This window comes from Camellia sinensis, chromosome 6 (genome assembly GCF_055761805.1).
Source record: "Camellia sinensis isolate YWXY chromosome 6, ASM5576180v1, whole genome shotgun sequence".
NCBI lineage: Eukaryota > Viridiplantae > Streptophyta > Magnoliopsida > Ericales > Theaceae > Camellia > Camellia sinensis.
The window spans coordinates 55,239,790-55,383,968 of record NC_138966.1 but is presented as its reverse complement, the minus strand read 5'-3'; positions in this window follow the sequence as shown (position 1 = coordinate 55,383,968).

Here is a 144,179-nt window from a genome sequence, read left to right as displayed (position 1 = left end):
CCCGTATTTACATATCTGCCACTGTGCAGGAGAATCCGTATAGGTGTTCGAGTGTTCGAACCGTAATGCGCAAGAAATGGTATGCAAACCCCGTATTTACATATCTGCCACTGTGCAGGAGAATCCGTATAGGTGTTCGAGTGTTCGAACCGTAATGCGCAAGAATTGGTATCGAAACCCCGTATTTACATATCTGCCACTGTGCAGGAGAATCCGTATAGGTGTTCGAGTGTTCGAACCATAATGCGCAAGAAATGGTATGTAAACCCCGTATTTACATATCTGCCACTGTGCAGGAGAATCCGTATAGGTGTTCGAGTGTTCGAACCGTAATGCGCAAGAATTGGTATGGAAACCCCGTATTTACATACCTGCCACTGTGCAGGAGAATCCGTATAGGTGTTCGGGTGTTCGAACCGTAATGCGCATGAATTGGTTTGGAAACCCCGTATTTACATATTTGCCACTGTGCAGGAGAATCCGTATCGGTGTTCGAGTGTTCGAACCGTAATGCGCAAGAAATTGTGTGTAAACCCCGTATTTACATATCTGCCACTGTGCAGGAGAATCCGTATAGGTGTTCGGGTGTTCGAACCGTAATGCGCAGGAAATGGTATGTAAACCCCGTATTTACATATCTGCCACTGTGCTGGAGAATCCGTATAGGTGTTCGAGTGTTCGAACCGTAATGCGCAAGAATTGGTATCGAAACCCCGTATTTACATATCTGCCACTGTGTCGGAGAATCCGTATAGGTGTTCGAGTGTTCGAACCGTAATGCGCAAGAATTGGTATGGAAACCCCGTATTTACATATCTGCCACTGTGCAGGAGAATCCGTATAGGTGTTCGAGTGTTCGAACCGTAATGCGCAAGAAATGGTATGTAAACCCCGTATTTACATATCGGCCACTGTGCAGGAGAATTCGTATAGGTGTTCGAGTGTTCGAACTGTAATGCGCAAGAATTGGTATCGAAACCCCGTATTTACATATCTGCCACTGTGCAGGAGAATCCGTATAGGTGTTCGAGTGTTCGAACCATAATGCGCAAGAAATGGTATGTAAACCCCGTATTTACATATCTGCCACTGTGCAGGAGAATCCGTATAGGTGTTCGAGTGTTCGAACCGTAATGCGCAAGAAATGGTATGTAAACCCCGTATTTACAAATCTGCCACTGTGCAGGAGAATCCGTATAGGTCTTCGGGTGTTCGAACCGTAATGCGCAAGAATTGGTATGGAATACCCGTATTTACATATCTGCCACTGTGCAGGAGAATCCGTATAGGTGTTCGAGTGTTCGAACCGTAATGCGCAAGAAATGGTATGCAAACCCCGTATTTACATATCTGCCACTGTGCAGGAGAATCCGTATAGGTGTTCGAGTGTTCGAACCGTAATGCGCAAGAATTGGTATCGAAACCCCGTATTTACATATCTGCCACTGTGCAGGAGAATCCGTATAGGTGTTCGAGTGTTCGAACCGTAATGCGCAAGAATTGGTATGGAAACCCCGTATTTACATACCTGCCACTGTGCAGGAGAATCCGTATAGGTGTTCGAACCGTAATGCGCAAGAATTGGTTTGGAAACCCCGTATTTACATATTTGCCACTGTGCAGGAGAATCCGTATCGGTGTTCGAGTGTTCGAACCGTAATGCGCAAGAAATTGTGTGTAAACCCCGTATTTACATATCTGCCACTGTGCAGGAGAATCCGTATAGGTGTTCGGGTGTTCGAACCGTAATGCGCAGGAAATGGTATGTAAACCCCGTATTTACATATCTGCCACTGTGCTGGAGAATCCGTATAGGTGTTCGAGTGTTCGAACCGTAATGCGCAAGAATTGGTATCGAAACCCCGTATTTACATATCTGCCACTGTGTCGGAGAATCCGTATAGGTGTTCGAGTGTTCGAACCGTAATGCGCAAGAATTGGTATGGAAACCCCGTATTTACATATCTGCCACTGTGCAGGAGAATCCGTATAGGTGTTCGAGTGTTCGAACCGTAATGCGCAAGAAATGGTATGTAAACCCCGTATTTACATATCGGCCACTGTGCAGGAGAATTCGTATAGGTGTTCGAGTGTTCGAACCGTAATGCGCAAGAATTGGTATCGAAACCCCGTATTTACATATCTGCCACTGTGCAGGAGAATCCGTATAGGTGTTCGGGTGTTCGAACCATAATGCGCAAGAAATGGTATGTAAACCCCGTATTTACATATCTGCCACTGTGCAGGAGAATCCGTATAGGTGTTCGAGTGTTCGAACCGTAATGCGCAAGAAATGGTATGTAAACCCCGTATTTACAAATCTGCCACTGTGCAGGAGAATCCGTATAGGTCTTCGGGTGTTCGAACCGTAATGCGCAAGAATTGGTATGGAATACCCGTATTTACATATCTGCCACTGTGCAGGAGAATCCGTATAGGTGTTCGAGTGTTCGAACCGTAATGCGCAAGAAATGGTATGCAAACCCCGTATTTACATATCTGCCACTGTGCAGGAGAATCCGTATAGGTGTTCGAGTGTTCGAACCGTAATGCGCAAGAATTGGTATCGAAACCCCGTATTTACATATCTGCCACTGTGCAGGAGAATCCGTATAGGTGTTCGAGTGTTCGAACCATAATGCGCAAGAAATGGTATGTAAACCCCGTATTTACATATCTGCCACTGTGCAGGAGAATCCGTATAGGTGTTCGAGTGTTCGAACCGTAATGCCCAAGAATTGGTATGGAAACCCCGTATTTACATACCTGCCACTGTGCAGGAGAATGCGTATAGGTGTTCGGGTGTTCGAACCGTAATGCGCAAGAATTGGTTTGGAAACCCCGTATTTACATATTTGCCACTGTGCAGGAGAATCCGTATCGGTGTTCGAGTGTTCGAACCGTAATGCGCAAGAAATTGTGTGTAAACCCCGTATTTACATATCTGCCACTGTGCAGGAGAATCCGTATAGGTGTTCGGGTGTTCGAACCGTAATGCGCAGGAAATGGTATGTAAACCCCGTATTTACATATCTGCCACTGTGCTGGAGAATCCGTATAGGTGTTCGAGTGTTCGAACCGTAATGCGCAAGAATTGGTATCGAAACCCCGTATTTACATATCTGCCACTGTGTCGGAGAATCCGTATAGGTGTTCGAGTGTTCGAACCGTAATGCGCAAGAATTGGTATGGAAACCCCGTATTTACATATCTGCCACTGTGCAGGAGAATCCGTATAGGTGTTCGAGTGTTCGAACCGTAATGCGCAAGAAATGGTATGTAAACCCCGTATTTACATATCGGCCATTGTGCAGGAGAATTCGTATAGGTGTTCGAGTGTTCGAACCGTAATGCGCAAGAATTGGTATCGAAACCCCGTATTTACATATCTGCCACTGTGCAGGAGAATCCGTATAGGTGTTCGGGTGTTCGAACCATAATGCGCAAGAAATGGTATGTAAACCCCGTATTTACATATCTGCCACTGTGCAGGAGAATCCGTATAGGTGTTCGAGTGTTCGAACCGTAATGCGCAAGAAATGGTATGTAAACCCCGTATTTACAAATCTGCCACTGTGCAGGAGAATCCGTATAGGTCTTCGGGTGTTCGAACCGTAATGCGCAAGAATTGGTATGGAATACCCGTATTTACATATCTGCCACTGTGCAGGAGAATCCGTATAGGTGTTCGAGTGTTCGAACCGTAATGCGCAGGAAATGGTATGCAAACCCCGTATTTACATATCTGCCACTGTGCAGGAGAATCCGTATAGGTGTTCGAGTGTTCGAACCGTAATGCGCAAGAATTGGTATCGAAACCCCGTATTTACATATCTGCCACTGTGCAGGAGAATCCGTATAGGTGTTCGAGTGTTCGAACCGTAATGCGCAAGAAATGGTATGTAAACCCCGTATTTACATATCTGCCACTGTGCGGGAGAATCCGTATAGGTGTTCGGGTGTTCGAACCGTAATGCGCAAGAAATGGTATGTAAACCCCGTATTTACATATCTGCCACAGTGCAGGAGAATCCGTATAGGTGTTCGACTGTTCGAACCGTAATGCGCAAGAATTGGTATGGAAACCCCGTATTTACATATCTGCCACAGTGTAGGAGAATCCGTATAGGTGTTCGAGTGTTCGAACCGTAATGCGCAAGAATTGGTATGGAAACCCTGTATTTACATATCTGCCACTGTGCAGGAGAATCCGTATAGGTATTCGGGTGTTCGAACCGTAATGCGCAAGAATTGTTATGGAAACCCCGTATTTACATATCTGCCACTGTGCAGGAGAATCCGTATAGGTGTTCGAGTGTTCGAACCGTAATGCGCAAGAAATGGTATGTAAACCCCGTATTTACATATCGGCCACTTTGCAGGAGAATCCGTATAGGTGTTCGAGTGTTCGAACCGTAATGCGCAAGAATTGGTATCGAAACCCCGTATTCACATATCTGCCATTGTGCAGGAGAATCCGTATAGGTGTTCGAGTGTTCGAACCGTAATGCGCAAGAAATGGTATGTAAACCCCGTATTTACATATCTGCCACTGTGCAGGAGAATCCGTATAGGTGTTCGAGTATTCGAACCGTAATGCGCAAGAAATGGTATGTAAACCCCGTATTTACATATTTGCCACTGTGCAGGAGAATCCGTATAGGTGTTCGGGTGTTCGAACCGTAATGCGCAAGAAATGGTATGTAGACCCCGTACTTACATATCTGCCACTGTGCAGGAGAATCCGTATACGTGTTCGAGTGTTCGAACCATAATGCGCAAGAATTGGTATGGAAACCCCGTATTTACATATCTGCCACTGTGTCGGAGAATCCGTATAGGTGTTCGAGTGTTCGAACCGTAATGCGCAAGAATTGGTATGGAAACCCCGTATTTACAAATCTGCCACTGTTCAGGAGAATCCGTATAGGTGTTCGGGTGTTCGAACCGTAATGCGCAAGAAATGGTATGTAAACCCCGTATTTACATATCGGCCACTGTGCAGGAGAATTCGTATAGGTGTTCGAGTGTTCGAACCGTAATGCGCAAGAATTGGTATCGAAACCCCGTATTTACATATCTGCCACTGTGCAGGAGAATCCGTATAGGTGTTCGAGTGTTCGAACCATAATGCGCAAGAAATGGTATGTAAACCCCGTATTTACATATCTGCCACTGTGCAGGAGAATCCGTATAGGTGTTCGAGTGTTCGAACCGTAATGCGCAAGAAATGGTATGTAAACCCCGTATTTACAAATCTGCCACTGTGCAGGAGAATCCGTATAGGTCTTCGGGTGTTCGAACCGTAATGCGCAAGAATTGGTATGGAATACCCGTATTTACATATCTGCCACTGTGCAGGAGAATCCGTATAGGTGTTCGAGTGTTCGAACCGTAATGCGCAAGAAATGGTATGCAAACCCCGTATTTACATATCTGCCACTGTGCAGGAGAATCCGTATAGGTGTTCGAGTGTTCGAACCGTAATGCGCAAGAATTGGTATCGAAACCCCGTATTTACATATCTGCCACTGTGCAGGAGAATCCGTATAGGTGTTCGAGTGTTCGAACCATAATGCGCAAGAAATGGTATGTAAACCCCGTATTTACATATCTGCCACTGTGCAGGAGAATCCGTATAGGTGTTCGAGTGTTCGAACCGTAATGCGCAAGAATTGGTATGGAAACCCCGTATTTACATACCTGCCACTGTGCAGGAGAATCCGTATAGGTGTTCGGGTGTTCGAACCGTAATGCGCAAGAATTGGTTTGGAAACCCCGTATTTACATATTTGCCACTGTGCAGGAGAATCCGTATCGGTGTTCGAGTGTTCGAACCGTAATGCGCAAGAAATTGTGTGTAAACCCCGTATTTACATATCTGCCACTGTGCAGGAGAATCCGTATAGGTGTTCGGGTGTTCGAATCGTAATGCGCAGGAAATGGTATGTAAACCCCGTATTTACATATCTGCCACTGTGCTGGAGAATCCGTATAGGTGTTCGAGTGTTCGAACCGTAATGCGCAAGAATTGGTATCGAAACCCCGTATTTACATATCTGCCACTGTGTCGGAGAATCCGTATAGGTGTTCGAGTGTTCGAACCGTAATGCGCAAGAATTGGTATGGAAACCCCGTATTTACATATCTGCCACTGTGCAGGAGAATCCGTATAGGTGTTCGAGTGTTCGAACCGTAATGCGCAAGAAATGGTATGTAAACCCCGTATTTACATATCGGCCACTGTGCAGGAGAATTCGTATAGGTGTTCGAGTGTTCGAACCGTAATGCGCAAGAATTGGTATCGAAACCCCGTATTTACATATCTGCCACTATGCAGGAGAATCCGTATAGGTGTTCGAGTGTTCGAACCATAATGCGCAAGAAATGGTATGTAAACCCCGTATTTACATATCTGCCACTGTGCAGGAGAATCCGTATAGGTGTTCGAGTGTTCGAACCGTAATGCGCAAGAAATGGTATGTAAACCCCGTATTTACAAATCTGCCACTGTGCAGGAGAATCCGTATAGGTCTTCGGGTGTTCGAACCGTAATGCGCAAGAATTGGTATGGAATACCCGTATTTACATATCTGCCACTGTGCAGGAGAATCCGTATAGGTGTTCGAGTGTTCGAACCGTAATGCGCAAGAAATGGTATGCAAACCCCGTATTTACATATCTGCCACTGTGCAGGAGAATCCGTATAGGTGTTCGAGTGTTCGAACCGTAATGCGCAAGAATTGGTATCGAAACCCCGTATTTACATATCTGCCACTGTGCAGGAGAATCCGTATAGGTGTTCGAGTGTTCGAACCGTAATGCGCAAGAAATGGTATGTAAACCCCGTATTTACATATCTGCCACTGTGCGGGAGAATCCGTATAGGTGTTCGGGTGTTCGAACCGTAATGCGCAAGAAATGGTATGTAAACCCCGTATTTACATATCTGCCACAGTGCAGGAGAATCCGTATAGGTGTTCGACTGTTCGAACCGTAATGCGCAAGAGTTGGTATGGAAACCCCGTATTTACATATCTGCCACAGTGTAGGAGAATCCGTATAGGTGTTCGAGTGTTCGAACCGTAATGCGCAAGAATTGGTATGGAAACCCTGTATTTACATATCTGCCACTGTGCAGGAGAATCCGTATAGGTATTCGGGTGTTCGAACCGTAATGCGCAAGAATTGTTATGGAAACCCCGTATTTACATATCTGCCACTGTGCAGGAGAATCCGTATAGGTGTTCGAGTGTTCGAACCGTAATGCGCAAGAAATGGTATGTAAACCCCGTATTTACATATCGGCCACTTTGCAGGAGAATCCGTATAGGTGTTCGAGTGTTCGAACCGTAATGCGCAAGAATTGGTATCGAAACCCCGTATTCACATATCTGCCATTGTGCAGGAGAATCCGTATAGGTGTTCGAGTGTTCGAACCGTAATGCGCAAGAAATGGTATGTAAACCCCGTATTTACATATCTGCCACTGTGCAGGAGAATCCGTATAGGTGTTCGAGTATTCGAACCGTAATGCGCAAGAAATGGTATGTAAACCCCGTATTTACATATTTGCCACTGTGCAGGAGAATCCGTATAGGTGTACGGGTGTTCGAACCGTAATGCGCAAGAAATGGTATGTAGACCCCGTACTTACATATCTGCCACTGTGCAGGAGAATCCGTATACATGTTCGAGTGTTCGAACCATAATGCGAAAGAATTGGTATGGAAACCCCGTATTTACATATCTGCCACTGTGCAGGAGAATCCGTATAGGTGTTCGAGTGTTCGAACCGTAATGCGCAAGAAATGGTATGTAAACCCCGTATTTACAAATCTGCCACTGTTCAGGAGAATTCGTATAGGTATTCGGGTGTTCGAACCGTAATGCGCAAAAATTGGTATGGAAACCCCGTATTTACATATCTGCCACTGTGCAGGAGAATCCGTATAGGTGTTCGAGTGTTCGAACCGTAATGCGCAAGAAATGGTATGTAAACCCCGTATTTACATATCTGCCACTGTGGAGGAGAATCCGTATAGGTGTTCGAGTGTTCGAACCGTAATGCTCAAGAATTGGTATCGAAACCCCGTATTTACATATCTGCCACTGTGCAGGAGAATCCGTATCGGTGTTCGAGTGTTCGAACCGTAATGCGCAAGAAATGGTATGTAAACCCCGTATTTACATATCTGCCACTGTGCAGGAGAATCCGTATAGGTGTTCGAGTGATCGAACCGTAATGCGCAAGAATTTGTATCGAAACCCCGTATTTACATATCTGCCAATGTGCAGTAGAATCCGTATAGTTGTTCGAGTGTTCGAACCGTAATGCGCAAGAAATGGTATGTAAACCCCGTATTTACATATCTGCCACTGTGCAGGAGAATCCGTATAGGTGTTCGGGTGTTCGAACCGTAATGCGCAAGAAATGGTATGTAAACCCCGTATTTACATATCTGCCACTGTGCAGGAGAATCCGTATAGGTGTTCGAGTGTTCGAACCGTAATGCGCAAGAATTGGTATCGAAACCCCGTATTCACATATCTGCCATTGTGCAGGAGAATCCGTATAGGTGTTCGAGTGTTCGAACCGTAATGCGCAAGAAATGGTATGTAAACCCCGTATTTACATATCTGCCACTGTGCAGGAGAATCCGTATAGGTGTTCGGGTGTTCGAACCGTAATGCGCAAGAATTGGTATGGAAACCCCGTATTTACATATCTGCCACTGTGCAGGAGAATCCGTATAGGTGTTTGAGTGTTCGAACCGTAATGCGCAAGAAATGGTATGTAAACCCCGTATTTACATATCTGCCACTATGCAGGAGAATCCGTATAGGTATTCGGGTGTTCGAACCGTAATGCGCAACAATTGGTATGGAAACCCCGTATTTACATATCTGCCACTGTGCAGGAGAATCCGTATAGGTGTTGGAGTGTTCGAACCGTAATGCGCAAGAAATGGTATGTAAACCCCGTATTTACATATCTGCCACTATGTAGGAGAATCCGTATAGGTGTTCGGGTGTTCGAACCGTAATGCGCAAGAATTGGTATGGAAACCCTGTATTTACATATCTGCCACTGTGCAGGAGAATCCGTATAGGTATTCGGGTGCTCGAACCGTAATGCGCAAGAATTGGTATGGAAACCCCGTATTTACATATCTACCACTGTGCAGGAGAATCCGTATAGGTGTTCGAGTGTTCGAACCGTAATGCGCAAGAAATGGTATGTAAACCCCGTGTTTACATATCTGCCACTGTGCAGGAGAATCCGTATAGGTGTTCGGGTGTTCGAACCGTAATGCGCAAGAAATGGTATGTAAACCCCGTATTTACATAAATGCCACTGTGCAGGAGAATCCGTATTGGAGTTCGAGTGTTCGAACCGAAATGCGCAAGAATTGGTATGGAAACCCCGTATTTACATATCTGCCACTGTGCAGGAGAATCCGTATAGGTGTTCGAGTGTTCGAACCGTAATGCGCAAGAAATGGTGTGTAATCCGCGTATTCACATATCTGCCACTGTGCAGGAGAATCCGTATAGGTGTTCGAGTGTTCGAACCGTAATGCGCAAGAATTGTTATGGAAACCCCGTATTTACATATCTGCCACTGTGCCGGAGAATCCGTATAGGTGTTCGACTGTTCGAACCGTAATGCGCAAGAAATGGTATGTAAACCCCGTATTTACAAATCTGCCACTGTTCAGGAGAATCCGTATAGGTATTCGGGTATTCGAACCGTAATGCGCAAAAATTAGTATGGAAACCCCGTATTTACATATCTGCCACTGTGCAGGAGAATCCGTATAGGTGTTCGAGTGTTCGAACCGTAATGCGCAAGAAATGGTATGTAAACCCCGTATTTACATATCTGCCACTGTGGAGGAGAATCCGTATAGGTGTTCGAGTCTTCGAACCGTAATGCTCAAGAATTGGTATCGAAACCCCGTATTTACATATCTACCACTGTGCAAGAGAATCCGTATAGGTGTTCGAGTGTTCGAACCGTAATGCGCAAGAAATGGTATGTAAACCCCGTATTTACATATTTGCCACTGTGCAGGAGAATTCGTATAGGTGTTCGGGTGTTCGAACCGTAATGCGCAAGAAATGGTATGTAAACCCCGTATTTACATATCTGTCACTGTGCAGGAGAATCCGTATAGGTGTTCGAGTGTTCGAACCGTAATGCGCAAGAATTGGTATGGAAACCCCGTATTTACATATCTGCCACTGTGCAGGAGAATCCGTATAGGTGTTCGAGTGTTCGAACCGTAATGCGCAAGAAATGGTATGGAAACCCCGTGTTTACATATCTGCCACTGTGCAGGAGAATCCGTATAGGTGTTCGAGTGATCGAACCGTAATGCGCAAGAATTGGTATCGAAACCCCGTATTTACATATCTGCCACTGTGCAGTAGAATCCGTATAGGTGTTCGAGTGTTCGAACCGTAATGCGCAAGAAATGGTATGTAAACCCCGTATTTACATATCTGCCACTATGCAGGAGAATCCGTATAGGTGTTCGGGTGTTCGAACCGTAATGCGCAAGAAATGGTATGTAAACCCCGTATTTACATATCTGCCACTGTGCAGGAGAATCCGTATAGGTGTTCGAGTGTTCGAACCGTAATGCGCAAGAATTGGTATGGAAACCCCGTATTTACATATCTGCCACAGTGTAGGAGAATCCGTATAGGTGTTCGGGTGTTCGAACCGTAATGCGCAAGAATTGGTATGGAAACCCTGTATTTACATATCTGCCACTGTGCAGGAGAATCCGTATAGGTATTCGGGTGTTCGAACCGTAATGCGCAAGAATTGTTATGGAAACCCCGTATTTACATATCTGCCACTGTGCAGGAGAATCCGTATTGGTGTTCGAGTGTTCGAACCGTAATGCGCAAGAAATGGTATGTAAACCCCGTATTTACATATCGGCCACTTTGCAGGAGAATCCGTATAGGTGTTCGAGTGTTCGAACCGTAATGCGCAAGAATTGGTATCGAAACCCCGTATTCACATATCTGCCACTGTGCAGGAGAATCCGTATAGGTGTTCGAGTGTTCGAACCGTAATGCGCAAGAAATGGTATGTAAACCCCGTATTTACAAATCTGCCACTGTGCAGGAGAATCCGTATAGGTGTTCGGGTGTTCGAACCGTAATGCGCAAGAATTGGTATGGAAACCCCGTATTTACATATCTGCCACTGTGCAGGAGAATCCGTATAGGTGTTTGAGTGTTCGAACCGTAATGCGCAAGAAATGGTATGTAAACCCCGTATTTACATATCTGCCACTGTGCAGGAGAATCCGTATAGGTATTCGGGTGTTCGAACCGTAATGCGCAACAATTGGTATGGAAACCCCGTATTTACATATCTGCCACTGTGCAGGAGAATCCGTATAGGTGTTGCAGTGTTCGAACCGTAATGCGCAAGAAATGGTATGTAAACCCCGTATTTACATATCTGCCACTATGTAGGAGAATCCGTATAGGTGTTCGGGTGTTCGAACCGTAATGCGCAAGAATTGGTACGGAAACCCTGTATTTACATATCTGCCACTGTGCAGGAGAATCCGTATAGGTATTCGGGTGCTCGAACCGTAATGCGCAAGAATTGGTATGGAAACCCCGTATTTACATATCTGCCACTGTGCAGGAGAATCCGTATAGGTTGTTCGAGTGTTCGAACCGTAATGCGCAAGAAATGGTATGTAAACCCCGTGTTTACATATCTGCCACTGTGCAGGAGAATCCGTATAGGTGTTCGGGTGTTCGAACCGTAATGCGCAAGAAATGGTATGTAAACCCCGTATTTACATAAATGCCACTGTGCAGGAGAATCCGTATTGGTGTTCGAGTGTTCGAACCGAAATGCGCAAGAATTGGTATGGAAACCCCGTATTTACATATCTGCCACTGTGCAGGAGAATCCGTATAGGTGTTCGAGTGTTCGAACCGTAATGCGCAAGAAATGGTGTGTAATCCCCGTATTTACATATCTGCCACTGTGCAGGAGAATCCGTATAGGTGTTCGAGTGTTCGAACCGTAAAGCGCAAGAAATGGTATGTAAACCCCGTATTTACATATCTACCACTGTGCAGGAGAATCCGTATAGGTGTTCGGGTGTTCGAACCGTAATGCGCAAGAATTGGTATGGAAACCCTGTATTTACATATCTGCCACTCCGCAGGAGAATCCGTATAGGTATTCGGGTGTTCGAACCGTAATGCGCAAGAATTGGTATGTAAACCCCGTATTTACATATCTGCCACTGTGCAGGAGAATCCGTATAGTTGTTCGAGTGTTCGAACCGTAATGCGCAAAAGTGGTATGTAAACCCCGTATTTACATATCTGCCACTGTGCAGGAGAATCCGTATAGGTATTCGGGTTTTCGAACCGTAATGCGCAAGAATTGGTATGGAAACCCCGTATTTACATATCTGCCACTGTGCAGGAGAATCCGTATAGGTGTTCGAGTGTTCGAACCGTAATGCGCAAGAATTGGTATGGAAACCCCGTATTTACGTAACTGCCACTGTGGAGGAGAATCCGTATAGGTATTCGAGTGTTCGAACCGTAATGCGCAAGAATTGGTATCGAAACCCCGTATTTACATATCTGCCACTGTGCAGGAGAATCCGTATAGGTGTTCGAGTGTTCGAACCGTAATGCGCAAGAAATGGTATGTAAACCCCGTATTTACATATCTGCCACTGTGCAGGAGAATCCGTATAGGTATTCCGGTGTTCGAACCGTAATGCGCAAGAATTGGTATGGAAACCCCGTATTTACATATCTGCCACTGTGCAGGAGAATCCGTATAGGTGTTCGAGTGTTCGAACCGTAACGCGCAAGAAAAGGTATGTAAACCCCCTATTTACGTATCTGCCACTGTGCAGGAGAATCCGTATAGGTGTTCGAGTGTTCGAACCGTAATGCGCAAGAATTGGTATGGAAACCCCGTATTTACATATCTGCCACTGTGCAGGAGAATCCGTATAGGTGTTCGGGTGTTCGAACCGTAATGCGCAAGAAATGGTGTGTAATCCCCGTATTTACATATCTGCCACTGTGCAGGAGAATCCGTATAGGTGTTCGAGTGTTCGAACCGTAATGCGCAAGAATTGTTATGGAAACCCCGTATTTACATATCTGCCACTGTGGAGGAGAATCCGTATAGGTGTTCGAGTGTTCGAACCGTAATGCGCAAGAAATGGTATGTAAACCCCGTATTTACAAATCTGCCACTGTTCAGGAGAATCCGTATAGGTGTTCGGGTGTTCGAACCGTAATGCGCAAGAAATGGTATGTAAACCCCGTATTTACATATCTGTCACTGTGCAGGAGAATCCGTATAGGTGTTCGAGTGTTCGAACCGTAATGCGCAAGAATTGGTATGGAAACCCCGTATTTACATATCTGCCACTGTGCAGGAGAATCCGTATAGGTGTTCGAGTGTTCGAACCGTAATGCGCAAGAAATGGTATGTAAACCCCGTATTTACATATCTGCCACTGTGCAGGAGAATCCGTATAGGTGTTCGAGTGTTCGAACCGTAATGCACAAGAAATGGTATGTAAACCCCGTATTTACATATCTGCCACTGTGCAGGAGAATGCGTATAGGTGTTCGGGTGTTCGAACCGTAATGCGCAAGAAATGGTATGTAAATCCCGTATTTACATATCTGCCACTGTGCAGGAGAATCCGTATAGGTGTTTGAGTGTTCGAACCGTAATGCGCAAGAATTTGTATGGAAACCCCGTATTTACATATCTGCCACAGTGTAGGAGAATCCGTATAGGTGTTCGGGTGTTCGAACCATAATGCGCAAGAATTGGTATGGAAACCCTGTATTTACATATCTGCCACTCTGCAGGAGAATCCGTATAGGTATTCGGGTGTTCGAACCGTAATGCGCAAGAAATGGTATGTAAACCCCGTATTTACATATCTGTCACTGTGCAGGAGAATCCGTATAGGTGTTCGAGTGTTCGAACCGTAATGCGCAAGAATTGGTATGGAAACCCCGTATTTACATATCTCCCACTGTGCAGGAGAATCCGTATAGGTGTTCGAGTGTTCGAACCGTAATGCGCAAGAAATGGTATGGAAACCCCGTGTTTACATATCTGCCACTGTGCAGGAGAATCCGTATTGGTGTTCGAGTGATCGAACCGTAATGCGCAAGAATTGGTATCGAAACCCCGTATTTACATATCTGCCACTGTGCAGTAGAATCCGTATAGGTGTTCGAGTGTTCGAACCGTAATGCGCAAGAAATGGTATGTAAACCCCGTATTTACATATCTGCCACTATGCAGGAGAATCCGTATAGGTGTTCGGGTGTTCGAACCGTAATGCGCAAGAAATGGTATGTAAACCCCGTATTTACATATCTGCCACTGTGCAGGAGAATCCGTATAGGTGTTCGAGTGTTCGAACCGTAATGCGCAAGAATTGGTATGGAAACCCCGTATTTACATATCTACCACAGTGTAGGAGAATCCGTATAGGTGTTCGGGTGTTCGAACCGTAATGCGCAAGAATTGGTATGGAAACCCTGTATTTACATATCTGCCACTGTGCAGGAGAATCCGTATAGGTATTCGGGTGTTCGAACCGTAATGCGCAAGAATTGTTATGGAAACCCCGTATTTACATATCTGCCACTGTGCAGGAGAATCCGTAATGCGCAAGAAATGGTATGGAAACCCCGTATTTACATATCTGCCACTGTGCAGGGGAATCCGTATAGGTGTTCGAGTGTTCGAACCGTAATGCGCAAGAAATGGTATGTAAACCCCGTATTTACATATCTACCACTGTGCAGGAGAATCCGTATAGGTGTTCGAGTGTTCGAACCGTAATGCGCAAGAATTGGTATGGAAACCCCGTATTTACATATCTGTCACTGTGCAGGAGAATCCGTATAGGTGTTCGAGTGTTCGAACCGTATTGCGCAAGAAATGGTATGTAAACCCCGTATTTACATATCTGCCACTCTGCAGGAGAATCCATATAGGTGTTCGAGTGTTCGAACCGTAATGCGCAAGAAATGGTGTGTAAACCCCGTATTTACATATCTGCCACTGTGCAGGAGAATCCGTATAGGTGTTCGGGTGTTCGAACCGTAATGCGCAAGAATTGGTATGGAAACCCCGTATTAACATATCTGCCACTGTGTAGGAGAATCCGTATAGGTGTTCGAGTGTTCGAACCGTAATGCGCAACAAATGGTATGTAAACCCCGTACTGACATATCTGCCACTGTGCAGGAGAATCCGTATAGGTGTTCGAGTGTTTGAACCGTAATGCGCAAGAAATGGTATGTAAGCCCCGTATTTACATATCTGCCACTGTGCAGGAGAATCCGTATAGGTGTTCGAGTGTTCGAACCGTAATCCGCAAGAAATGGTATGTAAACCCCGTATTTACATATCTGCCACTGTGCAGGAGAATCCGTATAGGTGTTCGAGTGTTCGAACCGTAATGCGCAAGAATTGGTATCGAAATCCCGTATTTACAAATCTGCCACTGTGTAGGAGAATCCGTATAGGTGTTCGAGTGTTCGAACCGTAATGCGCAAGAATTGGTATGGAAACCCCGTATTTACATATCTGCCACTGTGCAGGAGAATCCGTATAGGTGTTCGAGTGTTCGAACCGTAATGCGCAACAAATGGTATGTAAACCCCGTATTTACATATCTGCCACTGTGCAGGAGAATCCGTATAGGTGTTCGAGTGTTCGAACCGTAATGCGCAAGAATTGGTATCGAAACCCCGTATTTACATATCTGCCACTGTGCAGGAGAATCCGTATAGGTATTCGGGTGTTCGAACCGTAATGCGCAAGAAATGGTATGGAAACCCCGTATTTACATATCTGCCACTGTGCAGGGGAATCCGTATAGGTGTTCGAGTGTTCGAACCGTAATGCGCAAGAAATGGTATGTAAACCCCGTATTTACATATCTACCACTGTGCAGGAGAATCCGTATAGGTGTTCGAGTGTTCGAACCGTATTGCGCAAGAATTGGTATGGAAACCCCGTATTTACATATCTGTCACTGTGCAGGAGAATCCGTATAGGTGTTCGAGTGTTCGAACCGTAATGCGCAAGAAATGGTATGTAAACCCCGTATTTACATATCTGCCACTCTGCAGGAGAATCCATATAGGTGTTCGAGTGTTCGAACCGTAATGCGCAAGAAATGGTGTGTAAACCCCGTATTTACATATCTGCCACTGTGCAGGAGAATCCGTATAGGTGTTCGGGTGTTCGAACCGTAATGCGCAAGAATTGGTATGGAAACCCCGTATTTACATATCTGCCACTGTGTAGGAGAATCCGTATAGGTGTTCGAGTGTTCGAACCGTAATGCGCAACAAATGGTATGTAAACCCCGTACTGACATATCTGCCACTGTGCAGGAGAATCCGTATAGGTGTTCGAGTGTTTGAACCGTAATGCGCAAGAAATGGTATGTAAGCCCCGTATTTACATATCTGCCACTGTGCAGGAGAATCCGTATAGGTGTTCGAGTGTTCGAACCGTAATCCGCAAGAAATGGTATGTAAACCCCGTATTTACATATCTGCCACTGTGCAGGAGAATCCGTATAGGTGTTCGAGTGTTCGAACCGTAATGCGCAAGAATTGGTATCGAAATCCCGTATTTACATATCTGCCACTGTGTAGGAGAATCCGTATAGGTGTTCGAGTGTTCGAACCGTAATGCGCAAGAATTGGTATGGAAACCCCGTATTTACATATCTGCCACTGTGCAGGAGAATCCGTATAGGTGTTCGAGTGTTCGAACCGTAATGCGCAACAAATGGTATGTAAACCCCGTATTTACATATCTGCCACTGTGCAGGAGAATCCGTATAGGTGTTCGAGTGTTCGAACCGTAATGCGCAAGAATTGGTATCGAAACCCCGTATTTACATATCTGCCACTGTGCAGGAGAATCCGTATAGGTGTTCGGGTGTTCGAACCGTAATGCGCAAGAAATGGTATGTAAACCCCGTATTTACATATCTGCCACTGTGCAGGAGAATCCGTATAGGTGTTCGAGTGTTCGAACCGTAATGCGCAAGAAATGGTATGTAAACCCCGTATTTACATATCTGCCACTGTGCAGGAGAATCCGTATAGGTGTTCGGGTGTTCGAACCGTAATGCGCAAGAATTGGTATGGAAACCCCGTATTTACACATCTGCCACTGTGTAGGAGAATCCGTATAGGTGTTCGAGTGTTCGAACCGTAATGCGCAACAAATGGTATGTAAACCCCGTATTTACATATCTGCCACTGTGGAGGAGAATCCGTATAGGTGTTCGAGTGTTCGAACCGTAATGCGCAAGAAATGGTACATAAGCCCCGTATTTACATATTTGCCACAGTGCAGGAGAATCCGTATAGGTGTTCGAGTGTTCGAACCGTAATGCGCAAGAATTGGTATCGAAACCCCGTATTTACATATCTGCCACTGTGTAGGAGAATCCGTATAGGTGTTCGAGTGTTCGAACCGTAATGCGCAAGAAATGGTATGTAAACCCCGTATTTACATACTAGCCACTGTGCAGGAGAATCCGTATAGGTGTTCGAGTGTTCGAACCGTAATGCGCAAGAAATGGTATGTAAGCCCCGTATTTACATATTTGCCACAGTGCAGGAGAATCCGTATAGGTGTTCGAGTGTTCGAACCGTAATGCGCAAGAATTGGTATCGAAACCCCGTATTTACATATCTGCCACTGTGTAGGAGAATCCGAATAGGTGTTCGAGTGTTCGAACCGTAATGCGCAACAAATGGTATGTAAACCCCGTATTTACATATCTGCCACTGTGCAGGAGAATCCGTATAGGTGTTCGAGTGTTCGAACCGTAATGCGCAAGAAATGGTACGTAAGCCCCGTATTTACATATTTGCCACAGTGCAGGAGAATCCGTATAGGTGTTCGAGTGTTCGAACCGTAATGCGCAAGAAATGGTATGTAATCCCTGTATTTACATATCTGCCACTGTGCAGGAGAATCCGTATAGGTGTTTGAGTGTTCGAACCGTAATCCGCAAGAACTGGTGTGTAAACCCCGTATTTACATATCTGCAACTGTGCAGGAGAATCCGTATAGGTGTTCGGGTGTTCGAACCGTAATGCGCTGGAATTGGTATGGAAACCCTGTATTTACATATCTGCCACTGTGCAGGAGAATCCGTATAGGTATTCGGGTGTTCGAACCGTAATGCGCAAGAATTGGTATGGAAAGCCCGTATTTACATATCTGCCACTGTGCAGGAGAATCCGCATAGGTGTTCGGGTGTTCGAACCGTAATGCGCAAGAATTGGTATGGAAATCCCGTATTTACATATCTGCCACTGTGTAGGAGAATCCGTATAGGTGTTCGAGTGTTCGAACCGTAATGCGCAAGAAATGGTATGTAAACCCCGTATTTACATATCTGCCACTGTGCAGGAGAATCCGTATAGGTGTTCGCGTGTTCGAACCGTAATGCGCAACAAATGGTATGTAAACCCCGTATTTACATATCTGCCACTGTGCAGGAGAATCCGTATAGGTGTTCGGGTGTTCGAATCGTAATGCGCAAGAATTGGTATGGAAACCCTGTATTTACATATCTGCCACTGTGCAGGAGAATCCGTATAGGTGTTCGAGTGTTCGAACCGTAATGTGCAAGAAATGGTATGTAAACCCCGTATTTACATATCTGCCACTGTGCAGGAGAATCCGTATAGGTGTTCGAGTGTTCGAACCGTAATGCGCAAGAAATGGTATGTAAACCCCGTATTTACATATCTGCCACTGTGCAGGAGAATCCGTATAGGTGTTCGGGTGTTCGAACCGTAATGCGCAAGAATTGGTATGGAAACCCCGTATTTACATATCTGCCACTGTGTAGGAGAATCCATATAGGTGTTCGAGTGTTCGAACCGTAATGCGCAACAAATGGTATGTAAACCCCTTATTTACATATCTGCCACTGTGCAGGAGAATCCGTATAGGTGTTCGAGTGTTCGAACCGAAATGCGCAAGAAATGGTATGTAAGCCCCGTATTTACATATTTGCCACAGTGCAGGAGAATCCGTAAAGGTGTTCGAGTGTTCGAACCGTAATGCGCAAGAATTGGTATCGAAACCCCGTATTTACATATCTGCCACTGTGTAGGAGAATCCGTATAAGTGTTCGAGTGTTCGAACCGTAATGCGCAAGAATTGGTATGGAAACCCCGTATTTACATATCTGGCACTGTGCAGGAGAATCCGTATAGGTATTCGGGTGTTCGAACCGTAATGCGCAAGAATTGGTATGGAAATCCCGTATTTACATATCTGCCACTGTGCAGGGGAATCCGTATAGGTGTTCGAGTGTTCGAACCGTAATGCGCAAGAAATGGTACGTAAACCCCGTATTTACATATCTACCACTGTGCAGGAGAATCCGTATAGGTGTTCGAGTGTTCGAACCGTAATGCGCAAGAATTGGTATGGAAACCCCGTATTTACATATCTGTCACTGTGCAGGAGAATCCGTATAGGTGTTCGAGTGTTCGAACCGTAATGCGCAAGAAATGGTATGTAAACCCCGTATTTACATATCTGCCACTCTGCAGGAGAATCCATATAGGTGTTCGAGTGTTCGAACCGTAATGCGCAAGAAATGGTGTGTAAACCCCGTATTTACATATCTGCCACTGTGCAGGAGAATCCGTATAGGTGTTCGGGTGTTCGAACCGTAATGCGCAAGTATTGGTATGGAAACCCCGTATTTACATAGCTGCCACTGTGTAGGAGAATCCGTATAGGTGTTCGAGTGTTCGAACCGTAATGCGCAAGAATTGGTATGGAAACCCCGTATTTACATATCTGCCACTGTGCAGGAGAATCCGTATAGGTGTTCGAGTGTTCGAACCGTAATGCGCAACAAATGGTATGTAAACCCCGTATTTACATATCTGCCACTGTGCAGGAGAATCCGTATAGGTGTTCGAGTGTTCGAACCGTAATGCGCAAGAATTGGTATCGAAACCCCGTATTTACATATCTGCCACTGTGCAGGAGAATCCGTATAGGTGTTCGGGTGTTCGAACCGTAATGCGCAAGAAATGGTATGTAAACCCCGTATTTACATATCTGCCACTGTGCAGGAGAATCCGTATAGGTGTTCGAGTGTTCGAACCGTAATGCGCAAGAAATGGTATGTAAACCCCGTATTTACATATCTGCCACTGTGCAGGAGAATCCGTATAGGTGTTCGGGTGTTCGAACCGTAATGCCCAAGAATTGGTATGGAAACCCCGTATTTACACATCTGCCACTGTGTAGGAGAATCCGTATAGGTGTTCGAGTGTTCGAACCGTAATGCGCAACAAATGGTATGTAAACCCCGTATTTACATATCTGCCACTGTGCAGGAGAATCCGTATAGGTGTTCGAGTGTTCGAACCGTAATGCGCAAGAAATGGTACATAAGCCCCGTATTTACATATTTGCCACAGTGCAGGAGAATCCGTATAGGTGTTCGAGTGTTCGAACCGTAATGCGCAAGAATTGGTATCGAAACCCCGTATTTACATATCTGCCACTGTGTAGGAGAATCCGTATAGGTGTTCGAGTGTTCGAACCGTAATGCGCCACAAATGGTATGTAAACCCCGTATTTACATATTAGCCACTGTGCAGGAGAATCCGTATAGGTGTTCGAGTGTTCGAACCGTAATGCGCAAGAAATGGTACGTAAGCCCCGTATTTACATATTTGCCACAGTGCAGGAGAATCCGTATAGGTGTTCGAGTGTTCGAACCGTAATGCGCAAGAATTGGTATCGAAACCCCGTATTTACATATCTGCCACTGTGTAGGAGAATCCAAATAGGTGTTCGAGTGTTCGAACCGTAATGCGCAACAAATGGTATGTAAACCCCGTATTTACATATCTGCCACTGTGCAGGAGAATCCGTATAGGTGTTCGAGTGTTCGAACCGTAATGCGCAAGAAATGGTACGTAAGCCCCGTATTTACATATTTGCCACAGTGCAGGAGAATCCGTATAGGTGTTCGAGTGTTCGAACCGTAATGCGCAAGAAATGGTATGTAATCCCTGTATTTACATATCTGCCACTGTGCAGGAGAATCCGTATAGGTGTTTGAGTGTTCGAACCGTAATCCGCAAGAACTGGTGTGTAAACCCCGTATTTACATATCTGCAACTGTGCAGGAGAATCCGTATAGGTGTTCGGGTGTTCGAACCGTAATGCGCTGGAATTGGTATGGAAACCCTGTATTTACATATCTGCCACTGTGCAGGAGAATCCGTATAGGTATTCGGGTGTTCGAACCGTAATGCGCAAGAATTGGTATGGAAAGCCCGTATTTACATATCTGCCACTGTGCAGGAGAATCCGCATAGGTGTTCTGGTGTTCGAACCGTAATGCGCAAGAATTGGTATGGAAACCCCGTATTTACATATCTGCCACTGTGCAGGAGAATCCGTATAGGTGTTCGAGTGTTCGAATCGTAATGCGCAAGAAATGGTATGTAAACCCCGTATTTACATATCTGCCACTGTGCAGGAGAATCCGTATAGGTGTTCGCGTGTTCGAACCGTAATGCGCAACAAATGGTATGTAAACCCCGTATTTACATATCTGCCACTGTGCAGGAGATTCCGTATAGGTGTTCGGGGGTTCGAATCGTAATGCGCAAGAATTGGTATGGAAACCCCGTATTTACATATCTGCCACTGTGCAGGAGAATCCGTATAGGTGTTCGAGTGTTCGAACCGTAATGCGCAAGAAATGGTATGTAAACCCCGTATTTACATATCTGCCACTGTGCAGGAGAATCTGTATAGGTGTTCGAGTGTTCGAACCGTAATGCGCAAGAAATGGTATGTAAACCCCGTATTTACATATCTGCCACTGTGTAGGAGAATCCGTATAGGTTTTCGGGTGTTCGATCTGTAATGCGCCAGAAATGGTATGTAAACCCCGTATTTACATATCTGCCACTGTGCAGGAGAATCTGTATAAGTGTTCGAGTGTTCGAACCGTAATGCGCAAGAATTGGTATGGAAACCCCGTATTTACATATCTGCCACTGTGTAGGAGAATCCGTATAGGTGTTCGAGTGTTCGAACCGTAATGCGCAAGAAATGGTATGTAAACCCCGTATTTACATATCTGCCACTGTGCAGGAGAATCTGTATAGGTGTTCGAGTGTTCGAACCGTAATGCGCAAGAAATGGTATGTAAACCCCGTATTTACATATCTGCCACTGTGCAGGAGAATCTGTATAGGTGTTCGAGTGTTCGAACCGTAATGCGCAAGAAATGGTATGTAAATCCCGTATTTACATATCTGCCACTGTGTAGGAGAATCCGTATAGGTTTTCGGGTGTTCGAACCGTAATGCGCAAGAATTGGTATGGAAACCCCGTATTTACATATCTGCCACTGTGCTGGAGAATCCGTATAGGTGTTCGCGTGTTCGAACCGTAATGCGCAAGAAATGGTATGTAAACCCCGTATTTACGTATCTGCCACTGTGCAGGAGAATCCGTATAGGTGTTCGGGTGTTCGATCTGTAATGCGCAAGAAATGGTATGTAAACCCCGTATTTACATATCTGCCACTGTGCAGGAGAATCCGTATAGGTGTTCGAGTGTTCGAACCGTAATGCGCAAGAATTGGTATCGAAACCCCGTATTTACATATCTGCCACTGTGCAGGATAATCCGTATTGGTGTTCGAGTGTTCGAACCGTAATGCGCAAGAATTGGTATGGAAACCCCGTATTTACATATCTGCCACTGTGCAGGAGAATCCGTATAGGTGTTCGAGTGTTCGAACCGTAATGCGCAAGAAATGGTATGTAATCCCTGTATTTACATATCTGCCACTGTGCAGGAGAATCCGTATAGGTGTTCGAGTGTTCGAACCGTAATGCGCAAGAAATGGTATGTAAACCCCGTATTTACATATCGGCCACTTTGCAGGAGAATCCGTATAGGTGTTCGAGTGTTCGAACCGTAATGCGCAAGAATTGGTATCGAAACCCCATATTCACATATCTGCCACTGTGCAGGAGAATCCGTATAGGTGTTCGAGTGTTCGAACCGTAATGCGCAAGAAATGGTATGTAAACCCCGTATTTACATATCTGCCACTGTGCAGGAGAATCCGTATAGGTGTTCGGTTGTTCGAACCGTAATGCGCAAGAATTGGTATGGAAACCCCGTATTTACATATCTGCCACTGTGCAGGAGAATCCGTATAGGTGTTCGAGTGTTCGAACCGTAATGCGCAAGAAATGGTATGTAAACCCCGTATTTACATATCTGCCACTGTGCAGGAGAATCCGTATAGGTGTTCGAGTGTTCGAACCGTAATCCGCAAGAAATGGTATGTAAACCCCGTATTTACATATCTGCCACTGTGCAGGAGAATCCGTATAGGTGTTCGAGTGTTCGAACCGTAATGCGCAAGAATTGGTATCGAAACCCCGTATTTACATATCTGCCACTGTGTAGGAGAATCCGTACAGGTGTTCGAGTGTTCGAACCGTAATGCGCAAGAATTGGTATGGAAACCCCGTATTTACATATCTGCCACTGTGCAGGAGAATCCGTATAGGTGTTCGAGTGTTCGAACCGTAATGCGCAAGAAATGGTATGTAAACCCCGTATTTACATATCTGCCACTGTGCAGGAGAATCCGTATAGGTGTTCGAGTGTTCGAACCGTAATGCGCAAGAATTGGTTTCGAAACCCCGTATTTACATATCTGCCACTGTACAGGAGAATCCGTATAGGTGTTCGGGTGTTCGAACCGTAATGCGCAAGAAATGGTATGTAAACCCCGTATTTACATATCTGCCACTGTGCAGGAGAATCCGTATAGGTGTTCGAGTGTTCGAACCGTAATGCGCAAGAAATGGTATGTAAACCCCGTATTTACATATCTGCCACTGTGCAGGAGAATCCGTATAGGTGTTCGGGTGTTCGAACCGTAATGCGCAAGAATTGGTATGGAAACCCCGTATTTACACATCTGCCACTGTGTAGGAGAATCCGTATAGGTGTTCGAGTGTTCGAACCGTAATGCGCAACAAATGGTATGTAAACCCCGTATTTACATATCTGCCACTGTGCAGGAGAATCCGTATAGGTGTTCGAGTGTTCGAACCGTATTGCGCAAGAAATGGTACGTAAGCCCCGTATTTACATATTTGCCACAGTGCAGGAGAATCCGTATAGGTGTTCGAGTGTTCGAACCGTAATGCCCAAGAATTGGTATCGAAACCCCGTATTTACATATCTGCCACTGTGTAGGAGAATCCGTATAGGTGTTCGAGTGTTCGAACCGTAATGCGCAACAAATGGTATGTAAACCCCGTATTTACATATCTGCCACTGTGCAGGAGAATCCGTATAGGTGTTCGAGTGTTCGAACAGTAATGCGCAAGAAATGGTACGTCAGCCCCGTATTTACATATTTGCCACAGTGCAGGAGAATCCGTATAGGTGTTCGAGTGTTCGAACCGTAATGCGCAAGAAATGGTATGTAATCCCTGTATTTACATATCTGCCACTGTGCAGGAGAATCCGTATAGGAGTTTGAGTGTTCGAACCGTAATCCGCAAGAAATGGTATGTAAACCCCGTATTTACATATCTGCAACCGTGCAGGAGAATCCGTATAGGTGTTCGGGTGTTCGAACCGTAATGCGCTGGAATTGGTATGGAAACCCTGTATTTACATATCTGCCACTGTGCAGGAGAATCCGTATAGGTATTCGGGTGTTCGATCCGTAATGCGGAAGAATTGGTATGGAAACCCCGTATTTACATATCTGCCATTGTGCAGGAGAATCCGCATAGGTGTTCGGGTGTTCGAACCGTAATGCGCAAGAATTGGTATGGAAACCCCGTATTTACATATCTGCCACTGTGCAGGAGAATCCGTATAGGTGTTCGAGTGTTCGAACCGTAATGCGCAAGAAATGGTATGTAAACCCCGTATTTACATATCTGCCACTGTGCAGGAGAATCCGTATAGGTGTTCGCGTGTTCGAACCGTAATGCGCAACAAATGGTATGTAAACCCCGTATTTACATATCTGCCACTGTGCAGGAGAATCCGTATAGGTGTTCGGGTGTTCGAATCGTAATGCGCAAGAATTGGTATGGAAACCCCGTATTTACATATCTGCCACTGTGCAGGAGAATCCGTATAGGTGTTCGAGTGTTCGAACCGTAATGCGCAAGAAATGGTATGTGAACCCCGTATTTACATATCTGCCACTGTGCAGGAGAATCCGTATAGGTGTTCGAGTGTTCGAACCGTAATGCGCAAGAAATGGTATGTAAACCCCGTATTTACATATCTGCCACTGTGCAGGAGAATCCGTATAGGTGTTCGGGTGTTCGAACCGTAATGCGCAAGAATTGGTATGGAAACCCCGTATTTACATATCTGCCACTGCGTAGGAGAATCCGTATAGGTGTTCGAGTGTTCGAACCGTAATGCGCAACAAATGGTATGTAAACCCCGTATTTACATATCTGCCACTGTGCAGGAGAATCCGTATAGGTGTTCGAGTGTTCGAACCGTAATGCGCAAGAAATGGTATGTAAGCCCCGTATTTACATATTTGCCACTGTGCAGGAGAATCCGTATAGGTGTTCGAGTGTTCGAACCGTAATGCGCAAGAAATGGTATGTAAACCCCGTATTTACATATCTGCCACTGTGCAGGAGAATCTGTATAGGTGTTCGAGTGTTCGAACCGTAATGCGCAAGAAATGGTATGTAAACCCCGTATTTACATATCTGTCACTGTGTAGGAGAATCCGTATAGGTGTTCGGGTGTTCGAACCGTAATGCGCAAGAATTGGTATGGAAACCCCGTATTTACATATCTGCCACTGTGCTGGAGAATCCGTATAGGTGTTCGCGTGTTCGAACCGTAATGCGCAACAAATGGTATGTAAATCCCGTATTGACATATCTGCCACTGTGCAGGAGAATCCGTATAGGTGTTCGGGTGTTCGATCTGTAATGCGCAAGAAATGGTATGTAAACCCCGTATTTACAAATCTGCCACTGTGCAGGAGAATCCGTATAGGTGTTCGAGTGTTCGAACCGTAATGCGCAAGAATTGGTATCGAAACCCCGTATTTACATATCTGCCACTGTGCAGGATAATCCGTATTGGTGTTCGAGTGTTCGAACCGTAATGCGCAAGAATTGGTATGGAAACCCCGTATTTACATATCTGCCACTGTGCAGGAGAATCCGTATAGGTGTTCGAGTGTTCGAACCGTAATGCGCAAGAAATGGTATGTAATCCCTATATTTACATATCTGCCATTGTGCAGGAGAATCCGTATAGGTGTTCGAGTGTTCGAACCGTAATGCGCAAGAAATGGTATGTAAACCCCGTATTTACATATCGGCCACTTTGCAGGAGAATCCGTATAGGTGTTCGAGTGTTCGAACCGTAATGCGCAAGAATTGGTATCGAAACCCCATATTCACATATCTGCCACTGTGCAGGAGAATCCGTATAGGTGTTCGAGTGTTCGAACCGTAATGCGCAAGAAATGGTATGTAAACCCCGTATTTACATATCTGCCACTGTGCAGGAGAATCCGTATAGGTGTTCGGTTGTTCGAACCGTAATGCGCAAGAATTGGTATGGAAACCCCGTATTTACATATCTGCCACTGTGTAGGAGAATCCGTATAGGTGTTCGAGTGTTCGAACCGTAATGCGCAACAAATGGTATGTAAACCCCGTATTTACATATCTGCCACTGTGCAGGAGAATCCGTATAGGTGTTCGAGTGTTCGAACCGTAATGCGCAAGAAATGGTATGTAAGCCCCGTATTTACATATTTGCCACTGTGCAGGAGAATCCGTATAGGTGTTCGAGTGTTCGAACCGTAATGCGCAAGAAATGGTATGTAAACCCCGTATTTACATATCTGCCACTGTGCAGGAGAATACGTATACGTGTTCGAGTGTTCGAACCGTAATGCGCAAGAAATGGTATGTAAACCTCGTATTTACATATCTGCCACTGTGCAGGAGAATCTGTATAGGTGTTCGAGTGTTCGAACCGTAATGCGCAAGAAATGGTATGTAAACCCCGTATTTACATATCTGCCACTGTGTAGGAGAATCCGTATAGGTGTTCGGGTGTTCGAACCGTAATGCGCAAGAATTGGTATGGAAACCCCGTATTTACATATCTGCCACTGTGCTGGAGAATCCGTATAGGTGTTCGCGTGTTCGAACCGTAATGCGCAACAAATGCTATGTAAACCTCGTATTTACATATCTGCCACTGTGCACGAGAATCCGTATAGGTGTTCGGGTGTTCGATCTGTAATGCGCAAGAAATGGTATGTAAACCCCGTATTTACATATCTGCCACTGTGCAGGAGAAACCGGATAGGTGTTCGAGTGTTCGAACCGTAATGCGCAAGAATTGGTATCGAAACCCCGTATTTACATATCTGCCACTGTGCAGGATAATCCGTATTGGTGTTCGAGTGTTCGAACCGTAATGCGCAAGAATTGGTATGGAAACCCCGTATTTACATATCTTCCACTGTGCAGGAGAATCCGTATAGGTGTTCGAGTGTTCGAACCGTAATGCGCAAGAAATGGTATGTAATCCCTGTATTTACATATCTGCCACTGTGCAGGAGAATCCGTATAGGTGTTCGAGTGTTCGAACCGTAATGCGCAAGAAATGGTATGTAAACCCCGTATTTACATATCGGCCACTTTGCAGGAGAATCCGTATAGGTGTTCGAGTGTTCGAACCGTAATGCGCAAGAATTGGTATCGAAACCCCATATTCACATATCTGCCACTGTGCAGGAGAATCCGTATAGGTGTTCGAGTGTTCGAACCGTAAGGCGCAAGAAATGGTATGTAAACCCCGTATTTACATATCTGCCACTGTGCAGGAGAATCCGTATAGGTGTTCGGTTGTTCGAACCGTAATGCGCAAGAATTGGTATGGAAACCCCGTATTTACATATCTGCCACTGTGCAGGAGAATCCGTATAGGTGTTCGAGTGTTCGAACCGTAATGCGCAAGAAATGGTATGTAAACCCCGTATTTACATATCTGCCACTGTGCAGGAGAATCCGTACAGGTATTCGCGTGTTCGAACCGTAATGCGCAAGAAATGGTATGTAAACCCCGTATTTACATATCTGCCACTGTGCAGGAGAATCCGTATAGGTGTTCGGGTGATCGAACCGTAATGCGCAAGAATTGGTATCGAAACCCCGTATTTACATATCTGCCACTGTGCAGGAGAATCCGTATAGGTATTCGGGTGTTCGAACCGTAATGCGCAAGAATTGGTATCGAAACCCCGTATTTACATATCTGCCACTGTGCAGGAGAATCCGTATAGGTGTTCGAGTGTTCGAACCGTAATGCGCAAGAAATGGTATGTAAACCCCGTATTTACATATCTGCCACTGTGCAGGAGAATCCGTATAGGTGTTCGAGTGTTCGAACCGTAATGCGCAAGAAATGGTATGTAAACCCCGTATTTACATATCTGCCACTGTGCAGGAGAATCCGTATAGGTGTTCGCGTGTTCGAACCGTAATGCGCAACAAATGGTATGTAAACCCCGTATTTACATATCTGCCACTGTGCAGGAGAATCCGTATAGGTGTTCGGGTGTTCGAATCGTAATGCGCAAGAATTGGTATGGAAACCCCGTATTTACATATCTGCCACTGTGAAGGAGAATCCGTATAGGTGTTCGAGTGTTCGAACCGTAATGCGCAAGAAATGGTATGTAAACCCCGTATTTACATATCTGCCACTGTGCAGGAGAATCCGTATAGGTGTTCGAATGTTCGAACCGTAATGCGCAAGAAATGGTATGTAAACCCCGTATTTACATATCTGCCACTGTGCAGGAGAATCCGTATAGGTGTTCGGGTGTTCGAACCGTAATGCGCAAGAATTGGTATGGAAACCCCGTATTTACATATCTGCCACTGCGTAGGAGAATCCGTATAGGTGTTCGAGTGTTCGAACCGTAATGCGCAACAAATGGTATGTAAACCCCGTATTTACATATCTGCCACTGTGCAGGAGAATCCGTATAGGTGTTCGAGTGTTCGAACCGTAATGCGCAAGAAATGGTATTTAAGCCCCGTATTTACATATTTGCCACTGTGCAGGAGAATCCGTATAGGTGTTCGAGTGTTCGAACCGTAATGCGCAAGAAATGGTATGTAAACCTCGTATTTACATATCTGCCACTGTGCAGGAGAATCTGTATAGGTGTTCGAGTGTTCGAACCGTAATGCGCAAGAAATGGTATGTAAACCCCGTATTTACATATCTGCCACTGTGTAGGAGAATCCGTATAGGTGTTCGGGTGTTCGAACCGTAATGCGCAAGAATTGGTATGGAAACCCCGTATTTACATATTTGCCACTGTGCTGGAGAATCCGTATAGGTGTTCGCGTGTTCGAACCGTAATGCGCAACAAATGGTATGTTAATCCCGTATTTACATATCTGCCACTGTGCAGGAGAATCCGTATAGGTGTTCGGGTGTTCGATCTGTAATGCGCAAGAAATGGTATGTAAACCCCGTATTTACATATCTGCCACTGTGAAGGAGAATCCGTATAGGTGTTCGAGTGTTCGAACCGTAATGCACAAGAATTGGTATCGAAACCCCGTATTTACATATCTGCCACTTTGCAGGATAATCCGTATTGGTGTTCGAGTGTTCGAACCGTAATGCGCAAGAATTGGTATGGAAACCCCGTATTTACATATCTGCCACTGTGCAGGAGAATCCGTATAGGTGTTCGAGTGTTCGAACCGTAATGCGCAAGAAATGGTATGTAAACCCCGTATTTACATATCTGCCACTGTGCAGGAGAATACGTATACTTGTTCGAGTGTTCGAACCGTAATGCGCAAGAAATGGTATGTAAACCTCGTATTTACATATCTGCCACTGTGCAGGAGAATCTGTATAGGTGTTCGAGTGTTCGAACCGTAATGCGCAAGAAATGGTATGTAAACCCCGTATTTACATATCTGCCACTGTGTAGGAGAATCCGTATAGGTGTTCGGGTGTTCGAACCGTAATGCGCAAGAATTGGTATGGAAACCCCGTATTTACATATCTGCCACTGTGCTGGAGAATCCGTATAGGTGTTCGCGTGTTCGAACCGTAATGCGCAACAAATGGTATGTTAATCCCGTATTTACATATCTGCCACTGTGCAGGAGAATCCGTATAGGTGTTCGGGTGTTCGATCTGTAATGCGCAAGAAATGGTATGTAAACCCCGTATTTACATATCTGCCACTGTGAAGGAGAATCCGTATAGGTGTTCGAGTGTTCGAACCGTAATGCACAAGAATTGGTATCGAAACCCCGTATTTACATATCTGCCACTGTGCAGGATAATCCGTATTGGTGTTCGAGTGTTCGAACCGTAATGCGCAAGAATTGGTATGGAAACCCCGTATTTACATATCTGCCACTGTGCAGGAGAATCCGTATAGGTGTTCGAGTGTTCGAACCGTAATGCGCAAGAAATGGTATGTAATCCCTGTATTTACATATCTGCCACTGTGCAGGAGAATCCGTATAGGTGTTCGAGTGTTGGAACCGTAATGCGCAAGAAATGGTATGTAAACCCCGTATTTACATATCGGCCACTTTGCAGGAGAATCCGTATAGGTGTTCGAGTGTTCGAACCGTAATGCGCAAGAATTGGTATCGAAACCCCATATTCACATATCTGCCACTGTGCAGGAGAATCCGTATAGGTGTTCGAGTGTTCGAACCGTAATGCGCAAGAAATGGTATGTAAACCCCGTATTTACATATCTGCCACTGTGCAGGAGAATCCGTATAGGTGTTCGGTTGTTCGAACCGTAATGCGCAAGAATTGGTATGGAAACCCCGTATTTACATATCTGCCACTGTGTAGGAGAATCCGTATAGGTGTTCGAGTGTTCGAACCGTAATGCGCAACAAATGGTATGTAAACCCCGTATTTACATATCTGCCACTGTGCAGGAGAATCCGTATAGGTGTTCGTGTGTTCGAACCGTAACGCGCAAGAAATGGTATGTAAGCCCCGTATTTACATATTTGCCACTGTGCAGGAGAAACCGTATAGGTGTTCGAGTGTTCGAACCGTAATGCACAAGAAATGGTATGTAAACCCCGTATTTACATATCTGCCACTGTGCAGGAGAATACGTATACGTTTTCGAGTGTTCGAACCGTAATGCGCAAGAAATGGTATGTAAACCCCGTATTTACATATCTGCCACTGTGCAGGAGAATCTGTATAGGTGTTCGAGTGTTCGAACCGTAATGCGCAAGAAATGGTATGTAAGCCCCGTATTTACATATTTGCCACTGTGCAGGAGAATCCGTATAGGTGTTCGAGTGTTCGAACCGTAATGCGCAAGAAATGGTATGTAAACCCCGTATTTACATATCTGCCACTGTGCAGGAGAATACGAATACGTGTTCGAGTGTTGGAACCGTAATGCGCAAGAAATGGTATGTAAACCCCGTATTTACATATCTGCCACTGTGCAGGAGAATCCGTATCGGTGTTCGGGTGTTCGATCTGTAATGCGCAAGAAATGGTATGTAAACCCCGTATTTACATATCTGCCACTGTGCAGGAGAATCCGTATAGGTGTTCGAGTGCTCGAACCGTAACGCGCAAGAATTGGTATCGAAACCCCGTATTTACATATCTGCCACTGTGCAGGATAATCCGTATAGGTGTTCGGGTGTTCGAATCGTAATGCGCAAGAATTGGTATGGAAACCCCGTATTTACATATCTGCCACTGTGCAGGAGAATCCGTATAGGTGTTCGAGTGTTCGAACCGTAATGCGCAAGAAATGGTATGCAAACCCCGTATTTACATATCTGCCACTGTGCAGGAGAATCCGTATAGGTGTTCGAGTGTTCGAACCGTAATGCGCAAGAAATGGTATGTAAACCCCGTATTTACATATCTGCCACTGTGCAGGAGAATCCGTATAGGTGTTCGGGTGTTCGAACCGTAATGCGCAAGAATTGGTATGGAAACCCCGTATTTACATATCTGCCACTGTGTTGGAGAATCCGTATAGGTGTTCGAGTGTTCGAACCGTAATGCGCAACAAATGGTATGTAAACATATCTGCCACTGTGCAGGAGAATCCGTATAGGTGTTCGAGTGTTCGAACCGTAATGCGCAAGAAATGGTATATAAGCCCCGTATTTACATATTTGCCACTGTGCAGGAGAATCCGTATAGGTGTTCGAGTGTTCGAACCGTAATGCGCAAGAAATGGTATGTAAACCCCGTATTTACATATCTGCCACTGTGTAGGAGAATACGTATACGTGTTCGAGTGTTCGAACCGTAATGCGCAAGAAATGGTATGTAAACCCCGTATTTACATATCTGCCACTGTGCAGGAGAATCTGTATAGGTGTTCGAGTGTTCGAACCGTAATGCGCAAGAAATGGTATGTAAACCCCGTATTTACATATCTGCCACTGTGTAGGAGAATCCGTATAGGTGTTCGGGTGTTCGAACCGTAATGCGCAAGAATTGGTATGGAAACCCCGTATTTACATATCTGCCACTGTGTTGGAGAATCCGTATAGGTGTTCGCGTGTTCGAACCGTAATGCGCAACAAATGGTATGTAAACCCCGTATTTACATATCTGCCACTGTGCAGGAGAATCCGTATAGGTGTTCGGGTGTTCGATCTGTAATGCGCAAGAAATGGTATGTAAACCCCGTATTTACATATCTGCCACTGTGCAGGAGAATCCGTATAGGTGTTCGAGTGTTCGAACCGTAATGCGCAAGAATTGGTATCGAAACCCCGTATTTACATATCTGCCACTTTGCAGGATAATCCGTATTGGTGTTCGAGTGTTCGAACCGTAATGCGCAAGAATTGGTATGGAAACCCCGTATTTACATATCTGCCACTGTGCAGGAGAATCCGTATAGGTGTTCGAGTGTTCGAACCGTAATGCGCAAGAAATGGTATGTAATCCCTGTATTTACATATCTGCCACTGTGCAGGAGAATCCGTATAGGTGTTCGAGTGTTCGAACCGTAATGCGCAAGAAATGGTATGTAAACCCCGTATTTACATATCGGCCACTTTGCAGGAGAATCCGTATAGGTGTTCGAGTGTTCGAACCGTAATGCGCAAGAATTGGTATCGAAACCCCATATTCACATATCTGCCACTGTGCCGGAGAATCCGTATAGGTGTTCGAGTGTTCGAACCGTAATGCGCAAGAAATGGTATGTAAACCCCGTATTTACATATCTGCCACTGTGCAGGAGAATCCGTATAGGTGTTCGGTTGTTCGGACCGTAATGCGCAAGAATTGGTATGGAAACCCCGTATTTACATATCTGCCACTGTGCAGGAGAATCCGTATAGGTGTTCGAGTGTTCGAACCGTAATGCGCAAGAAATGGTATGTAAACCCCGTATTTACATATCTGCCACAGTGCAGGAGAATCCGTATAGGTGTTCGAGTGTTCGAACCGTAATGCGCAAGAATTGGTATCGAAACCCCGTATTTACATATCTGCCACTGTGTAGGAGAATCCGTATAGGTGTTCGAGTGTTCGAACCGTAATGCGCAACAAATGGTATGTAAACCCCGTATTTACATATCTGCCACTGTGCAGGAGAATCCGTATAGGTGTTCGAGTGTTCGAACCGTAATGCGCAAGAAATGGTACGTAAGCCCCGTATTTACATATTTGCCACAGTGCAGGAGAATCCGTATAGGTGTTCGAGTGTTCGAACCGTAATGCGCAAGAAATGGTATGTAATCCCTGTATTTAGATATCTGCGACTGTGCAGGATAATCCGTATAGGTGTTTGAGTGTTCGAACCGTAATCCGCAAGAAATGGTATGTAAACCCCGTATTTACATATCCGCAACTGTGCAGGAGAATCCGTATAGGTGTTCGGGTGTTCGAACCGTAATGCGCTGGAATTGGTATGGAAACCCTGTATTTACATATCTGCCATTGTGCAGGAGAATCCGTATAGGTATTCGGGTGTTCGAACCGTAATGCGCAAGAATTGGTATGGAAAGCCCGTATTTACATATCTGCCACTGTGCAGGAGAATCCGCATAGGTGTTCGGGTGTTCGAACCGTAATGCGCAAGAATTGGTATGGAAACCCCGTATTTACATATCTGCCACTGTGCAGGAGAATCCGTATAGGTGTTCGAGTGTTCGAACCGTAATGCGCAAGAAATGGTATGTAAACCCCGTATTTACATATCTGCCACTGTGCAGGAGAATCCGTATAGGTGTTCGCGTGTTCGAACCGTAATGCGCAACAAATGGTATGTAAACCCTGTATTTACATATCTGCCACTGTGCAGGAGAATCCGTATAGGTGTTCGGGTGTTCGAATCGTAATGCGCAAGAATTGGTATGGAAACCCCGTATTTACATATCTGCCACTGTGCAGGAGAATCCGTATAGGTGTTCGAGTGTTCGAACCGCAATGCGCAAGAAATGGTATGTAAACCCCGTATTTACATATCTGCCACTGTGCAGGAGAATCCGTATAGGTGTTCGAGTGTTCGAACCGTAATGCGCAAGAAATGGTATGGAAACCCCGTATTTACATATCTGCCACTATGCAGGAGAATCCGTATAGGTGTTCGGGTGTTCGAACCGTAATGCGCAAGAATTGGTGTGGAAACCCCGTATTTACATATCTGCCACTGTGTAGGAGAATCCGTATAGGTGTTCGAGTGTTCGAACCGTAATGCGCAACAAATGGTATGTAAACCCCGTATTTACATATCTGCCACTGTGCAGGAGAATCCGTATAGGTGTTCGAGTGTTCGAACCGTAATGCGCAAGAAATGGTATGTAAGCCCCGTATTTACATATTTGCCACTGTGCAGGAGAATCCGTATAGGTGTTCGAATGTTCGAACCGTAATGCGCAAGAAATGGTATGTAAACCCCGTATTTACATATCTGCCACTGTGAAGGAGAATACGTATACGTGTTCGAGTGTTCGAACCGTAATGCGCAAGAAATGGTATGTAAACCCCGTATTTACATATCTGCGACTGTGTAGGAGAATCTGTATAGGTGTTCGAGTGTTCGAACCGTAATGCGCAAGAAATGGTATGTAAACCCCGTATTTACATATCTGCCACTGTGTAGGAGAATCCGTATAAGTGTTCGGGTGTTCGAACCGTAATGCGCAAGAATTGGTATGGAAACCCCGTATTTACATATCTGCCACTGTGCTGGAGAATCCGTATAGGTGTTCGCGTGTTCGAACCGTAATGCGCAACAAATGGTATGTAAACCCCGTATTTACATATCTGCCACTGTGCAGGAGAATCCGTATAGGTGTTCGGGTGTTCGATCTGTAATGCGCAAGAAATGGTATGTAAACCCCGTATTTACATATCTGCCACTGTGCAGGAGAATGCGTATAGGTGTTCGAGTGTTCGAACCGTAATGCGCAAGAATTGGTATCGAAACCCCGTATTTACATATCTGCCACTGTGCAGGATAATCCGTATTGGTGTTCGAGTGTTCGAACCGTAATGCGCAAGAATTGGTATGGAAACCCCGTATTTACATATCTGCCACTGTGCAGGAGAATCCGTATAGGTGTTCGAGTGTTCGAACCGTAATGCGCAAGAAATGGTATGTAATCCCTGTATTTACATATCTGCCACTGTGCAGGGGAATCCGTATAGGTGTTCGAGTGTTCGAACCGTAATGCGCAAGAAATGGTATGTAAACCCCGTATTTACATATCGGCCACTTTGCAGGAGAATCCGTATAGGTGTTCGAGTGTTCGAACCGTAATGCGCAAGAATTGGTATCAAAACCCCATATTCACATATCTGCCACTGTGCAGGAGAATCCGTATAGGTGTTCTAGTGTTCGAACCGTAATGCGCAAGAAATGGTACGTAAACCCCGTATTTACATATCTGCCACTGTGCAGGAGAATCCGTATAGGTGTTCGGTTGTTCGAACCGTAACGCGCAAGAATTGGTATGGAAACCCCGTATTTACATATCTGCCACTGTGCAGGAGAATCCGTATAGGTGTTCAAGTGTTCGAACCGTAATGCGCAAGAAATGGTATGTAAACCCCGTATTTACATATCTGCCACTGTGCAGGAGAATCCGTATAGGTGTTCGCGTGTTCGAACCGTAATGCGCAAGAAATGGTATGTAAACCCCGTATTTACATATCTGCCACTGTGCAGGAGAATCCGTATAGGTGTTCGGGTGATCGAACCGTAATGCGCAGCAAATGGTATGTAAACCCCGTATTTACATATCTGCCACTGTGCAGGAGAATCCGTATAGGTGTTCGGGTGTTCGAACCGTAATGCGCAACAAATGGTATGTAAACCCCGTATTTACATATCTGCCACTGTGCAGGAGAATCCGTATAGGTGTTCGGGTGTTCGAATCGTAATGCGCAAGAATTGGTATGGAAACCCCGTATTTACATATCTGCCACTGTGCAGGAGAATCCGTATAGGTGTTCGAGTGTTCGAACCGTAATGCGCAAGAAATGGTATGTAAACCCCGTATTTACATATCTGCCACTGTGTAGGAGAATCCGTATAGGTGTTCGAGTGTTCGAACCGTATTGCGCAAGAAATGGTATGTAAACCCCGTATTTACATATCTGCCACTGTGCAGGAGAATCCGTATAGGTGTTCGGGTGTTCGAACCGTAATGCGCAAGAATTGGTATGGAAACCCCGTATTTACATATCTGCCACTGTGTAGGAGAATCCGTATAGGTGTTCGAGTGTTCGAACCGTAATGCGCAACAAATGGTATGTAAACCCCGTATTTACATATCTGCCACTATGCAGGAGAATCCGTATAGGTGTTCGAGTGTTCGAACCGTAATGCGCAAGAAATGGTATGTAATCCCTGTATTTACATATCTGCCACTGTGCAGGAGAATCAGTATAGGTGTTCGAGTGTTCGAACCGTAATGCGCAAGAAATGGTATGTAAACCCCGTATTTACATATCGGCCACTTTGCAGGAGAATCCGTATAGGTGTTCGAGTGTTCGAACCGTAATGCGCAAGAATTGGTATCGAAACCCCATATTCACATATCTGCCACTGTGCAGGAGAATCCGTATAGGTGTTCGAGTGTTCGAACTGTAATGCGCAAGAAATGGTATGTAAACCCCGTATTTACATATCTGCCACTATGCAGGAGAATCCGTATAGGTGTTCGGTTGTTCGAACCGTAATGCGCAAGAATTGGTATCGAAACCCCGTATTTACATATCTGCCACTGTGCAGGAGAATCCGTATAGGTGTTCGATTGTTCGAACCGTAATGCGCAAGAAATGGTATGTAAATCCCGTATTTACATATCTGCCACTGTGCAGGAGAATCCGTATAGGTGTTCGCGTGTTCGAACCGTAATGCGCAAGAAATGGTATGTAAACCCCGTATTTACATATCTGCCACTGTGCAGGAGAATCCGTATAGGTGTTCGGGTGATCGAACCGTAATGCGCAACAAATGGTATGTAAACCCCGTATTTACATATCTGCCACTGTGCAGGAGAATCCGTATAGGTGTTCGAGTGTTCGAACCGTAATGCGCAACAAATGGTATGTAAACCCCGTATTTACATATCTGCCACTGTGCAGGAGAATCCGTATAGGTGTTCGGGTGTTCGAATCGTAATGCGCAAGAATTGGTATGGAAACCCCGTATTTACATATCTGCCACTGTGCAGGAGAATCCGTATAGGTGTTCAAGTGTTCGATCCGTAATGCGCAAGAAATGGTATGTAAACCCCATATTTACATATCTGCCACTGTGTAGGAGAATCCGTATAGGTGTTCGGGTGATCGAACCGTAATGCGCAACAAATGGTATGTAAACCCCGTATTTACATATCTGCCACTATGCAGGAGAATCCGTATAGGTGTTCGGTTGTTCGAACCGTAATGCGCAAGAATTGGTATCGAAACCCCGTATTTACATATCTGCCACTGTGCAGGAGAATCCGTATAGGTGTTCGATTGTTCGAACCGTAATGCGCAAGAAATGGTATGTAAATCCCGTATTTACATATCTGCCACTGTGCAGGAGAATCCGTATAGGTGTTCGAGTGTTCGAACCGTAACGCGCAAGAAATGGTATGTAAACCCCGTATTTACATATCTGCCACTGTGCAGGAGAATCCGTATAGGTGTTCGGTTGTTCGAACCGTAATGCGCAAGAATTGGTATCGAAACCCCGTATTTACATATCTGCCACTGTGCAGGAGAATCCGTATAGGTGTTCGAGTGTTCGAACCGTAATGCGCAAGAAATGGTATGTAAATCCCGTATTTACATATCTGCCACTGTGCAGGAGAATCCGTATAGGTGTTCGAGTGTTCGAACCGTAATGCGCAAGAAATGGAATGTAAGCCCCGTATTTTCATATTTGCAACTGTGCAGGAGAATCCGTATAGGTGTTCGAGTGTTCGAACCGTAATGCGCAAGAAATGGTATGTAAACCCCGTATTTACATATCTGCCACTGTGCAGGAGAATCCGTATAGGTGTTCGCGTGTTCGAACCGTAATGCGCAACAAATGGTATGTAAATCCCGTATTTACATATCTGCCACTGTGCAGGAGAATCCGTATAGGTGTTCGGGTGTTCGAATCGGAATGCGCAAGAATTGGTATGGAAACCCCGTATTTACATATCTGCCACTGTGCAGGAGAATCCGTATAGGTGTTCGAGTGTTCGAACCGTAACGCGCAAGAAATGGTATGTAAACCCCGTATTTACATATCTGCCACTGTGTAGGAGAATCCGTATAGGTGTTCGAGTGTTCGAACCGTATTGCGCAAGAAATGGTATGTAAACCCCGTATTTACATATCTGCCACTGTGCAGGAGAATCCGTATAGGTGTTCGGGTGTTCGAACCGTAATGCGCAAGAATTGGTATGGAAACCCCGTATTTACATATCTGCCACTGTGTAGGAGAATCCGTATAGGTGTTCGAGTGTTCGAACCGTAATGCGCAACAAATGGTATGTAAACCCCGTATTTACATATCTGCCACTATGCAGGAGAATCCGTATAGGTGTTCGAGTGTTCGAACCGTAATGCGCAAGAAATGGAATGTAAGCCCCGTATTTTCATATTTGCAACTGTGCAGGAGAATCCGTATAGGTGTTCGAGTGTTCGAACCGTAATGCGCAAGAAATGGTATGTAAACCCCGTATTTACATATCTGCCACTGTGCAGGAGAATACGTATACGTGTTCGAGTGTTCGAACCGTAATGCGCAAGAAATGGTATGTAAACCCCGTATTTACATATCTGCCACTGTGCAGGAGAATCCGTATAGGTGTTCGGGTGATCGAACCGTAATGCGCACGAAATGGTATGTAAACCCCGTATTTACATATCTGCCACTGTGCAGGAGAATCCGTATAGGTGTTCGGGTGTTCGAACCGTAATGCGCAAGAAATGGTATGTAAACCCCGTATTTACATATCTGCCACTATGCAGGAGAATCCGTATAGGTGTTCGGTTGTTCGAACCGTAATGCGCAAGAATTGGTATCGAAACCCCGTATTTACATATCTGCCACTGTGCAGGAGAATCCGTATAGGTGTTCGAGTGTTCGAACCGTAATGCGCAAGAAATGGTATGTAAATCCCGTATTTACATATCTGCCACTGTGCAGGAGAATCCGTATAGGTGTTCGAGTGTTCGAACCGTAATGCGCAAGAAATGGAATGTAAGCCCCGTATTTTCATATTTGCAACTGTGCAGGAGAATCCGTATAGGTGTTCGAGTGTTCGAACCGTAATGCGCAAGAAATGGTATGTAAACCCCGTATTTACATATCTGCCACTGTGCAGGAGAATCCGTATAGGTGTTCGCGTGTTCGAACCGTAATGCGCAACAAATGGTATGTAAATCCCGTATTTACATATCTGCCACTGTGCAGGAGAATCCGTATAGGTGTTCGGGTGTTCGAATCGGAATGCGCAAGAATTGGTATGGAAACCCCGTATTTACATATCTGCCACTGTGCAGGAGAATCCGTATAGGTGTTCGAGTGTTCGAACCGTAACGCGGAAGAAATGGTATGTAAACCCCGTATTTACATATCTGCCACTGTGTAGGAGAATCCGTATAGGTGTTCGAGTGTTCGAACCGTATTGCGCAAGAAATGGTATGTAAACCCCGTATTTACATATCTGCCACTGTGCAGGAGAATCCGTATAGGTGTTCGGGTGTTCGAACCGTAATGCGCAAGAATTGGTATGGAAACCCCGTATTTACATATCTGCCACTGTGCTGGAGAATCTGTATAGGTATTCGCGTGTTCGAACCGTAATGCGCAACAAATGGTATGTAAACCCCGTATTTACATATCTGCCACTGTGCAGGAGAATCCGTATAGGTGTTCGGGTGTTCGATCTGTAATGCGCAAGAAATGGTATGTAAACCCCGTATTTACATATCTGCCACTGTGCAGGAGAATCCGTATAGGTGTTCGAGTGTTCGAACCGTAATGCGCAAGAATTGGTATCGAAACCCCGTATTTACATATCTGCCACTGTGGAGGATAATCCGTATTGGTGTTCGAGTGTTCGAACCGTAATGCGCAAGAATTGGTATGGAAACCCCGTATTTACATATCTGCCACTGTGCAGGAGAATCCGTATAGGTGTTCGAGTGTTCGAACCGTAATGCGCAAGAAATGGTATGTAATTCCTGTATTTACATATCTGCCACTGTGCAGGAGAATCAGTATAGGTGTTCGAGTGTTCGAACCGTAATGCGCAAGAAATGGTATGTAAACCCCGTATTTACATATCGGCCACTTTGCAGGAGAATCCGTATAGGTGTTCGAGTGTTCGAACCGTAATGCGCAAGAATTGGTATCGAAACCCCATATTCACATATCTGCCACTGTGCAGGAGAATCCGTATAGGTGTTCGAGTGTTCGAACTGTAATGCGCAAGAAATGGTATGTAAACCCCGTATTTACATATCTGCCACTATGCAGGAGAATCCGTATAGGTGTTCGGTTGTTCGAACCGTAATGCGCAAGAATTGGTATCGAAACCCCGTATTTACATATCTGCCACTGTGCAGGAGAATCCGTATAGGTGTTCGAGTGTTCGAACCGTAATGCGCAAGAAATGGTATGTAAATCCCGTATTTACATATCTGCCACTGTGCAGGAGAATCCGTATAGGTGTTCGCGTGTTCGAACCGTAATGCGCAAGAAATGGTATGTAAACCCCGTATTTACATATCTGCCACTGTGCAGGAGAATCCGTATAGGTGTTCGGGTGATCGAACCGTAATGCGCAACAAATGGTATGTAAACCCCGTATTTACATATCTGCCACTGTGCAGGAGAATCCGTATAGGTGTTCGAGTGTTCGAACCGTAATGCGCAACAAATGGTATGTAAACCCCGTATTTACATATCTGCCACTGTGCAGGAGAATCCGTATAGGTGTTCGGGTGTTCGAATCGTAATGCGCAAGAATTGGTATGGAAACCCCGTATTTACATATCTGCCACTGTGCAGGAGAATCCGTATAGGTGTTCAAGTGTTCGAACCGTAATGCGCAAGAAATGGTATGTAAACCCCATATTTACATATCTGCCACTGTGCAGGAGAATCCGTATAGGTGTTCGGGTGATCGAACCGTAATGCGCAACAAATGGTATGTAAACCCCGTATTTACATATCTGCCACTGTGCAGGAGAATCCGTATAGGTGTTCGGGTGTTCGAACCGTAATGCGCAAGAAATGGTATGTAAACCCCGTATTTACATATCTGCCACTATGCAGGAGAATCCGTATAGGTGTTCGGTTGTTCGAACCGTAATGCGCAAGAATTGGTATCGAAACCCCGTATTTACATATCTGCCACTGTGCAGGAGAATCCGTATAGGTGTTCGAGTGTTCGAACCGTAATGCGCAAGAAATGGTATGTAAACCCCATATTTACATATCTGCCACTGTGCTGGAGAATCCGTATAGGTGTTCGAGTGTTCGAACCGTATTGCGCAAGAAATGGTATGTAAACCCCGTATTTACATATCTGCCACTGTGCAGGAGAATCCGTATAGGTGTTCGGGTGTTCGAACCGTAATGCGCAAGAATTGGTATGGAAACCCCGTATTTACATATCTGCCACTGTGTAGGAGAATCCGTATAGGTGTTCGAGTGTTCGAACCGTAATGCGCAACAAATGGTATGTAAACCCCGTATTTACATATCTGCCACTATGCAGGAGAATCCGTATAGGTGTTCGAGTGTTCGAACCGTAATGCGCAAGAAATGGTATGTAATCCCTGTATTTACATATCTGCCACTGTGCAGGAGAATCCGTATAGGTGTTCGAGTGTTCGAACCGTAATGCGCAAGAAATGGTATGTAAACCCCGTATTTACATATCGGCCACTTTGCAGGAGAATCCGTATAGGTGTTCGAGTGTTCGAACCGTAATGCGCAAGAATTGGTATCAAAACCCCATATTCACATATCTGCCACTGTGCAGGAGAATCCGTATAGGTGTTCTAGTGTTCGAACCGTAATGCGCAAGAAATGGTATGTAAACCCCGTATTTACATATCTGCCACTGTGCAGGAGAATCCGTATAGGTGTTCGGTTGTTCGAACCGTAATGCGCAAGAATTGGTATGGAAACCCCGTATTTACATATCTGCCACTGTGCAGGAGAATCCGTATAGGTGTTCAAGTGTTCGAACCGTAATGCGCAAGAAATGGTATGTAAACCCCGTATTTACATATCTGCCACTGTGCAGGAGAATCCGTATAGGTGTTCGCGTGTTCGAACCGTAATGCGCAAGAAATGGTATGTGAACCCCGTATTTACAAATCTGCCACTGTGTAGGAGAATCCGTATAGGTGTTCCGGTGATCGAACCGTAATGCGCAACAAATGGTATGTAAACCCCGTATTTACATATCTGCCACTGTGCAGGAGAATCCGTATAGGTGTTCGGGTGTTCGAACCGTAATGCGCAACAAATGGTATGTAAACCCCGTATTTACATATCTGCCACTGTGCAGGAGAATCCGTATAGGTGTTCGGGTGTTCGAACCGTAATGCGCAAGAAATGGTATGTAAACCCCGTATTTACATATCTGCCACTATGCAGGAGAATCCGTATAGGTGTTCGGTTGTTCGAACCGTAATGCGCAAGAATTGGTATCGAAACCCCGTATTTACATATCTGCCACTGTGCAGGAGAATCCGTATAGGTGTTCGAGTGTTCGAACCGTAATGCGCAAGAAATGGTATGTAAACCCCATATTTACATATCTGCCACTGTGCTGGAGAATCCGTATAGGTGTTCGAGTGTTCGAACCGTATTGCGCAAGAAATGGTATGTAAACCCCGTATTTACATATCTGCCACTGTGCAGGAGAATCCGTATAGGTGTTCGGGTGTTCGAACCGTAATGCGCAAGAATTGGTATGGAAACCCCGTATTTACATATCTGCCACTGTGTAGGAGAATCCGTATAGGTGTTCGAGTGTTCGAACCGTAATGCGCAACAAATGGTATGTAAACCCCGTATTTACATATCTGCCACTATGCAGGAGAATCCGTATAGGTGTTCGAGTGTTCGAACCGTAATGCGCAAGAAATGGTATGTAATCCCTGTATTTACATATCTGCCACTGTGCAGGAGAATCCGTATAGGTGTTCGAGTGTTCGAACCGTAATGCGCAAGAAATGGTATGTAAACCCCGTATTTACATATCGGCCACTTTGCAGGAGAATCCGTATAGGTGTTCGAGTGTTCGAACCGTAATGCGCAAGAATTGGTATCAAAACCCCATATTCACATATCTGCCACTGTGCAGGAGAATCCGTATAGGTGTTCTAGTGTTCGAACCGTAATGCGCAAGAAATGGTATGTAAACCCCGTATTTACATATCTGGCACTGTGCAGGAGAATCCGTATAGGTGTTCGGTTGTTCGAACCGTAATGCGCAAGAATTGGTATGGAAACCCCGTATTTACATATCTGCCACTGTGCAGGAGAATCCGTATAGGTGTTCAAGTGTTCGAACCGTAATGCGCAAGAAATGGTATGTAAACCCCGTATTTACATATCTGCCACTGTGCAGGAGAATCCGTATAGGTGTTCGCGTGTTCGAACCGTAATGCGCAAGAAATGGTATGTAAACCCCGTATTTACAAATCTGCCACTGTGTAGGAGAATCCGTATAGGTGTTCGGGTGATCGAACCGTAATGCGCAACAAATGGTATGTAAACCCCGTATTTACATATCTGCCACTGTGCAGGAGAATCCGTATAGGTGTTCGGGTGTTCGAACCGTAATGCGCAACAAATGGTATGTAAACCCCGTATTTACATATCTGCCACTGTGCAGGAGAATCCGTATAGGTGTTCGGGTGTTCGAACCGTAATGCGCAAGAAATGGTATGTAAACCCCGTATTTACATATCTGCCACTATGCAGGAGAATCCGTATAGGTGTTCGGTTGTTCGAACCGTAATGCGCAAGAATTGGTATCGAAACCCCGTATTTACATATCTGCCACTGTGCAGGAGAATCCGTATAGGTGTTCGAGTGTTCGAACCGTAATGCGCAAGAAATGGTATGTAAACCCCATATTTACATATCTGCCACTGTGCTGGAGAATCCGTATAGGTGTTCGAGTGTTCGAACCGTATTGCGCAAGAAATGGTATGTAAACCCCGTATTTACATATCTGCCACTGTGCAGGAGAATCCGTATAGGTGTTCGGGTGTTCGAACCGTAATGCGCAAGAATTGGTATGGAAACCCCGTATTTACATATCTGCCACTATGTAGGAGAATCCGTATAGGTGTTCGAGTGTTCGAACCGTAATGCGCAACAAATGGTATGTAAACCCCGTATTTACATATCTGCCACTATGCAGGAGAATCCGTATAGGTGTTCGAGTGTTCGAACCGTAATGCGCAAGAAATGGTATGTAATCCCTGTATTTACATATCTGCCACTGTGCAGGAGAATCCGTATAGGTGTTCGAGTGTTCGAACCGTAATGCGCAAGAAATGGTATGTAAACCCCGTATTTACATATCGGCCACTTTGCAGGAGAATCCGTATAGGTGTTCGAGTGTTCGAACCGTAATGCGCAAGAATTGGTATCAAAACCCCATATTCACATATCTGCCACTGTGCAGGAGAATCCGTATAGGTGTTCTAGTGTTCGAACCGTAATGCGCAAGAAATGGTATGTAAACCCCGTATTTACATATCTGCCACTGTGCAGGAGAATCCGTATAGGTGTTCGGTTGTTCGAACCGTAATGCGCAAGAATTGGTATGGAAACCCCGTATTTACATATCTGCCACTGTGCAGGAGAATCCGTATAGGTGTTCAAGTGTTCGAACCGTAATGCGCAAGAAATGGTATGTAAACCCCGTATTTACATATCTGCCACTGTGCAGGAGAATCCGTATAGGTGTTCGCGTGTTCGAACCGTAATGCGCAAGAAATGGTATGTAAACCCCGTATTTACAAATCTGCCACTGTGTAGGAGAATCCGTATAGGTGTTCGGGTGATCGAACCGTAATGCGCAACAAATGGTATGTAAACCCCGTATTTACATATCTGCCACTGTGCAGGAGAATCCGTATAGGTGTTCGGGTGTTCGAACCGTAATGCGCAACAAATGGTATGTAAACCCCGTATTTACATATCTGCCACTGTGCAGGAGAATCCGTATAGGTGTTCGGGTGTTCGAACCGTAATGCGCAAGAAATGGTATGTAAACCCCGTATTTACATATCTGCCACTATGCAGGAGAATCCGTATAGGTGTTCGGTTGTTCGAACCGTAATGCGCAAGAATTGGTATCGAAACCCCGTATTTACATATCTGCCACTGTGCAGGAGAATCCGTATAGGTGTTCGAGTGTTCGAACCGTAATGCGCAAGAAATGGTATGTAAACCCCATATTTACATATCTGCCACTGTGCTGGAGAATCCGTATAGGTGTTCGAGTGTTCGAACCGTATTGCGCAAGAAATGGTATGTAAACCCCGTATTTACATATCTGCCACTGTGCAGGAGAATCCGTATAGGTGTTCGGGTGTTCGAACCGTAATGCGCAAGAATTGGTATGGAAACCCCGTATTTACATATCTGCCACTGTGTAGGAGAATCCGTATAGGTGTTCGAGTGTTCGAACCGTAATGCGCAACAAATGGTATGCAAACCCCGTATTTACATATCTGCCACTATGCAGGAGAATCCGTATAGGTGTTCGAGTGTTCGAACCGTAATGCGCAAGAAATGGTATGTAATCCCTGTATTTACATATCTGCCACTGTGCAGGAGAATCCGTATAGGTGTTCGAGTGTTCGAACCGTAATGCGCAAGAAATGGTATGTAATCCCTGTATTTACATATCTGCGACTGTGCAGGAGAATCCGTATAGGTGTTCGAGTGTTCGAACCGTAATGCGCAAGAATTGGTATCAAAACCCCATATTCACATATCTGCCACTGTGCAGGAGAATCCGTATAGGTGTTCTAGTGTTCGAACCGTAATGCGCAAGAAATGGTATGTAAACCCCGTATTTACATATCTGCCACTGTGCAGGAGAATCCGTATAGGTGTTCGGTTGTTCGAACCGTAATGCGCAAGAATTGGTATGGAAACCCCGTATTTACATATCTGCCACTGTGCAGGAGAATCCGTATAGGTGTTCAAGTGTTCGAACCGTAATGCGCAAGAAATGGTATGTAAACCCCGTATTTACATATCTGCCACTGTGCAGGAGAATCCGTATAGGTGTTCGCGTGTTCGAACCGTAATGCGCAAGAAATGGTATGTAAACCCCGTATTTACATATCTGCCACTGTGTAGGAGAATCCGTATAGGTGTTCGGGTGATCGAACCGTAATGCGCAACAAATGGTATGTAAACCCCGTATTTACATATCTGCCACTGTGCAGGAGAATCCGTATAGGTGTTCGGGTGTTCGAACCGTAATGCGCAACAAATGGTATGTAAACCCCGTATTTACATATCTGCCACTGTGCAGGAGAATCCGTATAGGTGTTCGGGTGTTCGAATCGTAATGCGCAAGAATTGGTATGGAAACCCCGTATTTACATATCTGCCACTATGCAGGAGAATCCGTATAGGTGTTCGGTTGTTCGAACCGTAATGCGCAAGAATTGGTATGGAAACCCCGTATTTACATATCTGCCACTGTGCAGGAGAATCCGTATAGGTGTTCGAGTGTTCGAACCGTAATGCGCAAGAAATGATATGTAAACCCCGTATTTACATATCTGCCACTGTGCAGGATAATCCGTATAGGTGTTCGAGTGTTCGAACCGTATTGCGCAAGAAATGGTATGTAAACCCCGTATTTACATATCTGCCACTGTGCAGGAGAATCCGTATAGGTGTTCGGGTGTTCAAACCGTAATGCGCAAGAATTGGTATGGAAACCCCGTATTTACATATCTGCCACTGTGTAGGAGAATCCGTATAGGTGTTCGAGTGTTCGAACCGTAATGCGCAACAAATGGTATGTAAACCCCGTATTTACATATCTGCCACTATGCAGGAGAATCCGTATAGGTGTTCGAGTGTTCGAACCGTAATGCGCAAGAAATCGTATGTAAGCCCCGTATTTACATATTTGCCACTGTGCAGGAGAATCCGTATAGGTGTTCGAGTGTTCGAACCGTAATGCGCAAGAAATGGTATGTAAACCCCGTATTTACATATCTGCCACTGTGCAGGAGAATACGTATACGTGTTCGAGTGTTCGAACCGTAATGCGCAAGAAATGGTATGTAAACCCCGTATTTACATATCTGCCACTGTGCAGGAGAATCTGTATAGGTGTTCGAGTGTTCGAACCGTAATGCGCAAGAAATGGTATGTAAACCCCGTATTTACATATCGGCCACTTTGCAGGAGAATCCGTATAGGTGTTCGAGTGTTCGAACCGTAATGCGCAAGAATTGGTATCAAAACCCCATATTCACATATCTGCCATTGTGCAGGAGAATCCGTATAGGTGTTCTAGTGTTCGAACCGTAATGCGCAAGAAATGGTATGTAAACCCCGTATTTACATATCTGCCACTGTGCAGGAGAATCCGTATAGGTGTTCGGTTGTTCGAACCGTAATGCGCAAGAATTGGTATGGAAACCCCGTATTTACATATCTGCCACTGTGCAGGAGAATCCGTATAGGTGTTCAAGTGTTCGAACCGTAATGCGCAAGAAATGGTATGTAAACCCCGTATTTACATATCTGCCACTGTGCAGGAGAATCCGTATAGGTGTTCGCGTGTTCGAACCGTAATGCGCAAGAAATGGTATGTAAACCCCGTATTTACAAATCTGCCACTGTGTAGGAGAATCCGTATAGGTGTTCGGGTGATCGAACCGTAATGCGCAACAAATGGTATGTAAACCCCGTATTTACATATCTGCCACTGTGCAGGAGAATCCGTATAGGTGTTCGGGTGTTCGAACCGTAATGCGCAACAAATGGTATGTAAACCCCGTATTTACATATCTGCCACTGTGCAGGAGAATCCGTATAGGTGTTCGGGTGTTCGAACCGTAATGCGCAAGAAATGGTATGTAAACCCCGTATTTACATATCTGCCACTATGCAGGAGAATCCGTATAGGTGTTCGGTTGTTCGAACCGTAATGCGCAAGAATTGGTATCGAAACCCCGTATTTACATATCTGCCACTGTGCAGGAGAATCCGTATAGGTGTTCGAGTGTTCGAACCGTAATGCGCAAGAAATGGTATGTAAACCCCATATTTACATATCTGCCACTGTGCTGGAGAATCCGTATAGGTGTTCGAGTGTTCGAACCGTATTGCGCAAGAAATGGTATGTAAACCCCGTATTTACATATCTGCCACTGTGCAGGAGAATCCGTATAGGTGTTCGGGTGTTCGAACCGTAATGCGCAAGAATTGGTATGGAAACCCCGTATTTACATATCTGCCACTGTGTAGGTGTATCCGTATAGGTGTTCGAGTGTTCGAACCGTAATGCGCAACAAATGGTATGCAAACCCCGTATTTACATATCTGCCACTATGCAGGAGAATCCGTATAGGTGTTCGAGTGTTCGAACCGTAATGCGCAAGAAATGGTATGTAATCCCTGTATTTACATATCTGCCACTGTGCAGGAGAATCCGTATAGGTGTTCGAGTGTTCGAACCGTAATGCGCAAGAAATGGTATGTAATCCCTGTATTTACATATCTGCGACTGTGCAGGAGAATCCGTATAGGTGTTCGAGTGTTCGAACCGTAATGCGCAAGAATTGGTATCAAAACCCCATATTCACATATCTGCCACTGTGCAGGAGAATCCGTATAGGTGTTCTAGTGTTCGAACCGTAATGCGCAAGAAATGGTATGTAAACCCCGTATTTACATATCTGCCACTGTGCAGGAGAATCCGTATAGGTGTTCGGTTGTTCGAACCGTAATGCGCAAGAATTGGTATGGAAACCCCGTATTTACATATCTGCCACTGTGCAGGAGAATCCGTATAGGTGTTCAAGTGTTCGAACCGTAATGCGCAAGAAATGGTATGTAAACCCCGTATTTACATATCTGCCACTGTGCAGGAGAATCCGTATAGGTGTTCGCGTGTTCGAACCGTAATGCGCAAGAAATGGTATGTAAACCCCGTATTTACATATCTGCCACTGTGTAGGAGAATCCGTATAGGTGTTCGGGTGATCGAACCGTAATGCGCAACAAATGGTATGTAAACCCCGTATTTACATATCTGCAACTGTGCAGGAGAATCCGTATAGGTGTTCGGGTGTTCGAACCGTAATGCGCAACAAATGGTATGTAAACCCCGTATTTACATATCTGCCACTGTGCAGGAGAATCCGTATAGGTGTTCGGGTGTTCGAATCGTAATGCGCAAGAATTGGTATGGAAACCCCGTATTTACATATCTGCCACTATGCAGGAGAATCCGTATAGGTGTTCGGTTGTTCGAACCGTAATGCGCAAGAATTGGTATGGAAACCCCGTATTTACATATCTGCCACTGTGCAGGAGAATCCGTATAGGTGTTCGAGTGTTCGAACCGTAATGCGCAAGAAATGATATGTAAACCCCGTATTTACATATCTGCCACTGTGCAGGATAATCCGTATAGGTGTTCGAGTGTTCGAACCGTATTGCGCAAGAAATGGTATGTAAACCCCGTATTTACATATCTGCCACTGTGCAGGAGAATCCGTATAGGTGTTCGGGTGTTCAAACCGTAATGCGCAAGAATTGGTATGGAAACCCCGTATTTACATATCTGCCACTGTGTAGGAGAATCCGTATAGGTGTTCGAGTGTTCGAACCGTAATGCGCAACAAATGGTATGTAAACCCCGTATTTACATATCTGCCACTATGCAGGAGAATCCGTATAGGTGTTCGAGTGTTCGAACCGTAATGCGCAAGAAATCGTATGTAAGCCCCGTATTTACATATTTGCCACTGTGCAGGAGAATCCGTATAGGTGTTCGAGTGTTCGAACCGTAATGCGCAAGAAATGGTATGTAAACCCCGTATTTACATATCTGCCACTGTGCAGGAGAATACGTATACGTGTTCGAGTGTTCGAACCGTAATGCGCAAGAAATGGTATGTAAACCCCGTATTTACATATCTGCCACTGTGCAGGAGAATCTGTATAGGTGTTCGAGTGTTCGAACCGTAATGCGCAAGAAATGGTATGTAAACCCCGTATTTACATATCTGCCACTGTGTAGGAGAATCCGTATAGGTGTTCGGGTGTTCGCACCGTAATGCGCAAGAATTGGTATGGAAACCCCGTATTTACATATCTGCCACTGTGTAGGAGAATCCGTATAGGTGTTCGTGTGTTCGAACCGTAATACGCAAGAAATGGTATGTAATCCCTGTATTTACATATCTGCCACTGTGCAGGAGAATCCGTATAGGTATTCGGGTGTTCGAACCGTAATGCGCAAGAATTGGTATGGAAACCCCGTATTTACATATCTGCCACTGTGCAGGAGAATCCGTATAGGTGTTCGAGTGTTCGAACCGTAATGCGCAAGAAATGGTATGTAAACCCCGTATTTACATATCTGCCACTGTGCAGGAGAATCCGTATAGGTGTTCGCGTGTTCGAACCGTAATGCGCAAGAAATGGTATGTAAACCCCGTATTTACATATCTGCCACTGTGCAGGAGAATCCGTATAGGTGTTCGGGTGATCGAACCGTAATGCGCAAGAATTGGTATCGAAACCCCGTATTTACATATCTGCCACTGTGCAGGAGAATCCGTATAGGTATTCGGGTGTTCGAACCGTAATGCGCAAGAATTGGTATCGAAACCCCGTATTTACATATCTGCCACTGTGCAGGAGAATCCGTATAGGTATTCGGGTGTTCGAACCGTAATGCGCAAGAATTGGTATGGAAACCCCGTATTTACATATCTGGCACTGTGTAGGAGAATCCGCATAGGTGTTCGGGTGTTCGAACCGTAATGCGCAAGAATTGGTATGGAAACCCCGTATTTACATATCTGCCACTGTGCAGGAGAATCCGTATAGGTGTTCGAGTGTTCGAACCGTAATGCGCAAGAAATGGTATGTAAACCCCGTATTTACATATCTGCCACTGTGCAGGAGAATCCGTATAGGTGTTCGCGTGTTCGAACCGTAATGCGCAACAAATGGTATGTAAACCCCGTATTTACATATCTGCCACTGTGCAGGAGAATCCGTATAGGTGTTCGGGTGTTCGTATCGTAATGCGCAAGAATTGGTATGGAAACCCCGTATTTACATATCTGCCACTGTGCAGGAGAATCCGTATAGGTGTTCGATTGTTCGAACCGTAATGCGCAAGAAATGGTATGTAAACCCCGTATTTACATATCTGCCACTGTGCAGGAGAATCCGTATAGGTGTTCGAGTGTTCGAACCGTAATGCGCAAGAATTGGTATCGAAACCCCGTATTTACATATCTGCCACTGTGTAGGAGAATCCGTATAGGTATTCGGGTGTTCGAACCGTAATGCGCAAGAATTGGTATCGAAACCCCGTATTTACATATCTGCCACTGTGTAGGAGAATCCGTATAGGTATTCGGGTGTTCGAACCGTAATGCGCAAGAATTGGTATCGATACCCCGTATTTACATATCTGCCACTGTGCAGAAGAATCCGTATAGGTATTCGGGTGTTCGAACCGTAATGCGCAAGAATTGGTATGGAAACCCCGTATTTACATATCTGCCACTGTGTAGGAGAATCCGTATAGGTGTTCGCGTGTTCGAACCGTAATGCGCAACAAATGGTATGTAAACCCCGTATTTACATATCTGCCACTGTGCAGGAGAATCCGTATAGGTGTTCGGTTGTTCGAACCGTAATGCGCAAGAATTGGTATGGAAACCCCGTATTTACATATCTGCCACTGTGTAGGAGAATCCGTATAGGTGTTCGAGTGTTCGAACCGTAATGCGCAACAAATGGTATGTAAACCCCGTATTTACATATCTGCCACTGTGCAGGAGAATCCGTATAGGTGTTCGAGTGTTCGAACCGTAATGCGCAAGAAATGGTATGTAAGCCCCGTATTTACATATTTACCACTGTGCAGGAGAATCCGTATAGGTGTTCGAGTGTTCGAACCGTAATGCGCAAGAAATGGTATGTAAACCCCGTATTTACATATCTGCCACTGTGCAGGAGAATGCGTATACGTGTTCGAGTATTCGAACCGTAATGCGCAAGAAATGGTATGTAAACCCTGTATTTACATATCTGCCACTGTGCAGGAGAATCTGTATAGGTGTTCGAGTGTTCGAACCGTAATGCGCAAGAAATGGTATGTAAACCCCGTATTTACATATCTGCCACTGTGTAGGAGAATCCGTATAGGTGTTCGGGTGTTCGAACCGTAATGCGCAAGAATTGGTATGGAAACCCCGTATTTACATATCTGCCACTGTGCTGGAGAATCCGTATAGGTGTTCGCGTGTTCGAACCGTAATGCGCAACAAATGGTATGTAAACCCCGTATTAACATATCTGCCACTGTGCAGGAGAATCCGTATAGGTGTTCGGGTGTTCGATCTGTAATGCGCAAGAAATGGTATGTAAACCCCGTATTTACATATCTGCCACTATGCAGGAGAATCCGTATAGGTGTTCGAGTGTTCGAACCGTAATGCGCAAGAAATCGTATGTAAGCCCCGTATTTACATATTTGCCACTGTGCAGGAGAATCCGTATAGGTGTTCGAGTGTTCGAACCGTAATGCGCAAGAAATGGTATGTAAACCCCGTATTTACATATCTGCCACTGTGCAGGAGAATACGTATACGTGTTCGAGTGTTCGAACCGTAATGCGCAAGAAATGGTATGTAAACCCCGTATTTACATATCTGCCACTGTGCAGGAGAATCTGTATAGGTGTTCGAGTGTTCGAACCGTAATGCGCAAGAAATGGTATGTAAACCCCGTATTTACATATCTGCCACTGTGTAGGAGAATCCGTATAGGTGTTCGGGTGTTCGCACCGTAATGCGCAAGAATTGGTATGGAAACCCCGTATTTACATATCTGCCACTGTGTAGGAGAATCCGTATAGGTGTTCGTGTGTTCGAACCGTAATACGCAAGAAATGGTATGTAATCCCTGTATTTACATATCTGCCACTGTGCAGGAGAATCCGTATAGGTATTCGGGTGTTCGAACCGTAATGCGCAAGAATTGGTATGGAAACCCCGTATTTACATATCTGCCACTGTGCAGGAGAATCCGTATAGGTGTTCGAGTGTTCGAACCGTAATGCGCAAGAAATGGTATGTAAACCCCGTATTTACATATCTGCCACTGTGCATGAGAATCCGTATAGGTGTTCGCGTGTTCGAACCGTAATGCGCAAGAAATGGTATGTAAACCCCGTATTTACATATCTGCCACTGTGCAGGAGAATCCGTATAGGTGTTCGGGTGATCGAACCGTAATGCGCAAGAATTGGTATCGAAACCCCGTATTTACATATCTGCCACTGTGCAGGAGAATCCGTATAGGTATTCGGGTGTTCGAACCGTAATGCGCAAGAATTGGTATCGAAACCCCGTATTTACATATCTGCCACTGTGCAGGAGAATCCGTATAGGTATTCGGGTGTTCGAACCGTAATGCGCAAGAATTGGTATGGAAACCCCGTATTTACATATCTGGCACTGTGTAGGAGAATCCGCATAGGTGTTCGGGTGTTCGAACCGTAATGCGCAAGAATTGGTATGGAAACCCCGTATTTACATATCTGCCACTGTGCAGGAGAATCCGTATAGGTGTTCGAGTGTTCGAACCGTAATGCGCAAGAAATGGTATGTAAACCCCGTATTTACATATCTGCCACTGTGCAGGAGAATCCGTATAGGTGTTCGCGTGTTCGAACCGTAATGCGCAACAAATGGTATGTAAACCCCGTATTTACATATCTGCCACTGTGCAGGAGAATCCGTATAGGTGTTCGGGTGTTCGTATCGTAATGCGCAAGAATTGGTATGGAAACCCCGTATTTACATATCTGCCACTGTGCAGGAGAATCCGTATAGGTGTTCGATTGTTCGAACCGTAATGCGCAAGAAATGGTATGTAAACCCCGTATTTACATATCTGCCACTGTGCAGGAGAATCCGTATAGGTGTTCGAGTGTTCGAACCGTAATGCGCAAGAATTGGTATCGAAACCCCGTATTTACATATCTGCCACTGTGTAGGAGAATCCGTATAGGTATTCGGGTGTTCGAACCGTAATGCGCAAGAATTGGTATCGAAACCCCGTATTTACATATCTGCCACTGTGTAGGAGAATCCGTATAGGTATTCGGGTGTTCGAACCGTAATGCGCAAGAATTGGTATCGAAACCCCGTATTTACATATCTGCCACTGTGCAGGAGAATCCGTATAGGTATTCGGGTGTTCGAACCGTAATGCGCAAGAATTGGTATGGAAACCCCGTATTTACATATCTGCCACTGTGTAGGAGAATCCGTATAGGTGTTCGCGTGTTCGAACCGTAATGCGCAACAAATGGTATGTAAACCCCGTATTTACATATCTGCCACTGTGCAGGAGAATCCGTATAGGTGTTCGGGTGTTCGAACCGTAATGCGCAAGAATTGGTATGGAAACCCCGTATTTACATATCTGCCACTGTGTAGGAGAATCCGTATAGGTGTTCGAGTGTTCGAACCGTAATGCGCAACAAATGGTATGTAAACCCCGTATTTACATATCTGCCACTGTGCAGGAGAATCCGTATAGGTGTTCGAGTGTTCGAACCGTAATGCGCAAGAAATGGTATGTAAGCCCCGTATTTACATATTTGCCACTGTGCAGGAGAATCCGTATAGGTGTTCGAGTGTTCGAACCGTAATGCGCAAGAAATGGTATGTAAACCCCGTATTTACATATCTGCCACTGTGCAGGAGAATGCGTATACGTGTTCGAGTATTCGAACCGTAATGCGCAAGAAATGGTATGTAAACCCCGTATTTACATATCTGCCATTGTGCATGAGAATCTGTATAGGTGTTCGAGTGTTCGAACCGTAATGCGCAAGAAATGGTATGTAAACCCCGTATTTACATATCTGCCACTGTGTAGGAGAATCCGTATAGGTGTTCGGGTGTTCGAACCGTAATGCGCAAGAATTGGTATGGAAACCCCGTATTTACATATCTGCCACTGTGCTGGAGAATCCGTATAGGTGTTCGCGTGTTCGAACCGTAATGCGCAACAAATGGTATGTAAACCCCGTATTTACATATCTGCCACTGTGCAGGAGAATCCGTATAGGTGTTCGGGTGTTCGATCTGTAATGCGCAAGAAATGGTATGTAAACCCCGTATTTACATATCTGCCACTATGCAGGAGAATCCGTATAGGTGTTCGAGTGTTCGAACCGTAATGCGCAAGAAATCGTATGTAAGCCCCGTATTTACATATTTGCCACTGTGCAGGAGAATCCGTATAGGTGTTCGAGTGTTCGAACCGTAATGCGCAAGAAATGGTATGTAAACCCCGTATTTACATATCTGCCACTGTGCAGGAGAATACGTATACGTGTTCGAGTGTTCGAACCGTAATGCGCAAGAAATGGTATGTAAACCCCGTATTTACATATCTGCCACTGTGCAGGAGAATCTGTATAGGTGTTCGAGTGTTCGAACCGTAATGCGCAAGAAATGGTATGTAAACCCCGTATTTACATATCTGCCACTGTGTAGGAGAATCCGTATAGGTGTTCGGGTGTTCGCACCGTAATGCGCAAGAATTGGTATGGAAACCCCGTATTTACATATCTGCCACTGTGTAGGAGAATCCGTATAGGTGTTCGTGTGTTCGAACCGTAATACGCAAGAAATGGTATGTAATCCCTGTATTTACATATCTGCCACTGTGCAGGAGAATCCGTATAGGTATTCGGGTGTTCGAACCGTAATGCGCAAGAATTGGTATGGAAACCCCGTATTTACATATCTGCCACTGTGCAGGAGAATCCGTATAGGTGTTCGAGTGTTCGAACCGTAATGCGCAAGAAATGGTATGTAAACCCCGTATTTACATATCTGCCACTGTGCAGGAGAATCCGTATAGGTGTTCGCGTGTTCGAACCGTAATGCGCAAGAAATGGTATGTAAACCCCGTATTTACATATCTGCCACTGTGCAGGAGAATCCGTATAGGTGTTCGGGTGATCGAACCGTAATGCGCAAGAATTGGTATCGAAACCCCGTATTTACATATCTGCCACTGTGCAGGAGAATCCGTATAGGTATTCGGGTGTTCGAACCGTAATGCGCAAGAATTGGTATCGAAACCCCGTATTTACATATCTGCCACTGTGCAGGAGAATCCGTATAGGTATTCGGTTGTTCGAACCGTAATGCGCAAGAATTGGTATGGAAACCCCGTATTTACATATCTGGCACTGTGTAGGAGAATCCGCATAGGTGTTCGGGTGTTCGAACCGTAATGCGCAAGAATTGGTATGGAAACCCCGTATTTACATATCTGCCACTGTGCAGGAGAATCCGTATAGGTGTTCGAGTGTTCGAACCGTAATGCGCAAGAAATGGTATGTAAACCCCGTATTTACATATCTGCCACTGTGCAGGAGAATCCGTATAGGTGTTCGCGTGTTCGAACCGTAATGCGCAACAAATGGTATGTAAACCCCGTATTTACATATCTGCCACTGTGCAGGAGAATCCGTATAGGTGTTCGGGTGTTCGTATCGTAATGCGCAAGAATTGGTATGGAAACCCCGTTTTTACATATCTGCCACTGTGCAGGAGAATCCGTATAGGTGTTCGATTGTTCGAACCGTAATGCGCAAGAAATGGTATGTAAACCCCGTATTTACATATCTGCCACTGTGCAGGAGAATCCGTATAGGTGTTCGAGTGTTCGAACTGTAATGCGCAAGAATTGGTATCGAAACCCCGTATTTACATATCTGCCACTGTGTAGGAGAATCCGTATAGGTATTCGGGTGTTCGAACCGTAATGCGCAAGAATTGGTATCGAAACCCCGTATTTACATATCTGCCACTGTGTAGGAGAATCCGTATAGGTATTCGGGTGTTCGAACCGTAATGCGCAAGAATTGGTATCGAAACCCCGTATTTACATATCTGCCACTGTGCAGGAGAATCCGTATAGGTATTCGGGTGTTCGAACCGTAATGCGCAAGAATTGGTATGGAAACCCCGTATTTACATATCTGCCACTGTGTAGGAGAATCCGTATAGGTGTTCGCGTGTTCGAACCGTAATGCGCAACAAATGGAATGTAAACCCCGTATTTACATATCTGCCACTGTGCAGGAGAATCCGTATAGGTGTTCGGGTGTTCGAACCGTAATGCGCAAGAATTGGTATGGAAACCCCGTATTTACATATCTGCCACTGTGTAGGAGAATCCGTATAGGTGTTCGAGTGTTCGAACCGTAATGCGCAACAAATGGTATGTAAACCCCGTATTTACATATCTGCCACTGTGCAGGAGAATCCGTATAGGTGTTCGAGTGTTCGAACCGTAATGCGCAAGAAATGGTATGTAAGCCCCGTATTTACATATTTGCCACTGTGCAGGAGAATCCGTATAGGTGTTCGAGTGTTCGAACCGTAATGCGCAAGAAATGGTATGTAAACCCCGTATTTACATATCTGCCACTGTGCAGGAGAATGCGTATACGTGTTCGAGTATTCGAACCGTAATGCGCAAGAAATGGTATGTAAACCCCGTATTTACATATCTGCCACTGTGCAGGAGAATCTGTATAGGTGTTCGAGTGTTCGAACCGTAATGCGCAAGAAATGGTATGTAAACCCCGTATTTACATATCTGCCACTGTGTAGGAGAATCCGTATAGGTGTTCGGGTGTTCGAACCGTAATGCGCAAGAATTGGTATGGAAACCCCGTATTTACATATCTGCCACTGTGCTGGAGAATCCGTATAGGTGTTCGCGTGTTCGAACCGTAATGCGCAAGAAATGGTATGTAAACCCCGTATTTACATATCTGCCACTGTGCAGGAGAATCCGTATAGGTGTTCGGGTGTTCGATCTGTAATGCGCAAGAAATGGTATGTAAACCCCGTATTTACATATCTGCCACTGTGCAGGAGAATCCGTATAGGTGTTCGAGTGTTCGAACCGTAATGCGCAAGAATTGGTATGGAAACCCCGTATTTACATATCTGCCACTATGCAGGAGAATCCGTATAGGTGTTCGAGTGTTCGAACCGTAATGCGCAAGAAATGGTATGTAAACCCCGTATTTACATATCTGCCACTGTGCAGGAGAATCCGTATAGGTGTTCGGGTGTTCGAACCGTAATGCGCAAGAAATGGTATGTAAACCCCGTATTTACATATCTGCCACTGTGCAGGATAATCCGTATTGGTGTTCGAGTGTTCGAACCGTAATGCGCAAGAATTGGTATGGAAACCCCGTATTTACATATCTGCCACTGTGCAGGAGAATCCGTATAGGTGTTCGGGTGTTCGAACCGTAATGCGCAAGAATTGGTATGGAAACCCCGTATTTACATATCTGCCACTGTGCAGGAGAATCCGTATAGGTGTTCGAGTGTTCGAACCGTAATGCGCAAGAAATGGTATGTAAACCCCGCATTTACATATCTGCCACTGTGCAGGAGAATCCGTATAGGTGTTCGGGTGTTCGAACCGTAATGCGCAAGAGATGGTATGTAAGCCCCGTATTTACATATCTGCCACTGTGCAGGAGAATCCGTATAGGTGTTCGGGTGTTCGAACCGTAATGCGCAAGAATTGGTATGGAAACCCCGTATTTACATATCTGCCACTGTGCAGGAGAATCCGTATAGGTGTTCGAGTGTTCGAACCGTAATGCGCAAGAAATGGTATGTAAACCCCGTATTTACATATCTGCCACTGTGCAGGATAATCCGTATAGGTGTTCGAGTGTTCGAACCGTAATGTGCAAGAATTGGTATGGAAGCCCCGTATTTACATATCTGCCACTGTGCAGGAGAATCCGTATAGGTGTTCGGGTGTTCGAACCGTAATGCGCAAGAATTGGTGTGGAAACCCCGTATTTACATATCTGCCACTGTGCTGGAGAATCCGTATAGGTGTTCGCGTGTTCGAACCGTAATGCGCAACAAATGGTATGTAAACCCCGTATTTACATATCTGCTACTGTGCAGGAGAATCCTTGTAGGTGTTCAGGTGTTCGATCTGTAATGCGCAAGAAATGGTATGTAAACCCCGTATTTACATATCGGCCACTGTGCAGGAGAATCCGTATAGGTGTTCGAGTGTTCGAACCGTAATGCGCAAGAATTGGTATCGAAACCCCGTATTTACATATCTGCCACTGTGCAGGAAAATCCGTATAGGTGTTCGAGTGTTCGAACCGTAATGCGCAAGAAATGGTATGTAAACCCCGTATTTACATATCTGCCACTGTGTAGGAGAATCCGTATAGGTGTTCGAGTGTTCGAACCGTAATGCGCAAGAATTGGTATGGAAACCCCGTATTTACATATCTGCCACTGTGCAGGAGAATCCGTATAGGTGTTCGAGTGTTCGAACCGTAATGCGCAAGAAATGGTATGTAATCCCCGTATTTATATATCTGCCACTGTGCAGGAGAATCCGTATAGGTATTTGAGTGTTCGAACCGTAATGCGCAAGAAATGGTATGTAAACCCCGTATTTACATATCTGCCACTGTGCAGGAGAATCCGTATAGGTGTTCGGGTGTTCGAACCGTAATGCGCAAGAATTGGTATGGAAACCCCGTATTTACATATCTGCCACTGTGCAGGAGAATCCGTATAGGTGTTCGAGTGTTCGAACCGTAATGCGCAAGAAATGGTATGTAAACCCCGTATTTACATATCGGCCACTTTGCAGGAGAATCCGTATAGGTGTTCGAGTGTTCGAACCGTAATGCGCAGGAATTGGTATGGAAACCCCGTATTCACATATCTGCCACTGTGTAGGAGAATCCGTATAGGTGTTCGAGTGTTCGAACCGTAATGCGCAAGAAATGGTATGTAAACCCCGTATTTACGTATCGGCCACTTTGCAGGAGAATCCGTATAGGTGTTCGCGTGTTCTAACCGTAATGCGCAAGAATTGGTATGTAAACCCCGTATTCACATATCTGCCACTGTGCAGGAGGATCCGTATAGGTGTTCGGGTGTTCGAATCGTAATGCGCAAGAATTGGTATGGAAACCCCGTATTTACATATCTGCCACTGTGCAGGAGAATCCGTATAGGTGTTCGAGTGTTCGAACCGTAATGCGCAAGAATTGGTATCGAGACCCCGTATTTACATATCTGCCACTGTGCAGGAGAATCCGTATAGGTGTTTGAGTGTTCGAACCGTGATGCGCAAGAAATGGTATGTAAACCCCGTATTTACATATCTGCCACTGTGCAGGAGAATCCGTATAGGTGTTCGGGTGATCGAACCGTAATGCGCAAGAAATGGTATGTAAACCCCGTATTTACATATCTGCCACTGTGCAGGAGAATCCGTATAGGTGTTCGGGTGTTCGAACCGTAATGCGCAAGAAATGGTATGTAAACCCCGTATTTACATATCTGCCACTGTGCAGGAGAATCCGTATAGGTATTCGGGTGTTCGAACCGTAATGCGCAAGAATTGGTATGGAAACCCCGTATTTACATATCTGCCACTGTGCAGGAGAATCCGTATAGGTGTTCTGGTGTTCGAATCGTAATCCGCAAGAATTGGTATGGAAACCCCGTATTTACATATCTGCCACTGTGCAGGAGAATCCGTATAGGTGTTCGAGTGTTCGAACCGTAATGCGCAAGAAATGGTATGTAATCCCCGTATTTACATATCTTCCACTGTGCAGGAGAATCCGTATAGGTATTTGAGTGTTCGAACCGTAATGCGCAAGAAATGGTATGTAAACCCCGTATTTACATATCTGCCACTGTGCAGGAGAATCCGTATAGGTGTTCGGGTGTTCGAACCGTAATGCGCAAAAATTGGTATGGAAACCCCGTATTTACATATCTGCCACTGTGCAGGAGAATACGTATAGGTGTTCGAGTGTTCGAACCGTAATGCGCAAGAATTGGTATGGAAACCCCGTATTCACATATCTGCCACTGTGCAGGAGAATCCGTATAGGTGTTCGAGTGTTCGAACCGTAATGCGCAAGAAATGGTATGTAAACCCCGTATTTACATATCGGCCACTTTGCAGGAGAATCCGTATAGGTGTTCGCGTGTTCGAACCGTAATGCGCAAGAATTGGTATGTAAACCCCGTATTCACATATCTGCCACTGTGCCGGAGAATCCGTATAGGTGTTCGGGTGTTCGAATCGTAATGCGCAAGAATTGGTATGGAAACCCCGTATTTACATATCTGCCACTGTGCAGGAGAATCCGTATAGGTGTTCGAGTGTTCGAACCGTAATGCGCAAGAATTGGTATCGAAACCCCGTATTTACATATCTGCCACTGTGCAGGAGAATCCGTATAGGTGTTCGAGTGTTCGAACCGTAATGCGCAAGAAATGGTATGTAAACCCCGTATTTACATATCTGCCACTGTGCAGGAGAATCCGTATAGGTGTTCGGGTGATCGAACCGTAATGCGCAAGAAATGGTATGTAAACCCCGTATTTACATATCTGCCACTGTGCAGGAGAATCCGTATAGGTGTTCGGGTGTTCGAACCGTAATGCGCAAGAAATGGTATGTAAACCCCGTATTTACATATCTGCCACTGTGCAGGAGAATCCGTATAGGTATTCGGGTGTTCGAACCGTAATGCGCAAGAATTGGTATGGAAACCCCGTATTTACATATCTGCCACTGTGCAGGAGAATCCGTATAGGTGTTCTGGTGTTCGAATCGTAATGCGCAAGAATTGGTATGGAAACCCCGTATTTACATATCTGCCACTGTGCAGGATAATCCGTATAGGTGTTCGAGTGTTCGAACCGTAATGCGCAAGAGATGGTATGTAAGCCCCGTATTTACATATCTGCCACTGTGCAGGAGAATCCGTATAGGTGTTCTGGTGTTCGAACCGTAATGCGCAAGAATTGGTATGGAAACCCCGTATTTACATATCTGCCACTGTGCAGGAGAATCCGTATAGGTGTTCGAGTGTTCGAACCGTAATGCGCAAGAAATGGTATGTAATCCCCGTATTTACATATCTGCCACTGTGCAGGAGAATCCGTATAGGTATTTGAGTGTTCGAACCGTAATGCGCAAGAAATGGTATGTAAACCCCGTATTTACATATCTGCCACTGTGCAGGAGAATCCGTATAGGTGTTCGGGTGTTCGAACCGTAATGCGCAAGAATTGGTATGGAAACCCCGTATTTACATATCTGCCACTGTGCAGGAGAATCCGTATAGGTGTTCGAGTGTTCGAACCGTAATGCGCAAGAAATGGTATGTAAACCCCGTATTTACATATCGGCCACTTTGCAGGAGAATCCGTATAGGTGTTCGAGTGTTCGAACCGTAATGCGCAAGAATTGGTATGGAAACCCCGTAGTCACATATCTGCCACTGTGCAGGAGAATCCGTATAGGTGTTCGAGTGTTCGAACCGTAATGCGCAAGAAATGGTATGTAAACCCCGTATTTACATATCGGCCACTTTGCAGGAGAATCCGTATAGGTGTTCGCGTGTTCGAACCGTAATGCGCAAGAATTGGTATGCAAACCCCGTATTCACATATCTGCCACTGTGCAGGAGAATCCGTATAGGTGTTCGGGTGTTCGAATCGTAATGCGCAAGAATTGGTATGGAAACCCCGTATTTACATATCTGCCACTGTGCAGGAGAATCCGTATAGGTGTTCGAGTGTTCGAACCGTAATGCGCAAGAATTGGTATCGAAACCCCGTATTTACATATCTGCCACTGTGCAGGAGAATCCGTATAGGTGTTCGAGTGTTCGAACCGTAATGCGCAAGAAATGGTATGTAAACCCCGTATTTACATATCTGCCACTGTGCAGGAGAATCCGTATAGGTGTTCGGGTGATCGAACCGTAATGCGCAAGAAATGGTATGTAAACCCCGTATTTACATATCTGCCACTGTGCAGGAGAATCCGTATAGGTGTTCGGGTGTTCGAACCGTAATGCGCAAGAATTGGTATCGAAACCCCATATTCACATATCTGCCACTGTGCAGGAGAATCCGTATAGGTGTTCGGGTGTTCGAACCGTAATGCGCAAGAATTGGTGTGGAAACCCCGTATTTACATATCTGCCACTGTGCAGGAGAATCCGTATAGGTGTTCGAGTGTTCGAACCGTAATGCGCAAGAAATGGTATGTAAACCCCGTATTTACATATCTACCACTGTGCAAGAGAATCCGTATAGGTGTTCGAGTGTTCGAACCGTAATGCGCAAGAATTGGTATCGAAACCCCGTATTTACATATCTGCCACTGTGCAGGAGAATCCGTATAGGTGTTCGAGTGTTCGAACCGTAATGCGCAAGAATTGGTATCGAAACCCCGTATTTACATATCTGCCACTGTGCAGGAGAATCCGTATAGGTGTTCGAGTGTTCGAACCGTAATGCGCAAGAAATGGTATGTAAACCCCGTATTTACATATCTGCCACTGTGCAGGAGAATCCGTATAGGTGTTCGGGTGATCGAACCGTAATGCGCAAGAAATGGTATGTAAACCCCGTATTTACATATCTGCCACTGTGCAGGAGAATCCGTATAGGTGTTCGGGTGATCGAACCGTAATGCGCAAGAAATGGTATGTAAACCCCGTATTTACATATCTGCCACTGTGCAGGAGAATCCGTATAGGTGTTCGGGTGATCGAACCGTAATGCGCAAGAAATGGTATGTAAATCCCATATTTACATATGTGCCACTGTGCAGGAGAATCCGTATAGGTGTTCGCGTGTTCGACCCGTAATGCGCAAGAATTGGTATGGAAACCCCGTATTTACATATCTGCCACTGTGTAGGAGAATCCGTATAGGTGTTCGTGTGTTCGAACCGTAATACGCAAGAAATGGTATGTAATCCCCGTATTTACATATCTGCCACTGTGCAGGAGAATCCGTATAGGTATTCGGGTGTTCGAACCGTAATGCGCAAGAATTGGTATCGAAACCCCGTATTTACATATCTGCCACTGTGCAGGAGAATCCGTATAGGTGTTCGAGTGTTCGAACCGTAATGCGCAAGAAATGGTATGTAAACCCCGTATTTACATATCTACCACTGTGCAGGAGAATCCGTATAGGTGTTCGAGTGTTCGAACCGTAATGCGCAAGAATTGGTATCGAAACCCCGTATTTACATATATGCCACTGTGCAGGAGAATCCGTATAGGTGTTCGAGTGTTCGAACCGTAATGCGCAAGAAATGGTATGTAAGCCCCGTATTTACATATCTGCCACTGTGCAGGAGAATCCGTATAGGTGTTCGGGTGTTCGAACCGTAATGCGCAAGAATTGGTATGGAAACCCCGTATTTACATATCTGCCACTGTGCAGGAGAATCTGTATAGGTGTTCGAGTGTTCGAACCGTAATGCGCAAGAAATGGTATGTAAACCCCGTATTTACATATCTGCCACTGTGCAGGAGAATCCGTATAGGTGTTCGGGTGTTCGAACCGTAATGCGCAAGAAATGGTATGTAAGCCCCGTATTTACATATCTGCCACTGTGCAGGAGAATCCGTATAGGTGTTCGAGTGTTCGAACCGTAATGCGCAAGAAATGGTATGTAAACCCCGTATTTACATATCTGCCACTGTACAGGATAATCCGTATTGGTGTTCGAGTGTTCGAACCGTAATGCGCAAGAATTGGTATGGAAACCCCGTATTTACATATCTGCCACTGTGCAGGAGAATCCGTATAGGTGTTCGAGTGTTCGAACCGTAATGCGCAAGAAATGGTATGTAAACCCCGTATTTACATATCTGCTACTGTGCAGGAGAATCCGTATAGGTGTTCGAGTGTTCGAACCGTAATGCGCAAGAATTGGTATCGAAACCCCGTATTTACATATCTGCCACTGTGCAGGAGAATCCATATAGGTGTTCGAGTGTTCGAACCGTAATGCGCAAGAAATGGTATGTAAACCCCGTATTTACATATCTGCCACTGTGCAGGAGAATCCGTATAGGTGTTCGAGTGTTCGAACCGTAATGCGCAAGAATTGGTATGGAAACCCCGTATTTACATATCTGCCACTGTGCAGGAGAATCCGTATAGGAGTTCGAGTGTTCGAACCGTAATGCGCAAGAAATGGTATGTAATCCCCGTATTTACATATCTGCCACTGTGCAGGAGAATCCGTATAGGTATTCGAGTGTTCGAACCGTAATGCGTAAGAAATGGTATGTAAACCCCGTATTTACATATCTGCCACTGTGTAGGAGAATCCGTATAGGTGTTCGGGTGTTCGAACCGTAATGCGCAAGAATTGGTATGGAAACCCTGTATTTACATATCTGCCACTGTGCAGGAGAATCCGTATAGGTATTCGGGTGTTCGAACCGTAATGCGCAAGAATTGGTATGGAAACCCCGTATTTACATATCTGCCACTGTGCAGGAGAATCCGTATAGGTGTTCGAGTGTTCGAACCGTAATGCGCAAGAAATGGTATGTAAACCCCGTATTTACATATCTACCACTGTGCAGGAGAATCCGTATAGGTGTTCGAGTGTTCGAACCGTAATGCGCAAGAATTGGTATCGAAACCCCGTATTTACATATCTGCCACTGTGCAGGAGAATCCGTATAGGTGTTCGAGTGTTCGAACCGTAATGCGCAAGAGACGGTATGTAAGCCCCGTATTTACATATCTGCCACTGTGCAGGAGAATCCGTATAGGTGTTCGGGTGTTCGAACCGTAATGCGCAAGAATTGGTATGGAAACCCCGTATTTACATATCTGCCACTGTGCAGGAGAATCCGTAGAGGTGTTCGAGTGTTCGAACCGTAATGCGCAAGAAATGGTATGTAAACCCCGTATTTACATATCTGCCACTGTGCAGGAGAATCCGTATAGGTGTTCGGGTGTTCGAACCGTAATGCGCAAGAAATGGTATGTAAACCCCGTATTTACATATCTGCCACTGTGCAGGATAATCCGTATAGGTGTTCGAGTGTTCGAACCGTAATGCGGAAGAATTAGTATGGAAACCCCGTATTTACATATCTGCCACTGTGCAGGAGAATCCGTATAGGTGTTCGAGAGTTCAAACCGTAATGCGCAAGAAATGGTATGTAAACCCCGTATTTACATATCTGCCACTGTGCAGGAGAATCCGTATAGGTGTTCGAGTGTTCGAACCGTAATGCGCAAGAATTGGTATGGAAACCCCGTATTTACATATCTGCCACTGTGCAGGAGAATCCGTATAGGTGTTCGAGTGTTCGAACCGTAATGCGCAAGAAATGGTATGTAATCCCCGTATTTACATATCTGCCACTGTGCAGGAGAATCCGTATAGGTGTTCGAGTGTTCGAACCGTAATGCGCAAGAAATGGTATGTAAACCCCGTATTTACATATCTGCCACTGTGCAGGAGAATCCGTATAGGTGTTCGAGTGTTCGAACCGTAATGCGCAAGAATTGGTATGGAAACCCCGTATTTACATATCTGCCACTGTGCAGGAGAATCCGTATAGGTGTTCGAGTGTTCGAACCGTAATGCGCAAGAAATGGTATGTAATCCCCGTATTTACATATCTGCCACTGTGCAAGAGAATCCGTATAGGTATTTGAGTGTTCGAACCGTAATGCGCAAGAAATGGTATGTAAACCCCGTATTTACATATCTGCCACTGTGCAGGAGAATCCGTATAGGTGTTCGGGTGTTCGAACCGTAATGCGCAAGAATTGGTATGGAAACCCCGTATTTACATATCTGCCACTGTGCAGGAGAATCCGTATAGGTGTTCGAGTGTTCGAACCGTAATGCGCAAGAAATGGTATGTAATCCCCGTATTTACATATCTGCCACTGTGCAGGAGAATCCGTATAGGTATTTGAGTGTTCGAACCGTAATGCGCAAGAAATGGTATGGAAACCCCGTATTTACATATCTGCCACTGTGCAGGAGAATCCGTATAGGTGTTCGGGTGTTCGAACCGTAATGCGCAAGAATTGGTATGGAAACCCTGTATTTACATATCTGCCACTGTGCAGGAGAATCCGTATAGGTATTCGGGTGTTCGAACCGTAATGCGCAAGAATTGGTATGGAAACCCCGTATTTACATATCTGCCACTGTGCAGGAGAATCCGTATAGGTGTTCGAGTGTTCGAACCGTAATGCGCAAGAAATGGTATGTAAACCCCGTATTTACATATCTACCACTGTGCAGGAGAATCCGTATAGGTGTTCGAGTGTTCGAACCGTAATGCGCAAGAATTGGTATCGAAACCCCGTATTTACATATCTGCCACTGTGTAGGAGAATCCGTATAGGTGTTCGAGTGTTGGAACCGTAATGCGCAAGAAATGGTACGTAAACCCCGTATTTACATATCGGCCACTTTGCAGGAGAATCCGTATAGGTGTTCGAGTGTTCGAACCGTAATGCGCAAGAATTGGTATCGAAACCCCATATTCACATATCTGCCACTGTGCAGGAGAATCCGTATAGGTGTTCGAGTGTTCGAACCGTAATGCGCAAGAAATGGTATGTAAACCCCGTATTTACATATCTGCCACTGTGCAGGAGAATCCGTATAGGTGTTCGGTTGTTCGAACCGTAATGCGCAAGAATTGGTATGGAAACCCCGTATTCACATATCTGCCACTGTGCAGGAGAATCCGTATAGGTGTTCGAGTGTTCGAACCGTAATGCGCAAGAAATGGTATGTAATCCCCGTATTTACATATCTGCCACTGTGCAAGAGAATCCGTATAGGTATTTGAGTGTTCGAACCGTAATGCGCAAGAAATGGTATGTAAACCCCGTATTTACATATCTGCCACTGTGCAGGAGAATCCGTATAGGTGTTCGGGTGTTCGAACCGTAATGCGCAAGAATTGGTATGGAAACCCCGTATTTACATATCTGCCACTGTGCAGGAGAATCCGTATAGGTGTTCGAGTGTTCGAACCGTAATGCGCAAGAAATGGTATGTAATCCCCGTATTTACATATCTGCCACTGTGCAGGAGAATCCGTATAGGTATTTGAGTGTTCGAACCGTAATGCGCAAGAAATGGTATGGAAACCCCGTATTTACATATCTGCCACTGTGCAGGAGAATCCGTATAGGTGTTCGGGTGTTCGAACCGTAATGCGCAAGAATTGGTATGGAAACCCTGTATTTACATATCTGCCACTGTGCAGGAGAATCCGTATAGGTATTCGGGTGTTCGAACCGTAATGCGCAAGAATTGGTATGGAAACCCCGTATTTACATATCTGCCACTGTGCAGGAGAATCCGTATAGGTGTTCGAGTGTTCGAACCGTAATGCGCAAGAAATGGTATGTAAACCCCGTATTTACATATCTACCACTGTGCAGGAGAATCCGTATAGGTGTTCGAGTGTTCGAACCGTAATGCGCAAGAATTGGTATCGAAACCCCGTATTTACATATCTGCCACTGTGTAGGAGAATCCGTATAGGTGTTCGAGTGTTGGAACCGTAATGCGCAAGAAATGGTACGTAAACCCCGTATTTACATATCGGCCACTTTGCAGGAGAATCCGTATAGGTGTTCGAGTGTTCGAACCGTAATGCGCAAGAATTGGTATCGAAACCCCATATTCACATATCTGCCACTGTGCAGGAGAATCCGTATAGGTGTTCGAGTGTTCGAACCGTAATGCGCAAGAAATGGTATGTAAACCCCGTATTTACATATCTGCCACTGTGCAGGAGAATCCGTATAGGTGTTCGGTTGTTCGAACCGTAATGCGCAAGAATTGGTATGGAAATCCCGTATTCACATATCTGCCACTGTGCAGGAGAATCCGTATAGGTGTTCGAGTGTTCGAACCGTAATGCGCAAGAAATGGTATGTAAACCCCGTATTTACATATCTGCCACTGTGCAGGAGAATCCGTATAGGTGTTCGGTTGTTCGAACCGTAATGCGCAAGAATTGGTATGGAAACCCCGTATTCACATATCTGCCACTGTGCCGGAGAATCCGTATAGGTGTTCGAGTGTTCGAACCGTAATGCGCAAGAAATGGTATGTAAACCCCGTATTTACATATCTGCCACTGTGCAGGAGAATCCGTATAGGTGTTCGGGTGATCGAACTGTAATGCGCAAGAAATGGTATGTAAACCCAGTATTTACATATCTGCCACTGTGCAGGAGAATCCGTATAGGTGTTCGGTTGTTCGAACCGTAATGCGCAATAATTGGTATGGAAACCCCGTATTCACATATCTGCCACTGTGCAGGAGAATCCGTATAGGTGTTCGAGTGTTCGAACCGTAATGCGCAAGAAATGGTATGTAAACCCCGTATTTACATATCTACCACTGTGCAGGAGAATCCGTATAGGTGTTCGAGTGTTCGAACCGTAATGCGCAAGAATTGGTATCGAAACCCCGTATTTACATATCTGCCACTGTGCAGGAGAATCCGTATAGGTGTTCGGGTGTTCGAACCGTAATGCGCAAGAAATGGTATGTAAACCCCGTATTTACATATCTGCCACTGTGCAGGATAATCCGTATTGGTGTTCGAGTGTTCGAACCGTAATGCGCAAGAATTGGTATGGAAACCCCGTATTTACATATCTGCCACTGTGCAGGAGAATCCGTATAGGTGTTCGAGTGTTCGAACCGTAACGCGCAAGAAATGGTATGTAAACCCCGTATTTACGTATCTGCCACTGTGCAGGAGAATCCGTATAGGTGTTCCAGTGTTCGAACCGTAATGCGCAAGAATTGGTATCGAAACCCCGTATTTACATATCTGCCACTGTGCAGGAGAATCCATATAGGTGTTCGAGTGTTCGAACCGTAATGCGCAAGAAATGGTATGTAAACCCCGTATTTACATATCTGCCACTGTGCAGGAGAATCCGTATAGGTGTTCGAGTGTTCGAAACGTAATGCGCAAGAAATTGGTATGTAATCCCCGTATTTACATATCTGCCACTGTGCAGGAGAATCCGTATAGGTGTTCGGGTGATCGAACTGTAATGCGCAAGAAATGGTATGTAAACCCAGTATTTACATATCTGCCACTGTGCAGGAGAATCCGTATAGGTGTTCGGGTGTTCGAACCGTAATGCGCAAGAATTGGTATGGAAACCCCGTATTTACATATCTGCCACTGTGCAGGAGAATCCGTAGAGGTGTTCGAGTGTTCGAACCGTAATGCGCAAGAAATGGTATGTAAACCCCGTATTTACATATCTGCCACTGTGCAGGAGAATCCGTATAGGTGTTCGGGTGTTCGAACCGTAATGCGCAAGAAATGGTATGTAAACCCCGTATTTACATATCTGCCACTGTGCAGGATAATCCGTATAGGTGTTCGAGTGTTCGAACCGTAATGCGGAAGAATTAGTATGGAAACCCCGTATTTACATATCTGCCACTGTGCAGGAGAATCCGTATAGGTGTTCGAGAGTTCAAACCGTAATGCGCAAGAAATGGTATGTAAACCCCGTATTTACATATCTGCCACTGTGCAGGAGAATCCGTATAGGTGTTCGAGTGTTCGAACCGTAATGCGCAAGAATTGGTATGGAAACCCCGTATTTACATATCTGCCACTGTGCAGGAGAATCCGTATAGGTGTTCGAGTGTTCGAACCGTAATGCGCAAGAAATGGTATGTAATCCCCGTATTTACATATCTGCCACTGTGCAGGAGAATCCGTATAGGTGTTCGAGTGTTCGAACCGTAATGCGCAAGAAATGGTATGTAAACCCCGTATTTACATATCTGCCACTGTGCAGGAGAATCCGTATAGGTGTTCGAGTGTTCGAACCGTAATGCGCAAGAATTGGTATGGAAACCCCGTATTTACATATCTGCCACTGTGCAGGAGAATCCGTATAGGTGTTCGAGTGTTCGAACCGTAATGCGCAAGAAATGGTATGTAATCCCCGTATTTACATATCTGCCACTGTGCAAGAGAATCCGTATAGGTATTTGAGTGTTCGAACCGTAATGCGCAAGAAATGGTATGTAAACCCCGTATTTACATATCTGCCACTGTGCAGGAGAATCCGTATAGGTGTTCGGGTGTTCGAACCGTAATGCGCAAGAATTGGTATGGAAACCCCGTATTTACATATCTGCCACTGTGCAGGAGAATCCGTATAGGTGTTCGAGTGTTCGAACCGTAATGCGCAAGAAATGGTATGTAATCCCCGTATTTACATATCTGCCACTGTGCAGGAGAATCCGTATAGGTATTTGAGTGTTCGAACCGTAATGCGCAAGAAATGGTATGGAAACCCCGTATTTACATATCTGCCACTGTGCAGGAGAATCCGTATAGGTGTTCGGGTGTTCGAACCGTAATGCGCAAGAATTGGTATGGAAACCCTGTATTTACATATCTGCCACTGTGCAGGAGAATCCGTATAGGTATTCGGGTGTTCGAACCGTAATGCGCAAGAATTGGTATGGAAACCCCGTATTTACATATCTGCCACTGTGCAGGAGAATCCGTATAGGTGTTCGAGTGTTCGAACCGTAATGCGCAAGAAATGGTATGTAAACCCCGTATTTACATATCTACCACTGTGCAGGAGAATCCGTATAGGTGTTCGAGTGTTCGAACCGTAATGCGCAAGAATTGGTATCGAAACCCCGTATTTACATATCTGCCACTGTGTAGGAGAATCCGTATAGGTGTTCGAGTGTTGGAACCGTAATGCGCAAGAAATGGTACGTAAACCCCGTATTTACATATCGGCCACTTTGCAGGAGAATCCGTATAGGTGTTCGAGTGTTCGAACCGTAATGCGCAAGAATTGGTATCGAAACCCCATATTCACATATCTGCCACTGTGCAGGAGAATCCGTATAGGTGTTCGAGTGTTCGAACCGTAATGCGCAAGAAATGGTATGTAAACCCCGTATTTACATATCTGCCACTGTGCAGGAGAATCCGTATAGGTGTTCGGTTGTTCGAACCGTAATGCGCAAGAATTGGTATGGAAACCCCGTATTCACATATCTGCCACTGTGCAGGAGAATCCGTATAGGTGTTCGAGTGTTCGAACCGTAATGCGCAAGAAATGGTATGTAATCCCCGTATTTACATATCTGCCACTGTGCAAGAGAATCCGTATAGGTATTTGAGTGTTCGAACCGTAATGCGCAAGAAATGGTATGTAAACCCCGTATTTACATATCTGCCACTGTGCAGGAGAATCCGTATAGGTGTTCGGGTGTTCGAACCGTAATGCGCAAGAATTGGTATGGAAACCCCGTATTTACATATCTGCCACTGTGCAGGAGAATCCGTATAGGTGTTCGAGTGTTCGAACCGTAATGCGCAAGAAATGGTATGTAATCCCCGTATTTACATATCTGCCACTGTGCAGGAGAATCCGTATAGGTATTTGAGTGTTCGAACCGTAATTCGCAAGAAATGGTATGGAAACCCCGTATTTACATATCTGCCACTGTGCAGGAGAATCCGTATAGGTGTTCGGGTGTTCGAACCGTAATGCGCAAGAATTGGTATGGAAACCCTGTATTTACATATCTGCCACTGTGCAGGAGAATCCGTATAGGTATTCGGGTGTTCGAACCGTAATGCGCAAGAATTGGTATGGAAACCCCGTATTTACATATCTGCCACTGTGCAGGAGAATCCGTATAGGTGTTCGAGTGTTCGAACCGTAATGCGCAAGAAATGGTATGTAAACCCCGTATTTACATATCTACCACTGTGCAGGAGAATCCGTATAGGTGTTCGAGTGTTCGAACCGTAATGCGCAAGAATTGGTATCGAAACCCCGTATTTACATATCTGCCACTGTGTAGGAGAATCCGTATAGGTGTTCGAGTGTTGGAACCGTAATGCGCAAGAAATGGTACGTAAACCCCGTATTTACATATCGGCCACTTTGCAGGAGAATCCGTATAGGTGTTCGAGTGTTCGAACCGTAATGCGCAAGAATTGGTATCGAAACCCCATATTCACATATCTGCCACTGTGCAGGAGAATCCGTATAGGTGTTCGAGTGTTCGAACCGTAATGCGCAAGAAATGGTATGTAAACCCCGTATTTACATATCTGCCACTGTGCAGGAGAATCCGTATAGGTGTTCGGTTGTTCGAACCGTAATGCGGAAGAATTGGTATGGAAATCCCGTATTCACATATCTGCCACTGTGCAGGAGAATCCGTATAGGTGTTCGAGTGTTCGAACCGTAATGCGCAAGAAATGGTATGTAAACCCCGTATTTACATATCTGCCACTGTGCAGGAGAATCCGTATAGGTGTTCGGTTGTTCGAACCGTAATGCGCAAGAATTGGTATGGAAACCCCGTATTCACATATCTGCCACTGTGCCGGAGAATCCGTATAGGTGTTCGAGTGTTCGAACCGTAATGCGCAAGAAATGGTATGTAAACCCCGTATTTACATATCTGCCACTGTGCAGGAGAATCCGTATAGGTGTTCGGGTGATCGAACTGTAATGCGCAAGAAATGGTATGTAAACCCAGTATTTACATATCTGCCACTGTGCAGGAGAATCCGTATAGGTGTTCGGTTGTTCGAACCGTAATGCGCAATAATTGGTATGGAAACCCCGTATTCACATATCTGCCACTGTGCAGGAGAATCCGTATAGGTGTTCGAGTGTTCGAACCGTAATGCGCAAGAAATGGTATGTAAACCCCGTATTTACATATCTATCACTGTGCAGGAGAATCCGTATAGGTGTTCGAGTGTTCGAACCGTAATGCGCAAGAATTGGTATCGAAACCCCGTATTTACATATCTGCCACTGTGCAGGAGAATCCGTATAGGTGTTCGGGTGTTCGAACCGTAATGCGCAAGAAATGGTATGTAAACCCCGTATTTACATATCTGCCACTGTGCAGGATAATCCGTATTGGTGTTCGAGTGTTCGAACCGTAATGCGCAAGAATTGGTATGGAAACCCCGTATTTACATATCTGCCACTGTGCAGGAGAATCCGTATAGGTGTTCGAGTGTTCGAACCGTAACGCGCAAGAAATGGTATGTAAACCCCGTATTTACGTATCTGCCACTGTGCAGGAGAATCCGTATAGGTGTTCCAGTGTTCGAACCGTAATGCGCAAGAATTGGTATCGAAACCCCGTATTTACATATCTGCCACTGTGCAGGAGAATCCATATAGGTGTTCGAGTGTTCGAACCGTAATGCGCAAGAAATGGTATGTAAACCCCGTATTTACATATCTGCCACTGTGCAGGAGAATCCGTATAGGTGTTCGAGTGTTCGAAACGTAATGCGCAAGAAATTGGTATGTAATCCCCGTATTTACATATCTGCCACTGTGCAGGAGAATCCGTATAGGTATTCGGGTGTTCGAACCGTAATGCGCAAGAATTGGTATCGAAACCCCGTATTTACATATCAGCCACTGTGCAGGAGAATCCGTATAGGTGTTCGAGTGTTCGAACCGTAATGCGCAAGAAATGGTATGTAAACCCCATATTTACATATCTACCACTTTGGAGGAGAATCCGTATAGGTGTTCGAGTGTTCGAACCGTAATGCGCAAGAATTGGTATCGAAACCCCGTATTTACATATCTGCCACTGTGCAGGAGAATCCGTATAGGTGTTCGAGTGTTCGAACCGTAATGCGCAAGAAATGGTATGTAAGCCCCGTATTTACATATCTGCCACTGTGCAGGAGAATCCGTATAGGTGTTCGGGTGTTCGAACCGTAATGCGCAAGAATTGGTATGGAAACCCCGTATTTACATATCTACCACTGTGCAGGAGAATCCGTATAGGTGTTCGAGTGTTCGAACCGTAATGCGCAAGAAATGGTATGTGAACCCCGTATTTACATATCTGCCACTGTGCAGGAGAATCCGTATAGGTGTTCGGGTGTTCGAACCGTAATGCGCAAGAAATGGTATGTAAACCCCGTATTTACATATCTGCCACTGTGCAGGATAATCCGTATTGGTGTTCGAGTGTTCGAACCGTAATGCGCAAGAATTGGTATGGAAACCCCGTATTTACATATCTGCCACTGTGCAGGAGAATCCGTATAGGTGTTCGAGTGTTCGAACCGTAATACGCAAGAAATGGTATGTAATCCCCGTATTTACATATTTGCCACTGTGCAGGAGAATCCGTATAGGTATTTGAGTGTTCGAACCGTAATGCGCAAGAAATGGTATGGAAACCCCGTATTTACATATCTGCCACTGTGCAGGAGAATCCGTATAGGTGTTCGGGTGTTCGAACCGTAATGCGCAAGAATTGGTATGGAAACCCCGTATTTACATATCTGCCACTGTGCAGGAGAATCCGTATAGGTGTTCGAGTGTTCGAACCGTAATGCGCAAGAAATGGTATGTAATCCCCGTATTTACATATCTGCCACTGTGCAGGAGAATCCGTATAGGTATTTGAGTGTTCGAACCGTAATGCGCAAGAAATGGTATGGAAACCCCGTATTTACATATCTGCCACTGTGCAGGAGAATCCGTATAGGTGTTCGGGTGTTCGAACCGTAATGCGCAAGAATTGGTATGGAAACCCTGTATTTACATATCTGCCACTGTGCAGGAGAATCCGTATAGGTATTCGGGTGTTCGAACCGTAATGCGCAAGAATTGGTATGGAAACCCCGTATTTACATATCTGCCACTGTGCAGGAGAATCCGTATAGGTGTTCGAGTGTTCGAACCGTAATGCGCAAGAAATGGTGTGTAAACCCCGTATTTACATATCTACCACTGTGCAGGAGAATCCGTATAGGTGTTCGAGTGTTCGAACCGTAATGCGCAAGAATTGGTATCGAAACCCCGTATTTACATATCTGCCACTGTGTAGGAGAATCCGTTTAGGTGTTCGAGTGTTGGAACCGTAATGCGCAAGAAATGGTACGTAAACCCCGTATTTACATATCGGCCACTTTGCAGGAGAATCCGTATATGTGTTCGAGTGTTCGAACCGTAATGCGCAAGAATTGGTATCGAAACCCCATATTCACATATCTGCCACTGTGCAGGAGAATCCGTATAGGTGTTCGAGTGTTCGAACCGTAATGCGCAAGAAATGGTATGTAAACCCCGTATTTACATATCTGCCACTGTGCAGGAGAATCCGTATAGGTGTTCGGTTGTTCGAACCGTAATGCGCAAGAATTGGTATGGAAATCCCGTATTCACATATCTGCCACTGTGCAGGAGAATCCGTATAGGTGTTCGAGTGTTCGAACCGTAATGCGCAAGAAATGGTATGTAAACCCCGTATTTACATATCTGCCACTGTGCAGGAGAATCCGTATAGGTGTTCGGTTGTTCGAACCGTAATGCGCAAGAATTGGTATGGAAACCCCGTATTCACATATCTGCCACTGTGCAGGAGAATCCGTATAGGTGTTCGAGTGTTCGAACCGTAATGCGCAAGAAATGGTATGTAAACCCCGTATTTACATATCTGCCACTGTGCAGGAGAATCCGTATAGGTGTTCGGGTGATCGAACTGTAATGCGCAAGAAATGGTATGTAAACCCCGTATTTACATATCTGCCACTGTGCAGGAGAATCCGTATAGGTGTTCGGTTGTTCGAACCGTAATGCGCAAGAATTGGTATGGAAACCCCGTATTCACATATCTGCCACTGTGCAGGAGAATCCGTATAGGTGTTCGAGTGTTCGAACCGTAATGCGCAAGAAATGGTATGTAAACCCCGTATTTACATATCTACCACTGTGCAGGAGAATCCGTATAGGTGTTCGAGTGTTCGAACCGTAATGCGCAAGAATTGGTATCGAAACCCCGTATTTACATATCTGCCACTGTGCAGGAGAATCCGTATAGGTGTTCGGGTGTTCGAACCGTAATGCGCAAGAAATGGTATGTAAACCCCGTATTTACATATCTGCCACTGTGCAGGATAATCCGTATTGGTGTTCGAGTGTTCGAACCGTAATGCGCAAGAATTGGTATGGAAACCCCGTATTTACATATCTGCCACTGTGCAGGAGAATCCGTATAGGTGTTCGAGTGTTCGAACCGTAATGCGCAAGAAATGGTATGTAAACCCCGTATTTACGTATCTGCCACTGTGCAGGAGAATCCGTATAGGTGTTCGAGTGTTCGAACCGTAATGCGCAAGAATTGGTATCGAAACCCCGTATTTACATATCTGCCACTGTGCAGGAGAATCCATATAGGTGTTCGAGTGTTCGAACCGTAATGCGCAAGAAATGGTATGTAAACCCCGTATTTACATATCTGCCACTGTGCAGGAGAATCCGTATAGGTGTTCGAGTGTTCGAAACGTAATGCGCAAGAAATTGGTATGTAATCCCCGTATTTACATATCTGCCACTGTGCAGGAGAATCCGTATAGGTATTCGGGTGTTCGAACCGTAATGCGCAAGAATTGGTATCGAAACCCCGTATTTACATATCAGCCACTGTGCAGGAGAATCCGTATAGGTGTTCGAGTGTTCGAACCGTAATGCGCAAGAAATGGTATGTAAACCCCGTATTTACATATCTACCACTGTGGAGGAGAATCCGTATAGGTGTTCGAGTGTTCGAACCGTAATGCGCAAGAATTGGTATCGAAACCCCGTATTTACATATCTGCCACTGTGCAGGAGAATCCGTATAGGTGTTCGAGTGTTCGAACCGTAATGCGCAAGAAATGGTATGTAAGCCCCGTATTTACATATCTGCCACTGTGCAGGAGAATCCGTATAGGTGTTCGGGTGTTCGAACCGTAATGCGCAAGAATTGGTATGGAAACCCCGTATTTACATATCTACCACTGTGCAGGAGAATCCGTATAGGTGTTCGAGTGTTCGAACCGTAATGCGCAAGAAATGGTATGTGAACCCCGTATTTACATATCTGCCACTGTGCAGGAGAATCCGTATAGGTGTTCGGGTGTTCGAACCGTAATGCGCAAGAAATGGTATGTAAACCCCGTATTTACATATCTGCCACTGTGCAGGATAATCCGTATTGGTGTTCGAGTGTTCGAACCGTAATGCGCAAGAATTGGTATGGAAACCCCGTATTTACATATCTGCCACTGTGCAGGAGAATCCGTATAGGTGTTCGAGTGTTCGAACCGTAATACGCAAGAAATGGTATGTAATCCCCGTATTTACATATTTGCCACTGTGCAGGAGAATCCGTATAGGTATTCGGGTGTTCGAACCGTAATGCGCAAGAATTGGTATCGAAACCCCGTATTTACATATCTGCCACTGTGCAGGAGAATCCGTATAGGTGTTCGAGTGTTCGAACCGTAATGCGAAAGAAATGGTATGTAAACCCCGTATTTACATATCTACCACTATGCAGGAGAATCCGTATAGGTGTTCGAGTGTTCGAACCGTAATGCGCAAGAATTGGTATGGAAACCCCGTATTTACATATCGGCCACTTTGCAGGAGAATCCGTATAGGTGTTCGAGTGTTCGAACCGTAATGCGCAAGAATTGGTATGGAAACCCCGTATTCACATATCTGCCACTGTGCAGGAGAATCCGTATATGTGTTCGGGTGTTCGAACCGTAATGCGCAAGAAATGGTATGTAAACCCCGTATTTACATATCTGCCACTGTGCAGGAGAATCCGTATAGGTGTTCGCGTGTTCGAACCGTAATGCGCAAGAATTGGTATGTAAACCCCGTATTCACATATCTGCCACTGTGCAGGAGAATCCGTATAGGTGTTCGGGTGTTCGAATCGTAATGCGCAAGAATTGGTATGGAAACCCCGTATTTACATATCTGCCACTGTGCAGGAGAATCCGTATAGGTGTTCGAGTGTTCGAACCGTAATGCGCAAGAATTGGTATCGAAACCCCGTATTTACATATCTGCCACTGTGCAGGAGAATCTGTATAGGTGTTCGAGTGTTCGAACCGTAATGCGCAAGAAATGGTATGTAAACCCCGTATTTACATATCTGCCACTGTGCAGGAGAATCCGTATAGGTGTTCGGGTGATCGAACCGTAATGCGCAAGAAATGGTATGTAAACCCCGTATTTACATATCTGCCACTGTGCAGGAGAATCCGTATAGGTGTTCGGGTGTTCGAACCGTAATGCGCAAGAAATGGTATGTAAACCCCGTATTTACATATCTGCCACTGTGCAGGATAATCCGTATAGGTGTTCGAGTGTTCGAATCGTAATGCGCAAGAATTGGTATGGAAACCCCGTATTTACATATCTGCCACTGTGCAGGAGAATCCGTATAGGTGTTCGAGTTTTCAAACCGTAATGCGCAAGAAATGGTATGTAAACCCCGTATTTACATATCTGCCACTGTGCAGGAGAATCCGTATAGGTATTCGGGTGTTCGAACCGTAATGCGCAAGAATTGGTATGGAAATCCCGTATTTACATATCTGCCACTGTGCAGGAGAATCCGTATAGGTGTTCTGGTGTTCGAACCGTAATGCGCAAGAATTGGTATGGAAACCCCGTATTTACATATCTGCCACTGTGCAGGATAATCCGTATAGGTGTTCGAGTGTTAGAACCGTAATGCGCAAGAAATGGTATGTAAACCCCGTATTTACATATCGGCCACTTTGCAGGAGAATCCGTATAGGTGTTCGCGTGTTCGAACCGTAATGCGCAAGAATTGGTATGTAAACCCCGTATTCACATATCTGCCACTGTGCAGGAGAATCCGTATAGGTGTTCGGGTGTTCGAATCGTAATGCGCAAGAATTGGTATGGAAACCCCGTATTTACATATCTGCCACTGTGCAGGAGAATCCGTATAGGTGTTCGAGTGTTCGAACCGTAATGCGCAAGAATTGGTATGGAAACCCCGTATTTACATATCTGCCACTGTGCAGGAGAATCCGTATAGGTGTTCGAGTGTTCGAACCGTAATGCGCAAGAAATGGTATGTAAACCCCGTATTTACATATCTGCCACTGTGCAGGAGAATCCGTATAGGTGTTCGGGTGATCGAACCGTAATGCGCAAGAAATGGTATGTAAACCCCGTATTTACATATCTGCCACTGTGCAGGAGAATCCGTATAGGTGTTCGGGTGTTCGAACCGTAATGCGCAAGAAATGGTATGTAAACCCCGTATTTACATATCTGCCACTGTGCAGGATAATCCGTACAGGTGTTCGAGTGTTCGAATCGTAATGCGCAAGAATTGGTATGGAAACCCCGTATTTACATATCTGCCACTGTGCAGGAGAATCCGTATAGGTGTTCGAATGTTCAAACCGTAATGCGCAAGAAATGGTATGTAAACCCCGTATTTACATATCTGCCACTGTGCAGGAGAATCCGTACAGGTGTTCGAGTGTTCGAACCGTAATGCGCAAGAATTGGTATGGAAACCCCGTATTTACATATCTGCCACTGTGCAGGAGAATCCGCATAGGTGTTCGGGAGTTCGAACCGTAATGCGCAAGAATTGGTATGGAAACCCCGTATTTACATATCTGCCACTGTGCAGGAGAATCCGTATAGGTGTTCGAGTGTTCGAACCGTAATGCGCAAGAAATGGTATGTAAACCCCGTATTTACATATCTGCCACTGTGCAGGAGAATCCGTATAGGTATTCGGGTGTTCGAACCGTAATGCGCAAGAATTGGTATCGAAACCCCGTATTTACATATCTGCCACTGTGCAGGAGAATCCGTATAGGTGTTCGAGTGTTCGAACCGTAATGCGCAAGAATTGGTATGGAAACCCCGTATTTACATATCTGCCACTGTGCAGGAGAATCCGCATAGGTGTTCGGGAGTTCGAACCGTAATGCGCAAGAATTGGTATGGAAACCCCGTATTTACATATCTGCCACTGTGCAGGAGAATCCGTATAGGTGTTCGAGTGTTCGAACCGTAATGCGCAAGAAATGGTATGTAAACCCCGTATTTACATATCTGCCACTGTGGAGGAGAATCCGTATAGGTATTCGGGTGTTCGAACCGTAATGCGCAAGAATTGGTATGGAAACCCCGTATTTACATATCTGCCACTGTGCAGGAGAATCCGTATAGGTGTTCGAGTGTTCAAACCGCAATGCGCAAGAAATGGTATGTAAACCCTGTATTTACATATCTGCCACTGTGCAGGAGAATCCGTATAGGTATTCGGGTGTTCGAACCATAATGCGCAAGAATTGGTATGGAAACCCCGTATTTACATATCTGCCACTGTGCAGGAGAATCCGTATAGGTGTTCTGGTGTTCGAACCGTAATGCGCAAGAATTGGTATGGAAACCCCGTATTTACATATCTGCCACTGTGCAGGATAATCCGTATAGGTGTTCGAGTGTTCGAACCGTAATGTGCAAGAAATGGTATGTAAGCCCCGTATTTATATATCTGCCACTGTGCCGGAGAATCCGTATAGGTGTTCGGGTGTTCGAACCGTAATGCGCAGGAATTGGTATGGAAACCCCGTATTTACATATCTGCCACTGTGCAGGAGAATCCGTATAGGTGTTCGAGTGTTCGAACCGTAATGCGCAAGAAATGGTATGTAAACCCCGTATTTACATATCTACCACTGTGCAGGAGAATCCGTATAGGTGTTCGAGTGTTCGAACCGTAATGCGCAATAATTGGTATCGAAACCCCGTATTTACATATCTGCCACTGTGCAGGAGAATCCGTATAGGTGTTCGAGTGTTCGAACCGTAATGCGCAAGAAATGGTATGTAAACCCCGTATTTACATATCGGCCACTTTGCAGGAGAATCCGTATAGGTGTTCGAGTGTTCGAACCGTAATGTGCAAGAATTGGTATCGAAACCCCGTGTTCACATATCTGCCACTGTGCAGGAGAATCCGTATAGGTGTTCGAGTGTTCGAACCGTAATGCGCAAGGAATGGTATTTAAACCCCGTATTTACATATCTGCCACTGTGCAGGAGAATCCGTATAGGTGTTCGGTTGTTCGAACCGTAATGCGCAAGAATTGGTATGGAAACCCCGTATTTACATATCTGCCACTGTGCAGGAGAATCCGTATAGGTGTTCGAGTGTTCGAACCGTAATGCGCAAGAAATGGTATGTAAACCCCGTATTTACATATCTGCCACTGTGCAGGAGAATCCGTATAGGTGTTTGGGTGATCGAACCGTAATGCGCAAGAAATGGTATGTAAACCCCGTATTTACATATGTGCCACTGTGCAGGAGAATCCGTATAGGTGTTCGAGTGTTCGAACCGTAATGCGCAAGAATTGGTATGGAAACCCCGTATTTACATATCTGCCACTGTGCATGAGAATCCGTATAGGTGTTCGAGTGTTCGAACCGTAATACGCAAGAAATGGTATGTAATCCCCGTATTTACATATCTGCCACTGTGCAGGAGAATCCGTATAGGTATTCGGGTGTTCGAACCGTAATGCGCAAGAATTGGTATCGAAACCCCGTATTTACATATCTGCCACTGTGCAGGAGAATCCGTATAGGTGTTCGAGTGTTCGAACCGTAATGCGCAAGAAATGGTATGTAAACCCCGTATTTACATATCTACCACTGTGCAGGAGAATCCGTATAGGTGTTCGAGTGTTCGAACCGTAATGCGCAAGAATTGGTATGGAAACCCCGTATTTACATATCTGCCACTGTGCAGGAGAATCCGCATAGGTGTTCGGGAGTTCGAACCGTAATGCGCAAGAATTGGTATGGAAACCCCGTATTTACATATCTGCCACTGTGCAGGAGAATCCGTATAGGTGTTCGAGTGTTCGAACCGTAATGCGCAAGAAATGGTATGTAAACCCCGTATTTACATATCTGCCACTGTGCAGGAGAATCCGTATAGGTATTCGGGTGTTCGAACCGTAATGCGCAAGAATTGGTATCGAAACCCCGTATTTACATATCTGCCACTGTGCAGGAGAATCCGTATAGGTGTTCGAGTGTTCGAACCGTAATGCGCAAGAATTGGTATGGAAACCCCGTATTTACATATCTGCCACTGTGCAGGAGAATCCGCATAGGTGTTCGGGAGTTCGAACCGTAATGCGCAAGAATTGGTATGGAAACCCCGTATTTACATATCTGCCACTGTGCAGGAGAATCCGTATAGGTGTTCGAGTGTTCGAACCGTAATGCGCAAGAAATGGTATGTAAACCCCGTATTTACATATCTGCCACTGTGGAGGAGAATCCGTATAGGTATTCGGGTGTTCGAACCGTAATGCGCAAGAATTGGTATGGAAACCCCGTATTTACATATCTGCCACTGTGCAGGAGAATCCGTATAGGTGTTCTGGTGTTCGAACCGTAATGCGCAAGAATTGGTATGGAAACCCCGTATTTACATATCTGCCACTGTGCAGGAGAATCCGTATAGGTGTTCGAGTGTTCGAACCGTAATGCGCAAGAATTGGTATGGAAACCCCGTATTTACATATCTGCCACTGTGCAGGAGAATCCGCATAGGTGTTCGGGAGTTCGAACCGTAATGCGCAAGAATTGGTATGGAAACCCCGTATTTACATATCTGCCACTGTGCAGGAGAATCCGTATAGGTGTTCGAGTGTTCGAACCGTAATGCGCAAGAAATGGTATGTAAACCCCGTATTTACATATCTGCCACTGTGGAGGAGAATCCGTATAGGTATTCGGGTGTTCGAACCGTAATGCGCAAGTATTGGTATCGAAACCCCGTATTTACATATCTGCCACTGTGCAGGAGAATCCGTATAGGTGTTCGAGTGTTCGAACCGTAATGCGCAAGAAATGGTATGTAAACCCCGTTTTTACATATCTACCACTGTGCAGGAGAATCCGTATAGGTGTTCGAGTGTTCGAACCGTAATGCGCAAGAATTGGTATGGAAACCCCGTATTTACATATCTGCCACTGTGCAGGAGAATCCGCATAGGTGTTCGGGAGTTCGAACCGTAATGCGCAAAAATTGGTATGGAAATCCCGTATTTACATATCTGCCACTGTGCAGGAGAATCCGAATAGGTGTTCGAGTGTTCGAACCGTAATGCGCAAGAAATGGTATGTAAACCCCGTATTTACATATCTGCCACTGTGCAGGAGAATCCGTATAGGTATTCGGGTGTTCGAACCGTAATGCGCAAGAATTGGTATCGAAACCCCGTATTTACATATCTGCCACTGTGCAGGAGAATCCGTATAGGTGTTCGAGTGTTCGAACCGTAATGCGCAAGAATTGGTATGGAAACCCCGTATTTACATATCTGCCACTGTGCAGGAGAATCCGCATAGGTGTTCGGGAGTTCGAACCGTAATGCGCAAGAATTGGTATGGAAACCCCGTATTTACATATCTGCCACTGTGCAGGATAATCCGTATAGGTGTTCTGGTGTTCGAACCGTAACGCGCAAGAATTGGTATGGAAACCCCGTATTTACATATCTGCCACTGTGCAGGATAATCCGTATAGGTGTTCGAGTGTTCGAACCGTAATGCGCAAGAAATGGTATGTAAACCCCGTATTTACATATCTGCCACTGTGCAGGAGAATCCGTATAGGTGTTCGGGTGATCGAACCGTAATGCGCAAGAAATGGTATGTAAACCCCGTATTTACATATCTGCCACTGTGCAGGAGAATCCGTATAGGTGTTCGGGTGTTCGAACCGTAATGCGCAAGAAATGGTATGTAAACCCCGTATTTACATATCTGCCACTGTGCAGGATAATCCGTACAGGTGTTCGAGTGTTCGAATCGTAATGCGCAAGAATTGGTATGGAAACCCCGTATTTACATATCTGCCACTGTGCAGGAGAATCCGTATAGGTGTTCGAATGTTCAAACCGTAATGCGCAAGAAATGGTATGTAAACCCCGTATTTACATATCTGCCACTGTGCAGGAGAATCCGTACAGGTGTTCGAGTGTTCGAACCGTAATGCGCAAGAATTGGTATGGAAACCCCGTATTTACATATCTGCCACTGTGCAGGAGAATCCGCATAGGTGTTCGGGAGTTCGAACCGTAATGCGCAAGAATTGGTATGGAAACCCCGTATTTACATATCTGCCACTGTGCAGGAGAATCCGTATAGGTGTTCGAGTGTTCGAACCGTAATGCGCAAGAAATGGTATGTAAACCCCGTATTTACATATCTGCCACTGTGCAGGAGAATCCGTATAGGTATTCGGGTGTTCGAACCGTAATGCGCAAGAATTGGTATCGAAACCCCGTATTTACATATCTGCCACTGTGCAGGAGAATCCGTATAGGTGTTCGAGTGTTCGAACCGTAATGCGCAAGAATTGGTATGGAAACCCCGTATTTACATATCTGCCACTGTGCAGGAGAATCCGCATAGGTGTTCGGGAGTTCGAACCGTAATGCGCAAGAATTGGTATGGAAACCCCGTATTTACATATCTGCCACTGTGCAGGAGAATCCGTATAGGTGTTCGAGTGTTCGAACCGTAATGCGCAAGAAATGGTATGTAAACCCCGTATTTACATATCTGCCACTGTGGAGGAGAATCCGTATAGGTATTCGGGTGTTCGAACCGTAATGCGCAAGAATTGGTATGGAAACCCCGTATTTACATATCTGCCACTGTGCAGGAGAATCCGTATAGGTGTTCGAGTGTTCAAACCGCAATGCGCAAGAAATGGTATGTAAACCCTGTATTTACATATCTGCCACTGTGCAGGAGAATCCGTATAGGTATTCGGGTGTTCGAACCATAATGCGCAAGAATTGGTATGGAAACCCCGTATTTACATATCTGCCACTGTGCAGGAGAATCCGTATAGGTGTTCTGGTGTTCGAACCGTAATGCGCAAGAATTGGTATGGAAACCCCGTATTTACATATCTGCCACTGTGCAGGATAATCCGTATAGGTGTTCGAGTGTTCGAACCGTAATGTGCAAGAAATGGTATGTAAGCCCCGTATTTATATATCTGCCACTGTGCCGGAGAATCCGTATAGGTGTTCGGGTGTTCGAACCGTAATGCGCAGGAATTGGTATGGAAACCCCGTATTTACATATCTGCCACTGTGCAGGAGAATCCGTATAGGTGTTCGAGTGTTCGAACCGTAATGCGCAAGAAATGGTATGTAAACCCCGTATTTACATATCTACCACTGTGCAGGAGAATCCGTATAGGTGTTCGAGTGTTCGAACCGTAATGCGCAATAATTGGTATCGAAACCCCGTATTTACATATCTGCCACTGTGCAGGAGAATCCGTATAGGTGTTCGAGTGTTCGAACCGTAATGCGCAAGAAATGGTATGTAAACCCCGTATTTACATATCGGCCACTTTGCAGGAGAATCCGTATAGGTGTTCGAGTGTTCGAACCGTAATGTGCAAGAATTGGTATCGAAACCCCGTGTTCACATATCTGCCACTGTGCAGGAGAATCCGTATAGGTGTTCGAGTGTTCGAACCGTAATGCGCAAGGAATGGTATTTAAACCCCGTATTTACATATCTGCCACTGTGCAGGAGAATCCGTATAGGTGTTCGGTTGTTCGAACCGTAATGCGCAAGAATTGGTATGGAAACCCCGTATTTACATATCTGCCACTGTGCAGGAGAATCCGTATAGGTGTTCGAGTGTTCGAACCGTAATGCGCAAGAAATGGTATGTAAACCCCGTATTTACATATCTGCCACTGTGCAGGAGAATCCGTATAGGTGTTTGGGTGATCGAACCGTAATGCGCAAGAAATGGTATGTAAACCCCGTATTTACATATGTGCCACTGTGCAGGAGAATCCGTATAGGTGTTCGAGTGTTCGAACCGTAATGCGCAAGAATTGGTATGGAAACCCCGTATTTACATATCTGCCACTGTGCATGAGAATCCGTATAGGTGTTCGAGTGTTCGAACCGTAATACGCAAGAAATGGTATGTAATCCCCGTATTTACATATCTGCCACTGTGCAGGAGAATCCGTATAGGTATTCGGGTGTTCGAACCGTAATGCGCAAGAATTGGTATCGAAACCCCGTATTTACATATCTGCCACTGTGCAGGAGAATCCGTATAGGTGTTCGAGTGTTCGAACCGTAATGCGCAAGAAATGGTATGTAAACCCCGTATTTACATATCTACCACTGTGCAGGAGAATCCGTATAGGTGTTCGAGTGTTCGAACCGTAATGCGCAAGAATTGGTATGGAAACCCCGTATTTACATATCTGCCACTGTGCAGGAGAATCCGCATAGGTGTTCGGGAGTTCGAACCGTAATGCGCAAGAATTGGTATGGAAACCCCGTATTTACATATCTGCCACTGTGCAGGAGAATCCGTATAGGTGTTCGAGTGTTCGAACCGTAATGCGCAAGAAATGGTATGTAAACCCCGTATTTACATATCTGCCACTGTGCAGGAGAATCCGTATAGGTATTCGGGTGTTCGAACCGTAATGCGCAAGAATTGGTATCGAAACCCCGTATTTACATATCTGCCACTGTGCAGGAGAATCCGTATAGGTGTTCGAGTGTTCGAACCGTAATGCGCAAGAATTGGTATGGAAACCCCGTATTTACATATCTGCCACTGTGCAGGAGAATCCGCATAGGTGTTCGGGAGTTCGAACCGTAATGCGCAAGAATTGGTATGGAAACCCCGTATTTACATATCTGCCACTGTGCAGGAGAATCCGTATAGGTGTTCGAGTGTTCGAACCGTAATGCGCAAGAAATGGTATGTAAACCCCGTATTTACATATCTGCCACTGTGGAGGAGAATCCGTATAGGTATTCGGGTGTTCGAACCGTAATGCGCAAGAATTGGTATGGAAACCCCGTATTTACATATCTGCCACTGTGCAGGAGAATCCGTATAGGTGTTCTGGTGTTCGAACCGTAATGCGCAAGAATTGGTATGGAAACCCCGTATTTACATATCTGCCACTGTGCAGGAGAATCCGTATAGGTGTTCGAGTGTTCGAACCGTAATGCGCAAGAATTGGTATGGAAACCCCGTATTTACATATCTGCCACTGTGCAGGAGAATCCGCATAGGTGTTCGGGAGTTCGAACCGTAATGCGCAAGAATTGGTATGGAAACCCCGTATTTACATATCTGCCACTGTGCAGGAGAATCCGTATAGGTGTTCGAGTGTTCGAACCGTAATGCGCAAGAAATGGTATGTAAACCCCGTATTTACATATCTGCCACTGTGGAGGAGAATCCGTATAGGTATTCGGGTGTTCGAACCGTAATGCGCAAGAATTGGTATCGAAACCCCGTATTCACATATCTGCCACTGTGCAGGAGAATCCGTATAGGTGTTCGAGTGTTCGAACCGTAATGCGCAAGAAATGGTATGTAAACCCCGTATTTACATATCTGCCACTGTGCAGGAGAATCCGTATAGGTGTTCGGTTGTTCGAACCGTAATGCGCAAGAATTGGTATGGAAACCCCGTATTTACATATCTGCCACTGTGCAGGAGAATCCGTATAGGTGTTCGAGTGTTCGAACCGTAATGCGCAAGAAATGGTATGTAAACCCCGTATTTACATATCTGCCACTGTGCAGGAGAATCCGTATAGGTGTTTGGGTGATCGAACCGTAATGCGCAAGAAATGGTATGTAAACCCCGTATTTACATATGTGCCACTGTGCAGGAGAATCCGTATAGGTGTTCGAGTGTTCGAACCGTAATGCGCAAGAATTGGTATGGAAACCCCGTATTTACATATCTGCCACTGTGCAGGAGAATCCGTATAGGTGTTCGAGTGTTCGAACCGTAATACGCAAGAAATGGTATGTAATCCCCGTATTTACATATCTGCCACTGTGCAGGAGAATCCGTATAGGTATTCGGGTGTTCGAACCGTAATGCGCAAGTATTGGTATCGAAACCCCGTATTTACATATCTGCCACTGTGCAGGAGAATCCGTATAGGTGTTCGAGTGTTCGAACCGTAATGCGCAAGAAATGGTATGTAAACCCCGTTTTTACATATCTACCACTGTGCAGGAGAATCCGTATAGGTGTTCGAGTGTTCGAACCGTAATGCGCAAGAATTGGTATGGAAACCCCGTATTTACATATCTGCCACTGTGCAGGAGAATCCGCATAGGTGTTCGGGAGTTCGAACCGTAATGCGCAAAAATTGGTATGGAAATCCCGTATTTACATATCTGCCACTGTGCAGGAGAATCCGAATAGGTGTTCGAGTGTTCGAACCGTAATGCGCAAGAAATGGTATGTAAACCCCGTATTTACATATCTGCCACTGTGCAGGAGAATCCGTATAGGTATTCGGGTGTTCGAACCGTAATGCGCAAGAATTGGTATCGAAACCCCGTATTTACATATCTGCCACTGTGCAGGAGAATCCGTATAGGTGTTCGAGTGTTCGAACCGTAATGCGCAAGAATTGGTATGGAAACCCCGTATTTACATATCTGCCACTGTGCAGGAGAATCCGCATAGGTGTTCGGGAGTTCGAACCGTAATGCGCAAGAATTGGTATGGAAACCCCGTATTTACATATCTGCCACTGTGCAGGATAATCCGTATAGGTGTTCTGGTGTTCGAACCGTAATGCGCAAGAATTGGTATGGAAACCCCGTATTTACATATCTGCCACTGTGCAGGATAATCCGTATAGGTGTTCGAGTGTTCGAACCGTAATGCGCAAGAAATGGTATGTAAACCCCGTATTTACATATCTGCCACTGTGCAGGAGAATCCGTATAGGTGTTCGGGTGATCGAACCGTAATGCGCAAGAAATGGTATGTAAACCTCGTATTTACATATCTGCCACTGTGCCGGAGAATCCGTATAGGTGTTCGCGTGTTCGAACCGTAATGCGCAAGAATTGGTATGGAAACCCCGTATTTACATATCTGCCACTGTGCAGGAGAATCCGTTTAGGTGTTCGAGTGTTCGAACCGTAAGACGCAAGAAATGGTATGTAATCCCCGTATTTACATATCTGCCACTGTGCAGGAGAATCCGTATAGGTGTTCGAGTGTTCGAACCGTAATGCGCAAGAATTGGTATGGAAACCCCGTATTTACATATCTGCCACTGTGCAGGAGAATCCGCATAGGTGTTCGGGTGTTCGAACCGTAATGCGCAAGAATTGGTATGGAAACCTCGTATTTACATATCTGCCACTGTGCAGGAGAATCCGTATAGGTGTTCGAGTCTTCGAACCGTAATGCGCAAGAAATGGTTTGTAAACCCCGTACTTACATATCTGCCACTGTGCAGGAGAATCCGTATAGGTGTTCGCGTGTTCGAACCGTAATGCGCAACAAATGGTATGTAAACCCCGTATTTACATATCTGCCACTGTGCAGGAGAATCCGTATAGGTGTTCGAGTGTTCGAACCGTAATGCGCAAGAATTGGTATGGCAACCCCGTATTTACATATCTGCCACTGTGCAGGAGAATCCGTATAGGTGTTCTGGTGTTCGAACCGTAATGCGCAAGAATTGGTATGGAAACCCCGTATTTACATATCTGCCACTGTGCAGGATAATCCGTATAGGTGTTCGAGTGTTCGAACCGTAATGCGCAAGAAATGGTATGTAAGCCCCGTATTTACATATCTGCGACTGTGCAGGAGAATCCGTATAGGTGTTCGGGTGTTCGAACCGTAATGCGCAGGAATTGGTATGGAAACCCCGTATTTACATATCTGCCACTGTGCAGGAGAATCCGTATAGGTGTTCGAGTGTTCGAACCGTAATGCGCAAGAAATGGTATGTAAACCCCGTATTTACATATCTGCCACTGTGCAGGAGAATCCGTATAGGTGTTCGGGTGATCGAACCGTAATGCGCACGAAATGGTATGTAAACCCCGTATTTACATATCTGCCACTGTGCAGGAGAATCCGTATAGGTGTTCGGGTGTTCGAACCGTAATGCGCAAGAAATGGTATGTAAACCCCGTATTTACTTATCTGCCACTGTGCAGGATAATCCGTATAGGTGTTCGAGTGTTCGAATCGTAATGCGCAAGAATTGGTATGGAAACCCCGTATTTACATATCTGCCACTGTGCAGGAGAATCCGTATAGGTGTTCGAGTGTTCAAACCGTAATGCGCAAGAAATGGTATGCAAACCCCGTATTTAGATATCTGCCACTGTGCAGGAGAATCCGTATAGGTATTCGGGTGTTCGAACCGTAATGCGCAAGAATTGGTATGGAAACCCCGTATTTACATATCTGCCACTGTGCAGGAGAATCCGCATAGGTGTTCGGGAGTTCGAACCGTAATGCGCAAGAATTGGTATGGAAACCCCGTATTTACATATCTGCCACTGTGCAGGAGAATCCGTATAGGTGTTCTGGTGTTCGAACCGTAATGCGCAAGAATTGGTATGGAAACCCCGTATTTACATATCTGCCACTGTGCAGGATAATCCGTATAGGTGTTCGAGTGTTCGAACCGTAATGCGCAAGAAATGGTATGTAAACCCCGTATTTACATATGTGCCACTGTGCAGGAGAATCCGTATAGGTGTTCGCGTGTTCGAACCGTAATGCGCAAGAATTGGTATGGAAACCCCGTATTTACATATCTGCCACTGTGCAGGAGAATCCGTATAGGTGTTCGAGTGTTCGAACCGTAATACGCAAGAAATGGTATGTAATCCCCGTATTTACATATCTGCCACTGTGCAGGAGAATCCGTATAGGTGTTCGAGTGTTCGAACCGTAATGCGCAAGAATTGGTATGGAAACCCCGTATTTACATATCTGCCACTGTGCAGGAGAATCCGCATAGGTGTTCGGGTGTTCGAACCGTAATGCGCAAGAATTGGTATGGAAACCCCGTATTTACATATCTGCCACTGTGCAGGAGAATCCGTATAGGTGTTCGAGTCTTCGAACCGTAATGCGCAAGAAATGGTTTGTAAACCCCGTACTTACATATCTGCCACTGTGCAGGAGAATCCGTATAGGTGTTCGCGTGTTCGAACCGTAATGCGCAACAAATGGTATGTAAACCCCATATTTACATATCTGCCACTGTGCAGGAGAATCCGTATAGGTGTTCGAGTGTTCGAACCGTAATGCGCAAGAATTGGTATGGAAACCCCGTATTTACATATCTGCCACTGTGCAGGAGAATCCGCATAGGTGTTCGGGAGTTCGAACCGTAATGCGCAAGAATTGGTATGGAAACCCCGTATTTACATATCTGCCACTGTGCAGGAGAATCCGTATAGGTGTTCGAGTGTTCGAACCGTAATGCGCAAGAAATGGTATGTAAACCCCGTATTTACATATCTGCCACTGTGCAGGAGAATCCGTATAGGTATTCGGGTGTTCGAACCGTAATGCGCAAGAATTGGTATCGAAACCCCGTATTTACATATCTGCCACTGTGCAGGAGAATCCGTATAGGTGTTCGAGTGTTCGAACCGTAATGCGCAAGAATTGGTATGGAAACCCCGTATTTACATATCTGCCACTGTGCAGGAGAATCCGCATAGGTGTTCGGGAGTTCGAACCGTAATGCGCAAGAATTGGTATGGAAACCCCGTATTTACATATCTGCCATTGTGCAGGAGAATCCGTATAGGTGTTCTGGTGTTCGAACCGTAATGTGCAAGAATTGGTATGAAAACCCCGTATTTACATATCTGCCACTGTGCAGGATAATCCGTATAGGTGTTCGAGTGTTCGAACCGTAATGCGCAAGAAATGGTATGTAAACCCCGTATTTACATATCTGCCACTGTGCAGGAGAATCCGTATAGGTGTTCGGGTGATCGAACCGTAATGCGCAAGAAATGGTATGTAAACCTCGTATTTACATATCTGCCACTGTGCAGGAGAATCCGTATAGGTGTTCGCGTGTTCGAACCGTAATGCGCAAGAATTGGTATGGAAACCCCGTATTTACATATCTGCCACTGTGCAGGAGAATCCGTATAGGTGTTCGAGTGTTCGAACCGTAATACGCAAGAAATGGTATGTAATCCCTGTATTTACATATCTGCCACTGTGCAGGAGAATCCGTATAGGTGTTCGAGTGTTCGAACCGTAATGCGCAAGAATTGGTATGGAAACCCCGTATTTACATATCTGCCACTATGCAGGAGAATCCGCATAGGTGTTCGGGTGTTCGAACCGTAATGCGCAAGAATTGGTATGGAAACCTCGTATTTACATATCTGCCACTGTGCAGGAGAATCCGTATAGGTGTTCGAGTCTTCGAACCGTAATGCGCAAGAAATGGTTTGTAAACCCCGTACTTACATATCTGCCACTGTGCAGGAGAATCCGTATAGGTGTTCGCGTGTTCGAACCGTAATGCGCAACAAATGGTATGTAAACCCCGTATTTACATATCTGCCACTGTGCAGGAGAATCCGTATAGGTGTTCGAGTGTTCGAACCGTAATGCGCAAGAATTGGTATGGAAACCCCGTATTTACATATCTGCCACTGTGCAGGAGAATCCGTATAGGTGTTCTGGTGTTCGAACCGTAATGCGCAAGAATTGGTATGGAAACCCCGTATTTACATATCTGCCACTGTGCAGGATAATCCGTATAGGTGTTCGAGTGTTCGAACCGTAATGCGCAAGAAATGGTATGTAAGCCCCGTATTTACATATCTGCCACTGTGCAGGAGAATCCGTATAGGTGTTCGGGTGTTCGAACCGTAATGCGCAGGAATTGGTATGGAAACCCCGTATTTACATATCTGCCGCTGTGCAGGAGAATCCGTATAGGTGTTCGAGTGTTCGAACCGTAATGCGCAAGAAATGGTATGTAAACCCCGTATTTACATATCTGCCACTGTGCAGGAGAATCCGTATAGGTGTTCGGGTGATCGAACCGTAATGCGCACGAAATGGTATGTAAACCCCGTATTTACATATCTGCCACTGTGCAGGAGAATCCGTATAGGTGTTCGGGTGTTCGAACCGTAATGCGCAAGAAATGGTATGTAAACCCCGTATTTACATATCTGCCACTGTGCAGGAGAATCCGTATAGGGGTTCGGGTGATCGAACCGTAATGCGCACGAAATGGTATGTAAACCCCGTATTTACATATCTGCCACTGTGCAGGAGAATCCGTATAGGTGTTCGGGTGTTCGAACCGTAATGCGCAGGAATTGGTATGGAAACCCCGTATTTACATATCTGCCACTGTGCAGGAGAATCCGTATAGGTGTTCGAGTGTTCGAACCGTAATGCGCAAGAAATGGTATGTAAACCCCGTATTTACATATCTACCACTGTGCAGGAGAATCCGTATAGGTGTTCGAGTGTTCGAACCGTAATGCGCAAGAATTGGTATGGAAACCCCGTATTTACATATCTGCCACTGTGCAGGAGAATCCGTATAGGTGTTCGAGTGTTCAAACCGTAATGCGCAAGAAATGGTATGTAAACCCCGTATTTACATATCTACCACTGTGCAGGAGAATCCGTATAGGTATTCGGGTGTTCGAACCATAATGCGCAAGAATTGGTATGGAAACCCCGTATTTACATATCTGCCACTGTGCAGGGGAATCCGTATAGGTGTTCTGGTGTTCGAACCGTAATGCGCAAGAATTGGTATGGAAACCCCGTATTTACATATCTGCCACTGTGCAGGATAATCCGTATAGGTGTTCGAGTGTTCGAACCGTAATGCGCAAGAAATGGTATGTAAACCCCGTATTTACATATCTGCCACTGTGCAGGAAAATCCGTATAGGTGTTCGGGTGTTCGAACCGTAATGCGCAAGAAATGGTATGTAAACCCCGTATTTACATATCTGCCACTGTGCAGGAGAATCCGTATAGGTGTTCGAGTGTTCGAACCGTAATGCGCAAGAATTGGTATCAAAACCCCGTATTTACATATCTGCCACTGTGCAGGAGAATCCGTATAGGTGTTCGAGTGTTCGAACCGTAATGCGCAAGAAATGGTATGTAAACCCCGTATTTACATATCTGCCACTGTGCAGGAGAATCCGTATAGGTGTTCGAGTGTTCGAACCGTAATGCGCAAGAAATGGTATGTAAACCCCGTATTTACATATCTGCCACTGTGCATGAGAATCCGTATAGGTGTTCGGGTGTTCGAACCGTAATGCGCAAGAATTGGTATGGAAACCCCGTATTTACATATCTGCCACTGTGTAGGAGAATCCGTATACGTGTTCGAGTGTTCGAACCGTAATGCGCAAAAAATGGTATGTAAACCCCGTATTTACATATCTGCAACTGTGCAGGAGAATCCGTGTAGGTGTTCGGGTGTTCGAACCGTAATGCGCAAGAAATGGTATGTAAACCCCGTATTTACATATCTGCCACTGTGCAGGAGAATCCGTATAGGTGTTCGAGTGTTCGAACCGTAATGCGCAAGAATTGGTATGGAAACCCCGTATTTACATATCTGCCACTGTGCAGGAGAATCCGTATAGGTGTTCTGGTGTTCGAACCGTAATGCGCAAGAATTGGTATGGAAACCCCGTATTTACATATCTGCCACTGTGCAGGATAATCGGTATAGGTGTTCGAGTGTTCGAACCGTAATGCGCAAGAAATGGTATGTAAACCCCGTATTTACATATCTGCCACTGTGCAGGAAAATCCGTATAGGTGTTCGGGTGTTCGAACCGTAATGCGCAAGAAATGGTATGTAAACCCCGTATTTACATATCTGCCACTGTGCAGGAGAATCCGTATAGGTGTTCGAGTGTTCGAACCGTAATGCGCAAGAATTGGTATCAAAACCCCGTATTTACATATCTGCCACTGTGCAGGAGAATCCGTATAGGTGTTCGAGTGTTCGAACCGTAATGCGCAAGAAATGGTATGTAAACCCCGTATTTACATATCTGCCACTGTGCAGGAGAATCCGTAAAGGTGTTCGGGTGTTCGAACCGTAATGCGCAAGAATTGGTATGGAAACCCCGTATTTACATATCTGCCACTGTGCAGGAGAATCCGCGTAGGTGTTCGGATGTTCGAACCGTAATGCGCAAGAATTGGTATGGAAACCCCGTATTTACATATCTGCCACTGTGCAGGAGAATCCGTATAGGTGTTCGAGTGTTCGAACCGTAATGCGCAAGAAATGGTATGTAAACCCCGAATTTACATATCTGCCACTGTGCAGGAGAATCCGTATAGGTGTTCGCGTGTTCGAACCGTAATGCGCAACAAATGGTATGTAAACCCCGTATTTACATATCTGCCACTGTGCAGGAGAATCCGTATAGGTGTTCGGGTGTTCGAATCGTAATGCGCAAGAATTGGTATGGAAACCCCGTATTTACATATCTGCCACTGTGCAGGAGAATCCGTATAGGTGTTCGAGTGTTCGAACCGTAATGCGCAAGAAATGGTATGTAAACCCCGTATTTACATATCTGCCACTGTGCAGGAGAATCCGTATAGGTGTTCGAGTGTTCGAACCGTAATGCGCAAGAAATGGTATGTAAACCCCGTATTTACATATCTGCCACTGTGCAGGAGAATCCGTATAGGTGTTCGGGTGTTCGAACCGTAATGCGCAAGAATTGGTATCGAAACCCCGTATTTACATATCTGCCACTGTGCAGGAGAATCCATATAGGTGTTCGAGTGTTCGAACCGTAATGCGCAAGAAATGGTATGTAAACCCCGTATTTACATATCTGCCACTGTGCAGGAGAATCCGTATAGGTGTTCGAGTGTTCGAACCGTAATGCGCAAGAAATGGTATGTAAACCCCGTATTTACATGTCTGCCACTGTGCAGGAGAATCCGTATAGGTATTCCGGTGTTCGAACCGTAATGCGTAAGAATTGGTATGGAAACCCCGTATTTACATATCTGCCACTGTGTAGGAGAATCCGTATAGGTGTTCGAGTGTTCGAACCGTAATGCGCAACAAATGGTAAGTAAACCCCGTATTTACATATCTGCCACTGTGCAGGATAATCCGTATAGGTGTTCGAGTGTTCGAACCGTAATGCGCAAGAAATGGTATGTAAACCCCGTATTTACATATCTGCCACTGTGCAGGAAAATCCGTATAGGTGTTCGGGTGTTCGAACCGTATTGCGCAAGAAATGGTATGTAAACCCCGTATTTACATATCTGCCACTATGCAGGAGAATCCGTATAGGTATTCCGGTGTTCGAACCGTAATGCGTAAGAATTGGTATGGAAACCCCGTATTTACATATCTGCCACTGTGTAGGAGAATCCGTATAGGTGTTCGAGTGTTCGAACCGTAATGCGCAACAAATGGTAAGTAAACCCCGTATTTACATATCTGCCACTGTGCAGGATAATCCGTATAGGTGTTCGAGTGTTCGAACCGTAATGCGCAAGAAATGGTATGTAAACCCCGTATTTACATATCTGCCACTGTGCAGGAGAATCCGTATAGGTGTTCGAGTGTTCGAACCGTAATGCGCAAGAAATGGTATGTAAACCCCGTATTTACATATCTGCCACTGTGCAGGAGAATCCGTATAGGTGTTCGGGTGTTCGAACCGTAATGCGCAAGAAATGGTATGTAAATCCCGTATTTACATATCTGCCACTGTGCAGGATAATCCGTATAGGTGTTCGAGTGTTCGAACCGTAATGCGAAGAATTGGTATGGAAACCCCGTATTTACATATCTGCCACTGTGCAGGAGAATCCGTATAGGTGTTCGAGTGTTCAAACCGTAATGCGCAAGAAATGGTATGTAAACCCCGTATTTACATATCTGCCACTGTGCAGGAGAATCCGTATAGGTATTCGGGTGTTCGAACCATAATGCGCAAGAATTGGTATGGAAACCCCGTATTTACATATCTGCCACTGTGCAGGAGAATCCGTATAGGTGTTCTGGTGTTCGAACCGTAATGCGCCAGAATTGGTATGGAAACCCCGTATTTACATATCTGCCACTGTGTAGGATAATCCGTATAGGTGTTCGAGTGTTCGAACCGTAATGCGCAAGAAATGGTATGTAAACCCCGTATTTACATATCTGCCACTGTGCAGGAAAATCCGTATAGGTGTTCGGCTGTTCGAACCGTAATGCGCAAGAAATGGTATGTAAACCCCGTATTTACATATCTGCCACTGTGCACGAGAATCCGTATAGGTATTCCGGTGTTCGAACCGTAATGCGTAAGAATTGGTATGGAAACCCCGTATTTACATATCTGCCACTGTGTAGGAGAATCCGTATAGGTGTTCGAGTGTTCGAACCGTAATGCGCAACAAATGGTAAGTAAACCCCGTATTTACATATCTGCCACTGTGCAGGATAATCCGAATAGGTGTTCGAGTGTTCGAACCGTAATGCGCAAGAAATGGTATGTAAACCCCGTATTTACATATCTGCCACTGTGCAGGAGAATCCGTATAGGTGTTCGAGTGTTCGAACCGTAATGCGCAAGAAATGGTATGTAAACCCCGTATTTACATATCTGCCACTGTGCAGGAGAATCCGTATAGGTGTTCGGGTGTTCGAACCGTAATGCGCAAGAAATGGTGTGTAAATCCCGTATTTACATATCTGCCACTGTGCAGGATAATCCGTATAGGTGTTCGAGTGTTCGAACCGTAATGCGCAAGAATTGGTATGGAAACCCCGTATTTACATATCTGCCACTGTGCAGGAGAATCCGTATAGGTGTTCGAGTGTTCAAACCGTAATGCGCAAGAAATGGTATGTAAACCCCGTATTTACATATCTGCCACTGTGCAGGAGAATCCGTATAGGTATTCGGGTGTTCGAACCATAATGCGCAAGAATTGGTATGGAAACCCCGTACTTACATATCTGCCACTGTGTAGGAGAATCCGTATAGGTGTTCTGGTGTTCGAACCGTAATGCGCAAGAATTGGCATGGAAACCCCGTATTTACATATCTGCCACTGTGCAGGATAATCCGTATAGGTGTTCGAGTATTCGAACCGTAATGCGCAAGAAATGGTATGTAAACCCCGTATTTACATATCTGCCACTGTGCAGGAAAATCCGTATAGGTGTTCGGGTGTTCGAACCGTAATGCGCAAGAAATGGTATGTAAACCCCGTATTTACATATATGCCACTGTGCTGGAGAATCCGTATAGGTGTTCGAGTGTTCGAACCGTAATGCGCAAGAATTGGTATCAAAACCCCGTATTTACATATCTGCCACTGTGCAGGAGAATCCGTATAGGTGTTCGAGTGTTCGAACCGTAATGCGCAAGAAATGGTATGTAAACCCCGTATTTACATATCTGCCACTGTGCAGGAGAATCCGTATAGGTGTTCGAGTGTTCGAACCGTAATGCGCAAGAAATGGTATGTAAACCCCGTATTTACATATCTGCCACTGTGCAGGAGAATCCGTATAGGTGTTCGGGTGTTCGAACCGTAATGCGCAAGAATTGGTATGGAAACCCCGTATTTACATATCTGCCACTGTGTAGGAGAATCCGTATACGTGTTCGAGTGTTCGAACCGTAATGCGCAAAAAATGGTATGTAAACCCCGTATTTACATATCTGCAACTGTGCAGGAGAATCCGTGTAGGTGTTCGGGTGTTCGAACCGTAATGCGCAAGAAATGGTATGTAAACCCCGTATTTACATATCTGCCACTGTGCAGGAGAATCCGTATAGGTGTTCGAGTGTTCGAACCGTAATGCGCAAGAATTGGTATGGAAACCCCGTATTTACATATCTGCCACTGTGCAGGAGAATCCGTATAGGTGTTCGAGTGTTCGAACCGTAATGCGCAAGAAATGGTGTGTAATCCCCGTATTTACATATCTGCCACTGTGCAGAAGAATCCGTATAGGTGTTCGAGTGTTCGAACCGTAATGCGCAAGAAATGGTATGTAAACCCCGTATTTACATATCTGCCACTGTGCAGGAGAATCCGTATAGGTGTTCGGTTGTTCGAACCGTAATGCGCAAGAAATGGTATGGAAACCCCGTATTTACAAATCTGTCACTGTGCAGGAGAATCCGTATATGTGTTCGGGTGTTCGAACTGTAATGCGCAAGAAATGATATGTAAACCGCGTATTTACATATCTGCTACTGTGTAGGAGAATCCGTATAGGTGTTCGAGTGTTCGAACCGTAATGCGCAAGAATTGGTATCGAAACCCCGTATTTACATATATGCCACTGTGCAGGAGAATCCGTATAGGTGTTCGAGTGTTCGAACCGTAATGCGCAAGAATTGGTATCAAAACCCCGTATTTACATATCTGCCACTGTGCAGGAGAATCCGTATAGGTGTTCGAGTGTTCGAACCGTAATGCGCAAGAAATGGTATGTAAACCCCGTATTTACATATCTGCCACTGTGCAGGAGAATCCGTATAGGTGTTCGAGTGTTCGAACCGTAATGCCCAAGAAATGGTATGTAAACCCCGTATTTACATATCTGCCACTGTGCAGGAGAATCCGTATAGGTGTTCGGGTGTTCGAACCGTAATGCGCAAGAATTGGTATGGAAACCCCGTATTTACATATCTGCCACTGTGTAGGAGAATCCGTATACGTGTTCGAGTGTTCGAACCGTAATGCGCAAAAAATGGTATGTAAACCCCGTATTTACATATCTGCAACTGTGCAGGAGAATCCGTGTAGGTGTTCGGGTGTTCGAACCGTAATGCGCAAGAAATGGTATGTAAACCCCGTATTTACATATCTGCCACTGTGCAGGAGAATCCGTATAGGTGTTCGAGTGTTCGAACCGTAATGCGCAAGAATTGGTATGGAAACCCCGTATTTACATATCTGCCACTGTGCAGGAGAATCCGTATAGGTGTTCGAGTGTTCGAACCGTAATGCGCAAGAAATGGTGTGTAATCCCCGTATTTACATATCTGCCACTGTGCAGGAGAATCCGTATAGGTGTTCGAGTGTTCGAACCGTAATGCGCAAGAAATGGTATGTAAACCCCGTATTTACATATCTGCCACTGTGCAGGAGAATCCGTATAGGTGTTCGGGTGTTCGAACCGTAATGCGCAAGAAATGGTATGGAAACCCCGTATTTACAAATCTGTCACTGTGCAGGAGAATCCGTATATGTGTTCGGGTGTTCGAACTGTAATGCGCAAGAAATGATATGTAAACCGCGTATTTACATATCTGCTACTGTGTAGGAGAATCCGTATAGGTGTTCGAGTGTTCGAACCGTAATGCGCAAGAATTGGTATCGAAACCCCGTATTTACATATCTGCCACTGTGCAGGAGAATCCGTATAAGTGTTCGAGTGTTCGAACCGTAATGCGCAAGAAATGGTATGTAAACCCCGTATTTACATCTCTGCCACTGTGCAGGAGAATCCGTATAGGTGTTCGGGTGTTCGAACCGTAATGCGCAAGAATTGGTATGGAAACCCCGTATTTACATATCTGCCACTGTGCAGGAGAATCCGTATAGGTGTTCGAGTGTTCGAACCGTAATGCGCAAGAAATGGTATGTAAACCCCGTATTTACATATCTGCCACTGTGCAGGAGAATCCGTATAGGTGTTCGAGTGTTCGAACCGTAATGCGTAAGAAATGGTATGTAAACCCCGTATTTACATATCTGCCACTGTGCAGGAGAATCCGTATAGTGTTCGGGTGTTCGAACCGTAATGCGCAAGAAATGGTATGTAAACCCCGTATTTACATATCTGCCACTATGCAGGATAATCCGTATAGATGTTCGAGTGTTCGAACCGTAATGCGCAAGAATTGGTATGGAAACCCCGTATTTACATATCTGCCACTGTGCAGGAGAATCCGTATACGTGTTCGAGTGTTCAAACCGTAATGTGCAAGAAATGGTATGTAAACCCCGTATTTACATATCTGCCACTGTGCAGGATAATCCGTATAGGTGTTCGAGTGTTCGAACCGTAATCCGCCAGAAATGGTATGTAAACCCCGTATTTACATATCTGCCACTGTGCAGGAGAATCCGTATAGGTATTCGGGTGTTCGAACCGTAATGCGCAAGAATTGGTATGGAAACCCCGTATTTACATATCTGCCACTGTGCAGGAGAATCCGTATAGGTGTTCTGGTGTTCGAACCGTAATGCGCAAGAATTGGTATGGAAACCCCGTATTTACATATCTGCCACTGTGCAGGATAATCCGTATAGGTGTTCGAGTGTTCGAACCGTAATGCGCAAGAAATGGTATGTAAACCCCGTATTTACATATCTGCCACTGTGCAGGAAAATCCGTATAGGTGTTCGGGTGTTCGAACCGTAATGCGCAAGAAATGGTATGTAAACCCCGTATTTACATATCTGCCACTGTGCAGGAGAATCCGTATAGGTGTTCGAGTGTTCGAACCGTAATGCGCAAGAAATGGTATGTAAACCCCGTATTTACATATCTGCCACTGTGCAGGAGAATCCGTATAGGTGTTCGGGTGTTCGAACCGTAATGCGCAAGAATTGGTATGGAAACCCCGTATTTACATATCTGCCACTGTGCAGGAGAATCCATATAGGTGTTTGAGTGTTCGAACCGTAATGCGCAAAAAATGGTATGTAAACCCCGTATTTACATATCTGCCACTGTGTAGGAGAATCCGTATAGGTGTTCGAGTGTTCGAACCGTAATGCGCAAGAAATGGTATGTAAACCCCGTATTTACATATCTGCCACTGTGCAGGAGAATCCGTATAGGTGTTCGGGTGTTCGAACTGTAATGCACAAGAAATGATATGTAAACCGCGTATTTACATATCTGCTACTGTGTAGGAGAATCCGTATAGGTGTTCGAGTGTTCGAACCGTAATGCGCAAGAATTGGTATCGAAACCCCGTATTTACATATCTGCCACTGTGCAGGAGAATCCGTATAAGTGTTCGAGTGTTCGAACCGTAATGCGCAAGAAATGGTATGTAAACCCCGTATTTACATCTCTGCCACTGTGCAGGAGAATCCGTATAGGTGTTCGGGTGTTCGAACCGTAATGCGCAAGAATTGGTATGGAAACCCCGTATTTACATATCTGCCACTGTGCAGGAGAATCCGTATAGGTGTTCGAGTGTTCGAACAGTAATGCGCAAGAAATGGTATGTAAACCCCGTATTTACATATCTGCCACTGTGCAGGAGAATCCGTATAGGTGTTCGAGTGTTCGAACCGTAATGCGTAAGAAATGGTATGTAAACCCCGAATTTACATATCTGCCACTGTGCAGGAGAATCCGTATAGGTGTTCGGGTGTTCGAACCGTAATGCGCAAGAAATGGTATGTACACCCCGTATTTACATATCTGCCACTGACCAGGATAATCCGTATAGGTGTTCGAGTGTTCGAACCGTAATGCGCAAGAATTGGTATGGAAACCCTGTATTTACATATCTGCCACTGTGCAGGAGAATCCGTATACGTGTTCTGGTGTTCGAACCGTAATGCGCAAGAAATGGTGTGGAAACCCCGTATTTACATATCTGCCACTGTGCAGGAGAATCCGTATAGGTGTTCGAGTGTTCGAACCGTAATGCGCAAGAAATGGTATGTAAACCCCGTATTTACATATCTGCCACTGTGCAGGAGAATCCGTATAGGTGTTCGAGTGTTCGAACCGTAATGCGCAAGAAATGGTATGTAAACCCCGTATTTACATATCTGCCACTGTGCAGGAGAATCCGTATAGGTGTTCGGGTGTTCGAACCGTAATGCGCAAGAATTGGTATGGAAACCCCGTATTTACATATCTGCCACTGTGTAGGAGAATCCGTATAGGTGTTCGAGTGTTCGAACCGTAATGCGCAAGAATTGGTATCGAAACCCTGTATTTACATATCTGCCACTGTGCAGGAGAATCCGTATAGGTGTTCGAGTGTTCGAACCGTAATGCGCAAGAAATGGTATGTAAACCCCGTATTTACATATCTGCCACCGTGCAGGAGAATCCGTATAGGTGTTCGGGTGTTCGAACCGTAATGCGCAAGAAATGGTATGTAAACCCCGTATTTACAAATCTGTCACTGTGCAGGAGAATCCGTATATGTGTTCGGGTGTTCGAACTGTAATGCACAAGAAATGATATGTAAACCGCGTATTTACATATCTGCTACTGTGTAGGAGAATCCGTATAGGTGTTCGAGTGTTCGAACCGTAATGCGCAAGAATTGGTATCGAAACCCCGTATTTACATATCTGCCACTGTGCAGGAGAATCCGTATAAGTGTTCGAGTGTTCGAACCGTAATGCGCAAGAAATGGTATGTAAACCCCGTATTTACATCTCTGCCACTGTGCAGGAGAATCCGTATAGGTGTTCGGGTGTTCGAACCGTAATGCGCAAGAATTGGTATGGAAACCCCGTATTTACATATCTGCCACTGTGCAGGAGAATCCGTATAGGTGTTCGAGTGTTCGAACAGTAATGCGCAAGAAATGGTATGTAAACCCCGTATTTACATATCTGCCACTGTGCAGGAGAATCCGTATAGGTGTTCGAGTGTTCGAACCGTAATGCGTAAGAAATGGTATGTAAACCCCGAATTTACATATCTGCCACTGTGCAGGAGAATCCGTATAGGTGTTCGGGTGTTCGAACCGTAATGCGCAAGAAATGGTATGTACACCCCGTATTTACATATCTGCCACTGACCAGGATAATCCGTATAGGTGTTCGAGTGTTCGAACCGTAATGCGCAAGAATTGGTATGGAAACCCTGTATTTACATATCTGCCACTGTGCAGGAGAATCCGTATACGTGTTCTGGTGTTCGAACCGTAATGCGCAAGAAATGGTGTGGAAACCCCGTATTTACATATCTGCCACTGTGCAGGAGAATCCGTATAGGTGTTCGAGTGTTCGAAACGTAATGCGCAAGAAATGGTATGTAAACCCCGTATTTACATATCTGCCACTGTGCAGGAGAATCCGTATAGGTGTTCGAGTGTTCGAACCGTAATGCGTAAGAAATGGTATGTAAACCCCGAATTTACATATCTGCCACTGTGCAGGAGAATCCGTATAGGTGTTCGGGTGTTCGAACCGTAATGCCCAAAAAATGGTATGTACACCCCGTATTTACATGTCTGCCACTGTCCAGGATAATCCGTATAGGTGTTCGAGTGTTCGAACCGTAATGCGCAAGAATTGGTATGGAAACCCCGTATTTACATATCTGCCACTGTGCAGGAGAATCCGTATACGTGTTCTGGTGTTCGAACCGTAATGCGCCAGAAATGGTATGTAAACCCCGTATTTACATATCTGCCACTGTGCAGGATAATCGGTATAGGTGTTCGAGTGTTCGAACCGTAATGCGCAAGAAATGGTAAGTAAACCCCGTATTTACATATCTGCCACTATGCAGGAGAATCCGTATAGGTGTTCCGGTGTTCGAACCGTAATGCGCAAGAAATGGTATGTAAACCCCGTATTTACATATCTGCCACTGTGCAGGAGAATCCGTATAGGTGTTCGAGTGTTCGAACCGTAATGCGTAAGAAATGGTATGTAAACCCCGTATTTACATATCTGGCACTGTGCAGGAGAATCCGTATAGGTGTTCGGGTGTTCGAACCGTAATGCGCTAGAAATGGTATGTACACCTCGTATTTACATATCTGCCACTGTGCAGGATAATCCGTATAGGTGTTCGAGTGTTCGAACCGTAATGCGCAAGAATTGGTATGGAAACCCCGTATTTACATATCTGCCACTGTGCAGGAGAATCCGTATAGGTGTTCGGGTGTTCGAACCGTAATGCGCAAGAATTGGTATGGAAACCCCGTATTTACATATCTGCCACTGTGCAGGAGAATCCGTATAGGTGTTCGAGTGTTCGAACCGTAATGCGCAAGAAATGGTATGTAAACCCCGTATTTACATATCTGCCACTGTGTAGGAGAATCCGTATAGGTGTTCGGGTGATCGAACTGTAATCCGCAAGAAATGGTATGTAATCCCCGTATTTACATATCTTCCACTGTGCAGGAGAATCCGTATAGGTGTTTGAGTGTTCGAACCGTAATCCGCAAGAAATGGTATGTAAACCCCGTATTTACATATCTGCCACTGTGCAGGAGAATCCGTATAGGTGTTTGAGTGTTCGAACCGTAATGCGCAAGAATTGGTATCGAAACCCCGTATTTTCATATCTGCCACTGTGTAGGAGAATCAGTATAGGTGTTCGAGTGTTCGAACCGTAATGCGCAAGAATTGGTATGGAAACCCCGTATTTACATATCTGCCACTGTGCAGGAGAATCCGTATAGGTGTTCGAGTGTTCGAACCGTAATGCGCAAGAAATGGTATGTAAACCCCGTATTTACATATCTGCCACTGTGCAGGAGAATCCGTATAGGTGTTCGGGTGATCGAACTGTAATCCGCAAGAAATGGTATGTAATCCCCGTATTTACATATCTGCCACTGTGCAGGAGAATCCGTATAGGTGTTTGAGTGTTCGAACCGTAATCCGCAAGAAATGGTATGTAAACCCCGTATTTACATAGCTGCCACTGTGCAGGAGAATCCGTATAGGTGTTTGAGTGTTCGAACCGTAATGCGCAAGAATTGGTATCGAAATCCCGTATTTTCATATCTGCCACTGTGTAGGAGAATCCGTATAGGTGTTCGAGTGTTCGAACCGTAATGCGCAAGAATTGGTATGGAAACCCCGTATTTACATATCTGCCACTGTGCAGGAGAATCCGTATAGGTGTTCGAGTGTTCGAACCGTAATGCGCAAGAAATGGTATGTAAACCCCGTATTTTCATATCTGCCACTGTGCAGGAGAATCCGTATAGGTGTTCGGGTGATCGAACTGTAATCCGCAAGAAATGGTATGTAATCCCCGTATTTACATATCTGCCACTGTGCAGGAGAATCCGTATAGGTGTTTGAGTGTTCGAACCGTAATCCGCAAGAAATGGTATGTAAACCCCGTATTTACATATCTGCCACAGTGCAGGAGAATCCGTATAGGTGTTCGGGTGTTCGAACCGTAATGCGCAAGAATTGGTATGGAAACCCCGTATTTACATATCTGCCACTGTGCAGGAGAATCCGTATAGGTGTTCGAGTGTTCGAACAGTAATGCGCAAGAAATGGTATGTAAACCCCGTATTTACATATCTGCCACTGTGCAGGAGAATCCGTATAGGTGTTCGAGTGTTCGAACCGTAATGCGTAAGAAATGGTATGTAAACCCCGAATTTACATATCTGCCACTGTGCAGGAGAATCCGTATAGGTGTTCGGGTGTTCGAACCGTAATGCGCAAGAAATGGTATGTACACCCCGTATTTACATATCTGCCACTGACCAGGATAATCCGTATAGGTGTTCGAGTGTTCGAACCGTAATGCGCAAGAATTGGTATGGAAACCCTGTATTTACATATCTGCCACTGTGCAGGAGAATCCGTATACGTGTTCTGGTGTTCGAACCGTAATGCGCAAGAAATGGTGTGGAAACCCCGTATTTACATATCTGCCACTGTGCAGGAGAATCCGTATAGGTGTTCGAGTGTTCGAACCGTAATGCGCAAGAAATGGTATGTAAACCCCGTATTTACATATCTGCCACTGTGCAGGAGAATCCGTATAGGTGTTCGAGTGTTCGAACCGTAATGCGTAAGAAATGGTATGTAAACCCCGAATTTACATATCTGCCACTGTGCAGGAGAATCCGTATAGGTGTTCGGGTGTTCGAACCGTAATGCCCAAAAAATGGTATGTACACCCCGTATTTACATGTCTGCCACTGTCCAGGATAATCCGTATAGGTGTTCGAGTGTTCGAACCGTAATGCGCAAGAATTGGTATGGAAACCCCGTATTTACATATCTGCCACTGTGCAGGAGAATCCGTATACGTGTTCTGGTGTTCGAACCGTAATGCGCCAGAAATGGTATGTAAACCCCGTATTTACATATCTGCCACTGTGCAGGATAATCGGTATAGGTGTTCGAGTGTTCGAACCGTAATGCGCAAGAAATGGTAAGTAAACCCCGTATTTACATATCTGCCACTATGCAGGAGAATCCGTATAGGTGTTCGGGTGTTCGAACCGTAATGCGCAAGAAATGGTATGTAAACCCCGTATTTACATATCTGCCACTGTGCAGGAGAATCCGTATAGGTGTTCGAGTGTTCGAACCGTAATGCGTAAGAAATGGTATGTAAACCCCGTATTTACATATCTGGCACTGTGCAGGAGAATCCGTATAGGTGTTCGGGTGTTCGAACCGTAATGCGCTAGAAATGGTATGTACACCTCGTATTTACATATCTGCCACTGTGCAGGATAATCCGTATAGGTGTTCGAGTGTTCGAACCGTAATGCGCAAGAATTGGTATGGAAACCCCGTATTTACATATCTGCCACTGTGCAGGAGAATCCGTATAGGTGTTCGGGTGTTCGAACCGTAATGCGCAAGAATTGGTATGGAAACCCCGTATTTACATATCTGCCACTGTGCAGGAGAATCCGTATAGGTGTTCGAGTGTTCGAACCGTAATGCGCAAGAAATGGTATGTAAACCCCGTATTTACATATCTGCCACTGTGTAGGAGAATCCGTATAGGTGTTCGGGTGATCGAACTGTAATCCGCAAGAAATGGTATGTAATCCCCGTATTTACATATCTTCCACTGTGCAGGAGAATCCGTATAGGTGTTTGAGTGTTCGAACCGTAATCCGCAAGAAATGGTATGTAAACCCCGTATTTACATATCTGCCACTGTGCAGGAGAATCCGTATAGGTGTTTGAGTGTTCGAACCGTAATGCGCAAGAATTGGTATCGAAACCCCGTATTTTCATATCTGCCACTGTGTAGGAGAATCAGTATAGGTGTTCGAGTGTTCGAACCGTAATGCGCAAGAATTGGTATGGAAACCCCGTATTTACATATCTGCCACTGTGCAGGAGAATCCGTATAGGTGTTCGAGTGTTCGAAGCGTAATGCGCAAGAAATGGTATGTAAACCCCGTATTTACATATCTGCCACTGTGCAGGAGAATCCGTATAGGTGTTCGGGTGATCGAACTGTAATCCGCAAGAAATGGTATGTAATCCCCGTATTTACATATCTGCCACTGTGCAGGAGAATCCGTATAGGTGTTTGAGTGTTCGAACCGTAATCCGCAAGAAATGGTATGTAAACCCCGTATTTACATAGCTGCCACTGTGCAGGAGAATCCGTATAGGTGTTTGAGTGTTCGAACCGTAATGCGCAAGAATTGGTATCGAAATCCCGTATTTTCATATCTGCCACTGTGTAGGAGAATCCGTATAGGTGTTCGAGTGTTCGAACCGTAATGCGCAAGAATTGGTATGGAAACCCCGTATTTACATATCTGCCACTGTGCAGGAGAATCCGTATAGGTGTTCGAGTGTTCGAACCGTAATGCGCAAGAAATGGTATGTAAACCCCGTATTTTCATATCTGCCACTGTGCAGGAGAATCCGTATAGGTGTTCGGGTGATCGAACTGTAATCCGCAAGAAATGGTATGTAATCCCCGTATTTACATATCTGCCACTGTGCAGGAGAATCCGTATAGGTGTTTGAGTGTTCGAACCGTAATCCGCAAGAAATGGTATGTAAACCCCGTATTTACATATCTGCCACAGTGCAGGAGAATCCGTATAGGTGTTCGGGTGTTCGAACCGTAATGCGCAAGAATTGGTATGGAAACCCCGTATTTACATATCTGCCACTGTGCAGGAGAATCCGTATAGGTGTTCGAGTGTTCGAACAGTAATGCGCAAGAAATGGTATGTAAACCCCGTATTTACATATCTGCCACTGTGCAGGAGAATCCGTATAGGTGTTCGAGTGTTCGAACCGTAATGCGTAAGAAATGGTATGTAAACCCCGAATTTACATATCTGCCACTGTGCAGGAGAATCCGTATAGGTGTTCGGGTGTTCGAACCGTAATGCGCAAGAAATGGTATGTACACCCCGTATTTACATATCTGCCACTGACCAGGATAATCCGTATAGGTGTTCGAGTGTTCGAACCGTAATGCGCAAGAATTGGTATGGAAACCCTGTATTTACATATCTGCCACTGTGCAGGAGAATCCGTATACGTGTTCTGGTGTTCGAACCGTAATGCGCAAGAAATGGTGTGGAAACCCCGTATTTACATATCTGCCACTGTGCAGGAGAATCCGTATAGGTGTTCGAGTGTTCGAACCGTAATGCGCAAGAAATGGTATGTAAACCCCGTATTTACATATCTGCCACTGTGCAGGAGAATCCGTATAGGTGTTCGAGTGTTCGAACCGTAATGCGTAAGAAATGGTATGTAAACCCCGAATTTACATATCTGCCACTGTGCAGGAGAATCCGTATAGGTGTTCGGGTGTTCGAACCGTAATGCCCAAAAAATGGTATGTACACCCCGTATTTACATGTCTGCCACTGTCCAGGATAATCCGTATAGGTGTTCGAGTGTTCGAACCGTAATGCGCAAGAATTGGTATGGAAACCCCGTATTTACATATCTGCCACTGTGCAGGAGAATCCGTATACGTGTTCTGGTGTTCGAACCGTAATGCGCCAGAAATGGTATGTAAACCCCGTATTTACATATCTGCCACTGTGCAGGATAATCGGTATAGGTGTTCGAGTGTTCGAACCGTAATGCGCAAGAAATGGTAAGTAAACCCCGTATTTACATATCTGCCACTATGCAGGAGAATCCGTATAGGTGTTCGGGTGTTCGAACCGTAATGCGCAAGAAATGGTATGTAAACCCCGTATTTACATATCTGCCACTGTGCAGGAGAATCCGTATAGGTGTTCGAGTGTTCGAACCGTAATGCGTAAGAAATGGTATGTAAACCCCGTATTTACATATCTGGCACTGTGCAGGAGAATCCGTATAGGTGTTCGGGTGTTCGAACCGTAATGCGCTAGAAATGGTATGTACACCTCGTATTTACATATCTGCCACTGTGCAGGATAATCCGTATAGGTGTTCGAGTGTTCGAACCGTAATGCGCAAGAATTGGTATGGAAACCCCGTATTTACATATCTGCCACTGTGCAGGAGAATCCGTATAGGTGTTCGGGTGTTCGAACCGTAATGCGCAAGAATTGGTATGGAAACCCCGTATTTACATATCTGCCACTGTGCAGGAGAATCCGTATAGGTGTTCGAGTGTTCGAACCGTAATGCGCAAGAAATGGTATGTAAACCCCGTATTTACATATCTGCCACTGTGTAGGAGAATCCGTATAGGTGTTCGGGTGATCGAACTGTAATCCGCAAGAAATGGTATGTAATCCCCGTATTTACATATCTTCCACTGTGCAGGAGAATCCGTATAGGTGTTTGAGTGTTCGAACCGTAATCCGCAAGAAATGGTATGTAAACCCCGTATTTACATATCTGCCACTGTGCAGGAGAATCCGTATAGGTGTTTGAGTGTTCGAACCGTAATGCGCAAGAATTGGTATCGAAACCCCGTATTTTCATATCTGCCACTGTGTAGGAGAATCAGTATAGGTGTTCGAGTGTTCGAACCGTAATGCGCAAGAATTGGTATGGAAACCCCGTATTTACATATCTGCCACTGTGCAGGAGAATCCGTATAGGTGTTCGAGTGTTCGAACCGTAATGCGCAAGAAATGGTATGTAAACCCCGTATTTACATATCTGCCACTGTGTAGGAGAATCCGTATAGGTGTTCGGGTGATCGAACTGTAATCCGCAAGAAATGGTATGTAATCCCCGTATTTACATATCTTCCACTGTGCAGGAGAATCCGTATAGGTGTTTGAGTGTTCGAACCGTAATCCGCAAGAAATGGTATGTAAACCCCGTATTTACATATCTGCCACTGTGCAGGAGAATCCGTATAGGTGTTTGAGTGTTCGAACCGTAATGCGCAAGAATTGGTATCGAAACCCCGTATTTTCATATCTGCCACTGTGTAGGAGAATCAGTATAGGTGTTCGAGTGTTCGAACCGTAATGCGCAAGAATTGGTATGGAAACCCCGTATTTACATATCTGCCACTGTGCAGGAGAATCCGTATAGGTGTTCGAGTGTTCGAACCGTAATGCGCAAGAAATGGTATGTAAACCCCGTATTTACATATCTGCCACTGTGCAGGAGAATCCGTATAGGTGTTCGGGTGATCGAACTGTAATCCGCAAGAAATGGTATGTAATCCCCGTATTTACATATCTGCCACTGTGCAGGAGAATCCGTATAGGTGTTTGAGTGTTCGAACCGTAATCCGCAAGAAATGGTATGTAAACCCCGTATTTACATATCTGCCACAGTGCAGGAGAATCCGTATAGGTGTTTGAGTGTTCGAACCGTAATGCGCAAGAATTGGTATCGAAACCCCGAATTTACATATCTGCCACTGTGGAGGAGAATCCGTATAGGTGTTCGAGTGTTCGAACCGTAATGCGCAAGAAATGGTATGTAAACCCCGTATTTACATATCTGCCACTGTGCAGGAGAATCCGTATAGGTGTTCGAGTGTTCGAACCGTAATGCGTAAGAAATGGTATGTAAACCCCGAATTTACATATCTGCCACTGTGCAGGAGAATCCGTATAGGTGTTCGGGTGTTCGAACCGTAATGCGCAAGAAATGGTATGTACACCCCGTATTTACATATCTGCCACTGACCAGGATAATCCGTATAGGTGTTCGAGTGTTCGAACCGTAATGCGCAAGAATTGGTATGGAAACCCCGTATTTACATATCTGCCACTGTGCAGGAGAATCCGTATACGTGTTCTGGTGTTCGAACCGTAATGCGCAAGAAATGGTATGGAAACCCCGTATTTACATATCTGCCACTGTGCAGGAGAATCCGTATAGGTGTTCGAGTGTTCGAACCGTAATGCGCAAGAAATGGTATGTAAACCCCGTATTTACATATCTGCCACTGCGCAGGAGAATCCGTATAGGTGTTCGAGTGTTCGAACCGTAATGCGTAAGAAATGGTATGTAAACCCCGAATTTACATATCTGCCACTGTGCAGGAGAATCCGTATAGGTGTTCGGGTGTTCGAACCGTAATGCCCAAAAAATGGTATGTACACCCCGTATTTACATATCTGCCACTGCCCAGGATAATCCGTATAGGTGTTCGAGTGTTCGAACCGTAATGCGCAAGAATTGGTATGGAAACCCCGTATTTACATATCTGCCACTGTGCAGGAGAATCCGTATACGTGTTCTGGTGTTCGAACCGTAATGCGCCAGAAATGGTATGTAAACCCCGTATTTACATATCTGCCACTGTGCAGGATAATGGGTATAGGTGTTCGAGTGTTCGAACCGTAATGCGCAAGAAATGGTATGTAAACCCCGTATTTACATATCTGCCACTATGCAGGAGAATCCGTATAGGTGTTCGGGTGTTCGAACCGTAATGCGCAAGAAATGGTATGTAAACCCCGTATTTACATATCTGCCACTGTGCAGGAGAATCCGTATAGGTGTTCAAGTGTTCGAACCGTAATGCGTAAGAAATGGTATGTAAACCCCGTATTTACATATCTGCCACTGTGCAGGAGAATCCGTATAGGTGTTCGGGTGTTCGAACCGTAATGCGCTAGAAATGGTATGTACACCCCGTATTTACATATCTGCCACTGTGCAGGATAATCCGAATAGGTGTTCGAGTGTTCGAACCGTAATGCGCAAGAATTGGTATGGAAACCCCGTATTTACATATCTGCCACTGTGCAGGAGAATCTGTATAGGTGTTCGGGTGTTCGAACCGTAATGCGCAAGAATTGGTATGGAAACCCCGTATTTACATATCTGCCACTGTGCAGGAGAATCCGTATAGGTGTTCGAGTGTTCGAACCGTAATGCGCAAGAAATGGTATGTAAACCCCGTATTTACATATCTGCCACTGTGTAGGAGAATCCGTATAGGTGTTCGGGTGATCGAACTGTAATCCGCAAGAAATGGTATGTAATCCCCGTATTTACATATCTTCTACTGTGCAGGAGAATCCGTATAGGTGTTTGAGTGTTCGAACCGTAATCCGCAAGAAATGGTATGTAAACCCCGTATTTACATATCTGCCACTGTGCAGGAGAATCCGTATAGGTGTTTGAGTGTTCGAACCGTAATGCGCAAGAATTGGTATCGAAACCCCGTATTTTCATATCTGCCACTGTGTAGGAGAATCCGTATAGGTGTTCGAGTGTTCGAACCGTAATGCGCAAGAATTGGTATGGAAACCCCGTATTTACATATCTGCCACTGTGCAGGAGAATCCGTATAGGTGTTCGAGTGTTCGAACCGTAATGCGCAAGAAATGGTATGTAAACCCCGTATTTACATATCTGCCACTGTGCAGGAGAATCCGTATAGGTGTTCGGGTGATCGAACTGTAATCCGCAAGAAATGGTATGTAATCCCCGTATTTACATATCTGCCACTGTGCAGGAGAATCCGTATAGGTGTTTGAGTGTTCGAACCGTAATCCGCAAGAAATGGTATGTAAACCCCGTATTTACATAGCTGCCACTGTGCAGGAGAATCCGTATAGGTGTTTGAGTGTTCGAACCGTAATGCGCAAGAATTGGTATCGAAATCCCGTATTTTCATATCTGCCACTGTGTAGGAGAATCCGTATAGGTGTTCGAGTGTTCGAACCGTAATGCGCAAGAATTGGTATGGAAACCCCGTATTTACATATCTGCCACTGTGCAGGAGAATCCGTATAGGTGTTCGAGTGTTCGAACCGTAATGCGCAAGAAATGGTATGTAAACCCCGTATTTTCATATCTGCCACTGTGCAGGAGAATCCGTATAGGTGTTCGGGTGATCGAACTGTAATCCGCAAGAAATGGTATGTAATCCCCGTATTTACATATCTGCCACTGTGCAGGAGAATCCGTATAGGTGTTTGAGTGTTCGAACCGTAATCCGCAAGAAATGGTATGTAAACCCCGTATTTACATATCTGCCACAGTGCAGGAGAATCCGTATAGGTGTTTGAGTGTTCGAACCGTAATGCGCAAAAATTGGTATCGAAACTCCGTATTTACATATCTGCCACTGTAGAGGAGAATCCGTATAGGTGTTCGAGTGTTCGAACCGTAATGCGCAAGAATTGGAATGGAAACCCCGTATTTACATATCTGCCACTGTGCAGGAGAATCCGTATAGGTGTTCGAGTGTTCGAACCGTAATGCGCAAGAAATGGTATGTAAACCCCGTATTTACATATCTGCCACTGTGTAGGAGAATCCGTATAGGTGTTCGAGTGTTCGAACCGTAATGCGCAAGAATTGGTATCGAAACCCCGTATTTACATATCTGCCACTGTGCAGGAGAATCCGTATAGGTGTTCGAGTGTTCGAACCGTAATGCGCAAGAAATGGTATGTAAACCCCGTATTTACATATCTGCCACTGTGCAGGAGAATCCGTATAGGTGTTCGAGTGTTCGAACCGTAATGCGCAAGAAATGGTATGTAAACCCCGTATTTACATATCTGCCACTGTACAGGATAATCCGTATTGGTGTTCGAGTGTTCGAACCGTAATGCGCAAGAATTGGTATGGAAACCCCGTATTTACATATCTGCCACTGTGCAGGAGAATCCGTATAGGTGTTCTGGTGTTCGAACCGTAATGCGCAAGAAATGGTATGTAAACCCCGTATTTACATATCTGCCACTGTGCAGGAGAATCCGTATAGGTGTTCGGGTGTTCGAACCGTAATGCGCAAGAATTGGTATGGAAACCCCGTATTTACATATCTGCCACTGTGCAGGAGAATCCGTATTGGTGTTCGAGTGTTCGAACCGTAATGCGCAAGAAATGGTATGTAAACCCCGTATTTACATATCTGCCACTGTGCAGGAGAATCCGTATAGGTGTTCGGGTGTTCGAACCGTAATGCGCAAGAAATGGAATGTACACCCCGTATTTACATATCTGCCACTGTGCAGGAGAATCCGTATAGGTGTTCGAGTGTTCGAACCGTAATGCGCAAGAAATGGTATGTAAACCCCGTATTTACATATCTGCCACTGTACAGGAGAATCCGTATTGGTGTTCGAGTGTTCGAACCGTAATGCGCAAGAATTGGTATGTAAACCCCGTATTTCCATATCTGCCACTGTGCAGGAGAATCCGTATAGGTGTTCTGGTGTTCGAACCGTAATGCGCAAGAAATGGTATGTAAACCCCGTATTTACATATCTGCCACTGTGCAGGAGAATCCGTATAGGTGTTCGGGTGTTCGAACCGTAACGCGCAAGAATTGGTATGGAAACCCCGTATTTACATATCTGCCACTGTGCAGGAGAATCCGTATTGGTGTTCGAGTGTTCGAACCGTAATGCGCAAGAAATGGTATGTAAACCCCGTATTTACATATCTGCCACTGTGCAGGAGAATCCGTATAGGTGTTCGGGTGTTCGAACCGTAATGCGCAAGAAATGGTATGTAAACCCCGTATTTACATATCTGCCACTGTGCAGGAGAATCCGTATAGGTGTTCGGGTGATCGAACCGTAATCCGCAAGAAATGGTATGTAATCCCCGTATTTACATATCTGCCACTGTGCAGGAGAATCCGTATAGGTGTTTGAGTGTTCGAACCGTAATCCGCAAGAAATGGTATGTAAACCCCGTATTTACATATCTGCCACTGTGCAGGAGAATCCGTATAGGTGTTTGAGTGTTCGAACCGTAATGCGCAAGAATTGGTATCGAAACCCCGTATTTTCAAATCTGCCACTGTGTAGGAGAATCCGTATAGGTGTTCGGGTGTTCGAACCGTAATGCGCAAGAATTGGTATGGAAACCCCGTATTTACATATCTGCCACTGTGCAGGAGAATCCGTATAGGTGTTCGAGTGTTCGAACCGTAATGCGCAAGAAATGGTATCTAAACCCCGTATTTACATATCTGCCACTGTGTAGGAGAATCCGTATAGGTGTTCGGGTGATCGAACTGTAATCCGCAAGAAATGGTATGTAATCCCCGTATTTACATATCTTCCACTGTGCAGGAGAATCCGTATAGGTGTTTGAGTGTTCGAACCGTAATCCGCAAGAAATGGTATGTAAACCCCGTATTTACATATTTGCCACTGTGCAGGAGAATCCGTATAGGTGTTTGAGTGTTCGAACCGTAATCCGCAAGAAATGGTATGTAAACCCCGTATTTTCATATCTGCCACTGTGTAGGAGAATCCGTATAGGTGTTCGAGTGTTCGAACCGTAATGCGCAAGAATTGGTATCGAAACCCCGTATTTTCAAATCTGCCACTGTGTAGGAGAATCCGTATAGGTGTTCGAGTGTTCGAACCGTAATGCGCAAGAAATGGTATGGAAACCCCGTATTTACATATCTGCCACTGTGCAGGAGAATCCGTATAGGTGTTCGAGTGTTCGAACCGTAATGCGCAAGAAATGGTATCTAAACCCCGTATTTACATATCTGCCACTGTGTAGGAGAATCCGTATAGGTGTTCGGGTGATCGAACTGTAATCCGCAAGAAATGGTATGTAATCCCCGTATTTACATATCTTCCACTGTGCAGGAGAATCCGTATAGGTGTTTGAGTGTTCGAACCGTAATCCGCAAGAAATGGTATGTAAACCCCGTATTTTCATATCTGCCACTGTGCAGGAGAATCCGTATAGGTGTTTGAGTGTTCGAACCGTAATGCGCAAGAATTGGTATCGAAACCCCGTATTTTCATATCTGCCACTGTGTAGGAGAATCCGTATAGGTGTTCGAGTGTTCGAACCGTAATGCGCAAGAATTGGTATGGAAACCCCGTATTTACATATCTGCCACTGTGCAGGAGAATCCGTATAGGTGTTCGAGTGTTCGAACCGTAATGCGCAAGAAATGGTATGTAAACCCCGTATTTACATATCTGCCACTGTGCAGGAGAATCCGTATAGGTGTTCGGGTGATCGAACTGTAATCCGCAAGAAATGGTATGTAATCCCCGTATTTACATATCTGCCACTGTGCAGGAGAATCCGTATAGGTGTTTGAGTGTTCGAACCGTAATCCGCAAGAAATGGTATGTAAACCCCGTATTTACATAGCTGCCACTGTGCAGGAGAATCCGTATAGGTGTTTGAGTGTTCGAACCGTAATGCGCAAGAATTGGTATCGAAATCCCGTATTTTCATATCTGCCACTGTGTAGGAGAATCCGTATAGGTGTTCGAGTGTTCGAACCGTAATGCGCAAGAATTGGTATGGAAACCCCGTATTTACATATCTGCCACTGTGCAGGAGAATCCGTATAGGTGTTCGAGTGTTCGAACCGTAATGCGCAAGAATTGGTATGTAAACCCCGTATTTTCATATCTGCCACTGTGCAGGAGAATCCGTATAGGTGTTCGGGTGATCGAACTGTAATCCGCAAGAAATGGTATGTAATCCCCGTATTTACATATCTGCCACTGTGCAGGAGAATCCGTATAGGTGTTTGAGTGTTCGAACCGTAATCCGCAAGAAATGGTATGTAAACCCCGTATTTACATATCTGCCACAGTGCAGGAGAATCCGTATAGGTGTTTGAGTGTTCGAACCGTAATGCGCAAGAATTGGTATCGAAACCCCGTATTTACATATCTGCCACTGTGGAGGAGAATCCGTATAGGTGTTCGAGTGTTCGAACCGTAATGCGCAAGAATTGGTATGGAAACCCCGTATTTACATATCTGCCACTGTGCAGGAGAATCCGTATAGGTGTTCGAGTGTTCGAACCGTAATGCGCAAGAAATGGTATGTAAACCCCGTATTTACATATCTGCCACTGTTTAGGAGAATCCGTATAGGTGTTCGAGTGTTCGAACCGTAATGCGCAAGAATTGGTATCGAAACCCCGTATTTACATATCTGCCACTGTGCAGGAGAATCCGTATAGGTGTTCGAGTGTTCGAACTGTAATGCGCAAGAAATGGTATGTAAACCCCGTATTTACATATCTGCCACTGTGCAGGAGAATCCGTATAGGTGTTCGAGTATTCGAACCGTAATGCGCAAGAAATGGTATGTAAACCCCGTATTTACATATCTGCCACTGTACAGGATAATCCGTATTGGTGTTCGAGTGTTCGAACCGTAATGCGCAAGAATTGGTATGGAAACCCCGTATTTACATATCTGCCACTGTGCAGGAGAATCCGTATACGTGTTCTGGTGTTCGAACCGTAATGCGCAAGAAATGGTATGTAAACCCCGTATTTACATATCTGCCACTGTGCAGGAGAATCCGTATAGGTGTTCGGGTGTTCGAACCGTAACGCGCAAGAATTGGTATGGAAACCCCGTATTTACATATCTGCCACTGTGCAGGAGAATCCGTATTGGTGTTCGAGTGTTCGAACCGTAATACGCAAGAAATGGTATGTAAACCCCGTATTTACATATCTGCCACTGTGCAGGAGAATCCGTATAGGTGTTCGGGTGTTCGAACCGTAATGCGCAAGAAATGGAATGTACACCCCGTATTTACATATCTGCCACTGTGCAGGATAATCCGTATAGGTGTTCGAGTGTTCGAACCGTAATGCGCAAGAATTGGTATGGAAACCCCGTATTTACATATCTGCCACTGTGCAGGAGAATCCGTATAGGTGTTCGAGTGTTCGAACCGTAATGCATAAGAAATGGTATGTAAACCCCGTATTTCCATATCTGCCACTGTGCAGGAGAATCCGTATAGGTGTTCGGGTGTTCGAACCGTAATGCGCAAGAAATGGTATGTACACCCCGTATTTACATATCTGCCACTGTGCAGGATAATCCGTATAGGTGTTCGAGTGTTCGAACCGTAATGCGCAAGAATTGGTATGGAAACCCCGTATTTACATATCTGCCACTGTGCAGGAGAATCCGTATAAGTGTTCGGGTGTTCGAACCGTAATGCGCAAGAATTGGTATGGAAACCCCGTATTTACATAGCTGCCACTGTGCAGGAGAATCCGTATAGGTGTTCGAGTGTTCGAACCGTAATGCGCAAGAAATGGTATGTAAACCCCGTATTTACATATCTGCCACTGTGCAGGAGAATCCGTATAGGTGTTCGGGTGATCGAACTGTAATCCGCAAGAAATGGTATGTAATCCCCGTATTTACATATCTGCCACTGTGCAGGAGAATCCGTATAGGTGTTTGAGTGTTCGAACCGTAATCCGCAAGAAATGGTATGTAAACCCCGTATTTACATATCTGCCACTGTGCAGGAGAATCCGTATAGGTGTTTGAGTGTTCGAACCGTAATGCGCAAGAATTGGTATCGAAACCCCGTATTTTCAAATCTGCCACTGTGTAGGAGAATCCGTATAGGTGTTCGAGTGTTCGAACCGTAATGCGCAAGAATTGGTATGGAAACCCCGTATTTACATATCTGCCACTGTGCAGGAGAATCCGTATAGGTGTTCGAGTGTTCGAACCGTAATGCGCAAGAAATGGTATGTAAACCCCGTATTTACATATCTGCCACTGTGCAGGAGAATCCGTATAGGTGTTCGGGTGATCGAACTGTAATCCGCAAGAAGTGGTATGTAATCCCCGTATTTACATATCTGCCACTGTGCAGGAGAATCCGTATAGGTGTTTGAGTGTTCGAACCGTAATCCGCAAGAAATGGTATGTAAACCCCGTATTTACATATCTGCCACAGTGTAGGAGAATCCGTATAGGTGTTTGAGTGTTCGAACCGTAATGCGCAAGAATTGGTATCGAAACCCCGTATTTACATATCTGCCACTGTGGAGGAGAATCCGTATAGGTGTTCGAGTGTTCGAACCGTAATGCGCAAGAATTGGTATGGAAACCCCGTATTTACATATCTGCCACTGTGCAGGAGAATCCGTATAGGTGTTCGAGTGTTCGAACCGTAATGCGCAAGAAATGGTATGTAAACCCCGTATTTACATATTTGCCACTGTGTAGGAGAATCCGTATAGGTGTTCGAGTGTTCGAACCGTAATGCGCAAGAATTGGTATCGAAACCCCGTATTTACATATCTGCCACTGTGCAGGAGAATCCGTATAGGTGTTCGAGTGTTCGAACCGTAATGCGCAAGAAATGGTATGTAAACCCCGTATTTACATATCTGCCACTGTGCAGGAGAATCCGTATAGGTGTTCGGGTGTTCGAACCGTAACGCGCAAGAATTGGTATGGAAACCCCGTATTTACATATCTGCCACTGTGCAGGAGAATCCGTATAGGTGTTCGAGTGTTCGAACCGTAATGCGCAAGAAATGGTATGTAAACCCCGTATTTACATATCTGCCACTGTGCAGGAGAATCCGTATAGGTGTTCGGGTGTTCGAACCGTAATGCGCAAGAAATGGTATGTAAACCCCGTATTTACATATCTGCCACTGTACAGGATAATCCGTATTGGTGTTCAAGTGTTCGAACCGTAATGCGCAAGAATTGGTATGGAAACCCCGTATTTACATATCTGCCACTGTGCAGGAGAATCCGTATAGGTGTTCGAGTGTTCGAACCGTAATGCGCAAGAAATGGTATGTAATCCCCGTATTTACATATCTGCCACTGTGCAGGAGAATCCGTATAGGTGTTTGAGTGTTCGAACCGTAATACGCAAGAAATGGTATGTAAACCCCGTATTTACATATCTGCAACTGTGCAGGAGAATCCGTAAAGGTGTTCGGGTGTTCGAACCGTAATGCGCTGGAATTGGTATGGAAACCCTGTATTTACATATCTGCCACTGTGCAGGAGAATCCGTATAGGTATTCGGGTGTTCGAACCGTAATGCGCAAGAATTGGTATGGAAACCCCGTATATACATATCTGCCACTGTGTAGGAGAATTCGTATAGGTGTTCGGGTGTTCGAACCGTAATGCGCAAGAATTGGTATGGAAACCCCGTATTTACATATCTGCCACTGTGCAGGAGAATCCGTATAGGTGTTCGAGTGTTCGAACCGTAATGCGCAAGAATTGGTATGGAAACCCCGTATTTACATATCTGCCACTGTGCAGGAGAATCCGTATAGGTGTTCGAGTGTTCGAACTGTAATGCGCAAGAAATGGTATGTAAACCCCGTATTTACATATCTGCCACTGTGCAGGAGAATCCGTATAGGTGTTCGAGTATTCGAACCGTAATGCGCAAGAAATGGTATGTAAACCCCGTATTTACATATCTGCCACTGTACAGGATAATCCGTATTGGTGTTCGAGTGTTCGAACCGTAATGCGCAAGAATTGGTATGGAAACCCCGTATTTACATATCTGCCACTGTGCAGGAGAATCCGTATACGTGTTCTGGTGTTCGAACCGTAATGCGCAAGAAATGGTATGTAAACCCCGTATTTACATATCTGCCACTGTGCAGGAGAATCCGTATAGGTGTTCGGGTGTTCGAACCGTAACGCGCAAGAATTGGTATGGAAACCCCGTATTTACATATCTGCCACTGTGCAGGAGAATCCGTATTGGTGTTCGAGTGTTCGAACCGTAATGCGCAAGAAATGGTATGTAAACCCCGTATTTACATATCTGCCACTGTGCAGGAGAATCCGTATAGGTGTTCGGGTGTTCGAACCGTAATGCGCAAGAAATGGAATGTACACCCCGTATTTACATATCTGCCACTGTGCAGGATAATCCGTATAGGTGTTCGAGTGTTCGAACCGTAATGCGCAAGAATTGGTATGGAAACCCCGTATTTACATATCTGCCACTGTGCAGGAGAATCCGTATAGGTGTTCGAGTGTACGAACCGTAATGCATAAGAAATGGTATGTAAACCCCGTATTTCCATATCTGCCACTGTGCAGGAGAATCCGTATAGGTGTTCGGGTGTTCGAACCGTAATGCGCAAGAAATGGTATGTACACCCCGTATTTACATATCTGCCACTGTGCAGGATAATCCGTATAGGTGTTCGAGTGTTCGAACCGTAATGCGCAAGAATTGGTATGGAAACCCCGTATTTACATATCTGCCACTGTGCAGGAGAATCCGTATAAGTGTTCGGGTGTTCGAACCGTAATGCGCAAGAATTGGTATGGAAACCCCGTATTTACATAGCTGCCACTGTGCAGGAGAATCCGTATAGGTGTTCGAGTGTTCGAACCGTAATGCGCAAGAAATGGTATGTAAACCCCGTATTTACATATCTGCCACTGTGCAGGAGAATCCGTATAGGTGTTCGGGTGATCGAACTGTAATCCGCAAGAAATGGTATGTAATCCCCGTATTTACATATCTGCCACTGTGCAGGAGAATCCGTATAGGTGTTTGAGTGTTCGAACCGTAATCCGCAAGAAATGGTATGTAAACCCCGTATTTACATATCTGCCACTGTGCAGGAGAATCCGTATAGGTGTTTGAGTGTTCGAACCGTAATGCGCAAGAATTGGTATCGAAACCCCGTATTTTCAAATCAGCCACTGTGTAGGAGAATCCGTATAGGTGTTCGAGTGTTCGAACCGTAATGCGCAAGAATTGGTATGGAAACCCCGTATTTACATATCTGCCACTGTGCAGGAGAATCCGTATAGGTGTTCGAGTGTTCGAACCGTAATGCGCAAGAAATGGTATGTAAACCCCGTATTTACATATCTGCCACTGTGCAGGAGAATCCGTATAGGTGTTCGGGTGATCGAACTGTAATCCGCAAGAAATGGTATGTAATCCCCGTATTTACATATCTGCCACTGTGCAGGAGAATCCGTATAGGTGTTTGAGTGTTCGAACCGTAATCCGCAAGAAATGGTATGTAAACCCCGTATTTACATATCTGCCACAGTGTAGGAGAATCCGTATAGGTGTTTGAGTGTTCGAACCGTAATGCGCAAGAATTGGTATCGAAACCCCGTATTTACATATCTGCCACTGTGGAGGAGAATCCGTATAGGTGTTCGAGTGTTCGAACCGTAATGCGCAAGAATTGGTATGGAAACCCCGTATTTACATATCTGCCACTGTGCAGGAGAATCCGTATAGGTGTTCGAGTGTTCGAACCGTAATGCGCAAGAAATGGTATGTAAACCCCGTATTTACATATTTGCCACTGTGTAGGAGAATCCGTATAGGTGTTCGAGTGTTCGAACCGTAATGCGCAAGAATTGGTATCGAAACCCCGTATTTACATATCTGCCACTGTGCAGGAGAATCCGTATAGGTGTTCGAGTGTTCGAACCGTAATGCGCAAGAAATGGTATGTAAACCCCGTATTTACATATCTGCCACTGTGCAGGAGAATCCGTATAGGTGTTCGGGTGTTCGAACCGTAACGCGCAAGAATTGGTATGGAAACCCCGTATTTACATATCTGCCACTGTGCAGGAGAATCCGTATAGGTGTTCGAGTGTTCGAACCGTAATGCGCAAGAAATGGTATGTAAACCCCGTATTTACATATCTGCCACTGTGCAGGAGAATCCGTATAGGTGTTCGGGTGTTCGAACCGTAATGCGCAAGAAATGGTATGTAAACCCCGTATTTACATATCTGCCACTGTACAGGATAATCCGTATTGGTGTTCAAGTGTTCGAACCGTAATGCGCAAGAATTGGTATGGAAACCCCGTATTTACATATCTGCCACTGTGCAGGAGAATCCGTATAGGTGTTCGAGTGTTCGAACCGTAATGCGCAAGAAATGGTATGTAATCCCCGTATTTACATATCTGCCACTGTGCAGGAGAATCCGTATAGGTGTTTGAGTGTTCGAACCGTAATACGCAAGAAATGGTATGTAAACCCCGTATTTACATATCTGCAACTGTGCAGGAGAATCCGTAAAGGTGTTCGGGTGTTCGAACCGTAATGCGCTGGAATTGGTATGGAAACCCTGTATTTACATATCTGCCACTGTGCAGGAGAATCCGTATAGGTATTCGGGTGTTCGAACCGTAATGCGCAAGAATTGGTATGGAAACCCCGTATTTACATATCTGCCACTGTGTAGGAGAATTCGTATAGGTGTTCGGGTGTTCGAACCGTAATGCGCAAGAATTGGTATGGAAACCCCGTATTTACATATCTGCCACTGTGCAGGAGAATCCGTATAGGTGTTCGAGTGTTCGAACCGTAATGCGCAAGAAATGGTATGTAAACCCCGTATTTACATATCTGCCACTGTGCAGGAGAATCCGTATAGGTGTTCGGGTGTTCGAACCGAAATGCGCAGGAAATGGTATGTAAATCCCGTATTTACATATCTGCCACTATGCAGGAGAATCCGTATAGGTGTTCGGGTGTTCGAACCGTAATGCGCAAGAATTGGTATGGAAACCCCGTATTTACATATCTGCCACTGTGCAGGAGAATCCGTATAGGTGTTCGAGTGTTCGAACCGTAATGCGCAAGAAATGGTATGTAAACCCCGTATTTACAAATCTGCCACTGTGCAGGAGAATCCGTATAGGTGTTCGAGTGTTCGAACCGTAATGCGCAAGAAATGGTATGTAAACCCCGTATTTACATATCTGCCACTGTGCAGGAGAATCCGTATAGGTGTTCGGGTGTTCGAACCGTAATGCGCAAGAATTGGTATGGAAACCCCGTATTTACATATCTGCCACTGTGTAGGAGAATCCGTATAGGTGTTCGAGTGTTCAAACCGTAATGCGCAACAAATGGTATGTAAACCCCGTATTTACATATCTGCCACTGTGCAGGAGAATCCGTATAGGTGTTCGAGTGTTCGAACCGTAATGCGCAAGAAATGGTATGTAAGCCCCGTATTTACATATCTGCCACTGTGCAGGAGAATCCGTACAGGTGTTCGAGTGTTCGAACCGTAATCCGCAAGAAATGGTATGTAAACCCCGTATTTACATATCTGCCACTGTGCAGGAGAATCCGTATAGGTGTTCGAGTGTTCGAACCGTAATGCGCAAGAATTGGTATCGAAACCCCGTATTTACATATCTGCCACTGTGTAGGAGAATCCGTATAGGTGTTCGAGTGTTCGAACCGTAATGCGCAAGAATTGGTATGGAAACCCCGTATTTACATATCTTCCACTGTGCAGGAGAATGCATATAGGTGTTCGAGTGTTCGAACCGTAATGCGCAAGAAATGGTATGTAAACCCCGTATTTACATATCGGCCACTGTGCAGGAGAATCCGTATAGGTGTTCGAGTGTTCGAACCGTAATGCGCAAGAATTGGTATCGAAACCCCGTATTTACATATCTGCCACTGTGCAGGAGAATCCGTATAGGTGTTCGGGTGTTCGAACCGTAATGCGCAAGAAATGGTATGTAAACCCCGTATTTACATATCTGCCACTGTGCAGGAGAATCCGTATAGGTGTTCGAGTGTTCGAACCGTAATGCGCAAGAAATGGTATGTAAACCCCGTATTTACATATCTGCCACTGTGTAGGAGAATCCGTATAGGTGTTCGGGTGTTCGAACCGTAATGCGCAAAAATTGTTATGGAAACCCCATATTTACATATCTGCCACTGTGTGGGAGAATCCGTATAGGTGTTCGAGTGTTCGAACCGTAATGCGCAACAAATGGTATGTTAACCCCGTATTTACATATCTGCCACTGTGCAGGAGAATTCGTATAGGTGTTCGAGTGTTCGAACCGTAATGCGCAAGAAATGGTATGTAAGCCCCGTATTTACATATTTGCCACTGTGCAGGAGAATCCGTATAGGTGTTCGAGTGTTCGAACCATAATGCGCAAGAATTGGTATCGAAACCCCGTATTTACTTATCTGCCACTGTGTAGGAGAATCCGTATAGGTGTTCGAGGGTTCGAACCGTAATGCGCAAGAATTGGTATGGAAACCCCGTATTTACATATCTGCCACTGTGCAGGAGAATCCGTATAGGTAGTCGGGTGTTCGAACCGTAATGCGCAAGAAATGGTATGGAAACCCCGTATTTACATATCTGCCACTGTGCAGGAGAATCCGTATAGGTGTTCGTGTGTTCGAACCGTAATGCGCAAGAAATGGTATGTAAACCCCGTATTTACATATCTGCCACTGTGCAGGAGAATCCGTATAGGTGCTCGAGTGTTCGAACCGTAATGCGCAAGAAATGGTATGTAAACCCCGTATTTACATATCTGCCACTGTGCAGGAGAATCCGTATAGGTGTTCGAGAGTTCGAACCGTAATGCGCAAGAAATGGTGTGTATGCCCCGTATTTACATATCTGCCACTGTGCAGGAGAATCCGTATAAGTGTTCGGGTGTTCGAACCGTAATGCGCAAGAAATGGTATGGAAACCCCGTATTTAGATATCTGCCACTGTGCAGGAGAATCCGTATAGGTGTTCGGCTGTTCGAACCGTAATGCGCAAGAATTGGTATGGAAACCCCGTATTTACATATCTGCCACTGTGCATGAGAATCCGTATAGGTGTTCGAGTGTTCGAACCGTAATGCGCAAGAAATGGTATGTAAACCCCGTATTTACATATCTGCCACTGTGCAGGAGAATCCGTATAAGTGTTCGGGTGTTCGAACCGTAATGCGCAAGAAATGGTATGTAAACCCCGTATTTACATATCTGCCACTGTGCAGGATAATCCGTATTGGGGTTCGAGTGTTCGAACCGTAATGCGCAAGAATTGGTATGGAAACCCCGTATTTACATATCTGCCACTGTGCAGGAGAATCCGTATAGGTGTTCGAGTGTTCGAACCGTAATGCGAAAGAAATGGTATGTAAACCCCGTATTTACATATCTGCCACTGTGCAGGAGAATCCGTATAGGTGTTCGGGTGATCGAACCGTAATGCGCAAGAATTGGTATCGAAACCCCGTATTTACATATCTGCCCTTGTGCAGGAGAATCCGTATTGGTGTTCGAGTGTTCGAACCGTAATGCGCAAGAAATGGTATGTAAACCCCGTATTTACATATCTGCCACTGTGCAGGAGAATCCGTATAGTTGTTCGAGTGTTCGAACCGTAATGCGCAAGAAATGGTATGTAAATCCCGTATTTACATATCTGCCACTGTGCAGGAGAATCCGTATACGTGTTCGGGTGTTCAAACCGTAATCCGCAAGAAATGGTATGTAAACTCCGTATTTACATATCTGCCACTGTGCAGGATAATCCGTATAGGTGTTCGGGTGTTCGAACCGTATTGCGCAAGAATTGGTATGGAAACCCCGTATTTACATATCTGCCACTGTGCAGGAGAATCCGTATAGGTGTTCGAGTGTTCGAACCGTAATGCGCAAGAAATGGTATGTAAACCCCGTATTTACATATCTGCCACTGTGCAGGATAATCCGTATAGGTGTTCGAGTGTTCGAACCGTAATCCGCTAGAAATGGTATGTAAACCCCGTATTTACATATCTGCCACTGTGCAGGAGAATCCGTATAGGTATTCGAGTGTTCGAACCGTAATGCGCAAGAATTGCTATCGAAACCCCGTATTTACATATCTGCCACTGTGCAGGAGAATCCGTATAGGTGTTCGAGAGTTCGAACCGTAATGCGCAAGAAATAGTGTGTAAGCCCCGTATTTACATATCTGCCACTGTGTAGGAGAATCCGTATAGGTGTTCGGGTGTTCGAACCGTAATGCCCAAGAATTGGTATGGAAACCCCGTATTTACATATCTGCCACTGTGCAGGAGAATCCGTATAGGTGTTCGAGTGTTCGAACCGTAATGCGCAAGAAATGGTATGTAAACCCCGTATTTACATATCTGCCACTGTGCAGGAGAATCCGTATAGGTGTTCAAGTGTTCGAACCGTAATGCGCAAGAATTGGTATGGAAACCCCGTATTTACATATCTGCCACTGTGCAGGAGAATCCGTATAGGTGTTCGAGTGTTCGAACCGTAATGCGCAAGAAATGGTATGTAAACCCCGTATTTACATATCTGCCACTGTGCAGGAGAATCCCTATAGGTGTTCGCGTGTTCGAACCGTAATGCGCAACAAATGGTATGTAAACCCCGTATTTACATATCTGCCACTGTGTAGGAGAATCCGTATAGGTGTTCGGGTGTTCGAACCGTAATGCGCAAGAATTGGTATGGAAACCCCGTAATTACGTATCTGCCACTGTGCAGGAGAATCCGTATAGGTGTTCGTGTGTTCGAACCGTAATGCGCAAGAAATGGTATGTAAACCCCGTATTTACATATCTGCCACTGTGCAGGAGAATCCGTATAGGTGTTCGGGTGTTCGAACCGTAATGCGCAAGAAATGGTATGTACACCCCGTATTTACATATCTGCCACTGTGCAGGATAATCCGTATAGGTGTTCGAGTGTTCGAACCGTAATGCGCAAGAATTGGTATGGAAACCCCGTATTTACATATCTGCCACTGTGCAGGAGAATCCGTATAGGTGTTTGAGTGTTCGAACCGTAATGCGCAAGAATTGGTATCGAAACCCCGTATTTTCATATCTGCCACTGTGTAGGAGAATCCGTATAGGTGTTCGAGTGTTCGAACCGTAATGCGCAAGAATTGGTATGGAAACCCCGTATTTACATATCTGCCACTGTGCAGGAGAATCCGTATAGGTGTTCGAGTGTTCGAACCGTAATGCGCAAGAAATGGTATGTAAACCCCGTATTTACATATCTGCCACTGTGCAGGAGAATCCGTATAGGTGTTCGGGTGATCGAACTGTAATCCGCAAGAAATGGTATGTAATCCCCGTATTTACATATCTGCCACTGTGCAGGAGAATCCGTATAGGTGTTTGAGTGTTCGAACCGTAATCCGCAAGAAATGGTATGTAAACCCCGTATTTACATAGCTGCCACTGTGTAGGAGAATCCGTATAGGTGTTTGAGTGTTCGAACCGTAATGCGCAAGAATTGGTATCGAAACCCCGTATTTTCATATCTGCCACTGTGTAGGAGAATCCGTATAGGTGTTCGAGTGTTCGAACCGTAATGCGCAAGAATTGGTATGGAAACCCCGTATTTACATATCTGCCACTGTGCAGGAGAATCCGTATAGGTGTTCGAGTGTTCGAACCGTAATGCGCAAGAAATGGTATGTAAACCCCGTATTTACATATCTGCCACTGTGCAGGAGAATCCGTATAGGTGTTCGAGTGTTCGAACCGTAATGCGCAAGAAATGGTATGTAAACCCCGTATTTACATATCTGCCACTGTGCAGGAGAATCCGTATAGGTGTTCGGGTGATCGAACTGTAATCCGCAAGAAATGGTATGTAATCCCCGTATTTACATATCTGCCACTGTGCAGGAGAATCCGTATAGGTGTTTGAGTGTTCGAACCGTAATCCGCAAGAAATGGTATGTAAACCCCGTATTTACATATCTACCACAGTGTAGGAGAATCCGTATAGGTGTTTGAGTGTTCGAACCGTAATGCGCAAGAATTGGTATCGAAACCCCGTATTTACATATCTGCCACTGTGGAGGAGAATCCGTATAGGTGTTCGAGTGTTCGAACCGTAATGCGCAAGAATTGGTATGGAAACCCCGTATTTACATATCTGCCACTGTGCAGGAGAATCCGTATAGGTGTTCGAGTGTTCGAACCGTAATGCGCAAGAAATGGTATGTAAACCCCGTATTTACATATCTGCCACTGTGTAGGAGAATCCGTATAGGTGTTCGAGTGTTCGAACCGTAATGCGCAAGAATTGGTATCGAAACCCCGTATTTACATATCTGCCACTGTGCAGGAGAATCCGTATAGGTGTTCAAGTGTTCGAACCGTAATGCGCAAGAAATGGTATGTAAACCCCGTATTTACATATCTGCCACTGTGCAGGAGAATCCGTATAGGTGTTCGGGTGTTCGAACCGTAACGCGCAAGAATTGGTATGGAAACCCCGTATTTACATATCTGCCACTGTGCAGGAGAATCCGTATAGGTGTTCGAGTGTTCGAACCGTAATGCGCAAGAAATGGTATGCAAACCCCGTATTTACATATCTGCCACTGTGCAGGAGAATCCATATAGGTGTTCGGGTGTTCGAACCGTAATGCGCAAGAAATGGTATGTAAACCCCGTATTTACATATCTGCCACTGTACAGGATAATTCGTATTGGTGTTCGAGTGTTCGAACCGTAATGCGCAAGAATTGGTATGGAAACCCCGTATTTACATATCTGCCACTGTGCAGGAGAATCCGTATAGGTGTTCGAGTGTTCGAACCGTAATGCGCAAGAAATGGTATGTAATCCCCGTATTTACATATCTGCCACTGTGCAGGAGAATCCGTATAGGTGTTTGAGTGTTCGAACCGTAATGCGCAAGAAATGGTATGTAAACCCCGTATTTACATATCTGCCACTGTGCAGGAGAATCCGTATAGGTGTTCGGGTGATCGAACTGTAATCCGCAAGAAATGGTATGTAATCCCCGTATTTACATATCTGCCACTGTGCAGGAGAATCCGTATAGGTGTTTGCGTGTTCGAACCGTAATCCGCAAGAAATGGTATGTAAACCCCGTATTTACATATCTACCACAGTGTAGGAGAATCCGTATAGGTGTTTGAGTGTTCGAACCGTAATGCGCAAGAATTGGTATCGAAACCCCGTATTTACATATCTGCCACTGTGGAGGAGAATCCGTATAGGTGTTCGAGTGTTCGAACCGTAATGCGCAAGAATTGGTATGGAAACCCCGTATTTACATATCTGCCACTGTGCAGGAGAATCCGTATAGGTGTTCGAGTGTTCGAACCGTAATGCGCAAGAAATGGTATGTAAACCCCGTATTTACATATCTGCCACTGTGTAGGAGAATCCGTATAGGTGTTCGAGTGTTCGAACCGTAATGCGCAAGAATTGGTATCGAAACCCCGTATTTACATATCTGCCACTGTGCAGGAGAATCCGTATAGGTGTTCAAGTGTTCGAACCGTAATGCGCAAGAAATGGTATGTAAACCCCGTATTTACATATCTGCCACTGTGCAGGAGAATCCGTATAGGTGTTCGAGTGTTCGAACCATAATGCGCAAGAATTGGTATCGAAACCCCGTATTTACTTATCTGCCACTGTGTAGGAGAATCCGTATAGGTGTTCGAGGGTTCGAACCGTAATGCGCAAGAATTGGTATGGAAACCCCGTATTTACATATCTGCCACTGTGCAGGAGAATCCGTATAGGTAGTCGGGTGTTCGAACCGTAATGCGCAAGAAATGGTATGGAAACCCCGTATTTACATATCTGCCACTGTGCAGGAGAATCCGTATAGGTGTTCGTGTGTTCGAACCGTAATGCGCAAGAAATGGTATGTAAACCCCGTATTTACATATCTGCCACAGTGCAGGAGAATCCGTATAGGTGTTCGAGTGTTCGAACCGTAATGCGCAAGAAATGGTATGTAAACCCCGTATTTACATATCTGCCACTGTGCAGGAGAATCCGTATAGGTGTTCGAGAGTTCGAACCGTAATGCGCAAGAAATGGTGTGTAAGCCCCGTATTTACATATCTGCCACTGTGCAGGAGAATCCGTATAAGTGTTCGGGTGTTCGAACCGTAATGCGCAAGAAATGGTATGGAAACCCCGTATTTACATATCTGCCACTGTGCAGGAGAATCCATATAGGTGTTCGGGTGTTCGAACCGTAATGCGCAAGAATTGGTATGGAAACCCCGTATTTACATATCTGCCACTGTGTAGGAGAATCCGTATAGGTGTTCGGGTGTTCGAACCGTAATGCGCAAGAATTGGTATGGAAACCCCGTATTTACATATCTGCCACTGTGCAGGAGAATCCGTATAGGTGTTCGAGTGTTCGAACCGTAATGCGCAAGAAATGGTATGTAAACCCCGTATTTACATATCTGCCACTGTGCAGGAGAATCCGTATAGGTGTTCGGGTGTTCGAACCGAAATGCGCAGGAAATGGTATGTAAATCCCGTATTTACATATCTGCCACTATGCAGGAGAATCCGTATAGGTGTTCGGGTGTTCGAACCGTAATGCGCAAGAATTGGTATGGAAACCCCGTATTTACATATCTGCCACTGTGCAGGAGAATCCGTATAGGTGTTCGAGTGTTCGAACCGTAATGCGCAAGAAATGGTATGTAAACCCCGTATTTACAAATCTGCCACTGTGCAGGAGAATCCGTATAGGTGTTCGAGTGTTCGAACCGTAATGCGCAAGAAATGGTATGTAAACCCCGTATTTACATATCTGCCACTGTGCAGGAGAATCCGTATAGGTGTTCGGGTGTTCGAACAGTAATGCGCAAGAATTGGTATGGAAACCCCGTATTTACATATCTGCCACTGTGTAGGAGAATCCGTATAGGTGTTCGAGTGTTCAAACCGTAATGCGCAACAAATGGTATGTAAACCCCGTATTTACATATCTGCCACTGTGCAGGAGAATCCGTATAGGTGTTCGAGTGTTCGAACCGTAATGCGCAAGAAATGGTATGTAAGCCCCGTATTTACATATCTGCCACTGTGCAGGAGAATCCGTACAGGTGTTCGAGTGTTCGAACCGTAATCCGCAAGAAATGGTATGTAAACCCCGTATTTACATATCTGCCACTGTGCAGGAGAATCCGTATAGGTGTTCGAGTGTTCGAATCGTAATGCGCAAGAATTGGTATCGAAACCCCGTATTTACATATCTGCCACTGTGTAGGAGAATCCGTATAGGTGTTCGAGTGTTCGAACCGTAATGCGCAAGAATTGGTATGGAAACCCCGTATTTACATATCTTCCACTGTGCAGGAGAATGCATATAGGTGTTCGAGTGTTCGAACCGTAATGCGCAAGAAATGGTATGTAAACCCCGTATTTACATATCGGCCACTGTGCAGGAGAATCCGTATAGGTGTTCGAGTGTTCGAACCGTAATGCGCAAGAATTGGTATCGAAACCCCGTATTTACATATCTGCCACTGTGCAGGAGAATCCGTATAGGTGTTCGGGTGTTCGAACCGTATTGCGCAAGAATTGGTATGGAAACCCCGTATTTACATATCTGCCACTGTGCAGGAGAATCCGTATAGGTGTTCGAGTGTTCGAACCGTAATGCGCAAGAAATGGTATGTAAACCCCGTATTTACATATCTGCCACTGTGCAGGATAATCCGTATAGGTGTTCGAGTGTTCGAACCGTAATCCGCTAGAAATGGTATGTAAACCCCGTCTTTACATATCTGCCACTGTGCAGGAGAATCCGTATAGGTATTCGAGTGTTCGAACCGTAATGCGCAAGAATTGCTATCGAAACCCCGTATTTACATATCTGCCACTGTGCAGGAGAATCCGTATAGGTGTTCGAGAGTTCGAACCGTAATGCGCAAGAAATAGTGTGTAAGCCCCGTATTTACATATCTGCCACTGTGCAGGAGAATCCGTATAGGTGTTCGGGTGTTCGAACCGTAATGCCCAAGAATTGGTATGGAAACCCCGTATTTACATATCTGCCACTGTGCAGGAGAATCCGTATAGGTGTTCGAGTGTTCGAACCGTAATGCGCAAGAAATGGTATGTAAACCCCGTATTTACATATCTGCCACTGTGCAGGAGAATCCGTATAGGTGTTCAAGTGTTCGAACCGTAATGCGCAAGAATTGGTATGGAAACCCCGTATTTACATATCTGCCACTGTGCAGGAGAATCCGTATAGGTGTTCGAGTGTTCGAACCGTAATGCGCAAGAAATGGTATGTAAACCCCGTATTTACATATCTGCCACTGTGCAGGAGAATCCCTATAGGTGTTCGCGTGTTCGAACCGTAATGCGCAACAAATGGTATGTAAACCCCGTATTTACATATCTGCCACTGTGTAGGAGAATCCGTATAGGTGTTCGGGTGTTCGAACCGTAATGCGCAAGAATTGGTATGGAAACCCCGTAATTACGTATCTGCCACTGTGCAGGAGAATCCGTATAGGTGTTCGAGTGTTCGAACCGTAATGCGCAAGAAATGGTATGTAAACCCCGTATTTACATATCTGCCACTGTGCAGGAGAATCCGTATAGGTGTTCGGGTGTTCGAACCGTAATGCGCAAGAAATGGTATGTACACCCCGTATTTACATATCTGCCACTGTGCAGGATAATCCGTATAGGTGTTCGAGTGTTCGAACCGTAATGCGCAAGAATTGGTATGGAAACCCCGTATTTACATATCTGCCACTGTGCAGGAGAATCCGTATAGGTGTTTGAGTGTTCGAACCGTAATGCGCAAGAATTGGTATCGAAACCCCGTATTTTCATATCTGCCACTGTGTAGGAGAATCCGTATAGGTGTTCGAGTGTTCGAACCGTAATGCGCAAGAATTGGTATGGAAACCCCGTATTTACATATCTGCCACTGTGCAGGAGAATCCGTATAGGTGTTCGAGTGTTCGAACCGTAATGCGCAAGAAATGGTATGTAAACCCCGTATTTACATATCTGCCACTGTGCAGGAGAATCCGTATAGGTGTTCGGGTGATCGAACTGTAATCCGCAAGAAATGGTATGTAATCCCCGTATTTACATATCTGCCACTGTGCAGGAGAATCCGTATAGGTGTTTGAGTGTTCGAACCGTAATCCGCAAGAAATGGTATGTAAACCCCGTATTTACATAGCTGCCACTGTGCAGGAGAATCCGTATAGGTGTTTGAGTGTTCGAACCGTAATGCGCAAGAATTGGTATCGAAACCCCGTATTTTCATATCTGCCACTGTGTAGGAGAATCCGTATAGGTGTTCGAGTGTTCGAACCGTAATGCGCAAGAATTGGTATGGAAACCCCGTATTTACATATCTGCCACTGTGCAGGAGAATCCGTATAGGTGTTCGAGTGTTCGAACCGTAATGCGCAAGAAATGGTATGTAAACCCCGTATTTACATATCTGCCACTGTGCAGGAGAATCCGTATAGGTGTTCGAGTGTTCGAACCGTAATGCGCAAGAAATGGTATGTAAACCCCGTATTTACATATCTGCCACTGTACAGGATAATCCGTATTGGTGTTCGAGTGTTCGAACCGTAATGCGCAAGAATTGGTATGGAAACCCCGTATTTACATATCTGCCACTGTGCAGGAGAATCCGTATACGTGTTCTGGTGTTCGAACCGTAATGCGCAAGAAATGGTATGTAAACCCCGTATTTACATATCTGCCACTGTGCAGGAGAATCCGTATAGGTGTTCGGGTGTTCGAACCGTAACGCGCAAGAATTGGTATGGAAACCCCGTATTTACATATCTGCCACTGTGCAGGAGAATCCGTATTGGTGTTCGAGTGTTCGAACCGTAATGCGCAAGAAATGGTATGTAAACCCCGTATTTACATATCTGCCACTGTGCAGGAGAATCCGTATAGGTGTTCGGGTGTTCAAACCGTAATGCGCAAGAAATGGAATGTACACCCCGTATTTACATATCTGCCACTGTGCAGGATAATCCGTATAGGTGTTCGAGTGTTCGAACCGTAATGCGCAAGAATTGGTATGGAAACCCCGTATTTACATATCTGCCACTGTGCAGGAGAATCCGTATAGGTGTTCGAGTGTTCGAACCGTAATGGTATGTAAACCCCGTATTTCCATATCTGCCACTGTGCAGGAGAATCCGTATAGGTGTTCGGGTGTTCGAACCGTAATGCGCAAGAAATGGTATGTACACCCCGTATTTACATATCTGCCACTGTGCAGGATAATCCGTATAGGTGTTCGAGTGTTCGAACCGTAATGCGCAAGAATTGGTATGGAAACCCCGTATTTACATATCTGCCACTGTGCAGGAGAATCCGTATAGGTGTTCGGGTGTTCGAACCGTAATGCGCAAGAATTGGTATGGAAACCCCGTATTTACATATCTGCCACTGTGCAGGAGAATCCGTATAGGTGTTCGAGTGTTCGAACCGTAATGCGCAAGAAATGGTATGTAAACCCCGTATTTACATATCTGCCACTGTGCAGGAGAATCCGTATAGGTGTTCGGGTGATCGAACTGTAATCCGCAAGAAATGGTATGTAATCCCCGTATTTACATATCTGCCACTGTGCAGGAGAATCCGTATAGGTGTTTGAGTGTTCGAACCGTAATCCGCAAGAAATGGTATGTAAACCCCGTATTTACATATCTGCCACTGTGCAGGAGAATCCGTATAGGTGTTTGAGTGTTCGAACCGTAATGCGCAAGAATTGGTATCGAAACCCCGTATTTTCAAATCTGCCACTGTGTAGGAGAATCCGTATAGGTGTTCGAGTGTTCGAACCGTAATGCGCAAGAATTGGTATGGAAACCCCGTATTTACATATCTGCCACTGTGCAGGAGAATCCGTATAGGTGTTCGAGTGTTCGAACCGTAATGCGCAAGAAATGGTATGTAAACCCCGTATTTACATATCTGCCACTGTGCAGGAGAATCCGTATAGGTGTTCGGGTGATCGAACTGTAATCCGCAAGAAATGGTATGTAATCCCCGTATTTACATATCTGCCACTGTGCAGGAGAATCCGTATAGGTGTTTGAGTGTTCGAACCGTAATCCGCAAGAAATGGTATGTAAACCCCGTATTTACATATCTACCACAGTGTAGGAGAATCCGTATAGGTGTTTGAGTGTTCGAACCGTAATGCGCAAGAATTGGTATCGAAACCCCGTATTTACATATCTGCCACTGTGGAGGAGAATCCGTATAGGTGTTCGAGTGTTCGAACCGTAATGCGCAAGAATTGGTATGGAAACCCCGTATTTACATATCTGCCACTGTGCAGGAGAATCCGTATAGGTGTTCGAGTGTTCGAACCGTAATGCGCAAGAAATGGTATGTAAACCCCGTATTTACATATCTGCCACTGTGTAGGAGAATCCGTATAGGTGTTCGAGTGTTCGAACCGTAATGCGCAAGAATTGGTATCGAAACCCCGTATTTACATATCTGCCACTGTGCAGGAGAATCCGTATAGGTGTTCAAGTGTTCGAACCGTAATGCGCAAGAAATGGTATGTAAACCCCGTATTTACATATCTGCCACTGTGCAGGAGAATCCGTATAGGTGTTCGGGTGTTCGAACCGTAACGCGCAAGAATTGGTATGGAAACCCCGTATTTACATATCTGCCACTGTGCAGGAGAATCCGTATAGGTGTTCGAGTGTTCGAACCGTAATGCGCAAGAAATGGTATGCAAACCCCGTATTTACATATCTGCCACTGTGCAGGAGAATCCGTATAGGTGTTCGGGTGTTCGAACCGTAATGCGCAAGAAATGGTATGTAAACCCCGTATTTACATATCTGCCACTGTACAGGATAATTCGTATTGGTGTTCGAGTGTTCGAACCGTAATGCGCAAGAATTGGTATGGAAACCCCGTATTTACATATCTGCCACTGTGCAGGAGAATCCGTATAGGTGTTCGAGTGTTCGAACCGTAATGCGCAAGAAATGGTATGTAATCCCCGTATTTACATATCTGCCACTGTGCAGGAGAATCCGTATAGGTGTTTGAGTGTTCGAACCGTAATGCGCAAGAAATGGTATGTAAACCCCGTATTTACATATCTGCCACTGTGCAGGAGAATCCGTATAGGTGTTCGGGTGATCGAACTGTAATCCGCAAGAAATGGTATGTAATCCCCGTATTTACATATCTGCCACTGTGCAGGAGAATCCGTATAGGTGTTTGAGTGTTCGAACCGTAATCCGCAAGAAATGGTATGTAAACCCCGTATTTACATATCTACCACAGTGTAGGAGAATCCGTATAGGTGTTTGAGTGTTCGAACCGTAATGCGCAAGAATTGGTATCGAAACCCCGTATTTACATATCTGCCACTGTGGAGGAGAATCCGTATAGGTGTTCGAGTGTTCGAACCGTAATGCGCAAGAATTGGTATGGAAACCCCGTATTTACATATCTGCCACTGTGCAGGAGAATCCGTATAGGTGTTCGAGTGTTCGAACCGTAATGCGCAAGAAATGGTATGTAAACCCCGTATTTACATATCTGCCACTGTGTAGGAGAATCCGTATAGGTGTTCGAGTGTTCGAACCGTAATGCGCAAGAATTGGTATCGAAACCCCGTATTTACATATCTGCCACTGTGCAGGAGAATCCGTATAGGTGTTCAAGTGTTCGAACCGTAATGCGCAAGAAATGGTATGTAAACCCCGTATTTACATATCTGCCACTGTGCAGGAGAATCCGTATAGGTGTTCGAGTGTTCGAACCATAATGCGCAAGAATTGGTATCGAAACCCCGTATTTACTTAACTGCCACTGTGTAGGAGAATCCGTATAGGTGTTCGAGGGTTCGAACCGTAATGCGCAAGAATTGGTATGGAAACCCCGTATTTACATATCTGCCACTGTGCAGGAGAATCCGTATAGGTAGTCGGGTGTTCGAACCGTAATGCGCAAGAAATGGTATGGAAACCCCGTATTTACATATCTGCCACTGTGCAGGAGAATCCGTATAGGTGTTCGTGTGTTCGAACCGTAATGCGCAAGAAATGGTATGTAAACCCCGTATTTACATATCTGCCACAGTGCAGGAGAATCCGTATAGGTGTTCGAGTGTTCGAACCGTAATGCGCAAGAAATGGTATGTAAACCCCGTATTTACATATCTGCCACTGTGCAGGAGAATCCGTATAGGTGTTCGAGAGTTCGAACCGTAATGCGCAAGAAATGGTGTGTAAGCCCCGTATTTACATATCTGCCACTGTGCAGGAGAATCCGTATAAGTGTTCGGGTGTTCGAACCGTAATGCGCAAGAAATGGTATGGAAACCCCGTATTTACATATCTGCCACTGTGCAGGAGAATCCATATAGGTGTTCGGGTGTTCGAACCGTAATGCGCAAGAATTGGTATGGAAACCCCGTATTTACATATCTGCCACTGTGCAGGAGAATCCGTATAGGTGTTCGGGTGTTCGAACCGTAATGCGCAAGAATTGGTATGGAAACCCCGTATTTACATATCTGCCACTGTGCAGGAGAATCCGTATAGGTGTTCGAGTGTTCGAACCGTAATGCGCAAGAAATGGTATGTAAACCCCGTATTTACATATCTGCCACTGTGCAGGAGAATCCGTATAGGTGTTCGGGTGTTCGAACCGAAATGCGCAGGAAATGGTATGTAAATCCCGTATTTACATATCTGCCACTATGCAGGAGAATCCGTATAGGTGTTCGGGTGTTCGAACCGTAATGCGCAAGAATTGGTATGGAAACCCCGTATTTACATATCTGCCACTGTGCAAGAGAATCCGTATAGGTGTTCGAGTGTTCGAACCGTAATGCGCAAGAAATGGTATGTAAACCCCGTATTTACAAATCTGCCACTGTGCAGGAGAATCCGTATAGGTGTTCGAGTGTTCGAACCGTAATGCGCAAGAAATGGTATGTAAACCCCGTATTTACATATCTGCCACTGTGCAGGAGAATCCGTATAGGTGTTCGGGTGTTCGAACCGTAATGCGCAAGAATTGGTATGGAAACCCCGTATTTACATATCTGCCACTGTGTAGGAGAATCCGTATAGGTGTTCGAGTGTTCAAACCGTAATGCGCAACAAATGGTATGTAAACCCCGTATTTACATATCTGCCACTGTGCAGGAGAATCCGTATAGGTGTTCGAGTGTTCGAACCGTAATGCGCAAGAAATGGTATGTAAGCCCCGTATTTACATATCTGCCACTGTGCAGGAGAATCCGTACAGGTGTTCGAGTGTTCGAACCGTAATCCGCAAGAAATGGTATGTAAACCCCGTATTTACATATCTGCCACTGTGCAGGAGAATCCGTATAGGTGTTCGAGTGTTCGAATCGTAATGCGCAAGAATTGGTATCGAAACCCCGTATTTACATATCTGCCACTGTGTAGGAGAATCCGTATAGGTGTTCGAGTGTTCGAACCGTAATGCGCAAGAATTGGTATGGAAACCCCGTATTTACATATCTTCCACTGTGCAGGAGAATGCATATAGGTGTTCGAGTGTTCGAACCGTAATGCGCAAGAAATGGTATGTAAACCCCGTATTTACATATCGGCCACTGTGCAGGAGAATCCGTATAGGTGTTCGAGTGTTCGAACCGTAATGCGCAAGAATTGGTATCGAAACCCCGTATTTACATATCTGCCACTGTGCAGGAGAATCCGTATAGGTGTTCGGGTGTTCGAACCGTAATGCGCAAGAAATGGTATGTAAACCCCGTATTTACATATCTGCCACTGTGCAGGAGAATCCGTATAGGTGTTCGAGTGCTCGAACCGTAATGCGCAAGAAATGGTATGTAAACCCCGTATTTACATATCTGCCACTGTGTAGGAGAATCCGTATAGGTGTTCGGGTGTTCGAACCGTAATGCGCAAAAATTGTTATGGAAACCCCATATTTACATATCTGCCACTGTGTAGGAGAATCCGTATAGGTGTTCGAGTGTTCGAACCGTAATGCGCAACAAATGGTATGTTAACCCCGTATTTACATATCTGCCACTGTGCAGGAGAATCCGTATAGGTGTTCGAGTGTTCGAACCGTAATGCGCAAGAAATGGTATGTAAGCCCCGTATTTACATATTTGCCACTGTGCAGGAGAATCCGTATAGGTGTTCGAGTGTTCGAACCATAATGCGCAAGAATTGGTATCGAAACCCCGTATTTACTTATCTGCCACTGTGTAGGAGAATCCGTATAGGTGTTCGAGGGTTCGAACCGTAATGCGCAAGAATTGGTATGGAAACCCCGTATTTACATATCTGCCACTGTGCAGGAGAATCCGTATAGGTAGTCGGGTGTTCGAACCGTAATGCGCAAGAAATGGTATGGAAACCCCGTATTTACATATCTGCCACTGTGCAGGAGAATCCGTATAGGTGTTCGTGTGTTCGAACCGTAATGCGCAAGAAATGGTATGTAAACCCCGTATTTACATATCTGCCACTGTGCAGGAGAATCCGTATAGGTGTTCGAGTGTTCGAACCGTAATGCGCAAGAAATGGTATGTAAACCCCGTATTTACATATCTGCCACTGTGCAGGAGAATCCGTATAGGTGTTCGAGAGTTCGAACCGTAATGCGCAAGAAATGGTGTGTAAGCCCCGTATTTACATATCTGCCACTGTGCAGGAGAATCCGTATAAGTGTTCGGGTGTTCGAACCGTAATGCGCAAGAAATGGTATGGAAACCCCGTATTTACATATCTGCCACTGTGCAGGAGAATCCATATAGGTGTTCGGGTGTTCGAACCGTAATGCGCAAGAATTGGTATGGAAACCCCGTATTTACATATCTGCCACTGTGCAGGAGAATCCGTATAGGTGTTCGAGTGTTCGAACCGTAATGCGCAAGAAATGGTATGTAAACCCCGTATTTACATATCTGCCACTGTGCAGGAGAATCCGTATAAGTGTTCGGGTGTTCGAACCGTAATGCGCAAGAAATGGTATGTAAACCCCGTATTTACATATCTGCCACTGTGCAGGATAATCCGTATTGGGGTTCGAGTGTTCGAACCGTAATGCGCAAGAATTGGTATGGAAACCCCGTATTTACATATCTGCCACTGTGCAGGAGAATCCGTATAGGTGTTCGAGTGTTCGAACCGTAATGCGAAAGAAATGGTATGTAAACCCCGTATTTACATATCTGCCACTGTGCAGGAGAATCCGTATAGGTGTTCGGGTGATCGAACCGTAATGCGCAAGAATTGGTATCGAAACCCCGTATTTACATATCTGCCCTTGTGCAGGAGAATCCGTATTGGTGTTCGAGTGTTCGAACCGTAATGCGCAAGAAATGGTATGTAAACCCCGTATTTACATATCTGCCACTGTGCAGGAGAATCCGTATAGTTGTTCGAGTGTTCGAACCGTAATGCGCAAGAAATGGTATGTAAATCCCGTATTTACATATCTGCCACTGTGCAGGAGAATCCGTATACGTGTTCGGGTGTTCAAACCGTAATCCGCAAGAAATGGTATGTAAACCCCGTATTTACATATCTGCCACTGTGCTGGATAATCCGTATAGGTGTTCGGGTGTTCGAACCGTATTGCGCAAGAATTGGTATGGAAACCCCGTATTTACATATCTGCCACTGTGCAGGAGAATCCGTATAGGTGTTCGAGTGTTCGAACCGTAATGCGCAAGAAATGGTATGTAAACCCCGTATTTACATATCTGCCACTGTGCAGGATAATCCGTATAGGTGTTCGAGTGTTCGAACCGTAATCCGCTAGAAATGGTATGTAAACCCCGTATTTACATATCTGCCACTGTGCAGGAGAATCCGTATAGGTATTCGAGTGTTCGAACCGTAATGCGCAAGAATTGCTATCTAAACCCCGTATTTACATATCTGCCACTGTGCAGGAGAATCCGTATAGGTGTTCGAGAGTTCGAACCGTAATGCGCAAGAAATAGTGTGTAAGCCCCGTATTTACATATCTGCCACTGTGCAGGAGAATCCGTATAGGTGTTCGGGT